Source organism: Lithobates pipiens, unplaced genomic scaffold (assembly GCF_037356315.1).
Source record: "Lithobates pipiens isolate NorthernLeopardFrog02 unplaced genomic scaffold, aLitPip1_a1.2 Scaffold_27, whole genome shotgun sequence".
NCBI classification, from domain to species: Eukaryota; Metazoa; Chordata; class Amphibia; order Anura; family Ranidae; genus Lithobates; species Lithobates pipiens.
Window position 1 is genome coordinate 211,919,700 of NW_027507788.1, and position 144,179 is coordinate 212,063,878.

The window sequence follows — 144,179 nt, forward strand, 5'->3', positions numbered from 1 at the left end:
GGTTAAGGTTGGAGTGTAAAGCCAATGTAAGAAGTAAGGTTGAGGTTATGGTTATATTTTTGGAGACACGTTGTGCTTTGTGGTTAAATTTATAGGACTGATTGAGGATTGAGGATAATTTTAGGGGTATGGTTGAGGGTAAAGTTTAGATTTAGGGCCTATATTTTGGTTTAGGGTTAGATTTAGAGGACAGGGTGTAGATTGAGGTTAATTTAGGGGTTAAGTGAGGCATGTAGAGCCAATGTAAGAAGTAAGGTTGAGGTTATGGTTATATTTTTGGAGACACGTTGTGCTTTGTGGTTAAATTTATGGAACTGATTGAGGACTGAGGATCATTTTAGGGGTACGGTTGAGAGTAAGGGTTAGCTTTAGGGCATATATTTGGTTTAGTGTTAAATTCGGGGCAGAGATTGTGGTTTAGGGCTAGAGGATAGGCTGTAGACCAAGGTTCACATAAGGGGTTAAGGTTGGAGTGTAGAGCAAATGTATGAAATACTGTTAGACTTATGGTTATGTTTTGGGGGCAGATTGTGCTTTGTAGTTACATTTATAGGACTGATTGTGGTTTGAGGTTAATGTTAGGGGTAGGGTTGAGGTTAAGGGCTAGATTTATGGCATAGATTGTGGTTTGGGGTTAGATTTAGAGGATAGGCTGTAGACTGAGGTTAATGTTAGGGGTTAGGGTTGGAGTGTAAAGCCAATGTAAGAAGTAGGGTTGAGGTTATGGTTATATTTTTGGAGACACATTGTGCTTTGTGGTTAAATTTATAGGACTGATCGCGGATTGAGGCTAATTTTAGGGGTATGGTTGAGAGTAAAGGTTTGATTTAGGGCATAGATTGGGGTTTGGGGTTAGATTTAGAGGATAGGTTGTAGATTGAGGTTCATTTAGGGGTTAAGTGAGGAGTATACAGCCAATGTAAGAAGTAAGGTTGAGGTTGTGGTTATGTCTTGGAAACACGTTGTGCTTGGGGGTTAAGTTTATAGGTCTAATTGAAGTTTGAGGTTAATTTTAGGGGTAAGGTTGAGGTTAAGGGTTAGATTTAGGGCATAGATTGTGGTTTAGGGTTAGATTTAGGGGATAGGCTGTAGATTGAGGTTAATGTTAGGGGTTAAGGTTGTGGTGTAGAGCTAAGGAACCAAGTAAGGTATGGGCTTTGTAGTTAAATGTATAGGACTGATTGACATCTGGGGTTATATTAGGCGATAGCTTGAGTACTGGTGTTAGGCTTAAGTAAAGGGAAGGGTTTAGATGTTTGGTTCAAGGTTAAGGCTGGGTTCACATATGTGCGACCATGATTCCCAGCATGGGGTCCGGCGCATTACTGTTCACCGGTTCAGGTGTGAATCAGGCAATTTTTGCCTGAATTCAAACCTGAACCAGACTCAAACATGCAGAGGACCCTTTTGGAATGCGGACCGCTGCCGCCCCAGACCTGTGTGAACCGGCTCCATTGAGAGCCAGTCAAACTTGCATGTGATGCGAATTGGATGCGGGGGGAAACCTGCATCCAATTGGCACATATGTGAACCCGGCCTAAAACTTTAGACTGAGGTTTAAGGCTAGAGTTGGGTGTAGAGAAATCCAAGGAGGGTAACGCCGCTCCAGGTGATCACAATCAATTAGATCCAAATATGCTGGGTGCAAGCCACAGCTCACCACCGGGATAATAGGAAAAGAAGAAATGGCTGCACACCGACAGTATTGATTCAACATGGATTTATTGAAACAAAAAAGTACTCATGACTGCCACCAAGACAAGAACACAGGAAAGGTGACGTGTTTCACACTGCAATGGTGCTTCTTCAAACCACTTCTTTGAAGAAGCACTATTGCAGTGTGAAACGCATCACCTCTCCTGTGTTCTTGTCTTGGTGGCAGTCATGAGGACATTTTTGTTTCAATAAATCTACGTTGGATCGATATTGTCGGTGTGCAGCCGTTTCTTCTTTTCCTAGAGTTGGGTGTAAGTTGAGGTTATGAAAGTTCGTTTTTTTGTTAGCACTGTAAATGTGCATCCACATCCGGTAAACCTCATCAAGTACTAATGGGTGATGACATTTTAAAGGGCCATTTATTTATTTATTTATTTATTTTTTTGAAATGATGACTTTTTTTTATTTTTTATTACATTTTAGTGTAGATATGAGATGTGAGGTCTTTTTGACCCCAGATCTCATATTTAAGAGGTCCTGTCATTTTATTTCTACTACAAGGGATGTTTACATTCCTTGTAATAGGAATAAATGTGTCACAATTTTTTTGTGTGTAAAGAACAGTGTAAAAATACACTGTTCACCGCCGAGCACGCGCGCAGAAGCGAGCGCATGCGTGAGCAGCGCCCGCATATGAAAATGGTGTTCAAACCACACATGTGAGGTATCACCGCGATCGGTAGAGTGAGAGAAATAATTCTAGTCTTAGAACTCCTCTGTAACTTAAAACATGCAACCTATAGAATTTTTTAAACATCGCCTATGGAGATTTTTTTAGGGTAAAATTTTGTCACTATTCCACGAGCGGGCGCAATTTTGAAGCGCGACATGTCGGGTATCAATTTACTTGGCGTAACATTATCTTTCACAATATAAAAAAAAATGGGCTAACTTTACTGTTGTTATTTCTTATTCCAAAAAAAGTGCGCTTGTAAGAACGCTGCGTAAAATACGGTGTGACTGAAAGTATTGCAACGACCGCCATTTTATTCTCTAGGGTGTTAGAAAAAAATGTATAATGTTTGGGGGTTCCAAGTAATTTTCTAGCAAAGAAACCTGTTTTTAACTTGTAAATAACAAATCTCAAAAAGAGGCTTGGTCCTTAAGTGGTTAACCACTTCAGCCCCGGACCATTTTGCTAGTCAAAGACCAGACCACTTTTTGCGATTCGGCACTGCGTCGCTTTAACTGACAATTGCGCGGTCCTGCGCCGTGGCTCCCAAACAAAATTTACGTCCTTTTTTTCCCCACAAATAGAGCTTTCTTTTGGTGGTATTTGATCACCTCTGCGGTTTTTATTTTTTGCGCTATAAACAAAAATAGAGCGACAATTTTGAAAAAAACGCATTCTTTTTTACTTTTTGTTATAATAAATATCCCCCAAAAATATATAAAAAAACAGTTTTTTCCCTCAGTTTAGGCCGATACGTATTCTTCTACATATTTTTGGTACAAAAAATCACAATTAGCGATTATTGATTGGTTTGCGCAAAAGTTATAGTGTTTACAAAATAGGGGATAGTTTTATGGCATTTTTATTAATAATTTTTATTGTGACTGCAACATTATGGCGGACACATCAGACATTTTTGACACATTTTTGGGACCATTGTCATTTATACAGCAATCACTGCTATATAAATGCAGTGATTCCTGTGTAAATGACACTGGCAGTGAAGGGGTTAACCAGTGGGTGGCAGTGTATGGGGTTAAGTGTTCCTAGGGGTGTGTTACTAACTATTGGGGGCTGGGCTTTAATTTAGTGAACACTGATCTCTGCTCCAATCACATGGAGCAGAGATCAGCGTCACTAGTTGCTAGGCAGAATGGGGGAGATGCTGTTTACAACGGCATCTCCCAGTTCAGCCGCCCCGTGAGACGATCGTGGGTATGCCCGTGGCGATCGAGTCCGCGGGACCTGCGACCGGACTCACGGGGGTCCCGACCGGCACGCGAGCGCATGCTATGGCAGGGCGGCATTTAAGATTGGACGTACCTGTACGCCAATATGCCTGCCTGTGCCATTCTGCCGACGTATATTGGTGTGCGCCGGCCGGGAAGTGGTTAATATTGATTGGACCCTTGGCAAACATTTTCCTGCCCCCCCATGCAATTTCGCTCTCACATTACAAAGGGCCCCCTCCCCCATACTACCACCATTGTCACACAGGACCCCCTCCTCCATCATTACACAGGACCCTTGCCATATTAACCCCATCATTACACAAGACCCCTTCCCTATACTACCCCCATCATTACACAAGACCTCCTCCCCGATGTACATCGGCGTGCGCTGGTCGGGAACCGGTTAAGAGCTATGGGCGGAAGTGCCGTTTTGACGTCGCTTCTGCCCTGCAATGGTATGGAGACAGGTGGGGGCCATCTTCCCCTCACTCGTCTCCATACTCAGCAAGGGAGAAGATCCGATCGTGCCTCCGACGCTGCTGACGGCTCCGGTAAGCGGCGGAGGGCACCGGAGCGTGGTGGTGGGCGGTGGAGCCCTCTCCCGCCGCCGATAAAAGTGATCTCGCAGCCAATCCGCCGCAGAGACCACTATTATCATAAAGCGGACCGCCCCGCCAAAGAAGCGGGCACCGTGGTGAGGCCATAATAAAGATATTCCGCTTTCGAAGTTAGGACGTATATATATCGTCCGGTCTGGAAGTGGTCAATCGCATACGATATTTTTTGAATATTTGTACGCGCAAAACATCCATGCCAATTATCGGAGGCCGTCTGAAAGCGGTCACACCGTTTTAGACCAAATGGAAAAATTTTGCTTTCCGCAGCTTTAAATAGCTCGCATTATACATTTATAACAAAAAAAAAAAAAAAAAAAGGAAAAAAATAAAAATAAATAAAAAATAAAAAGATTAATTTGTCATCTAAGGATTATATCCGTTTTAAAAGCTGTAAGCTCACCAGCGTGCGATTCTGCCAAACATATAGTTTTACTCTCTGTTTAAATTCTATAATACTCATGATTAAAATAACTACTGCGGGTGCTGTGTTGGCTATAGTCCTCTCACTCTGTATTAAAAAAAAAAAAAATAATGCTATAGGGTGACAGCTAGCAAACAAGGAGTGGTCTCCCCCAGCCAAAGTCGACTTAATAGCATTCATTTTAAAATAAAACTCCGTGAAATAATGTCATGTTTGTGGTGAAAGTCTGGGATAAAAATTGGTATGTGCGCAAATTCATATTATTGGTGGGTCGTAATAGCACTCTAGGCAAAGCTGAAGTTTAATCTGCTTATATTTTGCCTTCCCTGGTACCTCCTTTTCCTCCCATCATCAACGTGCTAATGATATTTCTGTTCCAAACCTTCCTGCTTTCCTACCTTGTACTAGACCCGTCATCATTGGGCCTCACCACTTCTCTATGCACTGCAAGCCAATCACGGCTGGCGGGACGCGCCAGCAGGGTGCCGTACAGAGTTTCCTGAAAACACCACAGCGCCCCGCCTCAGTTCTCCTCTTAAAGTGGCTTTAATCTCTTGCCGACCAGCTGCCGTCATTTTACGGCGACACGATCCCGCGAGCCGTCATAGCTATACGTCGGCGCGCGTGATCAGGATGCGCCGCCGGAGGCACGTGCCCGATTCACAGCGGGGTGGGGGGGGGCGATACTCGGGGCCGACGGTCGCAATGACCGCCGGCCACGATCGCGGGCACGAGAGCCAGAACAGGGAGCGGTGTGTGTGTGTGAACACGCAAATCCCTGTTCTGTTCTGCGACAGATCGTGACTTCCTGTTAACTAAGAGCCACGATCTGTCACTTCCCCTAGGTCAGTCCCCTCCCCACTACAGTTAGAATCACTCCCTAGGACGCACTTAACCCCTTGATCTCCACCCTATTCTTAACCCCTTCCTCGCCAGTGACATTTTTACAGCATTTTTATAGCACCGATCGCTGTATAAATGCCAATGGTCCCAAAAATGTGTCAAAGGTTTCCGATGTGTCCGCCATAATGTCGCCGTCCCGATAAAAGTCGCAGATCGCCGGCATTACTAGTAAAAAAAAAAAAAATAATAATAATAATAATAAAAATGCCATAAAACGATCCCCTATTTTGTAAACGCTATAACTTTTGTGCAAACCAATCAATATATGGTTATTGTGATTTTTTTTTTTTTTTACCAAATGCATGAAGGTAAAAAAAAAATTTGCCTTTAACCACTTCAGTCCCTGAAGATTTGGCTGCCGAATGACCGGGGCCACTTTTTGCGATTCGGCACTGCGTCGCTTTAACTGACAATTGCGCGGTTGTGCGACATGGCACCCAAACAAAATTGACGTCCTTTTTTCTCACAAATAGATCTTTCTTTTGGTGGTATTTGATCACCTCTGCGTTTTTGTTTTTTTGCGCTATAAACAAAAAAAGAGCGACAATTTTGAAAAAAACACAATATTTTTTATTTTTTGCTATAATAAATATTCCCCCCCCCCCCAAAAAAAAAAAAAAATAATATATATATTAATATATTATAATATTATAATATATATATAATATATTTATATATATATATATATATATATATATATATATATATATATATATATATATATATTTTTTTTTTTTTCTTTGGGGGGGGGTATTTATTATAGAAAAAAGTAAAAAAATATTGCGTTTTTTTTTCAAAATTGACCCATTTTTTTGTTTATAGCGCAAAAAATAAAAACTGCAGAGGTGCTCAAATACCACCAAAAAAAAGAAATTTGTGGGAAAAAAAGGACGTCAATTTTGCTTGGGTGCAACGTCGCACGACCACGCAATTGTCAGTTAAAGCGACGCAGTGCCCAAATCTTCCGGGACTGAAGTGGTTAAAGGCTCATTTTTTTTTTACCTTCATGCCTGAGAGCTGAGTGGGTCTCTCACTCCTCATTGGATGGGACACCAGGGAGAGCCATTGGTCCCTGCTACTGTCAATCACAGCCAGTGAGCCAATGAGGAGAGAGTGGGGGGGGGTGGGCCAAGCTGCAGCTCTGTATGTCTTATGGATGCATAGAGTGGGGTGTGCAAGCACCAGTGCCCCACAGAGCAAGCGGCTTGCTATTGGGGGCACTGGCTGAAGAGGAGGAGCCAGGAGTGCTGCCAGAGGGACCCCAAAAGAGGGACCCTATAGGCAATTGACGGTGGCAAAGTGGTTTCATAATCCTGATCGGACGTCATATGACGTCCTCAGGGTTATGAGCCGCTGCGCGCCCCCGGGGGCGCGCATCGCGGCGATCGTTGTTGCGGGGTGTCAGTCTGACACCCGGCAACTACGATCTCGGTAAAGAGTCTCCGACGGAAACTCTTTACCACGTGATCAGCCGTGTCCAATCACGGCTGATCACAGTGTAAATGGGAAGAGCCGGTGATCGACTTTTCCTCACTCGCGTCTGTCAGATGCGAGTAGAGGAGAGCCGATCGGCTGCTCCTCTGACAGGGGGGGTCTGTGCTGATCGATTATCAGCACAGCCCCCCCCCGAGGATGCCCACACTGGACCACCAGGGACGCCACCAGACCACCAGGGAAAAGGTAATCCTCCCTAGACCACCAGGGATGCCAGTCAGCACAATGGATGCCAATCAGTGCCCATAATGGATGCCAATCAGTGCCCACAATGGGCATCACTGATTGGCATGCATTATTGTTTGGCACTGATTGGCATCCATTAGTACAGTATAACACCAATGCCGCCTATGAGTGCCCACCTGTGCCGCCTATGAGTGCCCACCTGTGCCGCCTATTAGTGCCCACCTGTGCCACCGATCAGTGCCCACCTGTGCCGCCTATCAGTGCCCACCCATGCCCATCTGTGCCGCCTATCCATGCCCATCTGTGCCGCCCATCCATGCCAATCCGTGCCAGCTATCAGTGCCAATTTGTGCCACCTATCAGTGTCCATCCGTGTTGCCCATCCGTGTCGCCCATCCGTGTCGCCCATCCGTGCCGCCTATCAGTGCCGCCTATCAGTGCCACATATCAGTGTCCATCAATGCCACCTCATCAGTGCCACTTCATTGGTGCCACATCATTAGTGCCCATCAGTGCCGCCTTATCAGTGCCCATCAGTGTAGCCCCATCAGTGCCCATCAGTGAAGGAGAAAACGTACTTATTTACAAAGTTTTGAAACTGAAACAAAAAAAAATTTTTTTTTAAATTTTCGGTATTTTTTTATTTGTAGCGCAAAAAATAAAAACCGTAGAGGTGATCAAATACCACCAAAAGAAAGCTCTATTTGTGGGAAAAAAATGATAAAAATTTAATTTGGATACAGTGTAGCATGACCGCGCAATTGTCATTCAAAGTGCGACAGCGCAGAAAGCTCAAAATTGGTCTGGGCAGGAAGGTGTTTAAGTGCCCTGTATTGAAGTGTTTAATTATGCTTGTGCAACTTATGCATTCGCTTCTGCATGCAAGCACGGAGGAATGGGGAGCTTTAATTAAATTTTTTTTTTTTTTATTTTACTTTTTTTTAATCACTTTTATTCCTTTTTTGTAGCACCCTGGAGTTTAGGCAGGGTTGCTCCTCACAAATTTGCTTGCCAGGAATAATTATCCTGGTTGATTGTTGGAGAATGAGATCTATTGATTTCTCCCTAAGTTTGGCCTAGTTGCGCTTTTCTCTTCTACCACTAGGTGGCCAGGTACTCGGTGGTACTAGATATGAAAAGGGCAACGCAAGGTCAGGTTATGGCTATATAGGGTATCTCAGTCAATGGGTTGGGGTTTTCTTGAATCCCTTGGCCTGCTGGGAGAGCCTATATATTTGGGTGGAGTCAGGTGATCTATGTTCTCTGCCACCTGGACAACTGTCTGGGTGGATGTATGTTGTACTGCCTGGGCTGCTAGGCCGGAGATTGGGCCTATCCAGGGCACATCTGGCTGCTGGGCTGTCTGAGGGCCTATCCAGAAGCAAGAGAGCAGGGCAGGGTTGGGATTGCGGCTTACAGTCCAATGAAAAGTGATGGTTCTGCCGGCTGGAGAATTTGTCGTGGTCGGAGGTGGAGGGGAAGCTGTTGCCAGTAAGGGACTATCCGCCTAATTACCAGGGACCACAATGAGTAACTGAAGCAACTACCAGAGCAGAATTCTCACCAACTGGGGACGGTGAAGAATCAGGAAACCTCAGTGGGTATCAAGCCAGGGACCCATCCAGCAGAGGTGACGCTTGCAGAGCAGCCTTGTGTGTAAAGCCAGGGACTGAGCAGGCCAGTGGGGTGAAGCTTAAGAGGTATCTTGAGTGCCAAGCTAGGGACCCAGCAGAGAAGCGGGGTGATGCTTGAGGTAGATACCACTGTGAAGATTGGAGGAGCTCAAGGGATTCAGTGACAGTGAAGTGGTGACAGTGGTCTAGTGAGAGCCCGGGAGCTAAGTGGGCTGAAGAACTACAAAGAGTGATTGTAGTGGAATAGAAAGGAACTGTTACACTTTGTGTTAGGAACTATTAAAGACTATTGCTATAGGAGAAAGCATTCCTGCACATGCAGATGTGGAGTCTTGCTGGATGCCTTTGCCTACATTGCTGTCCTCTTATCGAAGTCTCAGAGTCTGCCGATTGAACTTGCAACTTCCTAAGGGTGTCCTGGCCCTAACCCTCCCCCCCCCCCCCCAAAAAAAAAGTTTGTTAAGAGAAATAAACTCTCTTTTGCATGCAAGAAGTGTCTGGCGCCCAATGACTTTAATCATCTTGCGCCCACCATGCCTCACAACCCACCACGCACAGAAGGATCTAGGAGGATCTAGGATCTAGAAGGATGTCAGCTATTTCTGGAAGTACTAATTAGATCTAAGGAGGCCTGAGACCTTGCTACATTTACAAGGAATGTAGACATTCCCTGCAAAATAGGGATGACAGGTCCTCTTTTTTGATTTATCTAGGGTCAAAACGACCCCAAATCTCTCAATTACATTTTAAAATCAAAATAATTTTTTTTAAATGTGGCTTTAAAAAAATGTATTTATTAAGGCCCGGGAACCGGAAGTGATGTGAGCTGTCACTCTGGTCCTCCAAGGGCATAGAGACAAGTGGAGGCCATCTTGGCCTCACTTTTCTCATAGCCCAGCTAGCAGATACATTGGATCGCTCCCGGGCTTCACCAATGGGTCAGGTAAGCCTGGGAACGACCGGGAAGCCCACCAACCGCTTCTAAAAGCGATTCTGGAGCGAATCCGCCTGCGGGACCACTTTTGTGTGAAAGAGAACTGGCCATTGTAAAAAATACCAGGGTTATGGCGGCTAGCGGCGATATTTAACGGGAAAGTAACGTGGTTAACACCTTTCACCATTTTGCCAGTTTCATGGAAAGCCATGGATCATAGACAACCTAATGGTTTAATATATTTCACCATGCTGGCAGTGCCATGGAAAGCCATGGGTCAAAGCAGACCTCATGGTTTAACACCTTTCACCATGTTGGCAGTGTCACGAAAAGCCATTGATCATAGCCAACCTCATTGTTTTGCAACTGTCACCATGTTGGCAGTGCCATAGAATGCCATGGGTCATAACTGACCTCATGGTTTACCCCCTTTCATCATGCTGGCAGTGCCATGAAAAGCCATGGGTCACAACAGATCTCATGGTTTAACACCTTTTACCATGCTGGCAGTGGCATGGAAAACCATGGGTCATACCCAGGGCAGGACTTAGGGTGGTAGGGGCCCCTGGGCTTGAGTCACTTTCGGGCCCTACCTTCTATACATTACCGTATTTATTGGCGTATAACACGCGGCCCAAGTTTAGGAGGGGATTTTAAGGAAAAAAACTTTTAGGAGGGAAGTTTAAGGAAAAAACTTACATTTAAATGTCCATCAATGCAGCCTTATCAGTGTCCATCTGCGGCCTTGCCCATCCATCTGCAGCCTTGTCAGTGTCATTTACAGCCTTGTCAGTGTAGCCTTGTCATTTGCAGCCTTGTCATTGCAGTCTTGAAGTTTAAAAATGGCACAGCCGAGATACAGCGTCCTGTGTATCTTGGAGGCTCTCAGGTCCTCTTGTCGGCTCTCGTGTCCTCTCTGCGGCTCTCGGGTCCTCTCGTAGTCCCAAGCGGAGCCAAGTGTAGCCGAGTGCACTCGGCTCAGCTCACAGTCACGCCCAGTCCCTGTGTTATGTCCATCATAGGGCGGGACTGAGCGTGACTGTGAGTGGAGCGGAGCCAAGTACACTCGGCTATGTATCTCGACAAGGCCCGTGGGGCCCCCTATTGGGCGGGGCCCATGAGCTTGAGCCCAGTCAAGCCCAATGGTAAGTCCTGCCCTGGTCATACCTGGCCTCATGGTTTAGCACCTTTTACCATCTTGGCAGTGCCATGGAAAGCCACTGTCTTAGGCATCCTCATAGTTTAACACTTTCACCATGCTGGCAGTGCCATGGAAAGCCATGGGTCACAACCAAACACGTGTTTTTTGAGTACTTAGATGTAAAGCATAATATAGTTGCGTGAAAAGTTGCCTTCATATTTTCTTCCTCCTTTTCCCTGAACATCAAAAAGAAACTGCACTAATTTGAACTGCTGTGCCTCTTTCTCCAACTATCAGCATGTGAACATAGACGTCGGCCTCCTGAAAGCCAAGACTACAAGGCTTTGCTGCCGAGAGTGCTCTGGGATTTGCTCTACCACTGAACACCATTTCCAAAAAAATGTTGATTATATGCTCCATTAAATTATGATTAAAATATAAGTAAGCCCCGGTTAGTGCCTCTAAATCCTCGGTGCTTTCTGTTATTCACAGTTCTCCACTCCAGCTCCTGAAAGCATGGGACGTCAGAAAGATTTACGCCGAGCCGGGGGTGGAAAGAGGGGCCGTTCTCGCCTGAACCACTGTTTAAGTGCTTTTTGATTCCTTCACACCTGGAATTTAAAGGATTTCATCTTGATCTGCATTTATTCACACGTTCCTGGTCAATAATCCGCTCCATGAAAGCCCTCTGAAAAAAACCAGAAGGGGTTTTTGGGTTTCATTACAAACCAATATGTATTTTCTGTCTTCACGCCGAAGACTTTCTAAAGACTTGGCCATAGCATGTTGATAGAATATATGATCCTTATGATTCCAAGGTGTGTACTGCTCTAATTTCGTTTTTTATTTCTGTTATTGTGTAGTAGGGCTGTGATAATAGACATCGGCTTTGGAGGACTTTGAGCATTATTTTCTACCTTTCAGACACAATGAAGTTATAGGCCAGCTCCACCTGAAACTGATATTGCCAGATATTCTAGTGCAGACATGCCAAAGTGGTGTTTATGGCCCCCAGTGGTTTGAGATTTTAAACTGAATGAGGCCCCAGCTGTTCTTCAGCCGATAAAAGCTACCCTCCCTTATATTTTGTAGCCCAATACTTTAGGAAATGTTTTATGGCTCCTTTTTTTGACATAAAGAGTCATATGTTACAACTGTTGAATACCAAAATGCAAAAACCTTTTTTTTCTGGAATTAAAATGTGTAAATTGTTATTAACACCTTCTCATGAAGGAAGGTGGAAGTCAAGTCCCCCTGGACATGTCTACCTACCGGTAAGGTTATAATAAAGCTTACCTGTACGTACAAGGAATATCTCCTAAACTTGCACATTGATCATAACAAACCTCATTGTTTTGCAATTGGCAGTTCCATTGAAAGCCATGGATTATAGCCAACCTCATGGTTTTCCACCTTTCACCATGCGGGCAGTGCTATGGAAAGCCATGGGTCATAACCAAGGTCAAGGTTTACCACCTTTCATCATGCTGGCAGTGCCATGGAAAGCCATGGGTCATAACCAAGCTCTATATTTTACCACCTTTCATCATGGGCAGGGGCGGACTGACAACTCATGGGGCCCCCGGGCAATAGGAGAATATGGGGCCACACAGTATACACAAACACACACGCACAGTATACAATCACACAGTATTCAGGATTTTTAGACCAAAAGGATGTCGGTAAGGGACATTTCAGAGACAGATGTAAAAAAAAAAAAAAAAAAAAAAGATTTTTACATACTGTCCCTGGTTTTACTGAGGCTGGCAACCCTGATGGGGCCCCCTAGTGGCATGGGGAAGAGAGCCATAATTGGCCACAGGCAGGATGGCTGTGGCCAATTATAGCTCAGGGGGTTTAGTACACGCCCCACACTATATAAGGCCGCCAGTGCGGCGGCCTTGTTTAGTGTGTGACGGCGTGTATGGAGAGAAGGATAGGCAGGGACAGTGTGTTCTTTTCTTAGGCATATGCAGGAGTTAAAGTGGGTGTTGTGTGCCTCCAGCACAGTATACACCTGTATCTAGTGATGGACGAACTTCCGACGGGACGTTTCGCGAACGCGAAACGCGAACGGACACAAACGTTCGCGAAAACGACCGTTCGCCGCGGGCTCCATTGACTTCAATGGGAGGCGAATTTCGCAAACCTTTAGGTCGAATTTGCGGCCACGGGGTAATTATTAGGGGGTAGCACGTAGTCCCACCACCTGGACAATAGCATAATACATGTATGAGGTGAATTTGGGATCGATAACTACAAGCATTTTTTTTTTATTTGGGAAATTGTTCTGACAATTCAGGACTATGGAGCTAATGAAGGCAATGGAGGAGAGGGAAGGTCAGGGACCAGGGTAGGCAAACAAGAGGGTGCAGGAGATACAGAGCACTGACAGCAGCACCGTAATACAGAGCACTGACATCAGCACCGTGACATACAGCGCTGACAGCAGCTCCGTGACATACAGCGCTGACAGCAGCTCCGTGACATACAGCGCTGACAGCAGCTCCGTGACATACAGCGCTGACAGCAGCTCCGTGACATACAGCGCTGACAGCAGCTCCGTGACATACAGCGCTGACAGCAGCACCGTGACATACAGCGCTGACAGCAGCTCCGTGACATACAGCGCTGACAGCAGCTCCGTGACATACAGCGCTGACAGCAGCTCCGTGACATACAGCACTGACAGCAGCTCCGTGACATACAGCGCTGACAGCAGCTCCGTGACATACAGCGCTGACAGCAGCACCGTGACATACAGCGCTGACAGCAGCTCCGTGACATACAGCGCTGACAGCAGCTCCGTGACATACAGCGCTGACAGCAGCTCCGTGACATACAGCGCTGACAGCAGCTCCGTGACATACAGCGCTGACAGCAGCTCCGTGACATACAGCGCTGACAGCAGCTCCGTGACATACAGCGCTGACAGCAGCTCCGTGACATACAGCGCTGACAGCAGCTCCGTGACATACAGCGCTGACAGCAGCTCCGTGACATACAGCGCTGACAGCAGCTCCGTGACATACAGCGCTGACAGCAGCACCGTAAGCAGCCCCAGGAGGAAGTCAGCACAGCACAGGGATGGTGTGATCCCCTCATAATAAGAACCCCCAGGAGGAAGTCAGCACAGCACAGGGATGGTGGGAGCCCCTCATAATAAGAACACCCAGGAGGAAGTCAGCACAGCACAGGGATGGTGGGAACCCCTCATAATAAGCAGCCCCAGTAGAAATATGACACCGCTCAACCTCTTCAAAGAGGAGGGTAGGGGCATATAGTACGGTGTGCTTTTTTGGGTCAGGGAAGTGAGCCAAATGAATTAAGAAGGTCTGTGTGCTTGATTCCAAAAATTGTTTATAGACATATACATGGTCTACTGATCACATGTGTTGAATTCCTCCGAGATCCATGCCTCATTCATTTTTAGAAATGTGAGGTAGTTAACACTGTGGTGAGCTAGGCGAGTACGCTTATCGGTCACAATCCCCCCTGCTGCGCTGAACGTCCTTTCGGACAGGACACTGGATGAGGGGCAAGCCAACAGTTCGATTGCAAATTGGGCAAGCTCTGGCCAGAGGTCAAGCCTGCCCACCCAGTAGTCTAGGGGTTCATCACTCCTCAGAGCGTCCACATCGGCCGTTAACCCAATGTAGTCGGACACCTGACGGTCTAGGCGTTCCCTGATGCTGGATCCGGATGACACCTGTCGATGGGTCGGCTGAAAGAATGACCTCATATCCGAAGTCACCAACACATCTTCAAACCGGCCTCTTCTTGCAGGCGCTGTTGGATTGGTACCCGCAAATCCTTCTCTGGGAGTGGGAATTGCTCCTCTGCCAGCGCACGCAAAAGCAGAATGCAGCATTTCTCGAAGCAAGGCCTGGAAGTGCTGCATTCTGACAGCCCTCTGCGACGGCGGTAACATTTCCGCCATTTTGTGTTTGTACCGGGGGTCTAAGTACGTTGCCACCCAGTACTGGTCCTTGACCCTCATGCTTTTTATACGGGGGTCCCTATTAAAACACTGGAGCATGAAGGCCCCCATTTGCACTAAAGTGGAAGCGGTGTGGTGGCCTGGCTCCTGCTCATCATCCAGGATAATGTCGTCCTCTTCATTCTCCTCTCCCCATCCTCGCACAACAGGGATCCCAGAAAGGTTTAAAGCATGCTCTTCTTGCTCCTGCTCATCCGCCCCGGCACCATCCTCCTCTGACTCCTCATCAGACTCCTGTTGTTGACTTGTCTCAGATAGAGTAGCCCCCCCTGGGAATTCATCCAGCATTGCGACTTCCTCATCTTCCCGCTCCTGCTCCTCCACAGCCTGATCAATGACACGACGCAATGCACGCTCCAGAAAGAAGGCATAAGGTACCATGTCACTGATGGCGCCATGGCTGCGACTGACCAGTTTGGTGATCTCCTCAAATGGCCGCAGAAGTCTGCATGTGTCGCGCATGAGCAGCCACTGGCGCGGTGAAAAAAAACCCAGCTCCCCAGAACCGTTTCTTTCGCAGAGTTCATACAGGTAGACGTTAACTGCACGTTTCTGCTGGAGCAGCCTATCAAGCATATAGAAGGTTGAGTTCCATCGCGTCGGGCAATCGCAAATAAGACGTCTGACCGGCAGATGGTGTCGCCGCTGAATGTCAGCAAGGCGAGCCATGGCCGTGTAAGATCTTCTGAAATGGGCCGAGATTTTCCTTGCCTGCCGCAAGATGTCCTGGACCCCAGGGTATTTGACAAGGAATCGCTGCACGACCAAGTTTAAGACGTGTGCCATGCACGGCACGTGCGTGATTTTGCCCTGTTTCAATGCGCTAAGCAGATTGGCACCGTTGTCACACACCACTTTACCAACTGTCAAATTGAGCGGTGTTAGCCACTCATCTGCCTGTGAACGCAAAGCTGAAAGGAGTGCCGGGCCAGTGTGGCTCTTTGCTTCCAGGCACAACAGACGCAGCACGGCATGGCAACGTCTCACCTGGCATGTGGAATAGGTTCTGGGGAGCTTGGGCGGTGCAGTGGAAGAGACGCTAGCAGCGGAAAAGGAGGAGGCAGCTGAGGAGGAGAGGGAGGAGGATGGAGTAGGAGGAGGAGAAGAAGAGTCAGGCCTGCATGCAATCCGTGGCGGTAAAACCAAATCTACACGGGTGCCACGGGTTACATGCTTGACGGCCGTCAGAAGGTTCACCCAGTGGGCAGTAAAACTGATATACCTTCCCTGCCCGTGTTTGCTAGACCACGTGTCTGTGGTCAGATGTATCTTGGCACCGACACTGTGTGCCAGAGATACATTCACTTGCCGCTGAACATGGCCATATAGCTCTGGGATGCCCTTCTCTGAGAAATACTTCCTTCCTGGGACCTTCCATTGTGGTGTTCCAATGGCCACAAATTTGCGAAAGGCCTCCGAGTCCACCAGTTTATATGGCAGTAGTTGGCGGGCTATGAGTTCTGACAAGCCAGCCGCCAACCGTTGGGCAAGAGGGTTATCCGGCGTCATCATTTTTTTACGCTCAAACATTAGGCCCACGGAAGCCTGCCTTTTTGCAGAAAAATGTGAGCTTGGCGTGATGGAAGGTGGAGTGGAGGACAATTGTGAGGAGAGAGGAGAAGGAGAAGTAGAAGACGAGGCTGGACGGTGAGAGCCTGCAGTGTGGCTTTGTGTGTTCCGTTGCTCCCACTGGGCTCGGTGATGGCTGCTCATGTGCCTTCTTAAGGCGGTCGTCCCTAGGTGAGTATTGGGCTTACCGCGACTAACGCGTTGACTGCAAAGATTGCAGATGGCAACGCTATTGTCAGCAGCGGACACGTTAAAAAAAGCCCACACTGCGGAGCCATGTGCCGGTGTCCTGGGAGCGCCAGATGTGACCGTACATGGTCGATGACTCGCTCCTGATACATTTGCAGTCTGCTTTGTCCCTGCTGTGCAATGTAAGTCATTGCTGCTTCTCCTCCCTATCTGCTGGTCCATATCTCCCTCTGAACTCCCCTCCTCTTCCTCTCTTGTGGGCACCCACGTGACATCACTAGACACGTCATCATCAACGTCACCTTCCCCACCGCTATAAGTAGAGTAGGCAGCAACACCGGGGACCAACCTCCTCCTTGGGCTGATCTGGGTACTGGCGTCAGACTGCTGAGTAGCGCTTGTTGCTACCTCCTCTTCCTGATCCAATACCAAGAGTGGCTGCGCATCAGAAATGTCCTCTTGATATGGATCGGAAAATAATTCCAGTGACTCAAGCGGAAGGTATGTGGTGGTGGTGGTGGTGGTCGTGTTGTTGGTGGTAGTGTCTTTGGGGGTGCACATAGCAGAGAGTGAAGAAGAGGGTGCAGATCGAGAGGATGAGGAGGGTGCAGAAGAGTAAGGCTGAGCGAGCCACTCAACCAAGTCTGGTGCATCCTTTAAAGTAATTGAACGCACCTTCTGCAACTTCCCACTTTGGCTCAAGCCTGTTGCTCCTGCCCTACCCCTACCACCCCTGCGGAAGGGCCTGCCTCTTCCTCTGCATGTCATTTTTTAAATGACCCTGTGACAAAACTCTTAGTCCCTATACCGCTGAAGGACTGCTGCAGTATAGGTGAGCGGTCAGCAGTGGTGCACGTCAACCCTATCTATTGTGGACCGATAGCGGTCCTTACAGAACAGCAGACTGTACCGCACTCAAGCCTATGTACCGTAGCACCCTATACCAAGTTACCAGTCCTTATAAGAACTTTTGTGGACCAAGCAGGTTGTGTATTAGTGTTTAGCAGACTGTACGTCAGTCCCTATACCGCTGAAGGACTGCTGCAGTATAGGGCAGCGGTCAGCAGTGGTGCACGTCAACCCTATCTATTGTGGACCGATAGCGGTCCTTACAGAACAGCAGACTGTACCGCACTCAAGCCTATGTACCGTAGCACCCTATACCAAGTTACCAGTCCTTATAAGAACTTTTGTGGACCAAGCAGGTTGTGTATTAGTGTTTAGCAGACTGTACGTCAGTCCCTATACCGCTGAAGGACTGCTGCAGTATAGGGCAGCGGTCAGCAGTGGTGCACGTCAACCCTATCTATTGTGGACCGATAGCGGTCCTTACAGAACAGCAGACTGTACCGCACTCAAGCCTATGTACCGTAGCACCCTATACCAAGTTACCAGTCCTTATAAGAACTTTTGTGGAACAAGCAGGTTGTGTGTTAGTGATTAGCAGACTGTACGTCAGTCCCTATACCGCTGAAGGACTGCTGCAGTATAGGTGAGCGGTCAGCAGTGGTGCACGTCAACCCTATCTATTGTGGACCGATAGCGGTCCTTACAGAACAGCAGACTGTACCGCACTCAAGCCTATGTACCGTAGCACCCTATACCAAGTTACCAGTCCTTATAAGAACTTTTGTGGACCAAGCAGGTTGTGTATTAGTGTTTAGCAGACTGTACGTCAGTCCCTATACCGCTGAAGGACTGCTGCAGTATAGGGCAGCGGTCAGCAGTGGTGCACGTCAACCCTATCTATTGTGGACCGATAGCGGTCCTTACAGAACAGCAGACTGTACCGCACTCAAGCCTATGTACCGTAGCACCCTATACCAAGTTACCAGTCCTTATAAGAACTTTTGTGGACCAAGCAGGTTGTGTATTAGTGTTTAGCAGACTGTACGTCAGTCCCTATACCGCTGAAGGACTGCTGCAGTATAGGGCAGCGGTCAGCAGTGGTGCACGTCAACCCTATCTATTGTGGACCGATAGCGGTCCTTACAGAACAGCAGACTGTACCGCACTCAAGCCTATGTACCGTAGCACCCTATACCAAGTTACCAGTCCTTATAAGAACTTTTGTGGACCAAGCAGGTTGTGTATTAGTGTTTAGCAGACTGTACGTCAGTCCCTATACCGCTGAAGGACTGCTGCAGTATAGGGCAGCGGTCAGCAGTGGTGCACGTCAACCCTATCTATTGTGGACCGATAGCGGTCCTTACAGAACAGCAGACTGTACCGCACTCAAGCCTATGTACCGTAGCACCCTATACCAAGTTACCAGTCCTTATAAGAACTTTTGTGGAACAAGCAGGTTGTGTGTTAGTGATTAGCAGACTGTACGTCAGTCCCTATACCAATGAAGGACTGCTGCAGTATAGGGCAGCGGTCAGCAGTAGTGCACGGCAACCCTATGTATTGTGGACCGATAGCGGTCCTTACAGAACAGCAGACTGTAACGCACTCAGGCCTATGTACCGTAGCACCCTATACCAAGTTACCAGTCCTTATAAGAACTTTTGTGGACCAAGCAGGTTGTGTGTTAGTGATTAGCAGACTGTACGTCAGTCCCTATACCAATGAAGGACTGCTGCAGTATAGGGCAGCGGTCAGCAGTAGTGCACGGCAACCCTATGTATTGTGGACCGATAGCGGTCCTTACAGAACAGCAGACTGTACTGCACTCAGGCCTATGTACCGTAGCACCCTATACCAAGTTACCAGTCCTTATAAAAACTTTTGTGGACCAAGCAGGTTGTGTGTTAGTGTTTAGCAGACTGTGCGTCAGTCCCTATACCGCTGAAGGACTGCTGCAGTATAGGGCAGCGGTCAGCAGTAGTGCACGGCAACCCTATGTATTGTGGACCGATAGCGGTCCTTACAGAACAGCAGACTGTAACGCACTCAGGCCTATGTACCGTAGCACCCTATACCAAGTTACCAGTCCTTATAAGAACTTTTGTGGACCAAGCAGGTTGTGTGTTAGTGATTAGCAGACTGTACGTCAGTCCCTATACCAATGAAGGACTGCTGCAGTATAGGGCAGCGGTCAGCAGTAGTGCACGGCAACCCTATGTATTGTGGACCGATAGCGGTCCTTACAGAACAGCAGACTGTACTGCACTCAGGCCTATGTACCGTAGCACCCTATACCAAGTTACCAGTCCTTATAAGAACTTTTGTGGACCAAGCAGGTTGTGTGTTAGTGATTAGCAGACTGTACGTCAGTCCCTATACCAATGAAGGACTGCTGCAGTATAGGGCAGCGGTCAGCAGTAGTGCACGGCAACCCTATGTATTGTGGACCGATAGCGGTCCTTACAGAACAGCAGACTGTACTGCACTCAGGCCTATGTACCGTAGCACCCTATACCAAGTTACCAGTCCTTATAAGAACTTTTGTGGACCAAGCAGGTTGTGTATTAGTGTTTAGCAGACTGTGCGTCAGTCCCTATACCGCTGAAGGACTGCTGCAGTATAGGGCAGCGGTCAGCAGTAGTGCACGGCAACCCTATGTATTGTGGACCGATAGCGGTCCTTACAGAACAGCAGACTGTACCGCACCCAAGCCTATGTACCGTAGCACCCTAGACAGACCAAGTTACCAGTCCTGATAAAGAGCTTTGTGGAACAAGTGAGTTGTGAATGATTAGCAGACTGCAGCAGAAGGGCAGCAGTCAAGTATAATATTCTTTCTATATTTGGAAGAAAGAATATTATACGTGTACAAGCCTATTACCGTACCACTGATACCAGTCCTGAAAAGAACCTTTGTGGAACTAATAGTAACAGCAAGTCTTTAAAATTATCCTCACTGCCTGACACACTGCTTCCTGCCTGTCCCTATACAAATTGGCAAAAAAGAGTAGGCTGGAACGATTAGCTGGAACAGCTCTTTTGTGGACCTGATAGTAACAGCTAATGATGATGATGATGATGATGATGAAGAAAGACTAATCTGGCTGAGCTGTCCCTAAAATAGCAGCATACAGCGCTCTGTCCCTTTATCTAAACTGACAAAAGAAACTCAGGCTGCTGACCTAACACCTATACCAGTCCTGAAAAGAACTTTTGTGTACCAAATAGCTAGCGTTTTCTCTGTCCCTACTCCACACAGGATCCTTTCCCTACAGTGACAGAAGAAAGAATGTAAAATGGCCACCGGATCGGGTGTATTTATAGGTTAGGGGGAATGTCCAAGTGTCCATGAGCTGTCATGTCTCAATTGGTTGTCCTGTAACACATGATAAACGTGTCACGAAAGGTTAAAGTTCTTGTATACATTAAACACGTAAGTCCGCCGGGGCGAACGACGGAAAAAGGCGTTCGAACCCGCGGACGGCGAAAGTCGGAAATTCGCCGCGAAACGACCGCCGGGCGAACCGTTCGGCCATCACTACCTGTATCTACCCTTTATTGCTGGTGTTCTCTAATACAGGCATCTGCAGCATTTACAGTGGGTGTTGTGTGCCTCCTGCAGAGTATACACTACCCAATTGCTGATTTTTCCATCTCCCTGCAGGCCATTACTATGTCTGGAAGGCCAATAAGGAGAGGCAGACAGTCACAAGCCAATAAAAGAGAGCAAGCAGGCTCTGTGTCTAGAGACAACAGTGCTGGTCGTGGACACGGTGCATTGTCATCAGCACGTGGCCATGGGACACACTTGTCCATATTTTTGGCTGCTGGACGTGTTGAGCCGCATCATGCTGAAGACTTGGTAGAGTGGATGACCAAGCCCTCTTCATCCTCCTCATCCTCTCTCACCCAGGCTCAGGGTAATAGCAAAGCAGCTGCCAACGCATCGTCTTCCCTCCTCTCAATGTCATCATCAGTGACTCCTTCCCTAGACCCACCACGTCCTCCTGAGGAGTCCCCCGAACTGTTTGAGCACAGTGTTGGGTACATGCTCCAGGAGGATGCCCAGCGTTTTGAAGGCTCTGATGATGATACCCAGCTAGAGGAAGGCAGTAGCATGAGCGCAGAGAGAGGGGATGCTCAAGAACAGGGATGTCCAAACTTTTTACAAAGAGGGCCAGATTTGATGAAGTGAACATGCGCGAGGGCCGACCATTTTGCCTGACATTCTTTGAACCATTAAAATTCGCTCTAAGTGTGTTCGTCTGAGCACTAATACACTTTCACACAAGAATTCTCTTGCCTTTGTGGCTGTGTGTGGTGAATGTTTGAACTCAAGTATATTATTTGGATACAGCGTATTTATTGGCGTATAACACGCACCATCACTTCAGGGAAGCTTCAGGAAAAAAAACGTACAATTTTAAATAAAGAACTGTGAAGCAAAATAAGGGTCAGTGTCCATCTGCAGACCCACCATTGCTAGGAATGCAGTGCCCACCATTGCCAGGGTTGCACCCACCATTGCCAGGGATGCACTCACCATTGCCAGCAATTCACCCACCATTGCCAGCAATGCACCCACCATCGCCAGCAATGCAGCCACCATCGCCAGGAATGCAGCCACCATTGCCAGGAATTCACTTGCCATTGCCAGGAATGCAGCCACCGTTGCTGGGAATGCACCCACCATTGCCAGGAATGCACCCACCATTGCCAGGAATGCACCCACCATTGCCAGGAATTCACTCACCATTGCCTGGAATTCACTCACCATTGCCTGGAATTCACTCACCATTGCCGGGAATGCAGCCATCATTACCGGGAATGCAGCCACCATTACCGGGAATGCAGCCACCATTGCCGGGAATGCAGCCACCATTGCCGGGAATGCAGCCACCATTGCCGGGAATGCTGCCACCATTGCCGGGAATGCTGCCACCATTGCCAGGGATTCACACACCATTGCCAGGGATTCACCCGCCATTGCCAGGAATTCACTCACCATTGCCGGGAATGCAGCCACCATTTCCAGGAATGCAGCCACCATTGCCAGGAATTCACTTGCCATTGCCGGGAATGCTGCCACCATTGCCAGGAATGCTGCCACCATTGCCAGGAATGCAGCCACCATTGCCAGGAATGCAGCCACCATTGCCGGGAACGCAGCCACCATTGCTGGGAATTTCACCCACCATTGCCAGGAATTTCACCCACCATTGCCAGGAATTTCACCCACCATTGCCAGGAATGCAGCCACCATTGCTAGGAATTCACTCACCATTGCCAGGAATGCAGCTCCACAATTGCAATTGCCAGGAATGCAGCTACCATTACCATCAGTGCAGCCATGGAGGGCAGGACGAGCGCTAAAGACATCCTACAGGAGAATCTCCTGTTTACACAGCGGCCTCTTTAAGAGAAAGTCCCGCCTCCTTTGATGGACAGCACAGTCGTCCAATGGCAGAGACGGGACTTCCTATTACAGAGGCTGCCATGTAAGCAGGAAATTCTCCTCCTGTGTGCACGGCACTCGTCCCGCCTCCTCCCTCCGAGGCAGCCGGACTATATATCTTTTGTGGCCCCGGCGCTGGGAGATCGCCGGGGGCCACAAAAGATATATGTTTAAATAATCAGGCGGGCCGTTCAAAACCGGACCGCGGGCCGCGATTGGCCCGCGGGCCGGACTTTGGACATGCCTGCTCAAGAAGGACAGCAATCTGGCAGTCATGTTCCACCAGCTGCAGCATACTGCCAGGTTTGCTCCAGCGATGAAGAGGGAGGGGATGATGAGGTCACTGACTCCATGTGGGTGCCTGGTAGGAGAGAGGAGGAGAAGGAGGCACATCTCCAACGAGGCAGGATTCCCTCCGGGGCCAGCTTAGGGGCAGCACACCGACTGAATCACACCGCAGAGCTCCACCTGTGCAGGGCGCTGCCTCTGTGCATTATTCCAAAAGTTCTTTGGTGTGGGCCTTTTTTGAGACCAGTGCATCAGATCGCACCATTGCTATTTGCAACATATGTCTCAAGCGTATTTTGCATGGCCAAAACATTAGCCGCTTGGGCACCACATGCTTGACCAGACATATGTTGACTTGCCATGCAACTCGTTGGCAAGCGTACCTTAAAGACCTACATCAAAGAACAAAGTGGACCTCTCCTTGCTCCTTATCAGCTGGGATCTCCAACCCCACTAGACCTTCGGTCCTCTCTGAAACCTGCACTGAGAGGAATGAAGGTGTATTATTAGGTGTGTCACAGCCAAGTGCTTCCGGGCACTCTGCTAGCAGTACACCCACGTCCGAATGTAGCAGGCAAATTTCCCTGCCCCAGCTGCTGGACCGTCGAAAGAAGTTCACTCCCAGCCATCCACATGCCCAGCGGTTGAATACTAGCTTGGCTAAATTGCTAGCACTTCAACTGCTGCCTTTTCAGTTGGTGGACTCGGCCCCCTTCTGTGAGTTTGTGCAATGTGCGGTTCCTCAGTGGCAGGTCCCCAAACGCCACTTTTTCTCACGGAAGGCGATTCTGGCTCTCTACCGGCATGTGGAAGGCAATTTCCATGCCTTGCTGGACAGGGCGGTCAGCGGTAAGGTGCATATTACCGCTGACTCACGGTCCAGCAGGCATGAAAAGGGACATTACCTATCCTTCACGGCCCATTGGGTCACTCTTCTGGCAGCTGGGAAGGATGCAGGACAAGGTACAGTAGTTTTGGAGGTTGTTCCACCACCACGCCTCCAAAATGCTACTACTGGTTGTGACACACTTCTCTCCTCCACCTCCTCCTCTTCTTCTTCCTCCATGGCCTCTTCCAGTGCTTTGTCCTCGGAACCTGCGGTGCTCCGTAGGCATTCTAGGGGCTATGCAAGTACACAGGCAAAAAGATGCCATGCCATGCTTGCGCTGGTTTGTTTGGGGGACAGGAGCCACCTTGGGGCAGATATTTTGTCAGCTCTGCAGGGGCAGGCCGAGAGGTGGTTGGCGCCACGCCAGCTTAAGCCAGGAATGGTGGTTTGCGACAATGGCACCAACCTCCTCTCCGCCCTCCGACAGGGACAACTGACCCATGTGCCCTGTGTGGCTCACGTCCTTAACCTGGTGGTGCAGCGGTTCTTGGGCCGGTACCCGGGCTTACAGGATGTCCTGAGGCAGGCCAGGAAAGTCTGTGTGCATTTCCGCCGATCATTTAATGCCAGTGCTCGGTTGGCTGAGCTCCAAAAGGAGTTGAACCTGCCCAAGAACCCCCTTATATGTAACTCAACGTTGGCCATGCTGCAGCGGTTACACATGCAGCAGAGGGCCATCAATGAGTACCTGTGCGACTACGGCACCATGACAGGGTCAGGGGAGTTCGGTTTTTTTTCACCACGCCAGTGGGGCATGATCAGGGATGCATGCACTGTCCTGTCACCATTTGAGGAGACAACGAGGATGGTGAGCAGTGACAGTGCATGCATCAGTGACACTGTACCTCTTGTCCACCTGTTGGAGCACACGCTGCGTGGAATAATGGACAGGGCACTTGAGGCAGAACAGAGGCAGGAAGAGGAGGACTTCTTTGCCTCTCAAGGCCTCCTTTATACAGACAGCGTTCCTGCTGTCCCACCCATCACACAGGAAGAGGAAGAGGAGGAGGCTTGTGTCAGCATGGAGGTGGAGCTTGGCACTCAGCATCAGCAACAGTCTTTTAGGGATGATTTACAGTCCCAAGAAACCCGTGGACTTGTACGTGGCTGGGAGGAGGTGGCTGCGGATCATGTTGTCCTTAGTGACCCAGAGGACTCCAGATCGAATGCCTCAGCTAACCTATGCTGCATAGCCTCTTTGATCCTGCAAAGCCTGCGTAAGGATCCTTGTATTCTTCGGATCAAGGAGAGGGACCATTACTGGCTGGCCACTCTCCTTGATCCACGGGTACACAAGGGTAAGGTTGCGGACCTTATCTTGCCATCGCAGAGGGAACAGAGGATGAGATATCTCCGGGAGGCCTTGCAGAAAGGTCTGTGCAATGCGTTACCAGTGACTGGGAGGTTCCAAACTCCTGGCCCTTGACAGCGTGTTGCTGAGGCTTCGGTCAGTCACAGAAGGAGCGGTGGAGAAGGTGGGCATCTGATCGATGCGTTCAGACAATTTTTTAGTCCGCAGCCCCAAGGTATGATCAGTTCCAGCAACCATCGCCAGCGTCTGATTTACATGGTGCAGGAATACCTAGGGGCAAGGTCAGACTTGGACACCTTTCCCACCGAAAATCCTCTGGCTTACTGGGTCTTGAGGATGGATCACTGGCCAGAGCTTACACAGTATGCAATTGAGCTACTGGCCTGTCCTGCATCCAGCGTTCTTTTGGAACGCACCTTCAGTGCTGCTGGAGGCTTTGTAACCGATCCCAGGGTGCGCCTGTCCACCGACTCTGTTGATCGACTGACCTTCATAAAGATGAATCAGTCTTGGATCACCACCAGCTACCTGAAGCTGATGTAACTGAATAATTTTTTTTGAAATGTCACATCCCTTCAAGACTGCCTATGCTGCTGCTAAGTGACTGTCCTGTTTTGTTGACTGACTACCCTCTTCCTCCTCAATGATCCAGCTGATAGCTTGGAAGAACATTTTTAGTTCTGGGTGACGCCACCAGCCCAATTTTTCAGCCCCTGTTTAACAGGGGCGTGTAATTACAATTTTGGATGCAATGTTTTGCAGCAGGGCTCATTCCTGCACTCCAACTAGAGTATATGGGAGAGGTTGCAGTGTTGTGGCACCAGCACCAGTGCCTAAGGCCCAATTTTTCAGCTCCTGTTTAACAGGGGCATGTAATACAATTTTTGATGCAATGCTTTGCAGCAGGGCTCATTCCTGCACTCCAACTAGAGTATATGGGAGAGGTTACAGTGTCATGGCATCAGCACCAGTGCCAAAGATTTTTTGACTGGAGCTACACTACAAAATGTACCAGTTCAAAATTACAAACAGATTCTACTTAGCGCAACAAACCTACATAGTCCCTGTCTTGTTTGCACCGCCTGTATACTGCTGTTCTGAGTATATAGGGCATGGGGGCCCCACTCCTTTCCTTTTTTTAATTTAGGTACGGGGTTCCCCTTAATATTTGTACAAGACCCAAAGGGGCTGGTAATGGGCAGGGGGGCTACCCATGGCATTTTTTTCTCAATGATTTTCATCCGTATTGCCGGAACCAGACTTTTTTTCCGTTAAATGTCATTTTGTGCAGGGACTGTTCTAAACACAGGAAATACATGCCACTTTACAGGCATACTATAGACACCCCCCAGGCACGATATTTAACTAGTTGCTGACCGCCGGCCGTCAAATGACGGCCAGGCGGCGCAGCTATTGTGGCGGGAGGCCGTCATATGACGGCCTCCCGTTTAAACAGGGATGCGCGCGATCGTGCGTGCGCATCCCTGTTTCTTCGGTGGCGGCGTGTCACGGAGACACCGCTCGCCACCGAAGGGGGTGAACAGCCATTCGTTATGGCTGTTTACCACGTGATCGGCCGTGATGAAGTCACGGCCGATCACAGATGGTCACACCCCCTACGTGCACGGCGCATGCGCGCGATCGCGAGCGCGCTGCGCGTGCACGTCGGTGGCGGCGTGTTCCCCGGGAACACTGCTCGTCACCGACACTGGTAAACAGCCATTGGCTGGCTGTTTACCCACGTGATCGGCTGTGATCCTTTCACAGCCGATCACTAAAATGTAAACAAACCGCGGTAACGGGATGTTACCGGGTTCTCCTCCTCACACACCGATCGTGTGTGAGGAGGAGATTGCGGTAACATCTCGTTACCGCATACAGTGTACACCAAACATACTGATTGCCCCCCCCCCCAATAAAGAGGACCTGTCACCACCCCTCATAGTACCTGTCAATCACAGTCCATCAGAGTACCTGTCACAGTCCATCAGAGTATTTGAGTACCTGTCCCAGCCCATCAGAGTACCCGAGTACCTGTCCCAGCCCATCAGAGTACCCGAGTACCTGTCTCAGCCCATCAGAGTACCCGAGTACCTGTCCCAGCCCATCAGAGTACCTGTCCCAGCCCATCAGAGTACCCGAGTACCTGTCCCAGCCCATCAGAGTACACGAGTACCTGTCCCAGCCCATCAGAGTACCCGAGTACCTGTCCCAGCCCATCAGAGTACCCGAGTACCTGTCCCAGCCCATCAAAGTACCCGAGTACCTGTCACGGCCCATCAGAGTACCCGAGTACCTGTCAGGGCACATCAGAGTACCCGAGTACCTGTCACGGCACATCAGAGTACCCGAGTACCTGTCACGGCACATCAGAGTACCCGAGTACTTGTCACGGCACATCAGAGTACCCGAGTACCTGTCACGGCCCATCAGGGTACCCGAGTACCTGTCACGGCCCATCAGGGTACCCGAGTACCTGTCACGGCCCATCAGGGTACCCGAGTACCTGTCACAGTCCATTAGAGTACCGAGTACCTGTCACAGTCCATTAGAGTACCGAGTACCTGTCACAGTCCATTAGAGTACCGAGTACCTGTCACAGCCCATCTGAGTACCCGAGTACCTGTCACAGTTCATCTGAGTACCTGTCACCGCCCTTCAGAGTACCCAAATACCAGTCACCAAACCATCAGAGTACCTGTCACCAGGCCATCAGAGTACCTGAGTACTTGTCACCAGGCCATCAGAGTACCCGAGTACCTGTCACCAGGCCATCAGAGTACCCGAGTACCTGTCACCAGGCCATCAGAGTACCCGAGTACCTGTCACCAGGCCATCAGAGTACCCGAGTACCTGTCACCAGGCCATCAGAGTACCCGAGTACCTGTCACCAGGCCATCAGAGTACCCGAGTACCTGTCACCAGGCCATCAGAGTACCCGAGTACCTGTCACCAGGCCATCAGAGTACTCGAGTACCTGTCACCAGGCCATCAGAGTACCCGAGTACCTGTCACCAGGCAATCAGAGTACCCGAGTACCTGTTCCAGTCCATCTGAGTACCCGAGTACCTGTCACAGTCCATCTGAGTACCCGAGTACCTATCTCCAGCCCATCAGAGTACCTGAGTACCTATTTGCAGCCCATGTCTCATAGAATATACGTTGGGGTGTTTACTTTCCAAAATAGGGTAATTTTGTGGGTAATTTCACTGTCCTGGTGGTCCAGGACCTTCAAAAGTGTGATAGGTAGGAATGAAATAAGATGTGTCATTTATGCTCCTAGAACGCCTGAACGTACTACTTCAATGTTTGGCCCATCTATGTGGCCAGGCTGTGTAAAAGTCCTACACATGTGGTATTGCCATACTCGGGAGGAGTAGCAGAATGTATTTTGGGGTGTAATTTTTGCTATATACATGTTATGTGTTAGAAATATCTTATAAATTGACAATTTTGTGTAAAAAAAAATGCGTTTAAATTTTTTTCCACATATTCCAAAAACTTCTGGAAAAAAATGAACCGTTCAAAAGACTCATTATGCCTCACAGATTATACGTTGGGGTGTTTGCTTTCCAAAATGGGGTAATTTTATGGGAAATTCCATTGTGCTGGTACTCCAGGGCCTTCAAAAGTGTAATAGGTGGTTGAGAAACGAGATGCGTCATTTTTGCTCATAGAACGTCTGAAGGTACTACATCAATGTTAGTGCTCTGTATGTGGCCAGGCTGTGTAAAAGTCTCACACACGTGGTATCGCCGTACTCGGGAAGAGTAGCAGAATGTATTTTGGGGTGTAATTTTTGCTATATACATGCTATGTGTTAGAAATATCTTATAAATTAACAATTTTGTGTAAAAAAAAATGTGTTTTAATTTTTTTCCACATATTCCAAAAACTTCTGGAAAAAAATTAACCATTCAAAAGACTCAATATGCCTCACAGATTATACGTTGGGGTGTTAGCTTTCCAAAATGGGGTGATTTTATGGGAAATTCCATTGTCCTGGTACTCCAGGGCCTTCAAAAGTGTAATAGGTGGTTGAGAAATGATATGCGTCATTTTTGCTCGTAGAACGTCTGAAGGTACTACGTCGATGTTGGTGCTCTGTATGTGGCCAGGCTGTGTAAAAGTCTCACACATGTGGTATCGCCGTACTCGGGAAGAGTAGCAGAATGTATTTTGGGGGGTAATTTGTTGTATACATATGCTGTGTGTGAGAAATAACCTGATAATATGACAATTTAGTAAAAAAATAAAAAAAAATAAAAAATCTTCATTTTGCAAAGAATTGTGGGAAAAAATGACAACTTAAAAAAACTCACCATGCTACTTACTTAATACCTTGGGATGTCTACTTTGTAAAAAGGGGTCATTTGGGGGGTATTTGTACTTTCCTGACTAGTTAGAGTCTCAAGAAATGAGGTACACCTGATGTACTGAAGGCCTGATCAGAAGTGATTAATTTTTAGTGATTGGCACCATAGATTGTAGACTCTATAACTTTCACAAAGACCAAATAATATATACTAATGTGGGTTATTTTTACCAAAGATATGTAGCAGTATAAATTTTGGCCAAAATTTATGAAGAAAAATTACTAATTAGCAAAAATTTATGACAGAAACGAAGAAAAAGGCATTTTTTTCACAAAATTTATGTTTTATTTTATTTATAGCACAAAAAATAAAAAACCCACTAGTGATTAAATACCACTAAAAGAAAGCTCTATTTGTGTGGAAAAAAGGACGCAAGTTTCATATGGATACTGTGTTGGATGACTGAGTAATTGTCATTCAAAGTGTGAGAGCGCTGAAAGCTGAAAATTGGTCTGGTCAGGAAGGGGGTGTAACTGCACTGTACTGAGGTGGTTAAAGGAATATTTCACCTTTTTTTTTTCACTTTAATCGTCATTAAAATCAGTGCTCCTGAAAAAATGTCAGTTTTAACAAAAAAATTTGGCATTGACCCATGTCCCCTGGGGCAGGAGCCGGGTCCCCAAACCATCTTTAGGACAACATCTTGCATATTAACCATTAAAATTAGTACTTTTTATTTTGAACGTTCGAGTCCCATAGACTACAATGGGGTTCCAAAGTTCGCACAAATTTTCGGTACGTTCGAAAGTTCTGGTGCGAACCCAACTGGGGGGGGGAGTGGGGGGGGGTGTTCGGCTCATCCCTAGTCCTAACCAAGCTCAAGGTTTACCACCTTTCATCCTGCTAGCAGTGCCATGGAAAGCCATGGGTCACAACGGACCTCATGGTTTAATACCTTTAATCATGCTGGCAGTGGCATTGAAAACCATGGGTCATACCCAAGCTCATGGTTTAGCATTTTTCACCATCTTGGCAGTGCCAATGAAAGCCACGGGTCATAGGCATCCTCAAAGTTTAATACTTTTCACCATGCCGGCAATGCCATGGAAAGCCATGGGTCATAATAACCAAACTCGCATATTTCCAGTACATAGATGCAAAGCTGTACAGTTAAGTGAAAAGTTGCCTTCATATTTTCTATCTCCTTTTCCCCGAACATCAAAAAGAAACTGCACGAATCAAGGTAAGTTCTTCATAATGTGCTAGTATGAGACGCAGCATACTAGCACATTATGACTTTACCTTACAAGGAGAAGATTTTTTTATTTTTTTTTCAACTTTACTTCTGCTTCAAAACCCAGATAGCAAGGATAAATTGGCACAAATTTGTGGCAGAGTTGAATTGTAAGTCTGTTGAACACTTAAAGCACAATTTCTAGTTGACACTTTTCCAATTTGCAGCAAAATTTATCGATTTGAACGTTTCGAATCATAAAAAAAATAAAAATCGGTAAATCGGAAATAAATTCCGAATACGAATTCCGAATATGAATTCTGAAAACGAATTGAACAAATCAACTGAATTTAACTAAACAAAAAAATTTAATAAATATATATATATATATATATATATATATATATATATATATATATATATATATATAGATATATTTCAGTTACTTATATAGCGCCATCAATTTACGCAGCGCTTTACATATATGTACACAGACACATATATATATATACACACACACACACATACAGTGGTGTGAAAAAGTGTTTGCCCCCTTCCTCATTTCCTGTTCCTTTGCATGTTTGTCACACTTAAGTGTTTCGGAACATCAAACCAATTTAAACAATAGTCAAGGACAACACAAGTAAACACAAAATGCAATTTGTAAATGAAGGTGTTTATTATTAAAGGTGAAAAAAAATCCAAACCATCATGGCCCTGTGTGAAAAAGTGATTGCCCCCCTTGTTAGAAACATACTATAACTGTGGTTGTCCACACCTGAGTTCAATTTCTCTAGCCACACCCAGGCCTGATTATTGCCACATCTGTTCACAATCAAGGCATCACTTAAATAGGAGCTGCTTGACACAGTAAGGTCCACCAGAAGATCATTAAAAGCTACACATCATGCCGAGACCCAAAGAAATTCAGGAACAATTGAGAAAGAAAGTAATTGAGATCTATCAGTCTGGAAAGGGTTATAAAGCCATTTCCAAAGCTTTGGGAATCCAGCGAACCACAGTGAGAGCCATTATCCACAAATGGCGAAGACATGGAACAGTGGTGAACCTTCCCAGGAGTGGCCGGCCGCCCAAAATTACCCCAAGAGCGCAGCGACGACTCATCCAAGAGGTCACAAAAGACCCCACAACAACGTCCAAGGAACTGCAGGCCTCACTTGCCTCAGTTAAGGTCAGCGTTCATGCCTCCACCATCAGGAAAAGACTGGGCAAAATTGGCCTGCATGGCAGAGTTCCAAGGAGAAAACCACTGCTGAGCAAAAAGAACATCAAAGCTCGTCTCAATTTCTCCACAACACATCTTGATGATCCCCAAGACTTTTGGGACAACATTCTGTGGACCGATGAGACAAAGGTGGAACTCTTTGGAAGGTGTGTGTCCAAGTATATCTGGCGTAGAAGGAACACTGCATTTCATAAAAAGAACATTATACCAACAGTAAAATATGGTGGTGGTAGTGTGATGGTCTGGGGCTGTTTTGCTGCTTCAGGACCTGGAAGACTTGCCGTGATAAAAGGAACTATGAATTCTGCTGTCTACCAAGAGATCCTGAAGGAGAATGTCCGACCATCTGTTCGTGTACTCAAGCTGAAACGAACTTGGGTTCTGCAGCAGGACAATGATCCTAAACACACCAGCAAGTCCACCACCGAATGGCTGAAGAAAAACAAAATGAAGACTTTGGAGTGGCCTAGCCAAAGTCCTGACCTGAATCCTATTGAGATGTTGTGGTATGACCTTAAAAAGGCCGTTCATGCTCGAAAACCCTCTAATGTAACTGAATTAGGACAATTCTGCAAAGATGAGTGGGCCAAAATTCCTCCAGGACGCTGTAAAAGCCTCATTGCACATTATCGCAAACGCTTGGTTGCAGTTGTTGCTGCTAAGGGTGGCCCAACCAGTTATTAGGTTTAGGGGGCAATCACTTTTTCACACAGGGCCATGATGGTTTGGATTTTTTTTCACCTTTAGTAATAAACACCTTCATTTACAAATTACATTTTGTGTTTACTTGTGTTGTCCTTGACTATTGTTTAAATTGGTTTGATGTTCCGAAACACTTAAGTGTGACAAACATGCAAAGGAACAGGAAATGAGGGAGGGGGCAAACACTTTTTCACACCACTGTATGTCTGTATGTTTCTAGAGAACTTTAAGAAAAGACTGGCGATTTCCTTTCCCGCCTGCGTACCTTTCCCAGCCCTCTGGCCTGTGTGGCTGCACAGTAGATGTCTCTGGTGTGTGTGACTGTTCCTGGGAAAATCTATTACTAGAGTGTCATTAATCTGAAGCTGCCGCCTCTGGCATTTTCTGCCTATTCCATTTTATGGGCCTTTGCTTCCCGTGCTCTGGGGGGATGCTGTTTTGCTCTCTTGATCAGCTTTGTTTAATTATCAAAATATTTGATGCAGAAAATTGACATTAGTGTTCTGCGATTTTGGCCTCCTGTTCTCTTTACCTTCTCCACTCGTTGACATTGAGGTCCTGGCTAGGTTAGACTTTCATTAAAAAACAAGACTATGGCTGTAGTTATTTGAAGTTTTTGCAGACCTTAAAGGCAGCAAAAAAAAAAAAAGAGATGAAAGTGAACAGCTAAATAAATGTATATATATATATACACACACACGCGCACACACACACACACACACACACACACACACACACACACACACACACTCTGTATTTATTGGCGTATAACACTCACTTTTTCACCATGAAAATCGGGTGCAAGTAACGTGTGCGTGTTATAAGCTGATACTTCAATTTTAGCTGCCTCGGAGGGGAGAGGGAAGGGGGCGGGACGAGCGCCATCAGATTACATGCAGTTAGAATCTCCTGTTTACTTGGTGGCCTCTATAATAGGAAGTCCCGCCTCCTGGGCCGCCATTGGACCACTGTATGTCTATTATAGGAGATTCACACTAAATGGCTGCAGATGGGCATCGATCAGGCTGCACTGATGGCAATGGCGAAGCTGCTGCATTGATGGCAATGGTGAGATTGTATTGATGTGGACTGATCAGGCTGCATTGATGGCACTTGTGAGGCTGCAGATGGACATTGCTCAGGCTGCATTGATGGTACTTGTGAGGCTGCAGATGGGCATTGATCAGGCTGCATTGATGGCAATTGTGAGGCTGCAGATGGGCATTGATCAGGCTGCATTAATGGCACTTGTCAGGCTGCAGATGGACATTGGTCAGGCTGCATTCATGGCAACGGAGAGGCTGCAGATGGGCACTAACCCTTATTTTGCTTAAAAGTTCCTTATTTAAAATTTAAGTTTTTTTTCTGAAACCTCCCTCTTAAAATTAATGTGCATGTTATACGCTGATAAATACAGTACACATATATATATATATATATATATATATATATATATATATATATATTTAAAAAAATAAATAAACTAAACACAACTAAATAAATAAACAATACATTTATATATATATATATATATATATATATATATATATATATATATATACATATACATATATATATATATATATATATATATATATATATATATATATATATATATATATATACACACACACACTCATTTATTGTATATATTTATTTATTTAGTTGTGATAACATTTTTGTTTAAATAAAAATAATTAATAGAAAAAGTTGTGTTAGTTGTGTTAAGGCCAAAACAATGAATGTATTATATTTAATAAAATGTATAACAACAACAATAATAATAACAATAATAATACAATTACAATTGTAAAATTGACCACATAGTCGTCCTCAATTATTTGTTTTTTTCATTATTATTAAAAACAAAATTGTATGTAATGATTACAAAAATCAACTGTAATTAGCAATGACCTTTATTTGTCCTCCCTTCAGAGACTGGGCCGCAGGGCAATATTCCAACATGATAACGACCCCAAACACACCTCCAAGACCACCACTGCCTTGCTAAAGAAGCTGAGGGTAAAGGTGATGGACTGGCCAAGCATGTCTCCAGACCTAAACCCTATTGAACATCTGTGGGGCATCCTCAAACGGAAGGCGGAGGAGCACAAGGTCTCCAACATTCACCAGCTCTGTGATGTCATCACGGAGGAGGGGAAGAGGACTCCAGTGGTGACCTGTGAAGTTCTGGTGACCTCCATGCCCAAGAGGGTTAAGGCAGTGCTGGAAAATAATGGTGGCCACACAAAATATTGACACTTTAGGCCCAATTTGGACATTTTCACTTAGGGGTGTACTCACTTTTGTTGCCAGTGGTTTAGACATGAATGGCTGTGTGTTGAGTTATTTTGAGGGGACGGCAAATGTACACTGTTATACAAGCTGTACACTCACTACTTTACATTGTAGACAAGTGTCATTTCTTCAGTGTTGTCACATGAAAAGATAGAAGAAAAGATTTACACACATGTGAGGGGTGTACTTACTTTTGTGAGATACTGTATCACTCTCTCTCTCTCTTTATATATATATATGCTGGCTTCTTGTAAAGATCAGCACCACTGCCATGTGCTATTTAATATATTGAATATCTATCTATATATATATATATCTATATATATATATATATATATATATCTATATATCTATATATATATATATATATATATATATCTATATATATATATATATAGATATGTATCTAGCTATATATCTATATCTATATATATATATATATATATATATATAGCTATAGATATAGCTAGATACATATCTATATATATATATATATAAAAATAGATATTAAATATATTAAATGGCACATGGCAGTGGTGCTGATCTTTACAATGGAGTCATGATGATCAATCATTAAAGTGTAGTATATATATATATATATATATATATATATATATATATATATATATATTATTTTTATTTCGGTGGTGGTGAGGAAGAAGCAGTTAAATCTTCTCGCGTTCAGTGAGTGCCCTAAAGCGGTAGCTTTTGTGGTCAGGAGTCGGCGTAGAACGTTGTGCTATCAGGGACCCTGACTCCATTCTGTGACACACACCATTATTACAGCTCCAGGGATTCATTTCTTTGCTGGGCCACCCGCTGACCTAGCCTGGAAATCCAACATACACATGGAAACAGAACAAAATAGGAACAAATGGAGAAATGAAAAAGCAGGGACCTTTCTGAACAGGAAGACTTTAAAATAGTGTCGGCTATTTTCAGTGACAATGCAATCACATTATCTGCGACTGTGGTTCTTTTTTTTTTTCTTCCTTGTGACTCATTTAAGGAGGATGAATTTTTTATGCTGCAATTTTTTTTTTTTTGCCACTCTATAGTAAATATGTAACCTGGGAAGTCATTATGGTATGGGTGTAGTTAAAACAAAATGCATCCGTTGAAAAAAATAAACAGAATTATATAATGCACAATGATGCAAATGCATGAATATTAACCAGGTAATGAACCGATCAATAAAAAAAGAGATATTGAGAATACTGAGTTTTTTGTTTAAAGGGGCAGACTGGATGGACCATGTCAGGAATCTGCAGGATTGCTAAACTATCAACAGGTGGCACTAAAGAGCCTGGCTCTATATGTGATAGTACTGGTGCCCACCAGCAGGTGTCTCCAGCAGAGCTTAGCAATTTGTTACCCTTTTAAGCTGGCTCCTTGGAGCCTGTAATGCCGCGTACAACCGATCAGACTTTCCGGCAGACTTGGTCCGGCGGACCGGAATCCGTCTAACGATTCGATCGTGTGTGGGCTCCAGCTGACTTTTTTTTTCCCAAAAGTCCAGCGGACCTAGAAATAAAACATGTTTTAAATCTATCCGACGGACTCAAGTCTGACAGACTAAAAATCAGGAAAACCGTTTGTCTGTGTGCTGGTCCGATGGATCAAATACAATGCAAGGGCAGCTATTGTCTACTGGCTGTTGAACTTCCTTGTTTAGTTCTGTCTTACGTCATCACGTTCAAAAGGAACGGACTTTCGAACGGACTTAGTCCGGTTGTGTGTGGCCAAGTCCATTCATTTGGAAAGTCCGTTGGACCTCCGTCAAAAGTCAGTTGAGAAGACCGTCGGACCTAATCCGTCAAAATGTCCGGTCGTGTGTAAGCGGCATAATGCTTCTTTTCCAAAAGGGGCATTTCTCAATCTTCAGTGCTGTCATACTTTGACTGACAATTACTCCATCATATTACACCAGTGATGGCGAACCTTGGCACCCCAGACGTTTTGGAGCTATGATACTCAAACTACTCCGCAGAGCGCATGAGCATCATGGGAAATGTAGTTCCAAAGCATCTGGGGTGCCAAGGTTCGCCATCACGGTATTACACTATACCCAAATTAATTTTATACTATTTTTTATTTATTTTTTTAGAGAGAGATAGACATTTCTTTTGGTGGTATTTGTTAACCACTTTTTTTTTTTTTTTTACAATATAAAGGGGAAAAAAACAACCCATCTTGACACCATTTGGTCTTTTTCTGCTGTCCCTCGTCTATGTTTTGGGTAATATTCTGCTGGATAATTGTATATACTCAGCTCTGGAGTTGTTTAATTTTTGACAAACTACATTTTTTGTCTATTTTTATGTATTTGTTTATTATTAAAGAAAATCATTATCCTTGTTAGGAGAACAAGTAAAAAAGGTCCTTCAGACCCCGAACCAGTTTCCTTCTAAGGTTCTCCACCCACTTAGTCTCTGACTTCCACTTCATCTAAATTTCTTACTATATGGACCGATGGGGGTACTAGGATGTAAGGAGTGAGATTGTCTGCCCCTGATCATTCATTATCATTTTATACACTAAGGCAACCGTATACATACCTAGAGGTCAGAGAAAGAGGAAGTCCACATATAGGTTCCTGGGTATAAGAAAAGCCCGGTAAGTACTGGAACTAGAAGACTATTAGATAATTGCTCATAATTCCAAGCAAAGGCTTACTGCAAGACGGGCAATGGCACGCACCCGCAAACGTATTAGCGTGTGCAAAACTGAAACATGCTCACTTGCACATGTCTGGGCATTGGTCTTAACGGCCTACTTAAGCTGGACTTTGACATGAACTGATTGCCGAGTGGTCTTCAGCTAGTTCCGGCCTTACCTCCACCTGCTAGGTTTGCCTTCCCATGCACGACCCAGCTTGCTCCTGACCTGCTTCTGTGTTCCTGCCTGACTGTTGTGACCTCGGCTTGTACTCTGACTCTGCTCTTGTTCTACATTCCTGTATCTCGCTGCCTGGCTGTGTATTGATCCCGGCTTGTATCCTGACTCTGCCTCTGCATACCATTCCTGTACCTTGCTGCAAAGCTCTTGATGACCTTCTGGCTTGTGTGCTGACTACGCTTCTGTCTGTCGAATAAGTGTCATCGTATAATTTGAAAGACGATGTTATGCCGAGTAAATAGATACCTAACATGGCATGCCTTATAATTGCGTGCGCTCGTAGAATGGTGTCAAACTACGGTGCTTAACCACTTCCGGACCGCCGCACGCCGATATATGTCCTATGAAGAGGAATATCTTTGTTATGGCAGCAGCTAGCTTACCGGAGCCATCGGTAGTGGCGGAGCTGATCGGATCCTTCTTGGTGTTAAGTATGGAGATGAGTGAGGAGAAGATGGCCCCCACCCATCTCCATACCATGACAAAACATCACTTCCACCCATTTTTCTTTTTTTATTGCATTCTAGTGTAAATACGAGATGTGAGGTCTTTTTGACCCCAGATCTCATATTTAGGAGGTCCTGTCATTCCTTTTTTCTATTACAAGAAGGAATGTTTGCATTCCTTGTAAGAGGAATAAAAGTAACACAATTATTTTAAAGAACAGCGTAAAAATAAAAAATAAAAGGTAAAATAAATAAGAAAAAAAAAAGTTTTTTTAAACGTGCCCCGTCCCGCCAAGCTCGGGCGCAGAAGAAAAAAAACAAAACAAATTATAATGTTTGGGGTTCTAAGTAATTTTCTAGCAAAAAAAACAGCTTTTAACTTGTAAACAACAAATCTCAAAAAGAGGCTTAAGTGGTTAAAAATCTCCATAGGCCACGCTTTAAAAATTTCTACAGGTTACCAAAATTTTTACAGGTTACCAAAATTTCTACAGGTTACCAGCTTGGAGTTACGGAGGAGATGTGATGGTAGAGTTATTGCTCTCACTCTGACGTTCGCGGTGAAACCTCACATATGCATTCACCACTGCGTGTGAACACGTGGAGACGGGGACACTTTAAAAAAAAAAAATGATTATTTATTTTACTCCACTTTATTTTTATACTTTTGCTTTAATTTTTATTGATTGATCGGTTTTATGCAAAAAATGAAAAATCCCTTGCAATAGCAATACAGCATGGCAGGTCCCCTTTATGTAGAGATCTGGGGGTCAGTAATGCCCCAGATCTCTCCTCTACCTTTTAAAGCAAAAAATTGAACCAAAAATATGTTTGAATGTTCGACAGAAAAAGTCAGACGGAATCTTTTCATCGTATATTCCGATCGTGTGTATGCCTCATCGGACAGTCCGGCGGACAATCCGCCCATCTGTGCGCTAGTCCACCGGACTTTTGAAATGAACGGACTTGCTCACATGGAGAAAAGTCAGTTAATTTTGAACGTGGCTCCAGGTAGACGGGACTAGCGAAAGAAGTCAATGTCGCCGCATCCATCGGCAAGATTGACACCTCGCTAGCCCCATCACCCTATGTGAATGAGTATGGGGTACGATGTACCCCTACCCACCTGGGCGAAAAAGTGTAAATAAAAAAACAACACAAGTTTTTTAAATAATTTATTAGCCAGCTCCAGTGGTCTTCTCTTCTTCCGTCTTGGGGGGGGGGGTCTTCTCGCCGGACTCCTCCGCTATCTTCTGCTAGCTCTTTTACTAGCGGAGGAGCCCGGCTTTCTTCTTCGTCGTCGCCACTGCCATCCGGGGGTCTTCTTCCGACTTCGGGGTCTTGTCCCGCTCTTCTGGGGTCTTGTCCCACTCTTCAGTTCTTCTGCCGGGCCTCTGCTATCTTCTTATAGCTCTTTTACTAGCATTGGCCCGGTCTTCTGTCACCGCCGCCTTCTTCTCTTCTTCTCCTCCTTGCGATGTTGACACAACGCTCTCTCTGGCTGCAATGGCAGGGATGCGTTGTGCGGCACTTATATAGGGACAATGGGCGGGGTCTCCGGATGATGTCACATGGTGACCCCACCCCTTATGATGTCACAGTCCCAGCATCCTCCGGGGCTGTGACATCATAAGCGGCGGGGTCACCATGTGACATCACCCGGTGACCCCGCCCCTTGTCCCTATATAAGTCGCCGCCATTGCGGCCAGAGAGCGCTGTGTCAACATCGCAAGGAAGAAGAAGAAGAAGAAGAGAAGAGAAGAAGGCGGTGGCGGCGGCGACAGAAGACCAGGCCAACGCTAGTAAAAGAGCTATAAGAAGAGAGCGGTGGCCCGGCAGAAGAACCAAAGAGTGGGACAAGACCCCGAAGTCGGAAAAAGACCCCCGGACGGCGGCGGTGGCAACAAAGAAGAAAGCCGGGCTCCTCCGCTAGTAAAAGAGCTAGCAGAAGATAGCGGAGGAGTCGGGCGAGAAGACTCCCCAAGACGGAAGAAGAGAAGACCACCGGAGATGTCTAATAAATAATTTTAAAAACTTGTGTTGTTTTTTTATTTACACGTTTTCCCCCAGGTGAATGGGTAGGGGTACATTGTTCGGAAATTCCCGCGGACCTTAGCTGCAAAGTCTGGCGGTTTGCCCGCCGGATTAGGTCCACCGGATAGTCCAATCGTGTGTACGCGGCATTAGGGACACCAATTAATGATAGCTATAACACCTTGCCACCCAAGTCCACTTGGTTGGGTACTGAACCTGTGCTTAAATAAAAGTAGGGCTGGGTCAGGTATCATTGGTTGACCTCCATACTTCAAAAAACATACTGAAAATGAAAACATAGGCCAACCATCCAACTCTACTTAAAATCCATTCCATTGAGATCCATCTCTTCTGCCAAGCACGGAAAGGCTGACTCTGGCTTTCCTAGCAATATGGAAAGGGATATGAATGTTTGGCTGTCCTCCAAACTGAAGTGAACTGTGAATGCTCTGATAGAGCAAATTCAGGCTCAGACACTGTAGACAGGGGCCATCGCCCTTTCTAGATTGTGGTCACGATAAACAGGTCAAGAAGCCAGTAAAGGTTTGATGGTAACCGGAGAAGATCACGATGGCCAAACAGCCTGCCTGGTGGTTTCCTACATTCTGAGCTTGTATAAACGGAATGACACACAACATAAGAGTACAGCGAGAGATATGTGAATATTGAGTGTGTCACAAAAAATGCTTCAGCTGGAGACTTAAATATTATAAAGCCCGAAAAATATGAAAACGGAAATTTAATTCACAAATTAAATCTCATGGTAACAGTGAAAGAATTTGTGAAAACTTATCAAAGATCAGCTCTGTGGAAAATGGTTTTCTGAAGACATCAAGAAGAATTTAGGGAAAATAAGGTGCCCTATGGGTTATTTCTATAGTCTTTATCAAGTAGAAATAGCAGGTTGATTGATTGACTATGTATAGGTATCACAGCATCCAATGCATTGCATATATGAAGAAGCAAACAGAATGAGTTCCAAAATAATCTTTTATACCAACGGTCTCCAAACAGTCTCCTTTGCTTGCTTTTATCTGGGCCTTGGGGCATTATTTTCATCAACTGATACAAAGAATGGGACACAATTCCCCTCACTCATACCAATGAAGTGGCAGAATTCATCCAAATGACACCAACAATGGGGCACAACGCCTCCCAATGTGCCAACGATGGGGCACAATTCCTCCCAATGACACCAACGATGGAGCACAATTCATCCCAATGACACCAACGATGGGGCACAATTCCTCCCAATGACACCAACGATGGGGCACAATTCCTCCCAATGACACCAACGATGGAGCACAATTCCTCCCAATGACACCAACGATGGGGCACAATTCCTCCCAAAGACACCAACGATGGAGCACAATTCCTCACAATGACACCAACAATGGGGCACAATTCCTCCCAATGACACCAACGATGGGGCACAATTCCTCCCAATGACACCAACAATGGGGTGCTATTCCTCTCACTGACTCCAAATATGGGGTATTTTTTTTTTTACCAATGACGTTGGGACCTTTTCTACTCCCAATGGCTCCAGTCTGGCCCCCCTTAAGGCTGAAGGACAGTAAACTGGCCCTTTGTTTAGAAAGCTTGAAGAACCCTGTTCTATACCATGACAATTTTTGGAAAGCCATTGAAGATTCAAGGAGAGCTGACACATTTCTGATCACCCCCATCAAGGCCAATAATGGATAAATGTAATATTAATTAATAAACATATACATTCATTTTATATATATATATATATATATATATATTGTGAGGGGGTTAGCTCGGCAGCGGGTGCTACCTTCGACCACGCCAGGATCTCCGGCTGGCAGAACTGTAACTTCTGGTTGGACTGAAAGCTGCAATCCCAAACCTGCGCTGCTCTCTTTCTTCTCGATAGGGCCTCATGTAGCCTAGCAGCCACGTGTCCCCAGATAGGCCTCAGGCTCTGGCCTATCAGCCTGGGGCAACACAACACAAAGGCATCCAGGTGGCACTGAACCCCGATCCCCTGACCTCCCTGACCTCACCCAAATAAATAGGCTCTCCCAGCAGGACCTAAGAAAATCCCTGCCCATTGGCTGAGACACCCCATTCATTCCTACTCTGTCCTTGCAATGCCCTTGTCTAACACCACCAGATACCCAGCCATCTAGTGGCAGAAGAGAGAAGTGCAGCAATTCCAGAATTAGGGCAACTATCACTTGGCAAATACATTTACTAGCAACCATGCCTAAATATCAGGGTGCTACATCTACAATAGACAAATAACAGCAAAACAAAAAGAAACATGAAAATAAATCCTTGCTAACTTGGCCGCTTACTACACACACAGGTTCCCTATCTGTCAACTAGGTGTAGCCTTGTGCTGCCCCCAGCACCCTGTTTTAGAGGTCTGCCACACAGGACCTCATAGGACGGGTCTCATGCTCCCCAGTCTACACAGAACTGATTCCAGGATGGAGCACCCTCCCTAAGTATGCTGGGAACTTTGTAGAGTCCCTAATGAGCCAAATTTGTTTAGCTGGGCTCATTAGCTCACCGCTGCAGGACTCTCAGCGCTTCCCCCTAGTGGAATAAATCCACATAGAGCCTGAATCTAGGACGCACATACCTGCCATCCTGGATGCAACCAGGTGATTTTATCTGCCTGCTGTCGCATAGCCCCCCCCCCCCCCACCTTGGGGTTGGAACACCAGTAGTCAGGCACGCATGAACCCTGGATAAAGCGTCCACATTCCCCATCTGAACCTCAGGGCAATGCTTTACAGTATAGTACTGAAGTCAATCTAGAGCCCATTTCACAGCTAAACACTCCTCAATTGTGGTGTAATTTACCTCGTGGGATTTCAGTTTTCTGCTGAGATAAATGACTGAGTGCTCTTCCCCCTTCCAAACCTGGGACAACACTGTTCCTAACCTAGGGTGACCAGACATCCCCGGTTCCCGGGGACAGTCTCCGGATTGAGGACACTGTCCCTGAACCAAGTCTGTCCCTGGTGTTGTCCCCTGGTTTTGAACAGGAGCTGGGGCAATTTCAAAGACAGTCAGTGCAGAATTAAAAAAAAAAAATCTGAATTACATACCCCCGCTCTGCCGCTCCTACTAGCTTAGAGGGTGGGGGTGTATTTTTTTTTCATTATCTGTGCCCCTTTTTGATGATCATGTGCTGGTCGGAGCGGAGAGAGAATATTTCTTCAGTTTGGGGTGCATGCCCGTTACGCTCCTGCTCGCATGTTCTTCTGCCTTGGCTCAAGTCCCGGCCAGCCACCTGCCCATCTCCTTGCCTTCCCTGGCGGAGTGATCTTCCTCTGCTCCCCACCAGGGCTGGACTGGGACAGAAATTTGGCCCTGGACTTCATCCAGACCGGCCCACTTACATTTTGAGTGTCCCATCACCAGCCACTTACATCAGAGTGTCCCATCAGCACCCCCTTACATCAGAGTGTCCCATCAGCACCCCCTTACATCAGAGTGTCCCATCAGCACCCCCTTACATCAGAGTGTCCCATCAGCACCCCCTTACATCAGAGTGTCCCATGAGCAGCCCCCTTACATCAGAGTATCCCATCACCAGCCTCCTTACATCAGAGTATCCCATCACCAGCCCCCTTACATCAGAGTGGCCCACTGAGCCATCGGCCCACCGGGAAACTCCCGGTAGTCTCGATGGCCAGTACATGCCTGCTCCCCACCCAGTAGTAGAAAGGGCCCGGAGAGTTAGACTTGACAGGCTGTGAGGCGACGAGCAGAGAGCCGCTAATTGCCGCCATTACTAGTAAAAAAAAATATGTCCCCGGATTTAATTAAAAAAATCAACTTGTCCTAACCCGACTTCTGGTGTATCAGTTTGCACAACGAAGTCCTTAGAGAAGTCAGGTGAATACAGCACTGGCTGGCTACATGAGGCTTTTTTTAAAGACTTGAATGCTGCTTCAGCCTCCGGGGTCCATTTAACCATGACAGACTGGTTAAAAAGGGAAAGCCCTTTTGTCAGGTTGTTTAGGGGCAAAATGTGGGGAATGAATCACTGATAATAGCCAGCAATTCCTACACAGACTCGTAGCTGCTTCTTGCTGTTGGGACAGGGCCAACTCCGCATGGCCTCAACTTTGTTGACTTGGGGTATTATCACTCCCTTCTCAATAGTGTACCCAAGATATCTGGCTTTTTCCTGTCCAATGGTACACTTCTTTGGATTGGCCATAAACCAGTTTCCCATATAGAGTCTAATGCCCCGCACGCACGAGCGGATTTTCCGTCAGAAAAATCTTTTATGTTTTTTCCGACGGAATTCTGCTCAAGCTTGACGTACAACACTACGACGAGCCGAAAAAATTAAGTTCAATGCTTCCGAGCATGCGTCGAATTGTTTCCGAGCATGCGTAGGAATTTTGTGCGTCGGAATTGGTACAGGCGATCGAAATTTACGATCGGAACTTTTTCCGACCGAAAAATAGAGAACCTGCTTTCAATCTTTTGCTGGCGGGAATTCCGCCAGCAAAAGTCTGATGGAGCGTACACACGGTCGGAATTTCCAACCAAAAGCTCACATCAGACTTTTGCTGGTGGAATTTCCGCTTGTGTGTACGGGGCATTAGACTGATTGCACTTTTGGCAGATGTGAGGCCCAATCTGTGCTATGGATAATCACATCGTCCAAGTACGATGGATACTTCCGACGGGACCGCAAAATCTTGTCCATTTTTCGGTGAAATGTTGCCGACGCATTCTGTACCACAAAAGGCATCCTTCGATACTGGAATGCCCCATCTGGGTTTACAAATGCGGTTTTCTCCTTTGCCGACTCGGCTAGGGGAATCTGCCAATACCCCTTGGTCGGATCGGGTGTGGTCATGTACTGGGCTGCTCCCAGCTGGCCAATCAATTCATCTATAAGTGAATTGGGGTAGGTGTCAAATTTTGTAACTTTTAGTCAACTGTCGAAAATCATTACAATCCGGATTGGGCACCTCACTCACTTTTTCAATTATCTCATATGGGCCTTCCATTTGACCAGGAATTTGCTTTCAACTGTAGGGATTAGTACCAGTACCCTGTCCCCTCATGGAAAAGGTACGGGTCTTGGCCCCATGATTGTACACCCTTTGCTGTGCTAACTGCGCTTGGACCAAATGTTCTTTTACGATTGGCATTACTTATGCAATTCTATCTTGCATCTGGGCGACTTGCTCAATCACACTCCTGTGGGGAGAACTCTCACTTTCCCAAGTTTCCTTGGCGATGTCCAACAGCCCTCTTGGGTGTCTCCCATAGAGTAACTCAAATGGCGCGTACACACGATCAAAATATCTGGCAGGAAAAGTCCGGCGGACAATCTGCCCCGTGTGTGGGCTCCAGCTGACTTTTTTTCCCCAAAAGTCCGGCAGACTTAGAAAGTAGTTTTGACTCGGACAATCTGGCCGTGAGTGTGCTAGTCCGCCGTACTTTTGAAATGAACGGACTTTCCCGCACACGGAGGAAAGACCGTTCATTTTGAACGCGGCTCCAGGTAACCGGGACTAGCGAAGGAAGTCAATGTCGCCGCCGTTGAATCCTCTGGGACTGTGATATCATAATGACATCATAATGGGCTGGGACATCACCCGGTGACCCCGCCCATTGTCCCTATATAAGTCGCCACGCAACACGTCCCTGTCATTATGGCCAGAGACAGCGACGAGTATTAAAGCAGGCTCCCGGATTCTGATAAGCCCCCCACCCGCAGACCAACGGCCAGGGTTGTCGGGAAGAGGCCCTTGTCCTCATCAACATGGGGACAAGGTGCTTTGGGGTGGGGGGCCGTGCGGGCCCCCTTTCCCCAAAGTACCTTGTCCCCACGTTGAGGGCACGCGGCCTGGTACAGCTCAGAAGGGGGGGCGTCCGCTCGTCCCAACCCCCTTTCCTGACCGGCCGGGTATCGTGCTGGGATAAGGGTCTGATATGGACCTAGGGGGGACCCCCACGCCGTTTTTTCGGTGTAGGGCTTCCCCTTTAAGTCCATACCAGGTGACGGGGCCAGCGACGTTTAAATCTCGCCGCCGAAGACCTCCTGCGCTAGTCCCAGCTACCTGGAGCCACGTTCAAAATGAACTGACTTTCCTCTGTGTGTGGGCAAGTCCGTTCATTTGAAAAGTACGGCAGACTCCCACCAAAAGTCCGGTCGTGTGTGGGCAGGTCCGCTCGTTCGGAAAGTCCAGCGGACTATCTGGCCGGTTTGTCCACCAGGCGAAGTCCGCCGGATAGTCTGATCGTGTGTACGCGGCAAAAGGGTGAAAAACCCGTAGAGGATTGTGGTACCTCCATGATGGCAAACATCAAAAAGGGAATTAAGCAGTTGCTTACAACCCTGGCCGGTGGTTGTGGAGGTCTGCGGGTGGGGGGATTATCAGAATCTGGAAGCCTCTTCTAACAAGCATGCCCCAGATCCCGCCCCTATGTGAATGAGTATGGGGTAGATTGTACCCCTACTCACTCATCAAAAAAATATATAAAAAAAAATAAAAACACAGAGACGGTTTTTGATCTGCGCCTGGAAAAGGCTCCCACCATCTGACAGTTTCTAAATAGCTATAGGGGTGGGGCCTCTGAATGATGTAACCAGGTGACCCCGCCCCCTTGTGGCATTATAAGTCCAAAACATGGTGAGGGGGAGGGGGCAAAGCACCTCTCCATGGGGTTTCCTGTAAAATTGGTGCCAGACCCGAAGAGCCCGGTATGAATTTTTTTAACCACTTTAATACTGGGCACTTTTACCCCTACTTTCCTGCCCAGGCCAATTTTTAGTTTTCAACGCCGTCACATTTTGAATGGCAATTGCGCGGTCATACACCGCTGTACCCAAACAAAATTTGTATAATTTTATTTGAGGCAGATAGAGCTTTCTTTTGGTGGTATTTAACCACTTAAGCCCCGGACCAATTTGCAGCCAAAGGACCAGGCCCCTTTTTTGCGATTCGGCTCTGCGTCGCTTTAACTTACAATTGCGCGGTCGTGCGGCGTGGCAAACAATTTTTTTCCCCACAAATAGAGCTTTCTTTTAGTGGTATTTGATCACCTCTGTGGTTTTTATTTTTTGCGCTATAAACAAAAATAGAGCGACAAACTTGAAAAAAATGCAATATTTTTTACTTTTTGCTACAATAAATATATAAAAAAACATATTTTTTTCCTCAGTTTAGGCCGATACGTATTCTTCTACATATTTTTGGTAAAAAAATCGCAATTAGCGATTATTGATTGGTTTGCGCAAAAGTTATAGCGTTTACAAAATAGGGGATAGTTTTATAGCAATTTTATTAATATTTTTTTTTTTTACTAGTAATGACGGCGATCAGCGATTTTTATTGTGACGGTGACATTATGGCGGACACATCGGACATTTTTGACACATTTTTGGGACCATTGTCATTTATACAGCAATCAGTGCTATTTAAATGCACTGATTCCTGTGTAAATGACACTGGCAGTGAAGGAGTTAACCACTAGGGGGCGAGGAGGGGTTATGTATGGCATTATGTGTTTTGTTTTATTGTAGGGGGGCGTGGCCTGGCATGTGACGTCACTGATCGTCTTTCCATATAAAAGGGAAGAGACGATCGGTGACAGGCTCAGTAGGAAGCACGGGGAGAGGTTTGTTTACACAGACCTCTCCTCGTTCTTCAGCTCTGTGACCCGATCGCGGGACACCAGCCACGATTGGGTCCGCTGGTCCCGTGGCTATGGTCACGGAGCTCAGGACCGGGGTTGGGAGCGCGACAGCGGCGAGGCGCTCCTGACCCACGGCTGGGCACTTAAAGAGCAACGTACAGGTACGTGCTTGTGCCCAGCTGTGCCATTCTGCCGACGTATATGTGCAGGAGGCGGTCCTTAACCACTTGCCGACCAGCGCACGACGATGTACGTCGACAGAATGGCACGGGCAGGCAAATGGGCGTACATGTACGTCCCTTTAAATTTGCTGCCCTGCCATCGGGAGCGCGCCGCCGGCTGCGCGCTCCCGCGCTGGTCAGGACCCCCGTGAGTCCGGTCGCGGGACCCGCGGACTCGATCGCCATATTCACTATATTACTGTAGTTTCTACTATTTGCTTATTTTAGTCTGATACCCCGAATACTCTGGTCCTGAAGAAGCCTTATTAGGCAAAACATGTTGACCTGTGGAACTGGACCATCATGTACATGCCTATTTTTATAGGACGTCTGATAGAAAATTTGGTCCATTGGGGTATATTTTTGGTCTATGGACATGTAATTATGATGACTCTGTTCTTTTAAACTGATATGCGCACATATAAAAAATTTTATTATGATACGTAAATAAAGTTATTGTTTTTATTTAAAGTGGTCTGTTTCATGCCAATGCCATTGAAATTGCTATTGGGATATTTTCCCACGTGGTTTTGGGTTTGCTCTAGTCTTAGGGATCAAGCACAGTGGAGGTCATTTATGGTAAAGACCGTGGAACCAAAAATTAAATCATCTATGGGTTGCCAAAAATTTAAACATGGTTAAAGCATGGAGAATTTAACTAGGACTGAACTAACTAGCACTAAACAGGAGGGGAGGACTGAGGGAGGAACCAAAATTATAGTAACCAAGCTGCAGTGGCTCAAAAACACCACTAGATGTCAGCGTACTAAAAAAAATTATAAGCTCCCAATGCAAAAACTCCAGAAACTCCCAACTACGGAAAGATGGGAGACTACCCTACACTTCACAGCTGAGGCTTCAAGCTGGCACCAAGCACTTAGGAACTCCTATTTTGTAGACGCTATAACTTTTGCGCAGACCAATCAATATACGCTTCTTGGGATTTTTTTTTTTTTTTTACCAAAAATATGTAGAAGAATATATATTGGCCTAAACTGAGGAAAAACATTTTTTTATATATTTGTGGGAGATATTTATTATAGCAAAAAGTAAAAAAAATTGATTTTTTTCCAAAATGTACCCTTTTTTTGTATATAGCGCAAAAAATAAAAACCGCAGAGGTGATCAAAAATATGTAGAAGAATACATATTGGTCTAAACTGATAAAAAAAAAAAATATATTTATATATTTTTGGGGGGATATTTTTTATAGCAAAAAGTAAAAAATATTGCTTTTTTTTTTCAAAATTTTTGCCCTTTTTTTACTTATAGCGCAAAAAATTGAAAACGCAGAGGTGATCAAAAATATGTAGAGGAATACATATCGGCCTAAACTGAGGAAAAAAAAAATTTTTTTTATATATTTTTGGGGGGTTATTTATTATAGCAAAAAGTAAAAAATATTGCTTTTTTTTTTTCAAAATTGTCGCTCTTTTTTGTTTATAGCACAAAAAATAAAAACCGCAGAGGTGATCAAATACCACCAAAAGAAAGCTCTATTGGTGGGAAAAAAAATACGTCAATTTTGTTTGGGTGCCACGTCGCACGACCGCGCAATGGTCAGTTAAAGCGACGCAGTGCCGAATCGCCGAAAAGTGCTCCGGTCAGGAAGGGGGTAAAATCTTCCGGGGCTGAAGCGGAAAATTTACCAAAAATTTTTCACGCCTGCCTAAAAACGTGTGTCAAAATTGTCCAACAATGGTCAGGAAGGGGGTAGAATCTTCCGGGGCTGTTAAACGCTCTCTTTCAACCTTAGGTTGTATTTGTTTGTTTGTTTAATGAGTTTAGTAAACATTAACATTTTCCAATAAAAAGTTGTAGTAAAAAAATAAAAAAAATAAAATAAAAAAAAGATAGACTTATACAGTAAAAAATAAGACATAAAATATAAAAATTTATAAACTTATAAATATAAATAATAATATATTATAAATAAATATAATAATAATAATAATAATAATAATAATAAATAAATTATAAATGATAAATTTATACATTTATAATTAATATTTATAAAAATGTCTTAATTTATAAAAAAAAAAAAAAGTGCATGCCACCGGAGTCTCTCCAGGACGTCAAAGTCAATTGATAAAGTGATAACAGAGCGCCCCTCCCGCATTCCCGAAAAAAAAAAACCCCCCACGATTGTTCCTGCAAGCCCCTCTCCTGTCCGAAGCGGCTCCTTATCTTCCACTGACAACGCTAATAGGATATGCATAGTCTTATTAGCATAGCAGATAATGGCACCCTAGAGGCAACGAAATCGTAAAACTTTAAGTAGAAATCAAAACAGAAGGCGGGGAGCAGGAGGAAAACATTGTCACCAGCCCCGGGGCTACGCTTTCCAGCGGCATCTGGGTGTACTCATATTTCTTGCGCTAGTCAACATGCAAATGTTAATAGGCTGTGCTCCCATGAATGCTATCAGTGTCATGTTTTATGTGAAACATTAATTGAGATAATGTGCCCCTTCTTGCGGGGATGGCAGGGTCGTATGTCATGTCGCACCACAACAATAAAAATTGCCAACATCTGTACGCGTCTCGTGCGTTCGCTTTCTGCAGAGCTCGGAGCGGCCTTCATGTTGGAGGTCTACCAGCCATGATCGGTTTTGAGGTCTGCTGGCTTAAAGAGGATCTTGGGCCCATCCCCGATAAAAACATAAAAATCAGCAGCAGCTACAAGTACTAGGCAAATACTGGAGCTGCTGACGCTTAATAAAAGGACACTTACCTGTCCAGGGATCCAGCACCATCCTCACTCGGGCCGTTTTTTTGCCGGTGTTGTGTCGAATACTGCCCCCCTTCGTCGGATAGTGTTCGCCCTGTACGGAGGACAAGAAGACGCTGAAGGTTTCTGAAGATGGACGGCGCCTGCGCAACTGAGTCCAGGTTCAAGCCCCACCATCCAAGCCCCACCATCCAAGCCCCACCACCCAAGCCCCACCATCCAAGCCCCACCATCCAAGCCCCACCATCCAAGCCCCACCACCCAAGCCCCACCATCCAAGCCCCACCATCCAAGCACCACAATCCAAGCCCCACTTTCCAAGCCCCACCATCCAAACTGCACCACCCAAGCCCCCCCATCCAAGCTCGACCACCCAAGCCCCACTATCCAAGCCCCACCACCCAAACCCCAACACCCAAGCCCCACCATCCAAGCCCCACCATCCAAGCCCCACCATCCAAGCCCCATCATCCAAGCCCCACCATCCAAGCCCCACCACCCAAGCCCCATCCAAGCCCCACCATCCAAGCCCCATCATCCAAGCCCCACCATCCAAGCCCCACCACCCAAGCCCCACCATCTAAGCCCCATCATCCAAGCCCCATCATCCAAGCCCCACCACCCAAGCCCCACCATCCAAGCCCCACCATCCAAGCACCACAATCCAAGCCCCACCATCCAAGCACCACAATCCAAGCCCCACCTTCCAAGCCCCACCATACAAACCCCACCACCCAAGCCCCCCCATCCAAGCTCCACCACCCAAGCCCCACTATCCAAGCCCCGCCACCCAAGCCCCACCACCCAAACCCCAACACTCAAGCCCCACCATCCAAGCTCCACCACCCAAGCCCCACTATCCAAGCCCCAATACCCAAGCCCCACCACCCAAACCCCAACACCCAAGCCCCACCATCCAAGCCCCACCACCCAAGCCCCACCATCCAAGCCCCATCATCCAAGCCCCACCATCCAAGCCCCACCACCCAAGCCCCACCATCCAAGCCCCACCATCCAAGCACCACAATCCAAGCCCCACCTTCCAAACCCCACCATCCAAACCCCACCACCCAAGCCCCCCCATCCAAGCTCCACGACCCAAGCCCCACTATCCAAGCCCCACCACCCAAGCCCCACCACCCAAACCCCAACACCCAAGCCCCACCATCCAAGCCCAACCATCCAAGCCCCACCATCCAAGCCCCACCATCCAAGCACCACCACCCAAACCCCACCATCCAAGCCCCACCATCCAAGCACCACAATCCAAGCCCCACTTTCCAAGCCCCACCATCCAAACTCCACCACCCAAGCCCCCCCATCCAAGCTCGACCACCCAAGCCCCACTATCCAAGCCCCACCACCCAAACCCCAACACCCAAGCCCCACCATCCAAGCCCCACCATCCAAGCCCCACCATCCAAGCCCCATCATCCAAGCCCCACCATCCAAGCCCCACCACCCAAGCCCCACCATCTAAGCCCCATCATCCAAGCCCCATCATCCAAGCCCCACCACCCAAGCCCCACCATCCAAGCCCCACCATCCAAGCACCACAATCCAAGCCCCACCATCCAAGCACCACAATCCAAGCCCCACCTTCCAAGCCCCACCATACAAACCCCACCACCCAAGCCCCCCCATCCAAGCTCCACCACCCAAGCCCCACTATCCAAGCCCCGCCACCCAAGCCCCACCACCCAAACCCCAACACTCAAGCCCCACCATCCAAGCTCCACCACCCAAGCCCCACTATCCAAGCCCCAATACCCAAGCCCCACCACCCAAACCCCAACACCCAAGCCCCACCATCCAAGCCCCACCACCCAAGCCCCACCATCCAAGCCCCATCATCCAAGCCCCACCATCCGAGCCCCACCACCCAAGCCCCACCATCCAAGCCCCACCATCCAAGCACCACAATCCAAGCCCCACCTTCCAAACCCCACCATCCAAACCCCACCACCCAAGCCCCCCCATCCAAGCTCCACGACCCAAGCCCCACTATCCAAGCCCCACCACCCAAGCCCCACCACCCAAACCCCAACACCCAAGCCCCACCATCCAAGCCCAACCATCCAAGCCCCACCATCCAAGCCCCACCATCCAAGCACCACCACCCAAACCCCACCATCCAAGCCCCACCACCCAAGCCCCACCACCCAAGCCCCATCATCCAAGCCCCACCACCCAAGCCCCACCACCCATGCCCCATCATCCAAGCCCCACCATCCAAGTGGACATAGAGTTAGAATAAAAAAATTGCAGAACGAAGCAAGGCCATGCCCGAAGCGTGGCGAGCGAAGGTGATCCCGCGAGGGTGCCTGTTACTAAGTGCTACCGTATGTCCACTTTCATGGTGGGGCTTGAACCTGGACACAGGGCAGAAGGTACTATTAAGTGCGCAGGCGCCGTTCATCTTTCGAGGCTTTCGGCGTCTCCTTGTCCTCTGTACTGCGCAGCACTTGCGCAGTGTGGGACGGACACTATCCGATGGGGGGACAGTTTTTGGCAGAACACCGGTCTTAAGGGTCTCCAGAGGGGCAAGTTTACTAAAGGAAGTTGGCTGTGACTCCTTTGCGGCTTCCCTGCGCTTTGTGGATGGTCCTGCAGCCTTCTGGGACCTGTGATGTGTCCCAGAAGACTGCGAGCAATGATCTTTTTTTTTTGTTGTTTGTAAGGGTGGTGTTCTGACCACCAATGTATGAGGCAGGCCCGGGACCATGGGTGGTTAGGAGGGGTGGTTGCCCTGGGCACTGTGGTATCATGTGAGGTGGGGCAGGGTGCTGCGAGGAGATTGGGGGAGAGGGGATTTGTGTTTGAAGGAGGAATTTGGGGGGTGGCACTGGAAAAATATTGTTCTAGGTGAAGAAATTAGGGGGGGGGGGGCTAAGAGTGGTGATTTAGGGAGATTTGTGCCAGGAGGGGGATATGGTAAGGAGATTTATGCTAGGGGACGGATGGGGGGATTTGTACTGGGAGGGGGGATTTGGAGTTGGGGGGGTAGATTTGTACTAGAAGGGGAAATTTTAGGGGAAGAGGATTTGTGCTAAGAGGGGCAATTTTTTGGGGGGGGAAGGGGCATTTGAGCTGGGGGGATTTGGGGGATGTAGGGGCAAAGATTTGTGCTGGGAGGGGGTATTTCAGCGGGGTGGATTTATACTGGTAGGAGGGGAATTTATGCTTGGGGGAAAGCATGTGGATTAATGGTCAGTTTTTTGGGGGGGTGGAGTGGGGATTTTTGCTGACAAATAATGCTCATACATCTTGGGGGGGCTGCAGTTTGGTATTTTCGTACTGGGCTCTAGATGCCCTTTTCCCAGCACTGGTACAAGGCATCATTCCCACTGACTACCAATGAATTGGTTTTAGTAGGGGTTCCTCAAGACCTAAACATTATTTGCAAGGGTTCCTCCAGGGCAGGGGTCTCCAAACGGTCGAAACAAAGAGCCATTTTAGTGCCCCTCAGATTTCAGGCGGTGGGAGTAGAATGTGGTGTCAGTGGAGGAATAGTGCCTGATTGTTGGTGTCAGTGGAAAGATTAGTTTCTCATTGTTGGTGTCAGTGGGAGGAATAGTCCCTCATCCTTGGTACCAGTGGAAGGAATCCACATTATTGTCAGTGGGAGGAATAGTGCCCCATCATCTGTGTCAGTGGGAAGAATAGTGCCCCATCATTGGTGTCAGTGGGAGGAATCGTGCCCCATCATTGCTGTCAGTGGGAAGAATAGTGCCCCATCATTGGTGTCAGTGGGAGGAATATTGCCCCATCATTGGTGTCAGTGGGAGGAATCGTGCCCCATCATTGGTGTCAGTGAGAGGAATAGTGCCCCATCATTGGTGTCATTGGGAGGAACAGTGCCCCATCATTGGCCTCAGTGGGAGGAATAGTTTCCCATTGTTGGTGTCAGTGGGAGGAATAATCCCTCATCATTGGTGTCAGTGGAAGGGATAGTGTTACTGATCTAGGCGATCCGAGCAGAAGTGGGAGCGAGCACCTGGTACCCACTCCCTTCTAAATGTCAGTACAGGTACATTTGGACAGGCCTATGCTTCAGGATAGACCTGTTTGTTTTGATCAGGGGGTGGTTAGTGTAGCAGTGGGGGTGATCACCTGTGCTCTAGTTCTGAGGCACCTCCCCTGCTTCCAGGGAGAATGTTCTGGAAGAGGGGCAGGGCCTAGAACTGGAGTGGCAGGCAGCTCATGTGGAAGCCCTGACCAATCCCCAACTGGAATTGGCAGGAGGTGGGCCTCCTATATGAGCTGAGGTAACAGGCCACTGGGAGGGGTTGTCGGCCGGGAGAAGTGGAGAATGGAGTGCTAGACAGCAGCAGGAGGGCATCCGCATGTGGGGCATGTGTGCGGATCACGGGAGGAGGCCCGGGGAGAACTGTGAGGGAACTTCACTTTTTTTTTTCAACCATACATTTTTTTTATTTTATCAAATAAAAACATAACAATTAAAGTTGCTGCATATGGTACACAACATTTGTAATACAATAAAACTGAGAAGGCATATATAATAGAATTTGTTCAAGCCTTGATGGCCTAGTCCAGCCTACCCCTCATGGGTTCTAGCTGTAGGTCTGGGAGGTCACCACGTTAAACTATGAGTCGGCCTATACAACTTTAAGTAGGGGAATAATATTGGGAAGGGGAGGGAACTTCACCTTTACACGGTCTTTGGTGAAGTCCTCATCATTACACAGTCTTTGGTGAAGTCTTCATCAATACGCGGTCATTGGTGAAGTCCTCATTACACGGCCTTTGGTGAAGTCTTCATCATTACACGGCCATTGATGAGGAACTCCAGAAGCAGAGGGGCAGGAGAAGCTGTTGGGGTGAATGGTCCGGTTAAGTTCTCCATCATGGACTCGGGGCAGAGAGAGGTCGGTGAGTGTCAGTGAGTGTACCACAGTGGAGGGCTGGATGTGGAGACATGCCAGGAAGTCTGTGAGGGAACTTCAACTTTACATGGTCATTGGTGAAGTCCTCATCATTACACGGTCATTGATGAGGAGTCCTCATCATTACACGGTCATTGGTGAAGTCCTCATCATTACACGGTCATTGATGAGGAGTCCTCATCATTACATGGTCATTGGTGAAGTCCTCAACATTACACGGTCATTGGTGAAGTCCTCATCATTACACGGTCATTGATGAAGTCCTCATCATTACAGAGTCATTTATGAGGAGTCCTCATCATTACACAGTCATTGATGAGGAGTCCTCATCATTACACGGTCATTGGTGAAGTCCTCATCATTACACAGTCATGGATGAGGAGTCCTCATCATTACACGGTCATTGGTGAAGTCCTCATCATTACACGGTCATTAATGAGGAGTCCTCATCATTACACGGTCATTGGTGAAGTCCTCATCATTACACAGTCATTGATGAGGAGTCCTCATCATTACATGGTCATTGATGAGGAGTCCTCGTCATTACACGGTCATTGATGAGGAGTCCTCATCATTACATGGTCACTAATGAGGAGTCCTCATCATAACACGGTCATTGGTGAAGTCCTCATCATTACACAGTCATTGATGAGGAGTCCTCATCATTACATGGTCATTGATGAGGAGTCCTCATCATTACATGGTCATTGATGAGGAGTCCTCATCATTACACGGTCATTGATGAGGAGTCCTCATCATTACACGGTCATTGATGAGGAGTCCTCATCATTACACGGTCATTGATGAGGAGTCCTGGATCAGAGGAGAGATTGTGGGGAATAGTGTCAAATCGATGCGGCCCGAGGGCGCAGGGTTTGCAAGCTGCTATTAAACTACTAGGCCTCTGGGGAGAGGTACTGCAGGCCTCTGGCCTAGAAGCAGCAACCAACCACAGTCAGAATAAGAGACTATTCAGAGTGGGATCTTTTGCACATAGAAGACGTGACAAGAAATGAATGTGCTATAGTGTATAGTGTAAGTTTTGTGCAGGAGGGAAGGGTCTCTGGGAACTTCACCCTTACACCGTCATGGGTGAAGTCCTCATCTCTACACGGTCATTGATGAGGTAGACCTAGGAGCAATAGTTTGCAGGAGTTACATAGAGGAGGAGCAATAATCTGCATGGTGATGCAGATTATGCGCATGCACATCATTTCTTCAGGCTCCAACTAAGTTCTAATCTATAAATATGATGGCAAAGTATTTGATCTATCACTCAACATAATGTGATTGGTAACTATACTGGAAAATGTTTATCTTGTTATAATTTATTTATTACTTTTTGTGGTTATTTTGAATCCCTATATATGTACATTTCCTTACAGCACCCCAAATCCTCTGAAGAAGGCCCGGTGGGGGTCGAAACGCGTTAAGGTTTCATTCATTATCCTATTATAGCGCTTGAACATGATATATTATTCCTTTTAGTTTCACTTGTGTTGTTGTCATTAGTTTGGCTAGTTTGTTGAAGACTGAGTGGACATTCCAGAGGGAACATGAAAAAGGGGGGCCGACTTGTGGAATCGGGGGAATTGGGATGAGAAGGTGGGAGTTACGACTGTTGGAGGAGGTAGACAACATATTTTGGGGGTGGGAATTGGGTGTGGGAGGGCCAGGGTTTGGTGCAATGTCACCAGATATTAGGAGTAGTAGGAAGGTGAGGATGGTAAGGCGAGAGTGGGATTTATAGGAGGGCATATAGATATATATATCTAGATAGATAGATAGAGAAATAGATCTATCTATCTATCTATCTATCTATCTATCTATATATATATATATATATATATATATATATATATATATATATATATATATATATATTTATATACATCTATCTATAGATATATATACAGTATCTCACAAAAGGGAGTACACCCCTCACTTTTTTTGTAAATATTTTCTTCTAGACATATATATATCTATATCTTTATCTATATCTATAGATATATGTATGTATCTATAGATCTATCCATATATATATATATATATATATATATATATATATATATATACAGTATCTCACAAAAGTGAGTACACCCCTCCCATTTTTTGTAAATATTTTCATATATATATATATATATATATATATATTTAGTGGTGTGAAAAAGTGTTTGCCCCCTTCCTCATTTCCTGTTCCTTTGCATGTTTGTCACACTTAAGTGTTTCGGAACATCAAACCAATTTAAACAATAGTCAAGGACAACACAAGTAAACACAAAATGCAATTTGTAAATTAAGGTGTTTATTATTAAAGGTGAAAAAAAATCCAAACCATCATGGCCCTGTGTGAAAAAGTGATTGCCCCCTAAACCTAATAACTGGTTGGGCCACCCTTAGCAGCAACAACTGCAACCAAGCGTTTGCGATAACGTGCAATGAGGCTTTTACAGCGTCCTGGAGGAATTTTGGCCCACTCATCTTTGCAGAATTGTCCTAATTCAGTTACATTAGAGGGTTTTCGAGCATGAACGGCCTTTTTAAGGTCATACCACAACATCTCAATAGGATTCAGGTCAGGACTTTGGCTAGGCCACTCCAAAGTCTTCATTTTGTTTTTCTTCAGCCATTCGGTGGTGGACTTGCTGGTGTGTTTAGGATCATTGTCCTGCTGCAGAACCCAAGTTCGTTTCAGCTTGAGTACACGAACAGATGGTCGGACATTCTCCTTCAGGATCTCTTGGTAGACAGCAGAATTCATAGTTCCTTTTATCACGGCAAGTCTTCCAGGTCCTGAAGCAGCAAAACAGCCCCAGACCATCACACTACCACCACCATATTTTACTGTTGGTATAATGTTCTTTTTATGAAATGCAGTGTTCCTTCTACGCCAGATATACTTGGACACACACCTTCCAAAGAGTTCCACTTTTGTCTCATCGGTCCACAGAATGTTGTCCCAAAAGTCTTGGGGATCATCAAGATGTGTTGTGGAGAAATTGAGATGAGCTTTGATGTTCTTTTTGCTCAGCAGTGGTTTTCTCCTTGGAACTCTGCCATGCAGGCCATTTTTGCCCAGTCTTTTCCTGATGGTGGAGGCATGAACGCTGACCTTAACTGAGGCAAGTGAGGCCTGCAGTTCCTTGGACGTTGTTGTGGGGTCTTTTGTGACCTCTTGGATGAGTCGTCGCTGCGCTCTTGGGGTAATTTTGGGCGGCCGGCCACTCCTGGGAAGGTTCACCACTGTTCCATGTCTTCGCCATTTGTGGATAATGGCTCTCACTGTGGTTCGCTGGATTCCCAAAGCTTTGGAAATGGCTTTATAACCCTTTCCAGACTGATAGATCTCAATTACTTTCTTTCTCAATTGTTCCTGAATTTCTTTGGGTCTCGGCATGATGTGTAGCTGTTAGGCTGGGTTCACACTGCTGCGGGGGGAGATCCGGATGTGATTCGCACCGCAAATCACATCCGATCTCCGTAGCGATGCGAGTTCAGCCATACATATAGTATGGCTGAATTCGCATCGCTCCCGCAGCAAACTCGCACGGGACCCTTTTTTTGGTCCGCAACAGAATCGGATCGCATGGGGGTTCACACCATGCGATCCGATTCCTGTGCGAGTCGGCAGATCGCACTGCGATATGCGGACGGATCTGGGGGTGTCATTAACATATCATTGACACTCCCAGCCGTCCGCATAGGGCAGTGTGAACTGCCGGCGGGAGGTGTGCGATGCGGGAAAACGCCGCGGATTTGCGGCGTTCCCGCATCGCAGCGGTGTGAACCCGGCCTTAAGGATCTTCTGGTGGACCTTACTGTGTCAAGCAGCTCCTATTTAAGTGATGCCTTGATTGTGAACAGGTGTGGCAATAATCAGGCCTGGGTGTGGCTAGAGAAATTGAACTCAGGTGTGGACAACCACAGTTATAGTATGTTTTAACAAGGGGGGCAATCACTTTTTCACACAGGGCCATGATGGTTTGGATTTTTTTTCACCTTTAATAATAAACACCTTCATTTACAAATTGCATTTTGTGTTTACTTGTGTTGTCCTTGACTATTGTTTAAATTGGTTTGATGTTCCGAAACACTTAAGTGTGACAAACATGCAAAGGAACAGGAAATGAGGAAGGGGGCAAACACTTTTTCACACCACTGTAGATATATACACAGTATCTCACAAAAGTGAGTACACCCCTCACATTTTTTTGTAAATATTTTCTTCTAGACATTTATATATCTATATCTTTATCTATATCTATAGATATATATATATATATATATATATATATATATATATATATATATATATTTTATCTATCTATCTATCTATATATGAAAATACTTACAAAAAATGTGAGGGGTGTACTCACTTTTGTGAGATACTGTGTATATATATATATATATATACATATATCTATCTATCTATCTATCTATCTATCTAATCTCTCTCTCTCTCTCTCTCTCTCTCTCTCTCTCTCTATATATATATATATATATATAAAATATATTTATAAATATATATATAGATATATGTATATATCTATATATAAGATAAAAATAAAAATAACTTTTCAAGTGAAGGTGTGTGTGAAGAATTTGCGGCGGTGAGCGCAGCATGGTAGCAATTACGTCCCAAGATGTCTATCCCCGCAATCCCCGACATGAGAAGGACCCTAATTTATGAAGGCCATTTCTGCGGGGCTCTAACGAAGCAATCAAGAGATGGGCCGCTCCGGCGCTTTGATGTCGACGTGGTAATTTTTGCGAAAAACACGGGCCGGCCTCAGCCTGAGCGATAGCTAACCCTAACTCCGGGACCTTAATCGCGCTTAATTTTGTTTGGAATACAAATGTGCTTTTAATTAAACTAGATCGCAAGCCACATGTTCGAGAAAAAAAAGAACGCTGTCAAAGAATATTAAACGCTCGCTTGTGTCGGGGGCAGCGCTGTTTTATATCAGAGTGAGACAACAGGAGGTTAGAGTTAATTAGAAAGACAACTTAAACTGCGACGAGATGTAAGGGCTTTTTTTTTTATTATTTTTTTTTTATTTAAGTGTACAGAAACAAAAAAAAAAAAAAGAGGTTAAAAGAAAAAAAGGAACATTGAAATGTTTGCTAGGTTGTTTAGCCATATGCGGCTGTTACGTTTAAATGCTTTCCCGTTGTGTGGATTAAGCTCGTCGGCAATCTTTTCCAGGGCAGCGCGTTCACACAGCGCTTAAGACTATTGCGGCAGGAGGCATCCCACTGCCGCACGGGCTATTGAATTCCACTCCGACGGAACACAAAGAATGAGAAGTGATAAAAGGGTAAAAAATAAATAAAAAAAAGTGTGTGCACACAGCGATGATGTTCCGGCGCACAGTATCTGCGGAAATCAATATTAAAACGGGACAATGCGCCGGCGTGTTTTGATGCGAATGTGTTGTGTTTAGAGTGTGCATGCCGACGTGCGGCCTGGATACCCTGCCGGGCCGCGTCGTTTTTTCTTAAGCGCGGTTCAAATTCCAGGAGTTTGTTAAATAAAAGGTCGGATCTGATATATTTAACTCTTTTCTGCAGTGGTTCCTTTTTAGGCTGCATTGACATTAAAGCGGTTGTAAACCTCAGACATGAAATACGAACAAAGCATATCCCTCTATAGTGTGCACTTGTCTCAATCCGGAGCACTAATGCCGCGTACACACGATCGGACTATCCGGTGGACTTGGTCCGGCGGACTCCGTGTGTGGGCTCCGGTGGACTTTTTCTTCTCAAAAGTCCGGCGGACATAGAAAGAAGTCTTGACTCAAAATCCGCCCGTCTGTGTGCTAGACCGCCGGACTTTTGAAATGAACAGACTTGCCCGCACACGGAGTAAAGTCCGTTCATTTTGAACTTGACTCCAGGTAGACGGGACTAGCGAAGGAAGTCAATTTCGCTGCCTCCATCGGCGAGATTGACACCTTGCTAGCCCCGTCACCTGGTATGGATTTAAAGGGGAACCCCTACGCCAAAAGAATGGCGTGGGGGTCCCCGCAAAGTCCATACCAGACCCTTATCCGAGCACGCAGCCCTTCCGGTCAGGAAAAGGGGTGGGGACGAGCGAGCATCCTGAGCTGTACCAGGCCGCGTGCCATCAACATGGGGGGATAGGGTGGTTTGGGAAAGAGGGGGGCCCTGCGGCCCCTCACCCCATAGCACCTTGTCCCCATATTGATGAAGGCAAGGGCCTCTTTCCGACAACCCTGGCCGTTGGTTTTCGGGGTCTGCGGGCAGGGGGCTTATCAGAATCCAGGAGCCCCCTTTAATAAGGGGGCCCCCAGATCCCAGCCCTATGTGAATGATGTACTCCTACCCATTCACCTGGGGAAAAAAAGTGTTAATAAAAAAACACAACACGGTTTTTAAAATACTTTATTAGACAGCTCCGGGGGGTCTTCTTCCATCTTTGGGGTTCTTCTCGCCAGACTCCTCCGCTATCTTCTGCTCTTTTACTAGCGAAGGAGCTTGGCTTTCTCTGGGGGTCTTCTTCCACCTTAGGGGGTCTTCTTCCACCTTAGGGGGTCTTCTTCCGACTTCGGGGGTCTTGTCACGCTCTTCGCTTCTTCTGCCAGGCCTCCGCTATCTTCTTACAGCTCTTTTACTATAATTGGCCCGGTCTTGTCGCCGCCTTCTTCTCCTTCTTCCTTCTTCTTCTTTTCTTCCATTGTGGACACGGTGCTCTCTCCGGCCATAATGGCAGGGGCACGTTGTGCAGCGACTTATATAGGCATAAGGGGCAGGGTCACCGGGTTATGTCACATGGTGACCCCACCCCTTATGATGTCACAGTCCCAGCACCCCCGGGATAGGTTTCTAGGAGGTTTTTTTTTCAAGCTACATGATTAGAGCCTGAGGCTTTAATTGTCTTGAAAAAGGTTGGGCGCCGGGTGCAGTGAACCCACCCACTTCTTGTGACACTAGCGAATCAATATCCGCTATTGTCTTCCGGCTTCATAGAAACAGGCTGGTAACTCGACAGCTTCTCCATGTAAAATATTTATTTAAGCATTACATTACATTACAGTAACATCATCCACTGACGCGTTTCGGCCTTAGGCCTTCATCAAAAGCATCTTCCAGCTTCTCCTCCCGGCCAATCAGGACAGGAGGCGGATCGGGTTGGCCAGGAGGAAAAGCCGGGGAAGCCACGGCGCCATGACTGTGGAGGGGTGAGTGTGGACCTGGGGTGGGGTTTATTTGCTCCACCTCAAAAAAGGTTTAGCTCCAGCTGCCACTGCTCTGCCCCCTGTTTTCTGACAGCTCAGATAAGCTTTAAGCCCCTTGTGTGTGTTTATAGACCTTGTTTTGTGCACTGGTGTGCAGTCACGTTGGAACAGGAAGGGGTCATCCCCAAACTGTTCCCACAAAGTTGGGAGCATGAAATTGTCCAAAATGTCTTGGTATGATGACACCTTAAGAGTTCCCTTCACTGGAATTAAGGGGCCAAGCCCAACCCCTGAAAAACAACCCCACACCATATTCCCCCCTCCACCAAATGATTTGGAGCAGAGCACCAAGCAAGGTCCATAAAGACACGGATGAGCGGGGTGGAGGAGCGTGACTGGCCTCAACCCGATAGAACACCTTTGGGATGAATTAGAGCGGAGACTGCGAGCCAGGCCTTCTTATCCAACATCAGTACCTGACCTCACAAATGCGCTTCTGGAAGAATGGTCAAATACTCGAATAGACACACTCCTAAACCTTGTGGACGGCCTTCCCAGAAGAGTTGAAGCTGTTGTAGCTGCAAAGGGCGGGTCAACTCAATATTGAACCCTACGGACTAAGATTGGGATGCCATTAAAGTTCATGTGTGTGTGTAAAGGCTGGTGTCCCAATACTTTTGACAATATTTTGTGTGTGTGTATATGAATATATATATATTATATATATATATATATATATATATATGTGTATATGAATATATATATATATATATATATATATATATATATATATATATATATATATATATATTTACTGTGATTCTTACATTTTTCCATTTGGAGATTTGTCCTGGTGGCCATTGTTAACAAGACTAAAGTGAAGGGAGATCCCAAATTTTGATTGGTGACCAGTAGGGATGAGATTGGGTTGAGTCCAAAATAGGTTTGGTCTGAATCCTGAAAGTTAGCCGTCATTGCTGGGCCAAAGAAAATTCCCTGCGTATGCAAAGGGGAGGGGATGCATATGACATCATTGAAGTAATAAGGCCACATGGCCATATTAGATCAATGACGTTGACCCAATATGTCCATGTGCCTAAGTTAGGTCAATGAGGTCATCACCAGCATCCCCATCTCTCTCATTGTTGGGCCAATAAGCTGCACGCAACTTCCTGTTTACAAAGAAGGGGATGCATGTGACGTCACTGAACTAATATGGCCACATAGCCATATTAAAGCGATTAAAGTGGTTGCATACCCCTTTTTTACATTTTTACCTACAGGTAAGCTTATAATGAGGGTTACCTGTAGGTGAAATTAATATCTCCTAAACCTACATGATTTAGGAGATATTCACCCTGCGTGCAGACTCTAACATCAGAGGAGCATGCTCAGTGGAGGTCCAGAGAATGTTCCAGCGTATCGTGCCGGAACTTGCCAGAACGGAGGACTCCCGCGCTCTGTGAGTGGCCGGAGCCACGAACCCAGAAGAAGCACAGACGGTAAAATGTCAGCTCCCTCTGCGTTGTCTGGGATGCGAAGCGGGGGCTTCATTCTAAGGTAAGTATTTCATAATGAGCTAGTATGCCGTGCATACTAGCTCATCATGCCTTTGCCTTACTTTTTTTTTTCATTTGCCAGTACACAAATGCTTTAAGTCTAAGATGTTGACCTAATGTGGCCGCCTGACCATGTTAGGCTAATGATGTAGGCCTAATATGACCATGTGCCCAAATTAGGTCAATGAGGTCACCAGTACCCCCTTCTCCATGGTATTCATCAGCCTTAGGGCACAGAATCTCCCAGCTGTAGCTCATTGGCCCAGCAATGACAGCTAACTTCCAGGTTAGAACAAACTGAATCCGAGCCCGAACCCTAACCTGAACCAAAGTCCGAGCCCACGCCCGAACCTAAGTCCAAACTCAAGCCTGAAACCCAAGGCCGAAACTCAAGCCTGAAACCCAAGGCCGAAACTCAAGCCCGAAACCCAAGCCCGAAACCAAGCCCGAACCCTAAGCCCGAACCCGTCCCCGAACCTGAGCCTGAAACCCAAGCCCGAAATCCAAGCCCGAACCTAAGCCTGAACCCAAGCCCGAACTCAAGCCCGGAACCCAGCCCGAACTCAAGCCCAAAACCCAAGCCCGAAACCCGAGCCAGAACCCGTGCCCGAACTCAAGCCCAAACTCAAGCCCGAAACCCAAGCCCCTAAACCCAAGCCCGGACCCAAGCCCGAACCCAAGCCCGAACCCAAGCCCGAACTCAAGCCGAACCAAGCCCGAACCCAAGCCCGAACTCAAGCCCGAAACCCAAGCCTGAAACCCAAGCCCCAACCCGAACACGAGCCCGAACCCGACCCCGAAACCAAGCCCGAACTCAAGCCCAAAACCCAAGCCCGAACCCAAGCCCAAAACCAGGCCCGAACCCAAGCCCGAACTCAAGCCTGAAACCCAAGCCCGAACTCAAGCCAAACCCGAGCCCGAACCCAAGCCCAAAACCCAACCCCAAACCCAAGCCCCAACCCAAGCCCAAAACCCAAGCTTGTCACCAGAACAGGAACAGAAGGGAGTTCTTTCAATGGATAGATTAATTCCATTGACCTCTGAGGCCGCGTACACATGGGCGGATTGTCTGCCCAACTTAGTCCGCTGAACCGTGTTTCAGCGGACAATCCGCTCGTGTGTGGGCTTCAGCGGACTTTTTCAGCGGACAGTCCGACGGACTTTGTCTTTCGGAATTTCCGTAATTTTGTCCGCTGAAACTTGGTTTTGTCCGTCCAAACTTGGTTTCAGCGGACAGTCCGCTCGTGTGTAGGCAAGTTGGACGGACTAAGTATGGCGCATGCTCAGAAAGGGTTTACACGGCCGAAGGTTGCATTGCAGTGTATTGGACGTCGTTTTTCTAGTCCCGTCGTACGTGCTGTACACGTCATCGCGCACGTTTTCAGCGGACTGTCTGTTCATCGTGTGTGGTCAAGTCCGTTCATTCAAAAGTTGAACGGACTGTCTGTCGGATTGTCTGACGAACTTAGTTGGGCGGACAATCCGCCCGTGTGTACGCGGCCTAAGAGAGAACTTTCCTTATTTTTGAAAGAATTTCTGTCACTTCCCTTTGTGTCCACAGGATAGGAAATGAAGGGAAAATATATCAATGGGCAAATAGCTGTAGCTGTACGTCGGCCCTTTAAATAGAGAAAATAGAGAGAGAAAACAGGGGATCTGTCAATGTAACCAGACAGATCCCCCATTCTGTGAGAGGAGAGAGATTGTCCGTTCCTAATGATTAGGAACAACGATCTCTCTCCTCCTCCATCTGTTCCTAGTGATTAGGAACAGTGATCTCTCTCCTCCCCCGTCTGTTCCTAGTGATTAGGAACAGTGATCTCTCTCCTCCTCCTGTCAGTCTCATCCCACCGCAGTTCGAAACACCTCCCTAGGACACACTTAACCCCTTGATCGCCCCCCTAGTGTTAACCCCTTCCCCGCCAGTGACATTTATACAGTAATCAGTGGCTATTTTTAGCTCTGATCACTGTATAAATTTCAGTGGTCCCAAAAAGTCTCAAAATAAAAAGTCCATAAATCTATGCCCTATTTTGTAGACGCTATAACTTTTGCACAAACCAATCAATATACGCTTTTTTTTTATACCAAAAATTTGCAGAAGAATACATATTGACCTAAACTGATGAATACATTTGTTTGTTTGTTTTTTAATTTGGGGGATATTTATTATAGCAAAAAGTAAAAAAAAAAAAAAAAAAAAAAATATATATATATACCCTGTTTCCCCGAAAATAAGACCTAGCATGATTGTGATGGCTGCATCTACCAATAACCCCCAAATAAGCCCTACCCTGTTTCCCCGAAAATAAGCCCTACCCTGAATATAAGACCTACAAGGACTTTAACTAGGGCTTATTTGGGGGGTAGGACTTATATTGCAGCCATCACCGACAATCACGCTAGGTCTTATTTTCAGGGAAACAGGGTATATATTTATATATATATATATATATATATATATATATATATATATATATATATATATATATTAAATCATGGGTCTTTTTATGTTTATAGCACAAAAAATTAAAATTACCGCATAGGCGATCAAATACCACCAAAAGAAAGCTCCATTTGTGGGGAAAAAAAGGACGTCAATTTTGTTTAGGTACAGTGTCGCACGACTGCGCAATTGTCAACTAAAGCGACGCAGTGCTGAATCGCAATAAAAATGGCCTGGTCAGGAAGGGGGGGGTAAATCCTTCCCGGGGCTGAAGTGGTTAAACACAACAGCGCTGTTGAGGTTGGCAGACGTTGGGCGGTGTTTACTAGCTCAGTGGCGGTTGTAGTCCCATGTCTGATGTTGCGATCGTATTTCGTTTCTTTCGGCTCGCGCGACTCTATACAGTTTCAGCGCCGGCGTTTATCGCTCGCCCTCGCTGCGCTGTCTCGCGGGCCTTAAACACTATTCTCCGAAGTACTTAAGTGATAATCTTGTCTGTGCGGATCAGATGGTAACAAATTGCCCGATCGTTACCGCCGGGGCCATTATATTGTCAGTGGCGAGTCGTCCGCGGCTGAGAAATTCATTCGCCCCCCTTTCTAAGTACAGATGATGCATTGTGTAATTCCCGGTGACAGATCAGACAGCGAGTCATTGAATCGACTTGATGATTTGGTCTCCAAGGACGTTCGAGCATCCTTCTGTTGTTTTACAATGCCATCTCTTGTTTACAGACCATTACATCTGACATACGCCGGATTCACCCCTGTCCATCACCGCCGATCGGCCTGCCGACAATCCCAGCCCCGCCGCTTGGGCTCTTAGAGCTGTCACAGCGAAAAAACAAGACTTTAATCGAGATATGCTTGTCCTTGCACGATCGAACATGGCGGAAATCCGCAAGGTGTTTGCTTAATTGCTTCTGAATGTATAATTTTATTATATAAAGGCATTAAATCTTACATAGAAATTATAGATTTTTTTTTTTTTAGGGATACACTGATCGGCCGCCAAAAAATTTTGGCCTGAAAATAGGGGTTATCAACGTTTTGCCAATAGAAACAAAAAGGTGCTGATAATGGCATGCTGCATCCCATTGACGCAAAAAAATAAAATAAAAAATTGTGTCCTATTGACTTCAATGCAAAATCGCATCCTACTGACTTCAATGCAAAAACACCCCCTGTTGATGTCAATGCAAAATCAGGTTCCATTGACTTCAATGCAAAAACCCTGGCTATTCACTTCAATGCAAAAACCCTCGGCTATCGACTTCAGTGCAAAATCGCATCCCATTGACTTAAATGCAAGAAAAAAAAAAAACACCCTATTGACTTCAATGCAGAATTATGTCCCGTTGACTTCAATGCAAAATTAGATCCCGTTGACTTAAATGCAAAAACGCCCTCTATTGATTTCAGTGCAAAATCGTGTCTATTGACTTCAATGCAAAATCGCGCCCCATTGACTTCAATGCAAAAACACCCCCTATTGATATCAATGAAAATTGGGTTCCATTGACTTCAATGCAAAATCGCATCCCATTGACTTCAATGCAAAAAACACCCCCATTTGACGTCAATGCAAAATCAGGTTCCATTGACTTCAATGCAAAAATCCTGGCTATTGACTTCAATGCAAAAACCCTGGCTATTGACTTCAATGCAGAATCCTGTCCCATTGGCTTCAATGTAAAAAACATTTTGTCATTACTAGGATGGGAGGGGCGGGGCATGTGCAAGGTCATGTCATTACTAGGATGGGGGGGCAGGGGCGAGGTCACGTCATTACTAGGATGGGAGGGGCAGGGGCGAGGTCACGTCATTACTAGGATGGGAGGGGCGGGGGCAGGGGCAAGGTCATGTCATTACTAGGATGGTGGCAGGGGCGAGGTCATGTCATTACTAGGATGGGGGGGTAGGGGCAAGGTCATGTCATTACTAGGATGGGGGGGTAGGGGCAAGGTCGTGTCATTACTAGGATGGGAGGGGCAGGGGCGAGGTCATGTCATTACTAGGATGGGGGGGCAGGGGCGAGGTCATGTCATTACTAGGATGGGGGGGGGCGGGGCAGGGGCGAGGTCATGTCATTACTAGGATGGGGGGGGGGGCAGGGGTGAGGTAATGTCATTACTAGGATGGGAGGGGTAGGGGCAGGGGCGAAGTCATGTCATTACTAGGATGGGAGGGGCAGGGGCGAGGTCATGTCATTACTAGGATGGGAGGGGCAGGGGCGAGGTCATGTCATTACTAGGATGGGGGGCGGGGCAGGGGCGAGGTCATGTCATTACTAGGATGGGGGGGGGCAGGGGCAAGGTAATGTCATTACTAGGATGGGAGGGGTAGGGGCAGGGGCGAAGTCATGTCATTACTAGGATGGGGGGCGGGGCAGGGGCGAGGTCATGTCATTACTAGGATGGGGGGGGGGCAGGGGCAAGGTAATGTCATTACTAGGATGGGAGGGGTAGGGGCAGGGGCGAAGTCATGTCATTACTAGGATGGGAGGGGCAGGGGCGAGGTCATGTCATTACTAGGATGGGAGGGGCAGGGGTGAGGTCATCATGTCATTACTAGGATGGGAGGGGCGAGGGCAGGGGCAAGGTTGTGTCATTACTAGGATGGGGGGCAGGGGCTAGGTCATGTCTTTACTAGGATGGGGGGGCAGGGACGAGGTCATGTCATTACTAGGATGGGGGGGCAGGGGTGAGGTCATGTCATTATTAGGATGGGGGGGAGGCAAGGCCATGCCATTAATAGGTTGGGGGGGAAGGGACAAGGTCACGTGATTACTAGGATGGGGGAAGGGCAGCAAGGTCATGTGTTTACTAGGATGGTTTCTACAAAATATTTAGAATTATCCTTTCAATATATACATAAATCTCTGAAATAACTTTTTAGCCACTTGGAGTATCTTGGTGCCTAATGGAAGGGGCGGGTAGTAGTGGGGGGGTCCTCAGGACAACTTTTGCATCAGGGCCAACGAGTTTCAAGCTACTCCTCTGGGGCCAACTCAATATCGAACCCTACGGACTAAGACTGGGATGCCATTAAAGTTCATGCGCGGGTAAAGGCAGCTAATACTTTGGACAATATAGTGTATATCTGATGGGTCACCTTTACATGTGACGTTATTGGTGAGCTCCAGGCTCTGGAAACCACAGATACACAGTAATCCTAACGTAACTTGTCTTGCCTGTGTGTTAGCAAGCAATCTACTCATTATAGACTTCAATAGTCCACAAAAACAAACCTGTCCTTAGTCTGGTCACCCCGATTTCCCTCGTATTTCGTGGTCTGATTGGTTCACTTTCCTGTTCAGTCCGGCCCATTATTTACAGGTCTACCAGCAAAGATTGTCTTAATATGATGCAGCAGCTATATTATTGCCCTGTGGAAGGCTTTAGTGGCTCCGAGGTTACAGGTGCTCTTTAAGAACAAAATCCCATCCCAAGTGGCATGTTCTTAGGCAAACGCTTATTCTTCCCATCAGGATGTGTATATAATCACAGAATGCTTTGTTCCTCAAAAATGGTAAAACATTTATTTCCGATGTACTATTAAAAGTATTCCAGCATGATCATTTGTTAGAGGATTATAATACAGGGCACTTTTTACTATTAATTGGTTCTGGGTTTTGCCGGTTTCCAATGTAGTGCCAACATGGGTCTTATTACAGTTTTCAGAGCAAGAATCTAAGAATTATTTTCCTAAGGCTAATCCCATCCCTAAGCAAAGTGCTACACCTTGCTAGGCTTCTAAAACAGTTATTAAGTGCGGTGTTTCCTTCTACCTGAACCAGAAAATTTGATGTGCTCTACGGTCTCAAGATGTAAAATTAAGTAACAGTGAGTAAAAAAGGCCACAAAGAAGTCTGCCCGGGGAGATAAGTAGAGTGTAGGTAGGTGAGTTTTATGAGTTTATTACATACGCCTTTCTAATACTTTTCCTAAAACTTGTCAAAGTCCCAGTTAGAGGCACGTTCAGACCTCCCTCTGTATACCTCCTTCTTTTATGGTGCCGGCTCCATAGCAAGTTTGTTAATTCCTGGGAAACACCTGAGGAGAACAGGACACAGACCTCAACCCTGGACCTCCACCAGTCTATCCTCTTTTTTGTTTTGGTGAAAGCTCCATAATACATTCATTTATCTCCAATACCCTAAGACAGCGATTCTCAACCAGGGTTCCATGGAACCCTAGGGTTCCTCTAAAGGTTGCTAGGGGTTCCTTCAGCATTGGGCAATTTCTGCCTCTCAGATAAGTTCCCACCCACACCATTGATCTTTTTAGCCATCTGTAAGGAGGCAATTCTTCCCAATGACCACAAGTGTAAGGACCATTCTTCCAAATGACCATCACGCTATTGTATCATGAGTTGTAGCTTTCTAATTTTTAGCAGGGGTTCCCCCGAGACCGGAGAACTATTTCAAGGGTTCCTCTGTGTTGAAAAGGTTGAGAAAGGCTGCCCTAAGAGATCAGGCACAGGCCTTACTAAACTAACTTTCATTATTATAATTTCTTCCTTTTTTAGGTGCCAGCTACATAGGACATTCATTGAACTATGCACCCTACGAGATCGAGGCATAGGCCTTGGTCCTAGACCTCCATCACAATGACTTCTTCCTTCTTTATGACAGCTCCATAGAACATTCATCAAACTCATCACCCAAGAAGACCAGACACAGGCTTCAGATTCTCAACTTCCATCACCATAACTTCTTCCTTTTTTCTTGCCAGCTCCATAGGACATTAATTGAACTCATCACCATAGAAGATTGGGCACAGGCCTCAGGTTCTGTATCCCCATCATTATAACTTCTTCCTTTTTTCTTGCCAGCACCCTCGGACATTCATTGAACTCATCACCCAAGAAGACCAGACACAGGCTTCAGATTCTAAACCTCCATCACCATAACTTCTTCCTTTTTTCTTGCCAGCTCCATAAAACATTTATTGAACTCATCACCGTAGAAGATTGGGCACAGGCCTCATGTTCTGTATCCCTATCATTATAACTTCTATCTTTTTTTTCTTGCCAGCACCATAGGACATTCATTGAACCCATCACCCTAGAAGATTGAAGCACAGGTCTTGGGGCTGGTCCTCCATTATTTTACCTCCTTCTTTTTTTTTAGGCACCAGCTCCATAGGACATTCATTCAACCCCTACCCTTAAGGAACCAGGGGCATAGCCCTCATGTTCTGAATATAGCTTGTAACAAAACAGATCATGGGATGACTATACATGCTAGGAAATAGAGGCACAGGCCTTGGGTTCTGGATATCCATCTTAATATATTTTTTCTCCATTAGCTCCATAGGATATTTATTGAACTCAACACCCTAGGAGATTGTGGCACAGCTTTCGGTCTTGGGCCTCTATCATTATAACTTCTCCCTATTTTGGTGCCACGTCTATGGAACTTACATTGACCTCAACAACCTTGGTGATTGTGCACAAGTGTCAGGTCCTAGTCCTCCATCGTTCTAACTTCTTCCTTTTTTTGGTGGCAGGTCCATACCACATGCATCGATCATTAAAACTCTAGGAGACTGGCCACAGGCCTCAGGCCCTAAGTCTCCAACTTTATAACTTTTTCCTTTCTTGGTGATAGCACATAAGGGCATATTTTATGATCTCACCACCGTAGGAGATTAAGGCACAGACCTCGGTCCCTGGACCTCATTTATTACAAATGCTCCCTATTTTGGTGCCAGCTCAATAGAACATTCGTTGAAACCAGTCAGCCTAGGAGATCAGGCTCAGGTTTTGTGTTCTGGACCGCCATCACTATAACTCTCCCTTTTTTTTGGTGCCAGTTTCATAGAACATTTATGTAACTCCAACCCCTGATGAACCAGGGCACAGACCTCTGGTCCTTGATGTAGCTTAGAACAAAGCAGAGTTTAATTTCCATACTTGATTCATCTTTTCTGGTTACTTTCCCTGGTGCTCACTATATTCATTTAAAATACATATTTTAACTATAAAAATAATAATGATGATGCCTTAAATAAAATTGTTAATAACTGAGGATCTCCTCCGCCCCTTATTGAATGTCTATATATATGTTGTACCTATTTTCTTTGCCCAAGTTGGGCTTTAATAAAACTTATATTTGCAAAAAAAAAATGTTAATAACAAATATCCATTCCCCTTTGGCTTTATTATTTGGGATTTTATCCATCACATTTAAGGAATACTTAGTATTTCTAAGCCCTTGTACACACGGTCAGAAAATGTCCGATCGGACCATGTTGTCGGATAATCCGACTGTGTGTGGGCTCCATCGGACGGATAAAGTTTTAGAGCTGGGCTATAAAACTTTCTGACAACATGATCCGATCGGACTTTGTCCGATTGTGTGTAGAGGATTCCGATCGGACAAAGTGCCACGCATGCTCAGATCAAATTCCTAGACCAAAGCTATTGGCTACTAGCCTGAACGTAGTCCCGTCGTAACTAAATAACGTCATCACATTACGTACGATCGGATTTTCCGACAACTTTGTCCGACCGTGTGTATGCAACACAAGTTTCGGACAAAATCCGTCTGACAAAATCCGACGGATTTTGTTGTCGGAATGTCTGACCGTGTGTACAAGGGCTAAAAGTTGTTGGTAGCTTGTGCCATTCGGGTGTCATCCAGCCAGGAAGTGAGGTGTTGCCTCCAGACAGGAGGAGAAGAACGGTAAAGTTACATTTGTACAAACATTCGTACGAAAATTCTCAGCACATGTGATGACTTGACAAATGTCGTTTGAAAGCATTTTTGAGTTTGGGATGAATACATTTCCCGATCGAAAACCAAATACACTCTTAGTCCTTGTACACACGGTCGGACATTCCGACCACAAAATCCTTCGGATTTTTTTGTCCGAAACTAGTGTTGCATACGCATGGTCGGACAAAGTTGTCGGAAAATCTGATCGTTCGGAACATGATGACGTTCGTTCGTTACGACAGGACTATGTTCAGGCTAATAGCCAATAGCTTTGGTCTCGTAATTTGATCTGAGCATGCGTGGCACTTTGTCCGATCGGAATTCTCTACAAACGATCGGACAAAGTCCAATCGGATCATGTTGTGGGAAAATTTTATATCCAGCTCTCAAACTTTGTTGGTCGGACATTCTGACGGAAAAAGTCCGATGGAGCCCACATGTGGTCGGATTATCCGACAACACGGTCCGATCGGACATTTTCCGTCGGAATGCCCGACCGTGTGTACAAGGGCTTAGAAATGTGTTTCTTTGAAAAAAAAAAAATGTGTCCTGCTTCTTTGATTTTTCTTGTCAGTACAGTCGAAGAACGAATGTTGATTGCCATTAAATAATGTAGCAAATGTTCTTAAAATTAAAATGTTCTCATTTTCAATTGAACTTTTTCTAGCGCAGCCATTCTCAACTAGCTTTTCATGGAACCCTAGGGTTCCTCCAGGGGTTTCTAGAGGTTCCTTGAGATGTTGATAGGGGTTCCTTGAGATGTGGCTGATTGACCTCCACGATATAACGGTACCTGCATAATTCCTGGGCCAACATCACTTGGCAGAATCAGAAGTATAGCATCAATAATCTTTTTTTTTATTTGTATGTATCCACATTATCACCACATGTGTTGATACAATAACAAATTGATTACCAATAATCTGATCACCACTGCAAGAGGGGCATTCTTTTCACTGGCTACCAATGTTAGAGCATTCTTCACACTGACCTCCAAAAAAATAGGTTTTCGCAAAGGATGCCCCAGGACCTGAATTTTTTTTTTTTTTAAGGGGGGTTCCTCTATGGTAAAAAGGTTGAGAAAGGCTGTTCTAGTGTATGGCCAGCTTAATGTAGATGCTAAGCAGGGACGGACTGACAACTCATGGGGCCTCCCGGGCAATAGAGGATTATGGGGCCCCGGGCAATAGAGGATTATGGGGCCCCTGGGAAATAGAGGATTATGGGGCCCCCGGGCAATAGAGGATTATGGGGCCCCCAGGCATTAGAAGATTAGGGGGGCCCCGGGCAATAGGAGAAGATCATGGGGCTTCCCGGGCAATAGAGGATTATGGGGCCCCCGGGCAATAGAGGATTATGGGGCCCCCAGGCAATAGAAGATTATGGGGCCCCCGGGCAATAGGAGAAGATTATGGGGCCCCCAGGCAATAGGAGAAAATGATGGGGCCCCCAGGCACAGTATACACACACAGTATACACACACACAGAATAGATACTGAAGAGGTGGGGCAGCTATAATCTTGGGATTTAAAAAAAAAAACAGATTTTTACATACTGTCCCTGGTTTTATTGAGGCTGGCAACTCTGATGGGGCCCCTTGATGGCATGGGGCCCTCGGGCAGTGCCCGAGCGCCCGAATGGTCAGTCCGCCCCTGATGCTAAGTATTGTATCCAAAACTTTACTACACAGGTAGGGGCAAGCTAGAAGTTACTTAAAAAAAAAAATGGTTTTGGCCTTAACCACTAGGGATCTGCTCTATTGCCGAATGATGGCTACAGCGCGGACCTGCTTTGCCGGGACTACGTCTATTGACGTTGTCCCGTGCACGAGCGGCCTGCGCGCCCCCTGAGGGGCGCGCGCGGCGCGCTCTGTGGTCAGCGAGTCTATGAGACTCGCCTGATCACGGATCGAACAAGGGGTCGATACCGACCCCATACCCCGTCAGCCAATGACAGCTGATCATGTGACACAACAGAGCTGGTAATCGGCTATTTTTCCTCCTCACGCTGACAGCGCGAGGAGAAAAAAAAGCCGATCACCGGCGGCCGTGATCGGGACATCAGTCCCGATCACGGCCAGCTTATCAGTGCCCCCCTGCCCCCTGCCAGTGCCACCTCAATAATAAAAAAGTGTCCCCCATCAGTGCCACCCATCAGTGCCCACAGTGCCACCCATCAGTGCCCACAGTGCCACCCATCAGTACCCACAGTGCCACCTATCAGTGCCCACAGTGCCACCTATCAGTGCCCACAATCTGCCTCAACAACAGTGCTGCACCCCAGTGCCACATATCCGTGCCCATCAGTGTCATCTACCAGTCCCCATCAGTGCCGCCCATCAGTGCCCAGCAGTGCCACCTATCAGAGCCACCTATCAGTGCCACCTATCAGTGCCCATCAGTCCCATCTATCAGTGGTACCTATCAGTGCCCCTTAGTGCCACCCATCCGTGCCACCCATCCATGCCACCCATCCGTGCCACCCATCAGTGCCATCTTATCTGTGCCCATCTTTGCCCATCAGTGCCGCCTTATCTGTGCCCATCAGTACTGCCTCATCTGTGCCTATCGGTGCCACCTTATCTGTGCCTATTAGTGCTGCCTTAACTATGCCTATCAGTGCCCACCAGTGCAGCCTATCAGTGCCCACCAGTGCCGCCTCATCTTTCAATGAAGGAGAAAAATTACCTGTTTGCAAAATTTTATAACAAACTATGAAACATTATTTATTTATTTTGCATCTTTTTTTGTTTGTTTAGCAAAAAATAAAACTCCCAGCTGTAATTAAATACCACCAAAAGAAATCTCTATTTGTGGGAAAAAAATGATAAAAATGTCATTTGGGTACAGTGTTGTATGACCGCGCAATTGTCATTCAAAGTGCATCAGCGCTGAAAGCTGAAAATTGGTCTGGGCAGGAGGGGGGTTTAAGTGCCCAGTAAGCAAGTGGTTAATAAAAGAGATGTAAAAATCTATATGTTTCCTTCAACCAATAATAAAAAGTAAAAGTAACACCAAAGCAACTAAGTCTTAGAAACATTTATACAATCAGCGCGTAAGCCAAAGACTTTTTTTTTTTTATTGCGTTCCAAAACAATAGGGATTTAAGCACAAATCTGGGGGTGATGTCAGACCTTGCCAAAAAAAAAAAAAAACAATTTGAAATACTTTCAGCCGATGTAAATAGCACACAAAAACGCCATTCCCGGGAAGAAGAAAAAAAAAAAGACAAAAAAGAAAGTTGGCTTCCAGATTTTAATGGCAAATCATGAATCTTTTAAATTATAAATCAATAAATACTTAATTCAGTAATAGAATTCATCTAAATATTTAATCAGCTGGACACAGCAAGAGCCTCTCTTGATGGAAGTGGGCTGCGAGTTCCTTCCTTCTGTTAAATAACCCACCCTGCTAACTGAGCACTAAAGATGTGCTGTTATTTATTAAAGTGGATAAAAAAAAAAAAAAAAAAAAAGCTGAATTAAAAGTTTTATTATTGTAACAGCTTTTTCTCTCCGTTGCCAACAGTAGGGGGAGGGGGGGGGGGGTGGTGCATTTTCAGAGGAACACTGCAGTTCTGCCCGTTGGAAAAATATGGTACGGTGGCATTACCATTGATGCTTGAAGCCAACCAAAACATCTCAAAGGTTGTACCCGATCTGCTTCACGAAGAATATGAGGAGAGCCCCTTCTTTTTTATATTGACAGTAACATTCTTTAACCACTTCAACACCAAGGGGGCATTTTCACCCCCTTCCTGCCCAGGCCAATTGCCGCTGTAAGATTTTGAATGACAGTTGCGCGGTCATGCAACACTTTACCCATATGACATTTTTTTTTTTTCCCCTACAAATAGAGTTTTCTTTTGGTGGTGTTTGATCACCTCTGCGGTTTTTATTTTTTGCACTATAAACAAAAGAAAAGCGACAAGTTTGAAAAATATATATATATTTTTTTTTAATTTTTTGCTATAAATGAACATCCCAATTTTTTTAAAAACATTTGTTTTCCTCAGTATTCTTCTACATATTTTTGGTAAAAAAAATAAATAAATACCAATAAGCGTATATTGATTGGTTTGCGCCTACAAAATAGCGAATAGATTTATGGCATTTTTATTATTATTTTTTTTTACAAATAACATGTTTATTTATATTCAAAGAGTGCATTACACGTCATGCATTACTACAACATAGTAGAACAGTTAGAACAGATAAGAGAGGGCTGCAGAGACCACACATCCAGTGGCCCGTTCCAGCAGGCCCCCCAGGACCGGCAACTGCCAGCCCGGGGGGGCCCCCCGCGAACAACCGGGCCGACCCTGTTAGTCAACGAGTGGCATTGCCCACCTTAGGGTCCAGTAGGGTAGTCCCGCACCCAATCATAAAGAGCTACCAACAGCATTAACCTCTCATGAGAAGCAGCATCTACGAAGTAGTGTGCTAGAGGAGCAACAAGGCACTTAGGAACACCAGCCATGAGGAAAAGGGAGAAAGAGACTGGCAGAAAGATATAAGAATACCAAGCAGTAGAGAGAGAAGAAAAACAAGAGCAGAGACGAGAAGGATAGGAAATAAGAGGGGTAAGGAGAATGAGAGAGAGAATAGCAAAGGAGATAAAGAGAAGAGAAAAGAAAAAGGAGGGAGAGGGGAACGTGAGGAAGGAGGGGTAAGGAAAGGCAGGGGGTATAGTCACCGTGTGTGGTCCCTGCGGCAGTTTCACCTCCGGAGCTCTCGTAAGTTCCATGGGCTCCAGACCACATCATGGGCCTCAAGCCTGTCCCGTATCCTGGCGGTCATCCTCTCCATCAACTCCACGTCCTGAACTCTAGCATGGAGTGCTCCGAGAGCGGGGGGCAGCACCTTTTTCCAATGTAGGGCTATTAGGCATCTCGCCGCTGTCAGGATATGTCGTGACAATGTCTTGCGGGACTTCGTCAATTTAGGGAAAGGGATGCCCAACAAGAAGGTCTTAGGATCCAGGACCACCCGCCGGTCCAAGAGATCCGACAATTTTATTATTATTAATGTGGAGGGCCACCCTAAAAAAAAAAAAAAAAGCATTAATATTCTTAAAAAAAATAAATAAAAAAAAACATTTGAAAAAAAAACATTTTTTTTACCGGCCCAGAAATCCCTGTTGCTAGGCAGTCTTTCTAATCTGCCTTCTTCCTGCTCCTCGGTGATCTTCGTCTTCTCCCCTCCTCCACGTTGTCTTCTGGGTAATGGAGCACGCTGTTTTCTGGGAACTGTGTGTTCCCTAACACAGCGCATCCCATTAACAGAGCGCAGAGCGTCCCATTCATAGAGCGCAGCGCGACTCGCGCATGTGCAGTAGGAAACGGGCAGTGAAGCCGCAAGGCTCCACTGCCTGTTTCCCTTAGTGAGGATGGCAGCGCTGGGACCTGAGAGCCGAGGGACATGTCAGCCTCGGCGGCCGACATCGCGGGCGCCCTGGAAAGGTAAGTCTCCTTATTAAAAGTCAGCAGCTACTTTTGTTTCAGCTGCTGACTTTTACATTTTTTTTTTAGGGCTGAAACACTGCTTTAATATCATTTTATACTAGTAATGGTGGTGATCTGTGATTTTTGTCATGACTATCCTCTTCCCACTAACATAATTGGAAGGGGTTTGGCAGTCCAGTAGGGAGAACTGGGACGGGCTGACAGAACTGCCTCTGTTGCACTGAAATGCCAAGCAGTGTTGCAACTGCCACCCGAGTTCTCCCCTGCTGGGTTATAGAACACCTACCCCTTATCCTCTTATGCCGCGTACACACGACCGGACTTTCCGGCAGAAAAGATCCTACGGAATCATTTCATTGGATATTTCCGATTGTGTGTGGGCTTCATCTGACTTTTTTTTTTTCAAAAATTCTGACGGACCTAGAAATACAACATGTTTTAAATCTTTCCGACGGGAATCAATTCCTATCGGGAAAACTATTTGTCTGTATGCTATTCCGATGGACCAAAAACGACGCAAGGGCAGCTATTGGCTACTGGCTATTGAACTTCCTTTTCTAGTCCCGTTGTACATCATCACGTTCTAAACTAACGGACTTTGGTGTGATCGTGTGTAGGCAAGTCCGTTTCAGCGGAACTCCGTCGGAAAGACCGTCAGAGTTTATTCTGACGGAAAGTCCGGTCGTGTGTACGCGGCATTACCTTTAACATGTAGTAGGTGTTTTGTAATCTAGTAGAGAGCACTGGGTGGGGCTGACAACACTCACTGGGATTTCAGTGCAGCAGAGGCAGCATTGTCGGCTCAAACGGGAAGCTAGGAGCTCACTGGATTTCTGGTAGAACAGCAGATATTTTTTTGAAACTTTCATTTCTGTCAGGGCTGGGCTTAGCCCTTCCTTCTCTGGGCTGGTCGCTCAGCTGTCGGCTAATTGCCAGCTCTCTTTACTTTCTCCACAGTTACCAGCTGTTCCTGATGATGCACGCCTGACCTGCCTACTTAAAGCCTTCCAGCTCACTTCACCTCTGCCTTCGCTTTGGTCACATCACTAGAAACTATCTCTTGTGGTTTGTTTAAAGACTGGCTTGCTGACATCTATTCTGGCTCCTTATCCTGCTTGCTGTTGCTCTACTTGGATCCCTGACTTCTGGCCTGGCTGACTACCTGATCTGGTTACTGGACTCTGGCTATGCTTGACTACGCTTTTTCTATATACCTTTTTATTTTTATTAATAAACAAGTGTGATTTAATTGTACTTCTGCCTCAGTCTGATCACCCTAGAACAGTGATGGCGAACCTTGCCACCCCAGATGTTTTGGAACTACCTTTCCCATGATGCTCAACTACACTGCAGAGTGCATGAACATCATGGGAAATGTAATTCCAAAACATCTGGGGTTCCAAGGTTCGCCATCACTGCCCTCAAAGATCGGCAAAGGTTCTAGGCGTCCTTTATTTTAACTGCTTGCTTTTTGGGTGCCAGCTCTAAAGGAAATTAATTGAACTCATCGCCCTAGAACATGGGTCTCCAAACTTTCCAAACAAAGGGCAAGTTTACTGTCCTTCAGACTTCAGAGGGGCCGGACTGTGGCTAGTGAGGGGTAAAAAAATTGTCCTGGCATCAATGGGAATAAACAGTGCCCCATCTTTGATAATAGGAAGAGGAATAGTGCCCCATTTTTGGTTTCAGCAGTAGGAATTATGCACCATTGTTGGTGCCAGTGGGAGGAATAGTGTCTCATATCAGTGGGAGTAATAATGCTCCAAGGGCCAGATAAAGGCACGCAAAGGACTGCATCTGGTCCCCGGGACACAGCTTTTTTGACCGCTGCCCTAGAAGATTCACGCACAACTATCTGGTTCTGGTCCTCCATCATTATAACTTGCTTTTTTTTAGGTGCCAGCTCTGTGGGACATTCATTCAACTCCAACGTCTAAGGCAGAGGTCTCCAAACTTTCTAAACAAAGGGCCAGTTTACTGTCTTTCAGACTTTGGGGGGCCGGACTGTGATCACCATGAGTAGGAATTGGCCCAGCATCAGTTGGAGTACACAATGCACCATTTTCTGGTGTCAGTAAGAGCAATAGTGCCCCATTGTTGAAGTCATTGAGGGGTAACTGTGCCCCATCGTTGGTATCATTGGGAGAAATGGTCCTCCCATCATTGGTTTTATTGGGCCCCATTGTTAGTGTCATTGGGAGGAACTGTGCATTAGTGTCAGTGAATAAAATACTACCCCAAGGGCCTGATAAAAGCCAACAAAGGGAGTTTGGAGACCACTGGTCTAAGGAAAAAGGGGAACAGGTTCTAGATGTAGCTTGTAACAAATTTTCTCATGGGAAGATTGTACATGTTAGGAGATCAAGGCATAGGTCCTGGGTCCTGGATATCCATCTTTCTAGCTTTTTCAAGGTTCCACCCAGTAAAGGAGAAAACGTTTAATTTGCAAGATGTTGTTTTCAGAACATTCGTTCTAAGAGTTGAAGGAGATGAATCTAACAATTGGTTTTGACCAAAGCAAGTGAAAACCTTTTTTAAGGATAAGGATGGAAATTTTTGGTCAAATCTAGTGGAAGCAAATTAATTTCTAATCATTTAATGCAATACTGGTCGAGAATAATTGAAACTAGTCTTATACACATGCACTTAAGTTAACACAGAAGTAGAACATTTAGGCCGCGTACACACGGGCGGACTGTTCGCCCAACTTTGTCCGCTGAACAGTGTTTGGGCGGACAGTCCGCTCGTGTGTGGGCTTTCAGCGGACAGTTTCAGCGGACAGTTGGACGGACAAGGTTTTTCGGAAATTCCGAAAAACTGTCCGCTGAAACCTTGTTTGAGCGAACAGTCCGCCCGTGTGTAGGCTTGTTCGACAAACAAAGTTGCGCGCATGCTCAGAAAGGATTTTCACGCCGAAAGCTATAATGCAGTGTATAGGACGTCGTATTTTTCGTCCCGTCGTACGTGCCGTTCACGTCATCGCGCACGGTTTCAGCAAACTGTTCGTTCGTCGTGTGTGGGCATGTCCGTCCATGCTAATTTTGAGCGGACTGTTTGCCGAAACTGTTGGACGGACAAAGTTGGGCGAACAGTCCGCGTGTGTGTACGCGGCCTAATTCCATGAAAATCAAGACATTGACATACTCGGTACTGGTACTTGAATAGAAGGTCACTTGAAATTATTCAAGTCCATGAAGGCACCATTGAGTGATTGGCAAAGCGATTTTTATTCTTTCTGTCACGGTTTAGCCTTCAGTTTCCTGCCTGTTTTATTACTTCCTTGCTGCAGGGGTTCTTCTAGACCTCTGATTATTTTCACATGTGTTGTTTGGCTTCTGTGCTCACCTATGGGCATCACTTGCTATACTGTGTTTTTTTTTTACTTCCTTCCCTTTTATCACTTCCTGACCCACCTCCTAGTTTACTTACCTATATAAGACATGTTCATTGCAGCCAGCTTTGTCTGAGCAACTTCCTAGCCCTCTGACCTCCTGTTTGCCTAGCGTTTCGTATATTCAGTGTCTGACCTCCCACGTACTGACCGCGGATTTGTCTTCAGCTTCTCTGCCACCTGCCCTGACCTTGGCTTGTTTCCGGATGCTCTTCTGTCTCCTGCTATCCGTACTCTGAATACATGAGTGGTCTCCATCTTGTCAGCTGGGCATAGCTTGGGGGTTCCGTGACTTGGTTCCAGCTTGCTGCAAGTCCATCCCCACCATCAGGGGACCTGGTGAAGAAGCAATCTGGGGCTTAGCCCTTGTACACACGGTCGGACATTAATACGGAAAATGTCCGATCGGACCGTGTTGTCGGATAATCCGACCGTGTGTGGGCTCCATCTGACTTTTTCCGTCGGAATGTCCGACCAACAAAGTTTGAGAGCTGGATATAATCCGACCATGTGTGGGCTTCATCTGACTTTTTCCGTCGGAATGTCCGACCAACAAAGTTTGAGCGCTGGATATAAAATTTTCCAACAACATGATCCGATCGTTTGTAGTGAATTCCGATCGGACAAAGTGCCGCGCATGCTCAGATCAAAATCCTAGACCAAAGCTATTGGCTACTAGCCTGAACGTAGTCCCGTCGTAACGAAAAAACGTCATCACGTTAGGAACGATCGGATTTTCCGACAACTGTGTCCGACCGTGTGTATGCAACACCAGTTTCGGACAAAATCCGTCGGAAAAAATCTGACGGATTTTGTTGTCGGAATGTCCGACCGTGTGTACAAGGGCTTAGACTTCACACCATGGGGAACCCAAGGCTTACGTTATTTTTCAGCAAAAAAAAATTCTACAGGCGTTGGTGCTTCAAGGTCTTAATATTGATACAGTATTGACATCAATTGTTTTATTGATAATAGCTGAATTTTTATTCTCCTGACTTGATATATGTTTGAAAATTTTCTATGAAGAGGTCTCTATGATATCATCTGTACTTTGTTTATTTATTTATTTATTAAATTTTATTGTACATTTTAGGTTTTGTAAAATTTGTGATTCCATTGCCATTTAAATAGGCTGCTTATACTGTTGCCATTGTATGTAGCATTGTTATACAGTTAATTTGGATAGTGGCTGCATGTTTGGGGATATTGTGTGCCTTTATTTTCAGCTTGCCCTGATACCTGTCCTTTGTAAGCATTTGGTTGTAACCATGGTGACTGCTTTTTGAGTCGTAGTAATGGTTTTGTAGTTCTCAATCTACATTTAGCTTGCCGTTCCCCATGGTTGGGTAGCTCTGACCATGGCAAAACGGTGTCCGCTTTGTCTAAAAAAAAATTGCCATACCTAGTTCCCAACTTTTGAAAAGTGAAGGCATTGACGTCAGAAGTAGGTGTATCCTCTGAGGACGCGCGTGTGCACGAAACGCGCTGGGTGGGGTCTTACGCGCTGACGTCACACCGCCGCTTCCGATTTCAGAGTGGGCGGCAATCTTAGTAAGTTTGGCCGAGTTTTATTTTGTTTGTTTCCACATGGATTTGTACGTGATTTTATGTGACTCATTTCAATAAATAAATACTGTACTATATACCTTATCTTTGGGGCTCGGTGTGGTGAGCATTTCCTGCACGGGGCCCTATCTGGACGGAAGCGATCTGGAGAAAAGATTTGGGAGTGGACTCCATGTGCCTGTACATGTTAATGCTCATTATGCTATCTGGTGAGTGAATAAAGGTGAAGGATCGCAGAACTCTGGTTACGCAGTGAATGAATTGCAGCAGTGCAGCACTAGGAGTCACTACTACTGGAACTTTTAGGTGGATTTTTCATATGATTTATGGGACTTTTGTTGGACTTTTGGTCAATTCACTCACCTGCCACTTTATTAGGTACCTGTTCAATTGCTTGGTAACACAAATTGTTAATCAGACAATCACATGGCAGCAACTCAATGCATTTAGGTATCTATACGTGGTGAAGACGACTTCCTGAAGTTCAAACCGAGCATCAGAATGGGGAAGAAAGTGACTTTGAACGTGGCATGGTTGTTGGTGCCAGGTGGACTGGCCTGAGTATTTCAAAAACTGCTGATCTACTGGTATTTTCAAGCACAACCATCTCTCGGGTTTACAGAGAATGGTCCAAAAAACAGAAAATATTCAGTGAGCCGCAGTTGTGTGGATGAAAATGTCTTGTTGATGTCAGAGGAGAATGGGCAGGCTGGTTCTAGATGATAGAAAGGCAACAGTAGCTCAAATAACCTCAGAAAAGAAAGAGAAGCTTCCCATAGTGTAAAACCATTGATAATCCCTTAATTATAAACGAAATGCACTTACATAAGAAAAATATGTTCAATCGTATGAATAGAAGCCGGCCGGCAAACTCGGGAGCCCGTCCTCCTCTCGTTCAGCGTGGTGACGTCACAGCGTGCCCTTCCAGACGCGTTTTATCATACGTGACGTTTTCAATGGGAAACCTTTCCAGTGGAGACTGCATGTCAGTCCTTCTCGTCCAACATCAGTGCCTGACCTCACAAATGCTCTTCTGGATGAATGGTCAAACATTCCCATAGACACACTCCTAAACCTTGTGGACGGCCTTCCCAGAAGAGTTGAAGCTGTTATAGCTGCCAACTCAATATTGAACCCTATGGACTAAAACTGGGATTCCATTAAAGTTCATGTGTACAGGCAGGTGTACCAATACTTTTGACAATATATATTGTGTATATATATATATATATATATATATATATATATATATATATATATATATATATATACTGTATATATAATTTACTGTGATTCTTCCATTTTTCTGTACTGTGCTGTTTCACGTTCCATTGGTTTTCTCGGGTAAACAATGCATGAATTTATGGATCCCCAAAGTGTATGCTAATACCATTGCCCCAGGCATCCCTCTTTAATAGTGTAGGTCAGCCTTTCTCAACCATTTCAACACAGAGGAACCCTTGAAATAGTTCTTCGGTTTTGGGGAACCCCTGCTAAAAATTAGAAATCTACAACTCATTATATAATAGTGTGATGGTCATTGGGAAGAATGGTCCTTACACTTGTGGTCAGTGGGAAGAATGGTCCTTACACTTGTGGTCATTGGGAAGAATGGTCCTTACACTTGTGGTCATTGGGAAGAATGGTCCTTACACTTGTGGTCAGTGGGAAGAATGGTCCTTACACTTGTGGTCATTGGGAAGAATGGCCCTAACACTTGTGGTCAGTGGGAAGAATGGTCCTTACACTTGTGGTCATTGGGAAGAATGGTCCTTACACTTGTGGTCATTGGGAAGAATGGTCCTTACACTTGTGGTCATTGGGAAGAATGGTCCTTACACTTGTGGTCAGTGGGAAGAATGGTCCTTACACTTGTGGTCATTGGGAAGAATGGTCCTTACACTTGTGGTCATTGGGAAGAATGGTCCTTACACTTGTGGTCATTGGGAAGAATGGTCCTTACACTTGTGGTCATTGGGAAGAATGGCCCTTACACTTGTGGTCATTGGGAAGAATGGTCCTTACACTTGTGGTCATTGGGAAGAATGGTCCTTACACTTGTGGTCATTGGGAAGAATGGTCCTTACACTTGTGGTCATTGGGAAGAATGGTCCTTACACTTGTGGTCATTGGGAAGAATGGCCCTTACACTTGTGGTCATTGGGAAGAATGGTCCTTACACTTGTGGTCAGTGGGAAGAATGGTCCTTACATTTGTGGTCATTGGGAAGAATTATCTCCTTACAGATATCTAAAAAGATCAGTGGTGTCAGTGGGAACTTATCTGAGAGGCAGAAATTGCCCAATGCTGAAGGAACCCCTAGCAACCTCTGGAGGAACCCTGGTTGAGAATCACTGGTGTAGGTCAACATAAATGTTTGAAAATGCCACTGTAACCTATTGCCTTGGCCACCGTTACATCATATTTTTTATTTTTTTCCCCCCGCAAATGTTTGGTAGTCAGAAATGAATAGACACATCATAGACCGCTAAACCCAGCTCCGCTGTCACCTCCTTTATGGTTCATAGCCAAATAAAATACTGTTATATCGTTTCCAGCAGAACAGCTTTCGGCACGGCAAATGGCTATCATTCCCCCGGCTGAATTATTTCCCGGCGTTATAGAGGCATTAAAGGGCAGAAGCATTTTTGTGGAAATGATCTCCCTCCTTCCGCAGGTTCAGTCGATACTTCTCGGCTCTCTTTATTAACTCTACGGCAATCGTCATCTTAGAGGAGAGAAGAGGGGGGGAGGGGGGGAAGAAAAACCAGGCAATGCGTTCTAAAGGGTTCGATATTTATATCCCGCCACTATAAAATATTGGGCTGCTGTTAATATCCATTACCATTCGTTTTCTTTTTTTTTTTTGTCTTCCTCGGCTACGGAGCATCGGAATAATCTTGTGATTGTCGATGACAGATACTGCGGAAGGTGACAGCAGATTAATATCTCCTTAATAAGCCATAATAATCATGACACCCGGGTTGACAGTTCAATTTTGGAATAACAGATGGCTTCCATCAGTGCCCACCGTTACATTGTTTTGTAATGTTTAGCGGAGATAATACAACAGTCAGAGGGCCTGGAAGCCTATCTCGTGAAAGCCCCATTAAATCAATCACGACGTGTGGACAGACATTGCTCACCCTCGGAACTGCTCGTGGGGAACTAAGTGGTGGTAGAAATAATAAGCGAGGAAGAATGGGCACTTTGTATTGTTGACACGTAGAAACTCAGTGCTATGCAATGAAATAAAGATTACCTATTGAGGTATAGGGGAGATTTAAAGAATTATTCTGGTCTAATGGAATACGCAGGACGTTGTCTTAAATTGAGCTGCTAAACGTGCTATTTTTAGCCAATTAACACTACTGCTTCCTTTCCTTGCGTTGGGAGGAAAACGAACATGTAGATCCAGCGGCGGCTGGTGCTCAATATTTTGGGCGGGGCGGCAAACAAGCCTACCCCCCTCTATTGCATTGTTGCCACCCCCCCTCATTCACACCGCCGCCACCTCCTCTCACTCACACCGCCACTACCCCCCTCACTCAGACCACCGCCACCCCTCTCATTTGCACCTCTGCCGCCACTACCCCCTCACTCGCACCTCCAAACAAACCTACCCCCCTCTATCGCACTGTCGCCACCCCCCTTCACTTGCACCGCCGCCACCCCCTCTCATTCACACTGCCACTACCCCTCCTCACTCACACCACTGCTACCCCCCCTCATTTGCACCTCCGCCACCCCCCCTTACTCACACCGCTCCCACCCCCTTCACTCGCACCGCTGCCACCCCCCTTAATGTCATTGCCGCCACCCCTTCACTCGCATCGCCGCCAACCCCTCTCACTCGCACCGCCGCCACCCCTCCACTCGCACCGCCGACACCCCCCTCACTCGCACCGCCGGCACCCCCTCTCACTCGCACCGCCGCACCACCGAAACCGCCTCCTCACTGGCATCGCCGCCACCCCCCACTCGCACCACCACCACCCCCTCTCACTCGCACCACCGCCACCCCCTCTAACTCACACCGCCACCACCCTCCCTCACTCATACCACCACCGTCCTCTCACTCGCATCGCCACCACCCACCCTCACTGGCACAGCCGCCTCTCACTCACACCGCCAACACCCCCTCTCATCCGCATCGCCGCCACCCCCTCTCAGTCGCACCGCTGCCACCCTCCCACTCGCACCGCCACCACCCCCCTCACTTGCACCGCCGCCACCGCCTCCTCACTGGCATCGCCGCCACCCCCCCCCACTCGCACCACCATCACCCCCTCCCACTCGCACCACCGCCACCCCCTCTCACTTGCACCGCTGCCACCCCCCTCTCACTCACACCGCCGCCACCCCCCCTCATTCACACCACCACTACCCCTCCTCACTCATACCACCACCGCCCCCTCACTCGCATCGCCACCACCCACCCTCACTGGCATGGCCGCCCCTCACTCACACCGCCAACACCCCCCTCTCATTCGCATCGCCGCCACCCCCCTCACTCACACCGCCGACACTCCCCCTCACTCGCACTGCCACCACCCCCTCTCACTCACACCGCCGCCACCCCCTAGCACCATTGCCATCCCCGTCACTCGCACCACCGACACCCCTCCTCACACGCCCCGCCGCCACCCCTGACTCGCACTACCGCCACCCGCCTCACTCGCACCACCAACGCCATCCCCACTCCCGCCGCCGGCACCCCCTCACTCGCACCGCCGCCACCCCCCTCACTTGCACCGCGTTGACAACCCGTCACTCGCACCACCGCCTCCCCTCTCACCCACACCGCCACCACCCCCCCTCTCACCCACAAACGCACCGCCGGCACCCCCCCTCACTCCCACCACCACCAACCCCCCTTACTCGAACCGCCACCACCCACCCCTCATCTGCACCCCTGCCACCCCCTAGGGTTGCCACCTCATCCCTTTAAACCCAAACACATATTAATTACACAGTACACTGTGGCTGATTGAGGTGGTTAATTAAGCTCAGTGCCTGATCAGAAACACACGATCAGAAAATCAGACGGAAAATACCGCTTTTCAAAGCGAATGTACGATAATCTGATTTTTAGTACAGAGCTTTTCGAGAGCCAATCATGACAGTTCATTCGTTATTATTCTGTCAGACATGAACAATTTTTTTTTTCGCACGATGCCATGTCGTATGATTTTCATTTTATCAGTACAGCTATTGTTCGAAAATGCAATACGAATGCATTACAACACGACATCATTTCTGCATTTTTTTTCTGTTGTACAGGAATTTTCGTGACTCAGCATTTCAGGTATTATCTGCATTGAATTAACCTCAAAACTTGTGTAATTCATATGTGTTCGGGTTTAAAGGGATGAGGTGGCAACCCTACCACCCTTCCCCCCTCACTTGCACCACCGCCCCCCCCTCCCCCCCCACGGATGATGGATGGGGAGGCGGTCTTACCTTAGGAGATGATAAAAAATGGAAGACAAATATATGTCAAAGTACTGGAAACCTATTGCCACATCCCATAAATTGTAGAGAAAAACAATGAGGATGCCCCAGGGACTTTGTAGGCAATGGTTGGGAGCCAGATAATGAGGTGAAAAGGTATAGTAAAAAGTACAAAGTTTATTAAATATAAATATAAAGTAGTCTAGTTATAGACATAGGTGACACGATTCTTGAATAAAATCAAAAGTTGTAATTCACGGCGGGATATATAATTTGAAGACTCATGTTAATTGCCATCATCCCATAGTTATAAGAAAGCAATGAACCACAGAGTTAGTATTTTTAAGGCAGTTTTTCAAAAAGAGTATTGCGCTTGGGATAATTTCCATAAAAATCTTTATATAAACAAACACCAATATTTTAAGGTTTGTAGAAAAGTGTTCAACATACACAGTGCTACAATAATAAAAAGAAAAAAACATTGCATGATATATAGATAATCCTGAAGCAGTATTCCCAACTACTTGCTGTTCCACCATTAGTAATATTGCAGATGGTAACCGGTAGAAAGGATATCCCTTCTACCAGAAATTACCCCAAACTTAATGCTCTTTTTGAAAAATTGCCTTAAAAATCCTAACTTTGAGGTTCATTGTTTTCTTAATCATAGTCAGGGCCGCCATCTGGTGGGGGGGGGGGGTACAGCCGATACAACTGTAGGGGGCCCGAGGGGCCTGCTCGGGCCAGAAGAAGGCAGGATGGGTTGCGCACTATAGAAATGATCTCGCAGCTTCTGCTACTCTTTGACCTTGTACACATGGTCGGACATTGCGATGGACAATGTCCGATCGGACCGTGTTGTCGGACATTGTGTGGGCTCCATCGGACTGTTTCCGTCGGAGTATCCAAGTTTTCCAGCTGGGCTATAAAATTTTCCGACAACATGACCGGATCGGCCTTTGACCTATAATGTGTAAAGAATTCCGATCGGACAAAGTGCCACGCATGCTCAGATCAAATTCCTAGACCAAAGCTATTGGCTACTAGTCTGAACGTAGTCCCGTCCTAACTAAATAACGTCATCACGTTAAGTACCATCGGATTTTCTGACAACTTTGTCCGACTGTGTGTATGCAACAGTTTCGGACAAAATCCGACGGATTTGGTTGTCGGAATGTCCGACCGTGTGTACAAGGGCTTTGTGTCATTGAGCTCAGACATCGAGCTCTTTACTGCCACCTCTGGCTGCTATGCGCATGTGAACAAACAGATCCAAGTCCCTGCTCTGTGACAAGCAATCGCAGGTGCCTGGTACGCGATTTGACTCCCTGAGTGACAGCGCACGCGCGTGCCCCCTGGACGTCCGTGAAGCCGGGGACGTCATATGACGGCCACCCAGGATGAGAGAGCCACCTTGCGGCCGTCATATTACTATACACGGGGTGGCAATTGGTTAAATAAAATACAGTTTTCTGGCACGATCAGTCATATTTTCAATATTAGCGCCAACATTTCTCAATTTATGCCAGGGTATGCAAACGTTTGAGCATAACTGTATATACTTGTATGCATTATTTTACTATCACATGGCTGAGTTGCTGCTTTTCCCAATACTTTTAGATAAAAACACTTTTGGCATTAGCACGGTTTTTGCAGATTTATAGGATAGGGATTGGGGCATGGCATACTCCCAAACTCTCAGCAGTAGACAGTGAACAGAGGGCAGTCTTCATAGCAGTAACAGTAGTGGATACTTGAGAACAGTCCAAGATCCTACAGGTGAAGACTATGGGGCAAGACTTTTAGCATCTGGTTAATCTGTGCCAGTGCGCAAATATTGATACCCAGTGCATTGTCCAGCACACAGTTTTAGGGAACAACTAAAGGTCACTACTCACGGGTCCCCAAAACAGCTGCCTCCTTCCAGCTTCCTTCAAACGCAACCCACTGAGTGAGATGACATCTCTCAGAATTTGATCTCTTGTTGTGTGGGCCTGCAATCAGCTCCAAGCAAAGTCCATTTGAGCCTTTGATCCTGGTATCTCTGAGGCCTCCTAGAGCAGCTGGCAGCAGCAGTCCCTGCACATTTGGAACCCCCCAGGGGAGAAGCAACCCTGCCCCCCCCCCCAGTGTCTCAGACAATTTATCCTCATTCCAGCACCCCACTGGACCCTTCCCCTCCAGGGATAGGCTGGAGCCCTATAAATATTCAGGCTGGTCAATTTGAATCTCCCACCCTGAGCTCTGGAAGCGATCGAGCTCACAGCCTGTGAGACCCTGAAGAGGTCAGGCTTAACATTTACTGCATTTTATTACAGAAGGAGCTAAAGCTAAATGGTGCCTAGCAACCTCAACTGGGAGGGTACAACGTCAATGAGGGATTTCAGAATGTACAGGCCACCCAAGGAGCAAACAATTCATACTGTAAAATCATACAATTTATTTGATAACAAAGATAAAAAAGAGTTCAGCGAGCATGAATGCTGATGCAATGGGTCTTCATGTACCAACAGGGCTGGTGCTACCACTAGGCAAACTAGGCAGCCGCCTAGGGCGCCCTGCGGCCTAGGGCTCCCGGCCACTGGTGTTCCTACTCTCTTCTCTCTGCAGCAAGCAAGCAGCCGTTGCTCCATTCACACATAGTGTCAGAGGCGCAGCGGCGGTGGACCACTATGTCTGTGTCCCAACTCTCGAATGAATGGAAGCAAGGAAAAATTAATTGATGGGCACTGGTAGGCTGCAGTGATGAGCGCTGGTAGGCGTCATTTGGTAGGCACTGGTGAGGCTACATTTGATGGGCGCTGGTGAGGCTGCATTTGATGGGCCTTGGTGGGCTGCACATGGGCAGGGAAAAGGGGTTGGGGTCAGGGGTGCAGTCGGGGGGGGGGGGCGAAATTAGTTTTCGCCTAGGGTGTCATAAATCCTTGCACCAGCCCTGTGTACCAACGTATTTCGCCAACTGTTGCTTTATCAGGTCTCACGAAAACCATACAGCACCCATCTCAGCAAAGACTAGCACCAGCACAGTAGCTCCCTGGGCAGGCACTGGAGCATCAAGGAAAACTCTCCTCCACAAAGTGGAGTCAACCATGATAGATCACTCGTGCAAGCCCACTATCAGTTCACAATATGTAATTCATCCACCTGATATCAGGGATTGGGGGCAAATTGAACTATAGTTGTAGGATCAATAGATCAGAGAGCTAGAAGATCACCTCTAGGTACCCTCAAATCCATTAAAATTGGATGCGGTCAGCCAAATGTGTGCCCAAATAAGTAGAAGGAGTTCCATCGACTAAGCCCGCATGGTGAGTTGGTCCTAGTATCCAGGTTACCCCTGGTGATCAGACCACCGGGTTACCAGGACGCTAGGACCAACTCACCATGCGGACTTAGTGGATTGAACCACCTTCTACTTATTTGGGTGGCCTGTACAATCTGAAATCTCTTTGCTTGGTTTCCACATATCTACAACATGGATGATGGCCCCCGAATAACATATTGATCAATAAGGGATTCACAAAACATTTTTCACAAAACATGAAAAGGTTAAGTAGCTCACAACATTCCAGTGGTCTCTGCTGCACTTTCGTCCTTGGTTACCTTTCAGTCATGCTCACTTGTAGCTGATGTAGTGGTCCAGGCATTTGAAAGCCACACTCTTCTGCCCCCTTCTTTCAAATGGGATGGTCCAGAGCAATTCTCATTGGTCGCCATGGTCATATGCTGGTGCTGACAATGCCGGCTCACCCCTATGATGTTACAAAGGCTCCTCCTGATATACTGAATTTTTCAGATGCCTGGACCGCTATTATGTTACACAGGCTCCTCCTGGTATACTGAATTTTTCAGATGCCCGCTCACCGCTATGATGTTACACAGGCTCCTCCTGGTATACTGAATTTTTCAGATGCCCGCTCACCGCTATGATGTTACACAGGCTCCTCCTGGTATACTGAATTTTTCAGATGCCCACTCACCGCTATGATGTTACACAGGCTCCTCCTGGTATACTGAATTTTTCACATGCCCGCTCACCGCTATGATGTTACACAAGCTCCTCCTGGTATACTGAATTTTTCACATGCCCGCTCACCGCTATGATGTTACACAGGCTCCTCCTGGTATACTGAATTTTTCAGATGCCCGCTCACCGCTATGATGTTACACAGGCTCCTCCTGGTATACTGAATTTTTCACATGCCCGCTCACCGCTATGATGTTACACAGGCTCCTCCTGGTATACTGAATTTTTCAGATGCCCGCTCACCGCTATGATGTTACACAGGCTCCTCCTGGTATACTGAATTTTTCAGATGCCCGCTCACCGCTGTGATGTTACACAGGCTCCTCCTGGTATACTGAATTTTTCAGATGCCCGCTCACCGCTATGATGTTACACAGGCTCCTCCTGGTATACTGAATTTTTCAGATGCCCGCTCACCGCTATGATGTTACACAGGCTCCTCCTGGTATACTGAATTTTTCAGATGCCCGCTCACCGCTATGATGTTACACAGGCTCCTCCTGGTATACTGAATTTTTCAGATGCCCGCTCACCGCTATGATGTTACACAGGCTCCTCCTGGTATACTGAATTTTTCAGATGCCCGGAATGCTACACGGGGCGCATGGGCAGCAGAAGATAATCAAGGAATGAGGTAAGTGCAGCGGGAATCTGGGGTGCGTGAAGGGTAGTTAGTTTAACTTTTCATTTTTTGTTAAAAGGTGAACTAACCCTTTAAACGAAAAAAAAAATCTACCTTCGCCACCCTTCTTCTATATAGAATTTTGGTAATTATCAAAGCTAGCATACGTATTTCCCTCTGGCCATTTTCAAGCTTTAAAAAAAAAAAAAAGCATACTAAAAACACACATAGTAAAATTTTATTTTCGAGACAATCCATTGATTTTTTACATGTTGCTAATGAGACATCATATGAAATCACAGTGACAAAGGTGATTTATTGATAAACGCAGCCAGTGCGAGTGCTGCTGATCGAGGGCCATAAGTCTTCATTTCCAACCCATTGTCAACTTGATAGGTCAATAAGTAGCCTTAATTAGACTGTTTGGGTTTTATGAGTTTGGAATGTTAAACGCGGGCCTTGAAACAATGAGGGCTCGAACCTGGCTACCGTATGCAAAGCTTGCAAAGGAAGAAGCCAGAAAGCAGTGTAAACAATTATGCAAGATGATGTATTGCAGGATACGGCGGAATTATAAAGGTTTACTTCAAATTAAATAAATACATGTGCTCAGCAATAAGCATAACATGTGTGAAGCAGGGCGGTGGAAAAAGAACTCAGGGCTGAATTCTAGCTAGCCTTTGAAAACCACGTGAAAAGAAAAAGGTTCAGGGACAGGGCTGCCCCAAAGTGACAATCGGCCAAGTGGTCACCCGGGAATGTTTATATCCTTTACTAATTGGAGATCCCACCATTGCTAACATACAGAATAATGGAATTCCTACATAATTTAAAGTGTATGTAGCCCTAACATCTGCAGGAAGCGTGTGAAGACCTGATAGGCAACCCAACAGCCAACTGAAGGAGCATGCATGGCAATGGCTGATAACAGTGCTGCTGGTTAGAAGGCATTGGCCTAGCATTGTTATCCTGCAACAGTGCTGATACTGGCAGGATCTACTGGTGGACCTTCACTCCCCGGATACATTTTAGTTCCTTGCACTTGGTTTGTGCAAGGAGGCCCCATTCTCACCTAGGTGAAAAATGATGTGTCCCTGCTCCCGTCCTTGCTCCCTCTCGGTCTGTTGAGGAAGACCATGTCACATATTCCAAAAGGTTGGAGGAGCAAAGACACATAGCGGACTTCTGGTGCACATTATTGGAGGGCCGTTTCCTTGAACCCATAAGAGGCAGCTGGCTTCTGGGACATTAGAGAAGAAGATGGAGGCATGGGACCTGGGTTGTGGCTTGTGCAATGGAGCAGGATAATGCTTGTTTTGCTGGGTAGGTATGTGAAAATCCAGTATAACAGGTAGAGAAGGGAAAGGCTTAACAAAAAACAAAAAAAAGGAGTGATTTTCATCTTTCATCTTTAAAGCGGAGTTCCACCCTAAAGTGGAGCTTCCGCTCATTGGAACCCTCCCCCCCTCCGGCGTCACAATTGGCACCTTTCAGGGGGAAGGGGGGTGCAGGTACCTGTACAGTACAGGTATCTGCACCCACTTCCGGCATAGATATCTGCAGAATCTACGCCCCTTTCCGCAGAATCTACTCCCCTTTCCGCAGGTCCCCCGCTGCCTGCTGGGAAACACACGGATCCTAGAGACAGCGGGGACCATCCTTATTGCGCAGCGCGACTCACGCATGCGCAGTAGGGAACCGGGAAATGAAGCCGCAAGGCTCCGCTTCCTGATTCCCATACCCAAGATGGCGGCGGCAGCACCCGAGAGACGATCGAGAGATCGGCTTCGGGTGCCGACATCGCGGGCGCGCTGGGCGGGTAAGTGTCATTATTTTAAAAGTTAGCAGCTGCAGTATTTGTAGCTGCTGGCTTTTAAAAAAAAAAAAAACGGCGGACTCCCGCTTTATCTTTAACTTTCCATGGGGTTTCTGAACTGACCGTCTACAATAGAAGGAGACGGGTGATTTGGAGGTACCTTGAAGTAGAGATGCCACTCCTTCAGCTTTACAGAAGCTCGCTGAGATGTCACTTCCTGCCTGCGGCCAATTATGGCTCTCCTCGCTGCCGGTGCTGTGATTGGCCAAGCATGTGGGGTCACAGTGCATGCTTGGCCAATCATGAGCCAGCAATGCACTGTGATGGCGTAGTGCATTGTGGGCCGTTCGTACCACACAAATTTGGTGCGAACGATCCACAAAGTTCTGAATTTGCCGAACAGACGAACGGCCGATGTTCGAGTCGAACACCGAGCTCATCCCTACTGAACAGGAAGAAAACAAATGCTAAAGGAAGTTGCCCACAGGACCCCAGGCCTGTGCTAATGACCTGGAAGAACTAGTAGAGCATAAGGGCCAGAATGTCAGATAGGCAGTCAATGGGGCCACAGGAAGCACCAGCAGCTAATTCCATTGACAGGCAGGCAGTATGAATGGTGACTGGTGGTCCACGGCTGGATCCTGGAGCAGAACAGAGCAGTCACTTGACAAGTAACTTGGGACTAAGACAGAGGCCGTTGCAAAACAGAGCAGGCTAGGGTCAGCAACAAGTGGGCATGTTGGGGTGGATTTACTAAAACTGGAGAGTGTAAAATCTGATGCAGATGTGCATGGTAGCCAATCAGCTTCTAACTTCAGCTTGTTCAATTAAAGAGGAAGTAAACCCTGATGGGTTTACTTCCTCTTTGATTCCCTGCAAAGGTAAAGCATAATGGACTACTATGCATCCCATAGTAGTCCATTATGTGTCACTTACCTGACACAGGAGCCAGCGATGTCACCGCTGTCCCCTGTAGTCCGGAGCATCCATCTTCTCGGTGGGTCTCGCTGCTCCGCCGCTGTCATTCGACGAAGCAGCGATGACGTCACTCCCGCGCATGCGCACGGGAGCCGCCACTCATGGCATATTGCTGTTGACAGCGGCGTGCTCAGTGCGCCTGCGCGCCGCTGTCCATGGAGCATGCGCCGAAGACAACGGTGCCTGTCTTTCGGCAAATATCTTCTAAACCGTGTAGGTTTAGGAGATATTTCTTGGACCTACAGGTAAGCCTTAATCTAGGCTTACCTGTAGGTCAAAGTGGTTTGTAAGGGTTTACAATCACTTTAACCACTTTCAGACCGGACCATTTTGCTGGTAAATGACCAGAGGTCTTTTTACAATTTGCTTTAACTGGTAATTGCGCGGTCATGCAATGTTGTACCCAAACAAAATTTGCGTTCTTTTCTTCCCACAAATAGAGCTTTCTTTTGATGGTATTTGATTGCCTCTGTGATTTTTATTTTTTGCGATATAAACGTAAAAAGACCGAAAATTTTGAAAAAAAATGATATTTTCTACTTTTTGTTATTAGAAAAATCCAATAAACTCAATTTTAGTCATACATTTAGGCCAAAATGTATTCAGCCACATGTCTTTGGTAAAAAAAAAGTCAATAACTGTATATTTATTGGTTTGCGCAAAATTTGTCACATCTACAAACTAAGGTACGTTTTCTGGAATTTACGCAGCTTTTAGTTTACGACTGCCTATCTCATTTCTTGAGGTGCTAAAATGGCAGGGCAGTACAAAACCCCCCCAAATGACCCCATTTTGGAAAGTAGACACCCTAAGGAAATTGATAAGTGGCATGTTGAGCCCATTGAATATTTTATTTTTTTGCCTCAAGCGATTGAATAATGACAAAAAAAATATATATTTTTTTTTTTTTACACAAAGTTGTCACTAAATGATATATTGCTCACACATGCTATGGGCATATGTGAAATGACACCCCAAAATAAATTCTGCTGCTTCTCCTGAGTACGGGGATACCACATATGTGGGACTTTTTGGGAGCCTAGCCGCGTACGGGGCCCCGAAAACCAAGCATCGCCTTCAGGCTTTCTAAGGGCGTAAATTTTTGATTTCACTTCTCACTACCTATTACAGTTTTGAAGGCCATAAAATGCCAAGATGGCACAAAACCCCCACAAATGACCCCATTTTAGAAAGTAGACACCCCAAGCTATTTGCTGAGAGGCATTTTGAGTCCATGGAATATTTTATATTTTGCCACAAGTTGCGGGAAAATTACAAACTTTTTTTTTTTTTTTTTCACAAAGTTGTCACTAAATGATATATTGCTCACGCATGCCATGGGCATATGTGAAATGACACCCCAAAATAAATTCTGCTGCTTCTCCTGAGTATGGGGATACCACATATGTGGGACTTTTTGGGAGCCTAGCCGCATACGGGGCCCCGAAAACCAAGCACCGCCTTCAGGCTTTCTAAGGGCGTTACAGTTTTGAAGGCCATAAAATGCCAAGATGGCACAAACCCCCCCCAAATGACCCCATTTTGGAAAGTAGACACCCCTAAATTTAGGGGTACACTAGTGAGACTAGGTAATAAATGGCGGGTGCCCTGAAACTATTAAAAAAATAACTAACCAACCAGCGTCACCTGTAACAGTTATATGGTGATCACTGGTGAAAGGGTTAACTAGGGGGCAATCAGGGGGCTTTATGCGGTAGTATATGGGGGTCCCTGGCGCTATAAAAAGCTGCGGCGAACCTAAATACCTACCTGCCTAACTAGCGTCACCTGTGACACTAATACAGCGATCAGAAAAACGATCGCTTATTAGGCTGGGTTCACACTGGAGCGATGCGGGAACGCCACGAATCCGCGGCGGGTTCCCGCATCACATGCCTCCCGGCGGCAGTTCACACTGCCCTATGCGAACTGCTGGGAGTGTCAGTGAAATGTTAATGACACCCCCAGATCAGTTCGCATATCGCAGTGCGATCTGCAAACTCGGATCGCATGGTGTGAACACCCATGCGATCCGATTCTGCTGCGGACCAAAAAAAGGGTCCCGTGCGAGTTTGCGGCGGGTGCGGCGGGTGCGACACGAATTCAGCCATACTATCTGTATGGCTGAACTCGAATCGCACAGAGATCGGATGTGATTTGCACTGCAGTGCGGTGCGAATCACATCCGTTCTCATAAACCGCTGCAATGTGAACCCAGCCTTAGTGACACTGGCGACGGGGGGTGATCACGGGGTTAAACCTTTATTGGGGGGGTTAGGGGGGTACCTTAGAACTAAAGGGGGCTAACCCTAACTGCCCTAACAGTTATTACAGTCACAAATGACACCCGCCGGGTGATCAGGGGGTTAAACCTTTATTAGGTAATAAATGGCGGGTGCCCTGAAACTATAAAAAATAACTAACCAACCAGCGTCACCTGTAACAGTTATATGGTGATCACTGGTGAAAGGGTTAACTAGGGGGCAATCAGGGGGCTTTATGCGGTAGTATATGGGGGTCCCTGGCGCTATAAAAAGCTACGGCGAACCTAAATACCTACCTGCCTAACTAGCGTCACCTGTGACACTAATACGGCGATCAGAAAAATGATCGCTTATTAGGCTGGGTTCACACTGGAGCGATGCGGAAACGCCGCGAATCCGCGGCGGGTTCCCGCATCGCATGCCTCCCGGCGGCAGTTCACACTGCCCTATGCGAACTGCTGGGAGTGTCAGTGAAATGTTAATGACACCCCCAGATCAGTTCGCATATCGCAGTGCGATCTGCAAACTCGGATCGCATGGTGTGAACACCCATGCGATCCGATTCTGCTGCGGGCCAAAAAAAGGGTCCCGTGCGAATTTGCGGCGGGTGCGATGCGAATTCAGCCATACTATCTGTATGGCTGAACTCGAATCGCACAGAGATCGGATGTGATTTGCACTGCAGTGCGGTGCGAATCACATCCGTTCTCATAAACCGCTGCAATGTGAACCCAGCCTTAGTGACACTGGCGACGGGGGGTGACCACGGAGTTAAACCTTTATTGGGGGGGTTAGGGGGGTACATTAGAACTAAAGGGGGCTAACCCTAACTGCCCTAACAGTTATTACAGTCACAAATGACACCAATGCAAAAAAAAAAAAATGACATTGGTGTCACTGTGACTGGGGGGCAGGGGTAATTGGGGGGGTGATCGGGGGGGGGGGGGGGTGTGAGTGTGCCTGACATGTTCTACTGTGTAGTGTCGTGTTGGTGCAACTCACCGATCCTCTCTCCTCGGTGTCGGAACGAAAAATACCGACACGGAGGAGAGATTACATCACTTCCTCTCCTGTGTTTACATTACAGGAGAGGAAGTGATGTCACGGAGCATTTTCATTCGTCGGGAGCGATCGCGAGGGGGTGGCCATGAATGAATGGCCGTCCCCTCGTCCGGGATCGCTCCCGAAAGAATACCGACCACCGCAGGCACCGGGCGGGGGCCCGATCGGGCCCCCGACCCGCGGGCAGGCAAGGACGTACATGTAAGCCCTTATGCCTGCCCGTGCCATTCTGTCGACGTACATCGGCGTGCGGCGGTCGGGAAGTGGTTAAGCTTTGACAAAAAACCTGGAAGCCGATTGGTTTCTGTGCAGAGCTGCACCAGATTTTGCACTCTCCAGTTTTAGTAAATCAACCCCAGGGTGGATCAAACGAAGAATTCCGTGCAGTGAGCATAATAAACATAACCAATCAATAAATCCCGTGGTCTCTTCTCCACACGTCACCAAAAAGTGCAGCCAAGGTGTACCCTCACCTCCAATGATGGACCTCACTAATGAACGAAGAGGTCTAGTATCGCTATAAGAGAACAGCTTCACAGCAATCTACCTTCAGCTAGGACACTTCCTCTCCAGGGCTTCGGATATTCATATAAAATATTTTCAGAGTTCATTTTATTTAATGCATGAAAACTGTAACACAAGTAATCCACTCACATAAAAGTCGCAAATAGCAGCCAGTTATACAGCCAGTCTGAATGCTGTTTTTCCCATACAGCAGCTTGATCCTAGTAACATCCTGGGCCCGCCTGGCGTGATGACGTCAGAAAAGCCCCACCCACCTGACGTGTTACGTCCCTCTGGACTTTGTGGCACAATTCATGAGCAGGATCAAGGTCAGAGATAGAGCAATAGTCAGAAAGTTGAGAAGCATTGGTACAAACAGAATCCAAAGGCAGGTCACAAATGAAGGAAGCACACACACAGGGGTTGATTTACTAAAATTGGAAATCTGGTACAGCTCTGCATGGTAGCCAACCAGCTTCTATCTTCAGCTCGTTCAATTAAGCTTTGACGAAAAAAATTTGGAAACAAATTGGTTTCTTTGCAGAGCTTCACCGGATTTTGCACGTTCCAGTTTTAGTAAATAAGCCCCATAGATTGCAGATAAGACCATTCCTTAACGCTGAAGTTTTAGGGATGGCAATTTTTACACAGTTACATTGGTCCAGTTTGTGCCATACCTGTGGGCTCTCTGTGGAAGCTGGAAATCACTGTTGTAGACACCAGTGGCAGCCCATACTTTAGGGACGTTGCCCCCTCTTATCTACGGCCGCCACATCTTAATTAATGCTCTATGATCCATGGCCGCTACCCCCTATTCATGCACCCGCCCCCTTTCCAGGACCCCGGGCACATGAATTACAGCGACGGGGGTGTTTTTTTTAAGCACCTGCGGCTCTAATAGGCCTCAAATAAGGGTGGACTCGTGGAGCAGAGTATTGTGCCATGAGCCCACCCAGGTCTTACAACAGCGAATTAATATTCACTGTTGCAACACTGATCCTCCAATTGGGAAGCGGGTCTGATACCCGTCACCTGATTGGCTGAAAGGACAGGAGATCCTACTGGATGCCTAGGAGGAGGGGAAGAGACACACGGCTGAAGCGAGGAGGAGGAGATACAGGAGCCCCTGCCCGATGCCCATCGCAGCCTGATATCCGCCGATGCCCAGATCCCCGCGGCTGCCCATCACACTGAACTGGGTACCAGTGGAAATTACACCTCGGGTATTACTACTGGGCACAGTGGCTGCACATGATGGGTACAGTGATGTATTTGGTGGGCGCAGTGGCTGCATTTGATGGCAAAATGGCTATATTTGATGGGCACAATGGCTGTATTTGGTGGGCACAGTGGCTGCATATGCTGGGCACAGGGGCTGTATTTGATGGAGAAGTGGCTGTATTTTATGGGCACATGGCTGCATATTATGGGCACAGTGGCTGCATTTGATGGACACAGTGGCTGTTTGATGGGCACAGTGGCTGCATTTGATGGGCACAGTGGCTGCATATTATGGGCACAGTGGCTGCATTTGCTGGGCACAGTTGCTGCAATTAATGGCATAGTAGCCGTTGCATTTGATGGGTAAAGTGGCTGAATTTGATGTTTTTTTTAAGTATTTTTCAGAATTTTTCAGTTCGTTTGCGCCCTCCCCCTAAAAACTTGAGCACCAGCCGCCACTGACTACACCCAAAATTAGCCCAAATTTGACAGTGTTCGTTTTTTTTATTTTTAGGCAAAAACCTCATAAAATATGTTTTAGGTATTATGTTGTCCCTAAAGAGTTAATTTAACTGGTTAAATAAAAAAGTATTTTTTATTTATTTTTTTATTTAAAAAAAAACTATTCCGAGGTATAAGGTTTTATATGAAAGTGTTTGTATTGATTCATCCCAGACGTGCCAGTTACTTGGCTCTGATTACAATGATCTTTACGGGACAAAAATATTAGTCCAAGAAAAAAATTTGCTGCTTCAGCCTGTGCGGCTCCAGAACCTCTTCCTTCACTTGTGCTGGACATGAAATCCGGGAACGAAAAATATTTTTCCAAAGTAAAAAGAAAAATAAGAAAATCAAAAGAAAAAAAAAAAAGTCTAATGGAGAAGAGAAGAGCGTGATCGCATCAAAACCATAATTAAAAGGTACGAGTTGGATGAAACAAAGAATTCTTGCGGTATGTGAAGTCTGATACATTCACTTCTGAGAAGGAGATCCACTGAATTCCTTTTCTTCAAGAGGAACAACACAGCAATTTAGAAGACTTCAGTGACCTTCTGTATTCATAATTCACGGGGGGGGGACATTGCTCCAAATCATGGACAGTCCCTCCAAATCAGGAGCTATGCAACTGATTTCTTAATAGTTTCAAGCTCTTCTCTTCTACCTGGAGTAGATAGAAGACCTCTTATCTAAGGTTGCCACCTCACCTCTGAAGACTTCAGTGACCTTCTGTATTCATAATTCGGGTGAAAAATAGAGCTTAGATATCGCATGCTCAGATAGAAGAAGATGGTTAGAGGAACACTTCATGGGGAAAAGCCTGAACTTGACTAATCGGCAGGTAAGGGATCACTTGACTTATGTCAAGTGAGAGATGATAAGAGTAGGGTTGCCACCTCATCCCTTTAAAACCAAACATATATGGGGGACATTGCTCCAAATCATGGACAGTCCCTCCAAATCAGGGACAGTTGGGAGCTATGCAACTGATTTCTTAATAGTTTCAAGCTCTTCTCTTCTACCTGGAGTAGATAGAAGACCTCTTATCTAAGGTTGCAATCTCACCTCTGAAGACTTCAGTGACCTTCTGTATTCATAATTAGAGTGGAAAATAGAGCTTAGATATCTTATGCTCTGATAGAAGAAGATGGTTAGAGGAACACTTCATGGGGAAAAGCCTGAACTTGACTAATCGGCAGGTAATATGGGATCACTTGACTTATGTCAAGTGAGAGATGATAAGAGTAGGGTTTGGGAGCTATGCAACTGATTTCTTAATAGTTTCAAGCTCTTCTCTTCTACCTGGAGTAGATAGAAGACCTCTTATCTAAGGTTGCCACCTCACCTCTGAAGACTTCAGTGACCTTCTGTATTCATAATTCGGGTGGAAAATAGAGCTTAGGTATCGCATGCTTGGATAGAAGAAGATGGTTAGAGGAACACTTTATGGGGAAAAGCCTGAACTTGACTAATCGGCAGGTAATGAGGAATCATGTGACTTATGTCAAGTGAGAGATGATAAGAGTAGGGTTGCCACCTCATCCCTTTAAAACCAAACATATATGGGGGACATTGCTCCAAATCATGGACAGTCCCTCCAAATCAGGGACAGTTGGGAGCTATGCAACTGATTTCTTAATAGTTTCAAGCTCTTCTCTTCTACCTGGAGTAGATAGAAGACCTCTTATCTAAGGTTGCAATCTCACCTCTGAAGACTTCAGTGACCTTCTGTATTCATAATTCGGGTGAAAAATAGAGCTTAGGTATCGCATGCTCGGATAGAAGAAGACGGTTGGAGGAACACTTCATGGGGAAAAGCCTGAACTTGACTAATCGGCAGGTAATAAGGGATCACGTGACTTATGTCAAGTGAGAGATGATAAGAGTAGGGTTGCCACCTCATCCCTTTAAAACCAAACATATACGGGGGACATTGCTCCAAATCATGGACAGTCCCTCCAAATCAGGGACAGTTGGGAGCTATGCAACTGATTTCTTAATAGTTTGAAGCTCTTCTCTTCTACCTGGAGTAGATAGAAGACCTCCTATCTAAGGTTGCCACCTCACCTCTGAAGATTTCAGTGACCTTCTGTATTCACAATTCGGGTGGAAAATAGAGCTTAGGTATCGCATGCTCGGATAGAAGAAGACGGTTAGAGGAACACTTCATGGGGAAAAGCCTGAACTTGACTAATCGGCAGGTAATGAGGGATCACGTGACTTATGTAAAGTGAAAGATGATTGTAGGGTTGCCACCTCATCCCTTTAAAACCGAACACACATGAATTACACAGGTTCTGAGGCTAATTTAATGCAGATGAGGCACCAAGTGAGGTTAATTACAACCTTAATCAGCTACGGAACTTGTGTAATTAATATATGTTTGGTTTTAAAGGGATGAGGTGGCAACCCTACTCTTATCATCTCTCACTTGACATAAGTCATGTGATCCCTTATTACCTGCCGATTAGTCAAGTTCAGGCTTTTCGCCATGAAGTGTTCCTCTAACCGTCTTCTTCTATCCGAGCATGCGATACCTAAGCTCTATTTTTCACCCGAATTATGAATACAGAAGGTCACTGAAGTCTTCAGAGGTGAGGTGGCAACCTTAGATAAGAGGTCTTCTATCTACTCCAGGTAGAAGAGAAGAGCTTGAAACTATTAAGAAATCAGTTGCATAGCTCCCAACTGTCCCTGATTTGGAGGGACTGTCCATGATTTGGAACAATGCCCCTCTGTCCCTCTTTCCTCCTCATTTGTCCCTCATTTTGGTCTGATCTATATAGTTGTATATAAAATGCACTTTTTCTCTTTCAAATAGTGTTTCCCAGTGCTAAACCTTTCATCCAATTTCTAAATATAAAGAAACGGTAGTGTTAATAAAGAGCACTTGTGGATTTAATTAACCTTTTTTTTTTTGGTTAATTCTCCTTTAACCACTTCAGCCCCGGACTATTTTGCTGAATAAAGACCAGACCACTTTTTGCGATTCGGCACTGCGTCGCTTTAACTGACAATTGCGCAGTCGTGCGACATGGCTCCCGAACAAAATTGACGTCCTTTTTTCCCCACAAATAGAGCTTTCTTTTGGTGGTATTTGATCACCCCTGCGTTTTTTATTTTTTGCGCTATAAACAAAAATAGAGCGACAATTTTGAAAAAAACACATTATTTTTTAATAAATATCCCCCAAAAAGATTGATTTTTTTTTCCCTCAGTTTAGGCCGATACGTATTCTTCTACATATTTTTGGTTAAAAAAATCGCAATAAGCGATTATTGATTGGTTTGCGCAAAAGTTATAGCGTTTACAAAATAGGGGATAGTTTTATGGCATTTTTATTAATAATTTCTTTTTTTTTACTAGTAATGGCAGCGAGCAGCGATTTTTATTGTGACTGCGACATTATGGCGGACACATCGGACATTTTTTGACACATTTTTGCTATACAAATGCAGTGATTCCTGTGTAAATGACACTGGCAGTGAAGGGGTTAACCAGTGGGTGGCAGTGTAAGGGTTAAGTGTTCCTATGGGCGTGTTACTAACTGTGGGGGGCTGGGCTTTCTTTTAGTGAACACTGATCTCTGCTCCAATCACATGGAGCAGAGATCAGCATCACTTGTTGCTAGGCAGAACTGGGAGATGCTGTTTACAACGGCATCTCACAGTTCAGCCGCCCCGTGAGATGATCGCGGGTATGCCTGCGGTGATCGAGTCCGCGGGACCCGCGACCAGACTCACGGGGGTCCCCACCAGCGACGCACTCGCGATGGCAGGGCGGCATTTAAAATTGGACGTACCTGTACGCCAATATGCCTACCTAACCATTCTGCCGACGTACATCGGCGTGCGCCGGTCGGGAAGTGGTTAAGGGGGCGTGGCAGGGGGCGTGTCCTATGCCTACATACATTTGCTAGTAGGTGTCCCTCATACCCATCTCAAAATGTTGGGAGGTATTCTGAGTTGCCCATCTCAAGTTGCAATTGATTAGCAATCCTGTTTTATTAGAGTATACCTTTTTTGGGATTTTCTCAAGATATGCAAAGAGAGATCACAGAAACACTTGTAGGTAAAATCAAACTGCGTATAACATTAACCACTTCCAGCCCAGGCCTATTATAAAAAATCATCTTTTCTTTTTTTTCAAGAAAATTCCTCAGAACCCTCAAACATTATATATGTTTTTTTTTTAGCAGAATAAAATGGCGGTCGTTGCAACTTTTTAATTTCATTTTTTTCAACATTTTTTTTTGGGGGGAAAGAAAAAAACAAATAAAAAAAAACAAAAAAACAAAAAACAGTAAAGTTAGCTCAATTTTTTGTATAATATGAAAGATGATGTTACACCAAGGAAATAGATACCTAATTTTTTACGCTTTAAAATCGCTCACACTCGTGGAATGGTGCCAAACTTTGGTATTTAAAAATCTCCAAAGGCGACACTTTACATTTTTATTTTTATTATTTTTTATTTTTGCAGGTTACCAGTTTAGAGTTACAGATAAGGTCTAGTGCTAGAATTGTTGCTCTCGCTCGAACGCACGCGGTGATATCTCACATGTGTGATTTGAACGGCGTTTACATATGCGGGCGCGACTTACGTGTGCATTCGATTTTTGTATGCGAGCGCTTTAATTATTTATTTATTTTTATTGTTTCATTTACTTTCATTTATTTTTTGACACTTTCTCTTTAATTTTTTTTTTTTCTTTGATCACTTTTACTCCTATTACAAGGAATGGCAACATCCCTTGTAATAGGAATGGGGTGTGACAGGTCCTCTTCATGGAGAGATGTGGGGGTCTATAAAACCGCACATCTCTTCTCCAGGCTGGAAAGATTGAGATAAAAAATAAAGACAGATCTCTTTTTTTCCAGTTGAGATCTGGGCATAACTGTCATAGAGATAACTAGGGACCATTTGGAAATGATCATCGTCAGGTGGTGGTGGATTCTTTCTCCGGGTCACCGATTGCACGGGCGAGCCCGGAGAAGCACCGGAGGGCAGTCATGTACTGATCATCGGGACTACCGAGAGTTTCCCAGTGGGCCGATGGCTCAGTGGGCCGGTTTGAGTGACAGCCTGTCAAAGTAATGGCTGCCCGGCCCGCGGCACTGCTATACTGCAGGGGTGGGCTGACCTCTCAGCACTGTGGGGCCCCATGGCATGCTCTGCAACACTAGCACTGGAAGCGGCTGCAATAGGACCTCTCACAGTGTGCTGTTCCCTGCCGGCAACTCCTTCACTCCCGTCCACCCCAGGTGCTTGTACATGACATCATCCGGGACGGACAAGAACAGCAGAGGGACCGGCACAGAGCAGGGCGCCATAAAAGGTCTTATTGCAGGCATCGGGTGAGGCTGTGTACTATCAACATCACTGGGGAGGGGGAAGCAGAGGCAGCCAATACAGATGTAGGGGGCCCGGGCCTCAACAGGATCGCAGGAGGCCCCATAATACTCTCCTGTTCCCCCACCCCACGCTGTCCTGCTCTGTCCTCCACCCCCCACGCTGTCCCCCCTCTGTCCTCTACCTCCCACTGTGTCTATCCACTCCCCATCCCCTCTGTCCTCCACCCCAGTGTGTCCTCCATCCCCCAAGCTGTGCCCCTCTGTCCTCCACCCCCCACTGTGTCCTCCACCCCTCCCACTCTGTCCTCCAACCCCCATGGTGTCCCCCTGTGTCCTCCAATCCACCCACTCTGTCCCCCTCTGTCCTCCACCCCCCCCCACTGTGTCATTCACCCCCTATGGCGTACCCCTCTGTCCTCCACCCCACTGTGTCCTGAACCTCCCACGGTGTCCCTCTTTGCCCTCCACCCCCACTGTGTCCCACTATGTTCTCCACCCCCCACTGTGTCCTCCATCTCCCATGGTGTCCAATTGTGTCCTTCACCCCCCCCATGGTGTCACCCTGTGTCCTCTACCCCCCATGGTGTCCCACTGTGTCCTCCACCCCCCATGGTGTCCCACTGTATCCTCCACCCCCCCCCATGGTGTCCCCCTGTGTCCTCCAACCCCCTCACGATGTCCCTCTGTGTCCTGCACTCCGCATGGTGTCCCACTGTGTCCACCCCCCATGGTGTCCTCCACTCCCCTTCGGTGTCCTCCTGTGTCTTCCACCCCCTATGGTGTCCCACTGTGTCCTCCACCTCCCCATGGTGTCCGCCACCCCTCTACAGTGTCCCCCTGTCCCCTCCACCCCACCCCCACGGTGTCCCTCTGTGTCCTCCACCCCCACGGTGTCCCACTGTGTCCTCCACCCCCCCCCCCGGTGTCTCCCTGTGTCCTCCATACTCTCACTGTGTCCCCCTGTTCCCCCCCCCCCCCAACAGTATATATACTGTTTTTGTGTGTGTTTGCAAAATTAAGGTGGGCTGGTCTGGATGGAGTCCAGGGCCAAATTTTTGTCCCAGTCCAGCCCTGCCGGAGGGCGGCGGGAGGAGGGTGGGTGTGCCCCTGGGTGTGCCCACCCGCTGCCTGTAAGAATGCTCAAGCGGCTGAACTGCCGTTGAAAAAGATGATATCTGAATGATGCCTGTAGCTGCACCCATCATTCAGATATCCCCACTTAAAAGTCAAAGACGTCATATAACGTGATTGGGCTGGAAGTGGTTAAACAAATAGTAACATGAATACTTAGCTATAGATGCCTTTTGCCTTCGAGTCCCCCATCTTGTGGCTTGGCATGATGATCAAACCAGACCCGTGCATAATGCAGCTCTGGAACTGGACTATTTTTTTCCCAGTTTTGGCTGTGGTATATACAGGACTATTGGGTAAGTAATAATCCAGCAATAACTCTTGAAAAAGAAGGGTTACCTTTTAGGCTGGGTTCACACCGCATCCAATTCGCAGAACATTTAAAAATATGTTCTTTTCAATGGGCCCGGTTCACCTATGAGTGTTGCATCTGCACTCCGCATTGCACAAAAAAGTGTGGTGCGAATTGCAGTCACATCATCTTTAACGGGAATGGATCTGATTCACAGAGGTGTTCCGTTCTGGAATTCTCTCCCTCCCCCTTTCACACGACCCCTCCCCCCTCTCCCTAGTCAGCTGACCCACAGCTACAATGGAGAGGAACCACTGAAAGAATTGATTTTATCTTCACAGGGAAACCGGAGCTGCAATTCGCACCGGACGAGTGTGAACCCAGCCTATAGGAAGATAGCACATTTCTGAAGGGGTTTGGTATTGGTGTTCTTATAGTATGAAGTCAGCTAAGGTAACCAGCTAGGTGCGGCACAGTGGTATAAGTAGCAGTAAAAAGGGTCGTTGGTTCAAATCCCAACCACGACACTACCTGCCTGGAGTTTGCATGTTCTCCCTGTGCCTGTGTGGGTTTCCTCCGGGTACTCCGGTTTCCTCCCACACTCCAAAGACATGCAGGTAGGTTAATTGGCTTCTGTCCAAAATTGGCCCTAGTATATGAATGGGGACCTTGGATTGTGGGCTCTTTGAGGGTAGGGACTGATGTGAGTGTACAATGTACAGGGATAGGGACAATTGTAGACAGCTTAGGGTATATATATATATATATATATATATATATATATATGTATATATTTTTTTTGTTTTGTTTTGTTTTTTTTGGGGGGGGGGGGGGATATAATGGACAACTTGGCATTAAAAAAAATCACTTTTTTAAAAAAAGGACACAAAACTATTAAAGTTTCTCTTTAAACCTCCATATTGAAGTATTTCATATTTTTGATATTATAATGACTTTTGTATTGTATAACTTTTTTTTTGGGGGGGGGGGGGGGGGCTTGAAAATAATGGACAAATAAATGAATAAATTACAGAATTAACTGTGTTCCCTGCTTGGATATCAAGGTTTAATTCTACTTTAATTTACTGTAATGGTCACCCAATTTTCGGAACACGTTGGCAGCCCTCTGCATTGTTGTCCCCTTTGTGTCCAGTGATAGAAAAGCCTGTGCTTGTCAAAAAAAAAAAAAAATCATTCCCCATACAAAGTGTTGATGTTATTATTCCCTACGACAGGCTAATTGTAGTTGTTTTTGAGTTGTAAGTTCTTGACACATTGTTATAATCTTTTTTTTTCAAAGTTCTCCATTTTCGTCACGTCAAGGAAAACAGCAGCGATGGCAGATTTCAGCGAATTCTAATGTTCCTCCGCGACGATGAAGTTACCCCTAATCAGCCCCCGATCCCAATTTATCCCAGCATTCCCTGTCCATTCGCTTCAATAGGGCTGAGAAATCTGCTATTTAATTCCTTTGTTCTGCCTCTGGTATGCCTGCACTGTCATTTTCTACGTCACTCCCTACCTTTATCCCTACCCTGCTTTTTTCTCCTCAAAAACCTGATTGTTCCTGAAGCACAAAGAAGGTAAAATGAAACTTCCCCTTCTCACATTGTTCCACTACAGACAAAAAAATCATACACTCTCCTCAACCTGTGGCAGCTGCTACAATAGAAAATATTTCATTTAGAGGAAGGAAAAAAAAAAATATGAAGTTTTCAAATTGTGCTATTTTCCCTGTGTACTCTTATTTATTCCGAAGTCTTCACTAAGAGCTTTCTTCTTAATTGTATGTTATACCACTGCTTATAATAGTAACAAAGTTATCCAATAACATCTGTCCACATAGAAGTTTTCTACTTCTCTCTTTCTTTCTTATTTTCTTTCTTTCTTTTCTTTTATTTTCTTGTCTTTTCTCTCCTTTCTGCCTTTCTTCCTCCTTTCCTTCTTTTCTTTCTTCCTTATTTCCTTCCCTCATTCCCTTTTTCTTTTATTTCTCTCTTTCTTTCTTTGATTTCTTTTCTTTTTTGTTTCTTTTCTTCATTTGTTTCCCTTTTCTTTTATCTCTCTTTTTCCTTCTTTTTTCTTTCTTTTCCTTTCTTTTATTTATTCTCCTCCTTTCTTCCCTTTTTCTTTTATTTCTTACTGCCTTTCTTTCTTTCATTTCCTTTCTTCTCCTCCTTTCTTCCTTCGTTCCTTTCTTTATTTCTTTCCATCCTTTTTTCCTTCCTTCCTTTTTATAGACAATATTCTTGTGCTATAATGTGCTATTTTGCTTGTTTACTTTACAATAGTAACAAGTTTTCCAATATCATCCATTCGCATAGAAGTTTTAATACCCCATCCCATCCCTCCCCTCCCCTTTCATCCCTTCCCCTCCCTCCCCTCCCCTCCCCTCCCCTCCCCTCCCCTTCCCTTCCCCTCCCCTCCCCTTCCCTTCCCCTTCCCTCCCCTTCCCTTTCCACCCTTCCCTCCCCTTCTCTTCCCTTTCCTCCCCTTCCTTTTCAACCCTTCCCTTCCCCTTCCCTCCCCTTCCCTTTCCACCCTCCCCCTCCCCTTCTCTTCCCTTTCATCCCCTTCCTTTTCAACCCTTCCCCTCCCCTTCCCTTTCCACCCTTCCCCTCCCCTTGTCTTCCCTCCCCTTCCTTTTCAACCCTTCCCTCTCCTTCCCTTCCCTTCCCTCCCTTCCCCCTCCCCTCCCCCTTCCCTTCTCTTCCCTTCCTTCCCCTTCCTCTCCCCTTCCCTTCCCTGTTCCTCTCCCCTTCCCTTCCCTTCCCTCCCTTCCCCTCCCCTTCTCTTCCCTTCCCCTCCCCTTCCCTTCCCTCCCCCTCCCCCCCATTCCCACACTTCCCCTCCCCTTCCTCTCCCCTACCCTTCCCTGTTCCTCTCCCCTTCCCTCTCCTTCCCCTCCTCTTCTCTTCCCTTCCCACCCTTCCCTTTCCTCCCTTACCCTCCCCTTCCCTTCCCTCCCTCCCTTCCCCTCCACTTCCCTTCCCTTCTCTCCCATCCCCTCCACTTCCCTTCCCTCCCCTTCCCTGTTCCTCTCCCCTTCCCTCTCCTTCCCCTCCTCTTCTCTTCCCTTCCCACCCTTCCCTTTCCTCCCTTACCCTCCCCTTCCCTTCCCTCCCTCCCTTCCCCTCCACTTCCCTTCCCTTCTCTCCCATCCCCTCCACTTCCCTCCCCTTTCGTTCCCTTTCCTTTCACCCCCTTCCCTTCCCTCCCTTTCCCTTCCCTCCCCCTCCCTTCCCCCCCTTCAGTTCCCTTTCCTTTACTTTCCTTCCCTCCCCTTCAGTTCCCTTTCCTTTCCTTCCCTCCCTTCTCCTCCCCTCCCCTTCCCTTTCCTTCCCTATCTCATACTTGAGGGACCCCAGTGGAAGGTGACAAATATTGGAGTAGTCACAGCTACTACAGCAATTACTGCAATCATCCTGGTCCCGTGCCAAAGGCTTCCCTCTTGCACAATGACCACAGGAAGTCGCTCACTCTCCACTACCGCCATTCATAGCTTCTACTTTCAGCTTGTTCAATTAAGTTTTGATAATAAAACCTGGAAGCTGATTGGCTACCACGCACAGCTGCACCAGATTTTACACTCTCCAGTTTTAGTAAATCAACCCCTGTGTGACTGGCGGCAATGCCCAGTGAGTGACCCTCTGTACAGAAGTGAAGCTGCTCGGCACAGATCCTGGATGATTGCAGCATTCCCTGTAGTAGTTACGACTAATAAAATAATCGTCACTTTCCATAGCAGTCAGGTATGAGGTACGTACACTTACAGTGGGCAAAATCATTTTTGGTTCCCTGCAGATTTTAAAAGTTTTCCCACTTACAAAGAAATGAAGGGTCTATACAGGGCTGGTGCAAGGATTTTTGACACCCTAGGCCAGTGATGGTGAACCTTGGCACCCCAGATGTTTTGGAACTACATTTCCCATGATGCTCCACTACCCTGCAGAGTGCATGAGGATCATGGGAAATGTAGTCCTAAAACATCTGGGGTGCCAAGGTTCGCCATCACTGCCCTAGGCAAAACCTCATTTTTCCACCCGCCCTTGCTCCACTCCTGACTCCACCCCCTTTGCCCTGCCCATGTATAATCCACCTTTTTAATTGAGTGCCCACGAGCACCCATCAAATGCAACCTCACCAGTGCCCATTAAATACAGCCTCACCAGCGCCCATCAAATACAGCCTCACCAGCACCCATCAAATGCAACCTCACCAGTGCCCATTAAATACAGCCTCACCAGCGCCCATCAAATACAGCCTCACCAGCACCCATCAAATACAGCCTCACCAGCACCCATCAAATACAGCCTCACCAGGGACTATCAAATGCAGCCTCACCAGGGCCCATCAAATACAGCCTCACCAGGGACTATCAAATGCAGCCTCACCAGCGCCCATCAAATACAGCCTCGCCAGCGCCCATCAAATACAGCCTCACCAGCACCCATCAAATACAGCCTCACCAGGGACCATCAAATGCAGCCTCACCAGGGCCCATCAAATGCATTCTCACCAGCACCCATCAAATACAGCCTCACCAGGGCCCATCAAATGCATTCTCACCAGCACCCATCAAATACAGCCTCACCAGCGCCCATTAAATACAGCCTCACCAGCGCCCATTAAATACAGCCTCACTAGCACCCATCAAATACAGCCTCACCAGGGACCATCAAATGCAGCCTCACCAGGGCCCATCAAATACAGCCTCCCCAGGGACCATCAAATGCAGCCTTCCGGCTCGTCCTTGCTTCCCAGCATGCGTGTTGGTACTTTTGTCTGATGGACTTGTGTACACACGCTCGGAAAGTCCGACAACACACATTTGTCCGCGGAAAATTTTGAAGCCTGCCATCCAACATTTGTCCGCTCGGAAAATCCGACAACAATTGTCCGAAGGAGCGTACACACGGTCGGATTTTCCGCCAACAGCCTGACATCACACATTTCCCGTCGAAAAATCTGATCGCGTGTACGGGGCTTTAGACTAAAACCAAATTGAAAATTGCTGCCAAAATTAACACTGCACGTAAGGCATGTGTGCGGCGGGAAAAGAAAGTGGTATTTAATTATGTAATGTCCACGCGTCGCACTTATGCGTCCGTTGGAGGCCGAGGTTTCTGTACTGAGTCATAGACATTGGTCTCGTGATCGGGCAGTCTTTCCCACCCCCCTCCGGGTGTAAACACCCTGTTAAAGGACATACAGGGGTTGGGGGATGGTAACAGACCAAAAGACCAGTAAGACGTAAAAAAAAAAAAAAAAAAGGGAACTCAACATTTTTTGTTTTTGTTTTTTTTTGTGCTGACCAGCTGGAAAGTATGTTAGGGGAATTTTATTATGTATTATTATTTATTATTCATATCACACAAAGAACTGCCATGGGACTTTCCGGATACTATCTAAACTATCCAACAAAGATATCGTAAAATCAAATGTTTTAGAAACAATTCATTACAATTTCATATTTAAAACACTGTGCCAGCCTTGTCATTTAAATATGAAATTATAATGAATAATTAATCAAACATTTAGCTGTTATGACATCTGTGTGGGACAGTCTTGATAGTATCTGGAAAGTCCCATGGTAGTTCTTTGTGTGATTTGTATATTTTTATGTGCAAAGGATATAGGGACCCCCCCATAAGGGACACTGAGTTTTATGTTGGTACATACACATACTGAGGGAAGGGGGGGGGCTTTAGTTGCCTTTAGAAATGATCAGGGCTTTTTTTCAGTGGGAACATGGGGGAACGCAGTTCTGCCACCTCCATTCCTGAATGTATGTAATGGAAAGGGGTGTGGGGTGCCCTGGAGATTCTGTTGATGCTGGGGGTCTATTTTTTGGGGTCTAGTGTCACTGGTAGGGATCTCTTTTTGTGTGAAGTTCTGTTGTTGCTGGTGGAGGATATATTGTTGCTGGGGGTCTTATGTTGTTGGTGGCAGGGCCGGTGCTACCACTAGGCAAACTAGGCAGCTGCCTAGGGGCACCCGGCCACTAGTGTTCCTACTCTCTTCTCTTTTATTTTTCTTACTACTAACAATCTACACTTAGATGGTGGCACGCTTGCCATACCTTTCTCTTTTAGCTATCAAACCTGGTTTTAGAGAGCAGACCTACATCCAACCCGACAGCTCACAGCAACCTGTACATCTTGGCCGACCATGAGCAGGGCCGGTGCTACCACTAGGCAAACTAGGCGGCCGCCTAGGATGCCCTGCTGCCTAGGGGCACCCGGCTACTGGTGTTCCTACTCTCTTCTCTCTACAAAAAGCAGCTAAGTCTCAGCATCAGCAGGCGGCCGCCACTCCGTTCGCACATAGTGTCAGAGGCGCAGTGGCAGCGGAGGGCTGTGTCTGCGTCCCGACTCCCGAATGAATGGAAGCAAGCAAACATTTATTGATGGGCACTAGTAGGCTACATTGTTGGGCGCAGGTGAGGCTGCATTTAATTAAAAAGGTGGGGTATACATGGGCAGGGCAAAGGGGATGGGGTCATGGTTGGAGCCATGGGGGGTGCGGCAAAATGAGGTTTCACCTAGGGTGTCAAAAATCCTTGCACTAGCCCTGGTTGGTAGGGATCTACTGTTGAGGGAGAGGTTTATTGTTGCAGGAGGGTCTATTGATGCTGGTGATGCTGGCTGCTGGGAGATCTGTGGTTGCTGCTGAGGGGGGGGGGGGTCTAATGTTGCTGGGGTAAATCTTTTGTTGCTGGGGGTGGTATTTTGTTGTGGGTGGTCCATTGTTGCTGTGTAAGGGGGTCTATTGTTGTGTGGTGGGGGAAACTATTACTGCTACGGTGGGGTCTATTGTTTTGTGGTGTCTTTTTCTGCTGTACAGGGTATCTATTGTTGCTGGGGGACCTATTGTTGCTGGGGTGGGGTCCATTGTTGCTTAGAAGTCTATTGTTGTGTGGAGGGATCTAGTGTTGCTGGGGTGGTGGTCTATTGTTGCTGGGGGGGAGATCTAATTTACTGCTTTTATAGTTATCATTACCAAATTCCATACAATATAATTAGCACCACAAAACGATAGGGGGCGGACACAAGAAGGATCTCAAACGGGGTAGTTCCTGCACCTATTCTCTGAGAAAAAAAAGCCCTGGAAATGTTGGGCTTCTGATGTGTTGCTGTAGCTTTAAAGAGGAAGTAAAGCCTCTAAAAAAAAAAAAAATACACCCTGCAATACAAAGGCATAATGAGCTAGTATGCATAGCATACTAGCTCATTATGAATTACTTACTTGTGATCGAAGCCCCTGCATCAGCCCTCGTTCGCCTCCTCCGACACCTCCATCTATCCTCCGACACCTCCATCTATCCCGGAGTGACTTTCAGGTATCGCGGCTCTGGCGATGTGACTGGCCGAGCCGTGGTGACATCACTCAAGAGCATGCGCGCTGGTGCCGGCACTAACGGCATGATCGCCATTAGAAATGGCACGCTCAGTGCGCATGCACCGTAGACATTGGTGCCGCTATTTCTGCAAATATCTTCTAAACCATTTAGGTTTGGGAGATATTTCTTGCACCTACAGGTAAGCCTTAATCTAGGCTTACCTGTAGGTTATAGTGGTTGTAATGGGTTGTAATGGGTTTCCTCCATGTAAGCCTGCTCTCTACTTGTGTCATTGCTTTACATGCCTGCCTCATTGTTGGGAACTCAGAAAGTCTTGACGCGGGAGTGTGACTTTCCATGTATTTGCAGATATATGCAACTAAAATTTTTATTTCTAAACAGATTGGGTATTTTTATGACGACTATCTGGGAAGTATAAAAGAGGTCCCCACCCAAAAAACACTTTTAAGCATACCTTCCAACAGTCCCAGATTGTGCAGGACTGTCACACAAAGACTTTGCTCCTATACACTCATGTCAACAGTTCGCTCATATTCAAATCACTGTAAGATTAGCATATGAATAAATGGTCACTGAATAACATGACCTTGGGATTTGCATATAAATTAGCTTTTCTGGTTCATTCATATGCAAATCAACCTGAAACTTATGTATATGACATGCTGAGGGAGTAGGTCTGCAGTGGAGTGAAAGGGGGTGGCTCTGTTCTGGAGGGGGATTCTACACTGGTTGGGAGGTGGAGGGAGGAGGTCTGTCTGGTGGGGATATAGGGGGTCTGTACTGGAGGGAGGAGGTTTGTACAGTATGGGGGGCTCTGTACTTAAGGGGGATTCTGTACTGGTGGATGGAAGGGGTTTTTGCACTGGAGGGGGTCTCTGTACTGGACGGAGGAGGTCTGTACTGGGGGGGGGGGTGGCTCTGTACTGGAGGGGAATTCTGTACTGGTGGATTAGTGCATACATTAGTGCATTAGTGCATACATACAGTCCCTAATTGTCTTGAAGGACAATTTCATGGCTCAGATGGCAGACGCACCAACTAGGCAGGTAGATCTACTGATTACGAACAATACAGACCTGATCACGGATGTGGAAATACGGGGTAAATTAGGAAACAGCAATCACAGGTCAATTGGCTTCAGTATAAATCACACAAATAGGAAATACAAGGGGAACACAAGGACAGTGAATTTCAAAAGAGCCAACTTCCCTAAACTACTAACCTTGCTAGAGGATTTAAATTGGGATAAAATCTTAGAAACAAAGAACACGGAGGAGAGATGGGTTTGCTTTAAGAGCATATTAAAGTGGTTGTAAACTCTTACGGAACACTTTCACCTATAGGTAAGCCTAGATTAAGGCTTACCTGTAGGTGCTTGAAATATCTCCTAAACCTACATGGTTTAGGGGATATTTACTCTGTCCCCGAACTATGCCATCTTCTGCGCATTATGCTTTACCTTTGCAGGGAAACAAAGAGGAAGTAAAACCCATCAGGGTTTACTTCCTCTTTAAATAAGGGCATGAGCCAGTGCATCCCATTGGGAAATAAATTTAAAAGAATGAATAAAAGTCCTGGGTGACTTAACTCCAATGCAAACATGCATATAAAAGCAAAGGAGAAGGGCTTCAAAAAATGCAAGGCTGAGGGATCATCATCAGCATTCAGACTTTACAAAGAATGCAACAAGACATGTAAGGGTGCAATTAGGGCAGCTAAGATAGAACGCGAAAGACACATAGGGGAGGAAAAATCCCAATAAATGATTTAAGTATATAAACAGTAAAAAAAGGAGAACAGACCATATTGGACACATAAAGAATGAGGAAGGACATCTGGTTACAAAGGATGGGGAGATGGCAAAGTTATTGAGTGTATTCTTCTCCTCAGTCTTCACAAGGGAATCGGGGGACTTCAGTAACCAAAACTGCAGTGTTTGTCCTCATGACACACCACAGGAAGCACCCTCATGGCTAACAGAGGTCAGAATTAGAAATAGACATAACATTAAAGAGGAGCTGCACAAAAAAAAAAATATTAAAAGCCAGCAGCTACTAATATTGCAGCTGCTGACTTTTAATAATATCACACTTACCTGTTCCAGCGATGTCGGCGGCAGATGACGAGCGATCGCTCGTCTCGCTGCAGCCACCGCCGCCATCCTCTGTCAGGGAATCGGGAATTGAAGCAAGAGGGCTTCACTGCCCGGTTCCCTACTGCGCATGCGCGAGTCGCGCTGCGCTGGTTCCCCGCTGTGTCTCTGGGAACTGTGTGTTTCCCAGAACACAACGGGGGGCGGAGCCATGCGGCGGTGGGCGGAGCCATGCGGCGGTCTGGCCGGAAGTGGGTGCAGTTACCTGGATTATCCAGGTAACTGCACCCCCCTCCCCCCCGAAAGGTGCCGATTGTGGCACCGGAGGGGGGGAGGGATAATACTAGCGGAACTTCCCCTTTAGGGTGAAGAACCGCTTTAATAAATCACGCGACCAGATGGCTTACACCTGAGGGTACGTAGGGAACTCAGTCAAGTAATTGCCAGACCATTGTTCCTAATTTTTATTGACAGTCTACTGACTGGAATGGTACCAGCTTATTGGAGAAAAGCCGCCAATATTTAAAAAAGGGCCAAAATACACCCCTGGGAATTACAGACCAGTTAGCCTAACATCAATAGTATGCAAGCTCTTGGAGGGGATGATAGGGGACTATATACAAGATTTTTGTAATGAAAACCGTATCATTATCAGAAATCAGCATGGATTCATGAACAATCATTCTTGCCAGAGCAATCTATTAACCTTCTATGAGGAGGTGAGTTGCCATCTAGATAAAGGAAGGCCCGTAGACGTGGTGTATCTGGATTTTGCAAAAGCATTTAAAACAGTTCCCCATAAACATTTACTGTACAAAGTAAGGTCCGTTGGCATGGACTATAGGGTGAATACATGGATTGAAAACTGGCTACAAGGGCGAGTTCAAAGGGTGGTGATAAATGGGGAGTACTCGGAATGGTCAGGGGTGGAAAGTGGGGTCCCCCAGGGTTCTGTGCTGGGACCAATCTTGTTTAACCACTTGCCGACCGCCAGACGCCGATGTACGTCGGCAGAATGGCACGGGCAGGCATAAGGGCTTACATGTACGTCCTTGCCTGCCCGCCGGTCGGGGGCCCGATCGGGCCCCCACCCGGTGCCTGCGGCGGTCGGTATTCGTTCGGGAGCGATCCCGGACGAGGGGACGGCCATTCATTCATGGCCACCCCCTCGCGATCGCTCCCGGCGAATGAAAATGTCCGGTGACATCATTTCCTCTCCTGTAATGTAAACACAGGAGAGGAAGTGATGTATTCTCTCCTCCGTGTTGGTATTTTTCGTTCCGGCACCGAGGAGAGAGGTTCGGTGAGTTGCACCAATACACCCCACATACAGTAGAACATGCCAGGCACACTCACACCCCCCCTTTACCCCCCGATCACCCCCCAATTACCCCTGCCCCCCCAGTCACAGTCACAGTGACACCAATTGCTTTTTTTTTTGCATTGGTGTCATTTGTGACTGTAATAACTGTTAGGGCAGTTAGGGTTAGCCCCCTTTAGTTCTAATGTGCCCCCCTAACCCCCCAATAAAGGTTTAACCCCGTGATCACCCCCCGTCGCCAGTGTCACTAAGGCTGGGTTCACATTGCAGCGGTTTATGAGAACGAATGTGATTCGCACCGCACTGTGCGATTCGAGTTCAGCTATACAGATAGTATGGCTGAATTCGTGTCGCACCCGCCGCACCCGCCGCAAACTCGCACGGGACCCTTTTTTTGGTCCACAGCAGAATCGGATCGCATGGGTGTTCACACCATGCGATCCGAGTTTGCAGATCGCACTGCGATATGCGAACTGATCTGGGGGTGTCATTAACATTTCACTGACACTCCCAGCAGTTCGCATAGGGCAGTGTGAACTGCCGCCGGGATGCATGCGATGCGGGAACCCGCCGCGGATTCATGGCGTTCCCGCATCGCTCCAGTGTGAACCCAGCCTAATAAGCGATCGTTTTTCTGATCACTGTATTAGTGTCACAGGTGACGCTAGTTAGGCAGGTAGGTATTTAGGTTCGCCGCAGCTTTTTATAGCGCCAGGGACCCCCATATACTACCGCATAAAGCCCCCTGATTGCCCCCTAGTTAACCCTTTCACCAGTGATCACCATATAACTGTTACAGGTGACGCTGGTTGGTTAGTTATTTTTTTTATAGTTTCAGGGCACCCGCCATTTATTACCTAGTCTCACTAGTGTACCCCTAAATTTAGGGGTGTCTACTTTCCAAAATGGGGTCATTTGGGGGGGGTTTGTGCCATCTTGCCATTTTATGGCCTTCAAAACTGTAACGCCCTTAGAAAGCCTGAAGTCGGTGCTTGGTTTTCGGGGCCCCGTACGTGGCTAGGCTCCCAAAAAGTCCCACATATGTGGTATCCCCGTACTCAGGAGAAGCAGCAGAATTTATTTTGGGGTGTCATTTCACATATGCCCATGGCATGCGTGAGCAATATATCATTTAGTGACAACTTTGTGAAAAAAAAAAAAAAGTTTGTAATTTTCCCGCAACTTGTGGCAAAATATAAAATATTCCATGGACTCAACATGCCTCTCAGCCAATAGCTTGGGGTGTCTACTTTCTAAAATGGGGTCATTTGTGGGGGTTTTGTGCCATCTTAGTATTTTATGGCCTTCAAAACTGTAATAGGTAGTGAGGAGTGAAGTCAAATATTTACGCCCTTAGAAAACCTGAAGGCGGTTCTTGGCTTTCGGGGCCCCGTACGCGGCTAGGCTCCCAAAAAGTCCCACATATGTGGTATCCCCGTACTCAGGAGAAGCAGCAGAATTTATTTTGGGGTATCATTTCACATATGCCCATAGCATGTGTGAGCAATATATCATTTAGTGACAACTTTGTGAAAAAAAAATAAAAAAAAATTAAAGTTTGTAATTTTCCCGCAACTTGTGGCAAAATATAAAATATTCCATGGACTCAAAATGCCTCTCAGCAAATAGCTTGGGGTGTCTACTTTCTAAAATGGGGTCATTTGTGGGGGTTTTGTGCCATCTTGGCATTTTATGGCCTTCAAAACTGTAATAGGTAGTGAGAAGTGAAATCAAAAATTTACGCCCTTAGAAAGCCTGAAGGCGGTGCTTGGTTTTCGGGGCCCCGTACGCAGCTAGGCTCCCAAAAAGTCCCACATATGTGGTATCCCCGTACTCAGGAGAAGCAGCAGAATTTATTTTGGGGTGTCATTTTACACATGCCCATAGCATGTGTGAGCAATATATCATTTAGTGACAACTTTGTGTAAAAAAAAATAAAAAAATTTTTTTTTGTCATTATTCAATCGCTTGAGGCAAAAAAAATAAAATATTCAATGGGCTCAACATGCCACTTATCAATTTCCTTAGGGGGTCCACTTTCCAAAATGGGGTCATTTGGGGGGGGTTTGTACTGCCCTGCCATTTTAGCACCTCAAGAAATGAGATAGGCAGTCGTAAACTAAAAGCTGCGTAAATTCCAGAAAACGTACCTTAGTTTGTAGATGTGACAACTTTTGCGCAAACCAATAAATATACAATTATTGACTTTTTTTTTACCAAAGACATGTGGCTGAATACATTTTGGCCTAAATGTATGACTAAAATTGAGTTTATTGGATTTTTCTAATAACAAAAATTAGAAAATATCATTTTTTTTCAAAATTTGCGGTCTTTTTACGTTTATATCGCAAAAAATAAAAATCGCAGAGGCAATCAAATACCATCAAAAGAAAGCTCTATTTGTGGGAAGAAAAGGACGCAAATTTTGTTTGGGTACAACATTGCATGACCGCGCAATTACCAGTTAAAGCAGCGCAGTGCCAAATTGTAAAAAGACCTCTGGTCATTTACCAGCAAAATGGTCCGGTCTGAAGGTGGTTAATTTGTACATAAATGACTCAGAGGATGGGGTAAACAGTTCAATATCTGTACTTGCAGACCATACTAAGCTAAGCAGGGCAATAACTTCTCTGCAGGATGTGGAAACCTTGCAAGAAGATCTGAACAAATGAATGGGGTGGGCAACTACATGGCAAATGAGGTTTAATGTAGAAAAATGTAAAATAACGCATTTGGGTGGCAAAAATCTTAATGCAATCTATACACCTGGGGGGGAGAACCTCTGGGGGGATCTAGGATGGAAAAGGACCTGGGGGTCCTATTAGATGATAGGCTCAGCAATGCCAAGCTGCTGCTAACAAAGCAAACAGAATATTGGCATTAAAAAGGGGATCAACTCCAGAGATAAAAGGATAATTCTCCCGCTCTACAAGACTCTGGTCCGGCCGCACCTGGAGTATACTGTCCAGTTCTGGGCACCAGTCCTCAGGAAGGATATGCCGGAAATGGAGCGACTACAAAGAAGGGCAACTAAGCTATTAAACGGTCTGGAGGATATTAGTTATGAGGAAAGGTTGCGAGCTCTGAACTTATTCTCTCTCGAGAAGAGACGCTTGAGAGGGAATATGATTTCAATTTACAAATACCGTACTGATTACTAGACATGTGAATTTTTTTTGTCCGAATGCATTTTCGTTCGTATTTTGGGTATTTGTGCAGAATCTGAAAACCGAATGATCCGACATAAACAAATGCTTTATATTCATTTTCGTTGTGTCAACAGTTCCATATAGATAGGGGATTCGACATGACGCTGACAATAGCGATCTGTGTCCATGGAACCTGTGGTTGAATGTGCCTAACCTTAGCTCTATTAGTCCAAGATTATTCTACGTAGAGAGAAAAGATTCTACATAGAGAGAAAAGATTTGACACAAAGATTCGACGAAGCAGTCGCCGCGAGCGGACATTTATGGTCAAATGCTCTGCCCATAGGTTATAGAAGAATTCTAATGTTGGTTGACTAGTAATAATAATTAATATATATAATTATTATTACTAGTGTCATACAACATTAGAATTCTACTATAGCTTGTAGACGGAACATTGGACCGGAAACAGGGGCGTAACTAGAAATCACAGGGCCCCATAGCAAAATGTTGTATGCCCCCCCCCCCCCCCACAAAAAAATAATTAACTAATGCCATTGAACAACAGACTACCACATCCATGTGGCACAGTACCCAGGCAACGGCTTATATTAATTTTTAACAACAAAGTAGGCAGTATACTGTATGCAGCCCCTGAAGGGAACACATTGCTGACCTCCAGGCCTTTTAACCAATTTCTGTTCTGTTATATAAAACAAAATAGTTCAACTCACCATAATGCAAAATCAGTGGGATCCCTGAGCATGTCACTTACCATCATCGCCTGCCACCAGATGCAGATTTTAACTTGTCACACGTTGCAGAATGTCACTTGCCACATGTTGCGGATTGTCCTCTTGCCACATCCCAGATTGTCACTTGCCACGCATTATGGATTGTCACTTGCCACGTCCTGGATTGTCACTTACCACACATTAAGGATTGTCACTTGTCACATCACCTGCCACACGTTGCGGATTGTCCACTTGCCACGTCGCCTGCCACCAGGTGCAGATTGTCACTTGTCACACGTTGCAGAATGTCACCTGCCACATGTTGCGGATTATCCACTTGCCACGTCCCGGATTGTCACTCGCCACACATTACGGATTGTCCCTTGCCACGTCCTAGATTGCCACTTGCCACACATTACCGATTGTCACTTGCCACGTCCTAGATTGCCACTCGCCACACATTATGGATTGTCACTTGCCACGTCCTAGATTGTCACTTGCCACACATTATGGATTGTCACTTGCCACATCCCAGGTTGTCACTTGTCACGTCACCTGCCACACATTACGGATTGTCACTTGCCACGTCACCTGCCACACATTACGGATTGTCACTTGCCACGTCACCTGCCACACATTACGGATTGTTACTTGCCATGTCACGGATTTTCACTTTCCACGTCACGCATATTACGGTTTGTCACTTGCCACATCCAGGTTTTCACTTACCACATCACCTGCCACACATTACGGATTGTCACTTGCCATGTCCCAGGTTGTCACTTACCACGTCACCTGCCACACATTATGGATTTTCACTTGCCACGTCACCTGCCACATATTACGGATTGTCACTTGCCATGTCACGGATTTTCACTTGCCACATCACCTGCCCCACGTTACGGATTGTCACTTGCCAAGTCACGGATTTTCACTTGCCACATCACCTGCCACATGTTACGGATTGTCACTTGCCATGTCACAGATTTTCATTTGCCACGTTACCTGTCACACATTACAGATTGTCACTTGCCACATCCCAGGTTGTCACTTGTCACGTCACCTGCCACACATTACGGATTGTCACTTGCCACGTCACCTGCCACACATTACGGATTGTCACTTGCCACGTCACCTGCCACACATTACGGATTGTTACTTGCCATGTCACGGATTTTCACTTTCCACGTCACGCATATTACCGTTTGTCACTTGCCACATCCAGGTTTTCACTTACCACATCACCTGCCACACATTACGGATTGTCACTTGCCATGTCCCAGGTTGTCACTTACCACGTCACCTGCCACACATTATTGATTGTCACTTGCCACGTCACCTGCCACACATTACGGATTGTCACTTGCCATGTCACGGATTTTCACTTGCCACATCACCTGCCACACGTTACGGATTGTCACTTGCCATGTCACGGATTTTCACTTGCCACATCACCTGCCACACGTTACGGATTGTCACTTGCCATGTCACAGATTTTCATTTGCCACGTTACCTGTCACACATTACAGATTGTCACTTGCCATGTCCCGGTTGTCACTTTCCACGTCGCCTGCCACACATTATGGATTGTCACTTGCTCTGTCACTTTCCTGCTGTGTCACAGAGTCAGGCAGCAGATAGTCAGGCAGCAGAGAGATAATGTCATCTCTCTGCTTCCTGGCTGCCTGCACAGTGAGGGGGAAACTGCACTGCAGGGATGCAGGGCGGGCGCCGGGCAGTGAGAGATGATGTCATCTCTATGGTCCCTCCGTCAGCTCCCTGATTGGCCAGCCCGCTCACGCCCACTCTCTCACCCGCGGAGCCGCCCGCTCTCGCCCGCAGACCACCCGCGGAGCCGCGGACCACCCGCGGAGCCGCCCGCTATCACCCACGGAGCCGTGCCGCCTGTCCTCACCGGGCCCCACTTGACTGCGGGCCCCATAGCGCCCGCATGTGTTGCTATGGCGGTAGTTCCGCCACTGACCGGAAATGTACGATTGCGGCGTCGTACAGTTTAGCTGCTCCGTCGAATCTTCTTAGAACATTCAACAGACACCATAAGCCTTCAATGACAGATTCAACCTTAATTATTTCGAATTTTCGGACGAATGCATTTTTTAAGGAAACAAAATAAATAAAAACAAATTTCCGGGTGTAACTAAATACATTTATTTTTCGGACCAAAACGAAATTCCAAAACAAAATATTTCAGTGTGCACATTTCTATTGATGACCTCACAATAGGGATAAAACTTTTTTTCGCGGAAGGGAGTTTAAAAAGGACTCGTGGCCACTCACTAAAATTAGAAAAAAAGAGGTTTAACCTTAAACTGCGTAGAGTGTTCTTTACTGTAAGAGTGGTAAGGATGTGGCATTCCCTTCCACAGGCGGTGGTCTCAGCAGGGGGCATTGATAGTTTAAATAAAATATTAGATAAGCAGTTGAATGACCACAACATACAGGGATATACAATGTAATACTGACATATAATCACACACATGGGTTGGACTTGATGGACTTGTGTCTTTTTTCAACCTCACCTTACTATGTAACTATGTAACTATGAACAGCAATTATTAAGTCTTGCCATAGATTTTCCATTGGATTGAGGTCTGGACTTTCACTGGGCCATTCTAACACATGAATATGCTTTGATCTAAGCCATTCCATTGTAGCTCTGGCTGTATGTTTAGGGTCTTTGCTCTCATGGAAGGTGAACATCCGCCCCGGTCTCTTGTCTTTTGCAGACTCTAACAGGTTTTCTTCCAAGATGCCCCTGCATTTGGCTCCATCCATCAACTCTTACCAGCTTCCCTGTTGAAGAAAAGCATCCCCACATCATGATGCTGCCACCACTGTGTTTTATGGTGGGGATGGTGTGTTCAGGGTGATGTGCAGTGTTCGTTTTCCACCACACATAGGGTTTTGCTTTCAGGCCAAAAAGTTAAATGTTTGTCTCATCTGACCAGATCACCTTCTTCCACATGTTTGCTGTGTCCTCCACATGGCTTCCCACAAACGTCAAATGGGACTTCTTATGGCTTTCTTTGACCAATGTCTTTCTTCTTGTCACTCTTCCATAAAGGGCAGATTTGTGGTCGTGCAGGATTCCTGTGGACAGATTCTCCCACCTGAGCTGTGGATCTCTGCAGCTCCTCCAGAGTTACCATGGACCTCTTGGCTGCTTCTCTGATGAATGCTCTCCTTGCCCGGCCGGTCAGTTTAGGTGGACGGCCATGTCTTGGTAGGTTTGCAGTTGTGCCATACTCTTAGCATTTTTAGATGATGGATTGAACAGAGCTCCATGAGATGTTCAAAGTTTGGGATATTTTTTCATAACCTAACCCTGCATTATACTTCTCCACAACTTCATCCCTGACCTGTCTGGTGTGTTCCTTGGCCTCCATAATGTTGTTTGTTTACTAAGGTTCTCTAACAAGGGCTTCACAGAACAGCTGTATTTATACTGAGATTAAATTACACACAGGTGGACTCAATTTACTAATTAGGTAACTTCTGAAGGCAATTGGTTCCACTAGATTTTAGTTAGGGGTATCAGAGTAAAGGGGGCTAAATACCACGCATTGGCACACTTTTCACATATTTATGTGTAAAAAAAATTGAAAACCATTTATCATTTTCCTTCCACTTCACAATTATGTGCCACTTTGTCTTGGTCTATCACATAAAATCCCAATAAAATACATTTACGTTTTTGGTTGTAACGTGACAACATGTGGAAAATTTCAAGGGGTATGAATACTTTTTCAAGGCACTGTATATATAGCAATTCACAACCAGAGAGTAGGCCTACCTGGAGGCATCCCCATCCTTCCTAAATAGGAACTTCACTCCACCTCACCTCATTCCCCTTTTTTTGAGTAATCCACAAAAAAATACCTACTTGTGTTCCTAGTGATCCCTTGGGTCCTGCTCCGACATCTGTGGTGTCATCAGGGGGCCAACTGTGTCTTCAAAGATCTTGCGGCCAATCTCCTGATGGCAGGCATGTGCATGTGGTACACCATAAGGGAGCAAGCTGCAAATACCAGGGCAAGAAAGCTGGTCCTTCCCTGATGATGGGCAGAGTGCATGCATACTAAAATAATCCGTGGCCTCCTGGGATGCATGATGTGGGTATCCCAGGGAACTGCAGGCAAGAGAAACTTCATTCACTCCCAGACAACAATCAAGGATGTGGGGGTAAGAATTCCCACTCAAAAATGTTTTTTAACAAGATTTACAAATTTTCAAAAATATTTGTTATTTTGTGGGGGGAGGGGAGTAGTGGGTTGAGTTGTTAAAAGAAGCTCAGACGTCACGCTTGCAAGGCGGCTGAAGAGCAATGCAAAAAAGTCAATAATATTTTTGGGGAATTTACACTGATCATCCATCATATTATGACCACCGTACTAATATTTGGTAGGCCCACCCCTTTGCCGCCAAAACAGCCCTGATCCATCAAGGCATGGACACCATTAGACTTTAAGGTTAACCAGATTCCCAGCACTAGAAGACCAGTGCGGACCTTCGCTCATATTTCCAAGCGAAGGGGAAATGTTAGATATACCGTTGCAGTTTGGCATGCACAAGTACGTGCAAGGTCCTGCATGCGCATACATGCATGTATGCATACCAACTGGTCTGTTGTCAGGCCCGGTGCTTGACTATTTCCCAACCTTGGCAAGACTAACACAACCCCCACCCCACACCGCCCGTCAGGCCCAGTCCAGCGGGGGGGTAGTAATAGTCTTGCCTAGGGCGCAAATGACTACAACTACCAGATTACCCAAGTGAAGAGTGGACATCACCAGCCTGGCACTCCGGCACTTCGTGCCACTCCTTGCCTTCAAATTCTCTGTCTCCATTTCCAGGAGTGTTGGGCGGGAGGTGCAAGGGAGACCTCCTCAACATTCCAGTCCACCAGGTGGACCTTTGCTCATATTTCCAAGCGAAAGGAAAATGTTAGACATACCGTTGCAGTTCGGCGTGCGCAAGTACGTGCAAGGTCCTGCGTGCGCATACATGCATGTGTGCATACCAACTGGTCTGTTGTCAGGCCTGGTGCTTGACTATTTCGCAACCTTGGCAAGACTAACACAACCCCCACCCCACACCGCCCCCTGACCCAGTCCGGGGGGGGTAGCGATAGTCTTGAGTAGGGCGCAAATGACTACAACTACCAGCTTACCCAAGGGAAGAGTGGACATCACCAGCCAGGCACTCCGGCACTTCGTGCCACTCCTTGCCTTCACGTTCTCTGTCTCCATTTCCAGATGAGTTGGGCTGGAGGTGCAAGGGAGACCTCCTCAACATTCCAGTCCACCAGGTGGACCTTTGCTCATATTTTCAAGCGAAGGGGAAATGTTAGATATACTGTTGCAGTTCGGCATGTGCAAGGGCATGCAAGGTCCTGCATGCGCATACATGCATGTGTGCATACCAACTGGTCTGTTATCAGGCCCGGTGCTTGACTATTTCGCAACCTTGGCAAGACTAACACAACCCCTACCCCACACCGCCCACCTGGCCCAGTCCGGGGGGGGGGGGGGTAGCGATAGTCTTGAGTAGGGCGCAAATGACTACAACTACCAGCTTACCCAAGGGAAGAGTGGACGTCACCAGCCAGGCACTCCGGCACTTCGTGCCACTCCTTGCCTTCATGTTCTCTGTCTCCATTTTAAGATGAGTTGGGCGGGAGGTGCAAGGGAGACCTCCTCAACATTCCAGTCCACCAGGTGGACCTTTGCTCATATTTTCAAGCGAAGGGGAAATGTTAGATATACTGTTGCAGTTCGGCATGTGCAAGGGCATGCAAGGTCCTGCATGCGCATACATGCATGTGTGCATACCAACTGTTCTGTTATCAGGCCCGGTGCTTGACTATTTCGCAACCTTGGCAAGACTAACACAACCCTTGCCTTCACATTCTCTGTCTCCATTTCCAGGAGTGTTGAGCAGGAGGTGCTAGGGAGACCTCCTCAACATTCCAGTCCACCAGGTACGTGATATAGAGAAAACATCACACTCCCTCCACTGGCCTTCCTTCTTGCCATTCTGGGGTCACCTCTTCTCCAAGTTAAGTTATGCACACGCAACCCAACCATCCACATGGCAACTAGCTTCATCAGAACAGGCCACTTTTTTCCATTGCTGGAAAACTGGTTCAGTTCTGATGCTCATGCGCCCCAATGTAGGCACTTTTGGCTGTGGACACGTGTCAACATGGGCACCCTTACCGGTCCACGGCTACGCAGCACCATACACAAAAAAAACACAAGGCACTGTGTGTTCTGATACCTTTCTATCAGAACCGGGGTTAACTTTTTCAGCAATTTGAGTTATAATAGCTCTTCTATTGGATCAGAATACAAGGCCGGCCTTTACTCCTTATGAGCATCAGTGAGCCTTGGCCGCCCATCACCCTGTCACCGGTTCTCCTTCCTTGGACCACTTTTGGACAGTCCTGACCACCGCAGACCAAGAGCATCCCACAAGAGCTGCAGTTCTGGAGTTATTCTGACCCAGTCGTCTGGCCATTACAATTTGGCCCCTGTCAAAGTCGCTCAAATCCTTACGCTTGCCCATTTTTTCTGATTTCAATGCATCAACTTAAGGGACAACATGTTCACTTGCTGCCTAATATATTCCACCCCCTTTCAATCCAAAAATAAAGCTGCACTAGAACTTATAAAATACCAGAATAATCCTTTGACATATTATATCCTCTTTTTAAATACTGCGGGCCCCGCCTACCTGGAGACGCGCTCGAAATGAGCGGACTTTCCTCCGCGTGCGTGGGCAAATCCGTTAATTTCAAAAGTAGGGCGGATAGTACGGCGGACTTAGTGCGCCGTATTAGTCCGCTGAAAAAGTGCCGTGTGTGGGCAAGTAGCCCGTTCGGAAAGTCCGACGGACAGTCTGGCGGGAAGTCCGCCAGACTAAGTCCATCGGATAGATGGCTACGTGTGTACGCGGCATAAGGCTTACCAGCTGACAAGATCTCTTTTTAGGGAGGTCGTACAAGCTTGCTACCAAAACGATCGTTCCTGGTCCCTTCAATAGGCTCTGCTGGCATCTCCAACTCCTGTACCCCTTTCTCAGATCGTCTCACGTTCCACTATAATCATTTAGTAAGAAAAAAGAGAAAGGCTCCCATAGCGTAACTCCATATAAAAAAATTTATTCAGAACGTAAAAAACAAAGTAACAAACTCACAGATTTCCAGCTGAATAGTGAATACAAGCGTGTGTATAATCACGAGCCGGCCGACTCTCTCCTATTTACACTGCCCGCCCTTCCTGGTCAACGGGGAATGGCGGTGACGTCAGCACGCCGCTCACCCTACGTCGTTTCGTCAAAAATGACTTCTTCCTTCAGGCAGTGCCAGGACAATATCATCCAGTGCCCAGGTCAAAGATGCCAAATTTTGTCCCCCCCACCCACCTTCATTATGTGCGAGCTTCTGATGAGGAGGGGGAGAGAGAGCACAGTCTGCACCTCCCCCCAGGTCTCTCCTCCTCTCCTTCTCGCTTCCAGCGCTTTGCTAACAGAAGTAGTGATGCCCCTGGCGCTACTCAGCCTTATAGAAGAAGAAGATTGTGGCACCTTCATCCCTACAATACACGCTGCGCCCAGGGCACTCAGCCCTTCCGCCCACCTCCCTTCCGCCCACCCCTTTTCCCTGCTCTGGTCTCAGCTGCCTTTGTAACAAGATAATCCATGTTTTTCACTTGATCAAGTGAAAACATTGATAGATAGATAGATAGATAGATAGATAGATAGATAGATAGATAGATAGATAGATAGATAGATAGATAGATAGACAGATAGATAGATGAATATATATATATATATATATATATATATATATATATATATATATATATACATATATATATAAATAAATAGATAGATAGATAAATAGATGAATAGAGATAGATAGATAGATAGATAAATGAATATATATATATATATATATATATGTAAATAGATAGATAGATAGATAGATAGATAGATAGATAGATAGATAGATAGATAGATAGATAGATAAATAGATAAAGGGAGTCCTCAAGCTATGAACATCCGACTTGCGAACGACTCCGACTTACAAACGGAAGGCGGCGCCGGCAGGCACATCAGTGGAAAACGACGTTGGAAAACAGCAGAAAACATTGTAAAACAGCAGAAACGCCGTTCTGCGCATGAACAAACAGGCAGTCCCTAACCTGTTTTCCTAACCCGGGGACCCCCTGTAGATAGATATACTGTATGTACATAATTATAATTATTATTATCATTATTATTATTATTATTCTAATGTGTGTTAATTAATATATTTATAATATTTATTTTAATTATATAAATGTAATTAGATATTGGATAAATTAGATAATTGGTCATAATGTTATAGTTGATCAGTGTGTGTGTGTGTGTATAAAATTATAATTTTATTTTTGTGTGTGTTTATTATTATAATTATACTATTTATTTTAATAATTTGATGTTGCTATATATTACATAATAAAATGTATAATGATTATAATTAATTATAATCAAAACAATATATAATGATATTAATAATGTGTGCAAGTTTTGATAAACATACTGTGGTTTTCCTAATGAATTATTCTTTTTTTTTTTCAATTGAGATGAATTGCCATAAAACCTCAGCAAACAAAGTAACTTTCAACAAATTGCAATTAAAAAAAAAAAGAATTGCATGAAAAAACTGCATTAGTGCCTCTAGAGGGAGCCCAAAAGCTGCGGCTGGAGCAGCCCCTTTGTATTTGTGCATGTAAATGGAATATCGGGCACTATTGTCTGCGACGCGCTGCACTACTCAGAGTAGTGTAAATGCATCGAGTCATGCTGTTACGGAATTGAGGTTTCAGTTAAATGAATAACCACCAGCAGGCTCATGGGGGGGGGAGAGATTTTTTTTTTATAAAATTTGCCAGTCTTTAAAAAATATTTATCAGCCCCAAATTTTTTTATTTTTTTCAATTAAAGGGTGAGTTCATCCAGTTCTGTAAACTTAGTATTTTGGTATTACTGAGTTGCTTTAAAAAAACAGTATTAAACCCAAAACCAAAAATGTAATATATTGTAGCTTACTAATCATTAGATGTGGTGGCTGCATTAGTTTTCATTTATTAGGCTCCCGCCCCCCTCTGTTTTCACCTGGTGATCTGGCCAGTAACACACCTCCTGTATTAGCTCCTTCTCTCTGGATGAAAGAGCACAGGAGGCACCTTTGCACAGCAGCATTGTCAGTCTGGGGGGGGGGATGTTAAGTGGGGTATACCCTATAAGAAAATGGGGAGACCGATCGGCCGGTTTTCCTCGATCTTTCACAGCAAGTCGTCACTGAGGATAGAAATAATATCCGACAATTCTCGTATTTTTATTTTTTGCTATTTGTTGTTTCTGATCATGTGCGGTCTTTCGTATCTGAAATTTATTTTACGAAAACCGTACCTTAAGCGGTGCACATTGAACGAAAATCGTTAGTTCTGTTCACATAGAAGAAACTTTCTGGAGTTCGTCCCTTCGGAAATTTTCATTTGTAAAGTCGGAATCGGATGTGGAAAAGTTGTGTACACACTATACAAAAATCGAACGACCGGGGCTCGTATGGAATCTTTCTTTTGGTTTTCTCATAGTGTGTACAAGGCTTTAGACGTATTAGCAGATTGAAATACACACTTTATAATCAGTGACAGCAACCTTGGAATAAAGGGTTTTACATAAATAAATTAAAACTGATCACTGTAAGCACCCCTGCCAGTGCTAAATTGTTTGTCTCATCTCTGTAACTGCTACATCTGCAAGATAGCTTGTACTTTTAAAAAAAAGAACAGACTTACTGGTCAGATCACCAGGTAAAAATAAAGGAAAGGAAGCCTAAAAAAGAAAACGAATGCAGCCATCACATCTAAGAATTGGTAAGCTGCTTTAAGATCAGTAGTACATTATTGTATTTAGCATTGTACTCTTATCCCATGTGTAATATTATACCATTATGCTGTATTTTAATACTATAATTTATATTATTATGACTATTATATTCATATTTTTATACCATTATTTATATTATTATTACTATTATATTACTATTATTTATACTATTATTACTATTATGTTACTATTATTTTTATACTAATATTTATAGTATTATTACTATTATATTACTATTATTTATACAATTTTTTGTACTATTATTTATATTATTATTACTATTATATTAATATTATTTACACTATTATTTTTATACTATTATTTATATTATTATTACTATTATATTAATATTATTTATATTACTATTTTTCTTACAATTATTTATATTATTATTACTATTATATTACTATTATTTACACTATTATTTTTTTAATATTATTTTTGCACTATTATTACTATTATAATACTATTATTTTTGTACTATCATTTATATTATTATTATTATTATATTGCTATTATTTACATTATTATTTTTATACTATTATTTATTTTATTATTACTATTATATCACTATTATTTATAAAAAAAAATTTGTACAGTTTTTAGATTATTATTACTATTATATTACTATTATTTATATTATTATTACTATTATATTACTATTATTTTTATACTATTATTTATATTATTATTACCATTGTTGTATAGTTATTCATACTATTATTTTATATTATTATTTATATTATTATTACTATCATATTACTGTTATTTACACTATTATTCTTACTATTATATTACTGTTATTTACACTATTATTTTTATACTTTTATTTATATTATTACTATTATATCACTATTATTTATACTATTTTTTGTACTGTTATTTATATTATTATTACATTACTATTATTTATATTATTATTACTATTATATTACTATTATTTTTATGCTATTATTTATATTATCATTACTATTATATTACAGTTATTTATACTATTATTTTATACTATTATTTATATTATTATTACTATTATGTTACTATTATTTATATTATTATTTTGTACTATTATTTATATTATTATTACTATTATGTTACTATTATTTCTAAACTATTATTCTGTGCGGATCAGTCACACAAGTGGTGTAAGCCCCTGTACACACGGTCGGACCAAGTTGTAGGAAAATCCGATCATTCAGAACGTGATGACGTTATTTCATTACGACGGGACCAAGTTCAGGCTAGTAGCCAATAGCTTTGATGTAGGAATTTGATCTGAGCATGCGTGGCACTTGGTCCGATCAAAATTCTCTACACAAGATCGGAGTATGTCCGATCGGACCAGTTTGTCGGAAAATATTTCCAACAAGTTGGAAAATTGGGTCCGACGGATATTCCGACGAAAACAGTCTGATGGAGACCACACACACAGTCGGATTATCCGACAAAACGGTCCGATAGGACACATTCCGACGGAATCTCCGATCGTGTATACAAGGGCTAAGGGTTTTCAGATCCACTAAGCAGAGCAAATCAGAAAATATGCAGAACTATGGGAGTGTCCCAGCAGGCTCCACCCACTACAGGCTGCCTGCAGAAAACAACAGGAAGGGGGCGGAGACAAGACCAGTCCTCCTGCACAAGGAAAGAGAGCTGCAGTGGGCGGTCTTCATTACAGGAAGTCTCACACTGGATTACTGCACAGATCTGGAAGAAATACACAAAGATCACCGGAGGGGTCTATCTATCTATCTATCTATCTATCTATCTATCTATCTATCTATCTATCTATCTATCTATCTATCTATCTATATCTATACATGTCTATATAAATATATATAAGATATAAATAATAGTAATGGAATAATAATATAAATAACAGTACAAAAAAGTAGTATAAATAATAGTGATACAATAGTAATAATAATATAAATAATAGTATAAAATAATTGTGTAAATAATGGTAATATAATAGTAATAATAATATTAATAATAGTATCAAAGTAATAGTAATATAATAGTAATAATATAAATAACAGTACAAAAATAATAGCATACATAATAGTAATAATAATATAAATAAAAGTATAAAAATAATAGTGTAAATAATAGTAATATAATAGTAATAATAATATAAATAATAGTAATATAATAGTAATAAAAAAATAAATAATAGTACAAAATAATAGTATAAATAACGGTAATATAATAGTAATGATAATTTAAATAATAGCCTAAAAATAATAGTAATAGTAATAAAAATAATAATAATATAATAGTAATTGTATATATATATATATATATATATATATATATATATATATATATATATATATATATATATATATATAATTGCTGTGAGAGCACAGCTCTCAATAATAAGTCCTGTAATTTGCCTAAAATGTTCCTATGATGTTCACCTCCATCTAGTGGCCATAATGTGGTATTTTCCTAAAATATCTTAAGCTAATACTGCATTATGGGCACTAGAGGGTGCCAACAGTCATAGGAAAAAAACATATTTGGCATTATGTGAGACAATTGCGCAGCAATTTTTTAACATTTTCATATTTAATATGTTTTTTTTTTTCATATTTATATACAGGGTTGGTGCACCCAGCTATTTAGTCCTTGCTATAGAACAGGAACCCCATATATTATTTTTAGCATTTTTTTTTTTTTTTAATTAAAGGAGAGTTCAGCTTTGATAAAAATTGCTGGTTTAGAAACATTGAAGAAAAAAAATGATACAATAAAGCTTATATGAGATTTTATCCGTTGGATTTGGATTTACCTTCATTTTAGCAATGAATTTTCATCCTGCCGGAGTTCCCCTTTAAATCGGTTGGAACGAGGCGGACTACACTGAACAAACATGACATGTGAACGGCAGCTGCCGCTTAACTTTCATTTCATTCTGCCAATCTCCCACTTCCCCGACGCCCCGCGTCCCTCCGCCACGGCAACAAGTACAAATGTAGCGAGCCTGGAAAGCGCTTATGTAAATCGAGGGAGCCGGCAAACAAAAGCGCGCTTTAAACTTTAAAGAGAACCTAATGGATAGACAATGGAGGGGAAATGCAAAAATCACAGGAAATGTCTTATAATAGACGGGAGGGGCGCTAAATAATACATGAGGCGCGGAGGTTTGCGGCGGGTCGTGTTTGCATGCTTGAATATTTATAAATAGGAAAATGCAGAATAGTCACTTGTTGGGGACAATGGAGAACAGGGATCTCGCTATGTGGAAATCAAGGTGTTCCCGCAGTAAAAAAAAAAGATAGGAAATGTATTTTTAATGATTACACGAGTACCGCGTCCCCCGCGCTTATCAGTACATGGCGCTGACAAGTTGGCGGTTTAATACGGGGTCATTTAAAATTAATTTTAGCAGAGACAAAATTTTGTAGATCAAATAAAAGTTTAACCAGAAATTCTCTTCATGGGGTTTGATTCTGGTTTTCTTCTGCGCTTATACTATAGTGTGTACTGTAATATACTATATTATACTATATATACTATACTAACTATACTATATTGTAGTATGTATGTATACTATACTATTCTATATTGTAATATACTATATTATACTATGTCTACTATACTATACTAACTATACTAAATATACTATATTGTAGTATGTATGTATACTATACTATATTGTAATATACTATATTATACTATATATACTATACTAACTATACTACTGTATAATTCAGTATGTATGTATACTATACTATTCTAGCTTGTAATATACTATATTATACTATATATACTATACTAACTATACTATATTGAACTTAGGGATGAGCCGAACACCCCCCGGTTCGGTTCGCACCAGAACCTTCGAACGGACCGAAAATTCGTACGAACTTTAGAACCCTATTAAAGTCTATGGGACTATACTATGCTATGTATACTATACTCTTCTATATTATAATATACTGCCTATACTATATTATAGACATGTGCGCCATCAATAAATTTGTTTGGTCTTGTCCCGTTTTGAATTAGCCGTTAATTCGTATTTTGTAATTTGTGTCCGAAATTCAACTTGGATTCGTACAAAATCCAAATTTTCGTTAGGTTCGTTATTCGTTAACTTTTCGTAACAATTAGGAATGTTCGTTATGATGAATTTATCATTATGAGGGGCTCCCACCATCCCTGTGCTCATCATGAGAGGCTCCCACCATCCCTGTGCTCATTATGAGGGGCTCCCACCATCCCTGTGCTATGCTCACTTCTTGTTTTTTTTTTAACTTCATCATAATGAATAATCGTAATTAACGAACATTCTTATTTTGTCCGATTTTGAATCTCCCATCGACTTCCAGTACCAGTCTCTTTTGCTGATAGGTGTCCCTCATTCCCATCTCAAAAAGTTGGGAGGTATGGCTAAGCTCTGCAGCCCTCTTGCACAGCCCCCTACTTCTGCACCCCTCCTCAACTCTGCACCCCCACAGACCTTGGCACATAACCCATCCCCCTCTCCCCACCCTCCCTCCACTGCCTTGCTTACCTCTGCAAAAAATACAAAGGCTTGTTTTTCTCACACAGTGCACTCCCACATGCGGCTTTTCCTCTCCCCATTGGCCAGACCCCAACAACCAACGGCCAGGGTTGTCAGGAAGAGGCCAATGTACGCAGCAACATGGGGACAAGGTGCTTTGGGGTGGGGGGGCACAGGGCGCCCCCCTTCCCCAAAGAACCCACCCCCCATGTTGAGGGCATGTGGCCTGGTACAGTTCAGGAGGGGGGGGTCACTCGCTGGCTCGTCCCCATCCCCTTTCCTGACCGGCCGGGCTGTGTGCTCAGATAAGGGTCTGCTAGAGACATTGGGGGGACCCCCACGCCATTTTTCAGCGTAGGGGTTACCCTTAAAACCCAGATGACGGGGCTCGCAAGGTGTCAATCTCACCAATGAAAGTGGCGACATTGACTTCCTTCTCTAGTCCCGTCGCTCAAAATGAATGGACTTTACTCCGTGTGTGGGCAGGTCCGTTCATTTGGAAAGTCCGGTGGACTAGCACACAGACAAGCGGATTGTCCACCGGAAAGCCGAGTCTGGCGGACAATTTTGAGTCAAGTCTTCTTTCAAAGTCCGCCAGACTTTTGGGAAGAAAAAGTCTGCCGGAGCCCACACATGGGTGGATTTTCTGGCGGACCAGAGTCTAAGTCCGCCGGATAGTCGGATCGTGTGTACGCGGCATCACAGTAGATGGCGGGGAGCACAGGGCCCGTATCGGAGGTGGCCAGCTGAGAACATTTACACATTGTACAGATTCATTGTACAGATTCACAAGGTTTCTACAAAGTGTATCTAAAGCCAGAATTGTCTTGTGTAGTTTTGGATAGAATAGTCAGGGCTTACAACCCGTACCAGGTTTTGTATTTCTGCCCCTGCTGGGGCAAAGACAGCAATTTAGGTCCTGGTGACCATTTTCACTGAGCAGAAAGCGATGGGAAGTTTATCATTTTGAATTGTTACTAGAATAGGAAAATCTTCCAATGTCACACGTGTTCCAGTGAAAACTGTCTAATGCCCCATACACACGGTCAGACATCTGGAAAACAAAATCCCTTGGATTTTTTCAGACGGTTTTTGGCCCAAACTTGTGTTGCATACACACGTTCGCACAAAGTTGTCGAAAAATCCGATCGTTTGGAACGCGGTGACGTCATACGCGTATGACAGGACTATAAACGGGCCAGTAGCCAATAGCTTTCGTCTCGTAATTTATTCTGAGCATGCGTGGCACTTTGTCCGTCAGAATTGTCTACACAGGATCGGAATTTAAACTAATCGGATTTTGTTGTCGGAAAATTTTAGATCCAGCTCTCAAACTTTGTGCGTCGGAAATTCCGAACAGAAAAAGTCTGATGGAGCCCACACACGCGATCGGATTTTCCAACAACAAGATCCGATCGCCAATTTTCCATCGGAAAGTCCAACCGTGTGTACAGGGCTTTAAGAGGGGATTTAAATCTGAAGATTAATCTGCATATTTTTTAGACATGTGCGATTCGGTTCGCAGCGAATAGATTTTCGTACGAATTTGTTTGTAGTCATACATTCGGATCAATTCGAACCTCCGAATAGCTGAAAGAACCAAAAATGCGAAAATTACAAAATGACGAATAAGCAAAATAACGAACGTGCGAAAATACGAACTTACGAACGGACAAACTTACGAAAATATGAAACTCCGAAACAGTAAAAGAAAGAAATTTGATACCTATAACGAATGATTTACATTTCGTATTTTCAATCCTTTGTTCGTAATTTCGTATATTCGTATTTTAATTTGTGGGTTCGTAATTTAGTTTCTTAGTCGGTTCGTAATTTCATTTGTTCGTGTTCTCAAATCGTTCTTTTGAATGGACAGTGTAAGTGTATCTTAATATGTATGTTTCGTAATTTTGTATGTTCGTAATTTCGTGTTCTCGAATCATTCTTTTGAATGGGCAGTGTATTAGTGAGTGATGTATCTTACTTAACATCTTTAGCCAATCAGCTTATCCCTTTTGTGTCTGAATCACACGGCATTCCTGAATCTTTTTAGATTCAGTTAAGGAGGAGAATGAGTCCGGTCTGGTGACCGAGGGAGTGGACTGGAGTAAATACAGGACTTATTAGAAAAGCAAGCCTAGGATCATTATTCTTTATTTCCTACAAAAGTACGAATCAATGAAAAAAGGCAAATCTCACAAAAGTAACAATTACTAAATTACGAGTCCTGAATAAACCAAAATTATTATCTAACAAAATTACAAATTTCAAAGAAAATTAGACGGAATTACGAATCATTTCGTATCAACGAAAATATAACTGTTACGAAAATACGAACGAATCCGAATATGAAACCTCGCGTCTTACGAAATTACGAATCGTTACGAATCAATGGAAACGTAAAAAAAAGAAACAAAACAAATTTTTTTGTTGTGCACATGTCTAATATTTTTTGCCTCGCTTGGCCCCTCATCAACATGCTAAAACTTTTCTGTTTTCATTAACCACTTCAGCCCCGGAAGAATTTACCCCCTTCCTGACCAGACCACTTTTTGCGATTCGGCACTGTGTCGATTTAACTGCCAATTGCGCGGTCGTGCGACGTGGCTCCCAAGCAAAATTTTTTTTACCCACAAATAGAGCTTTCTTTTGGTGATATTTGATCACCTCTGTGGTTTTGATTTTTTGCGCTATAAACAAAAAAACGACAATTTAAAAAAAAAACGCATTATTATTTACTTTTTGCTATAATAAATATCCCACAAAAATATATAAAAAAGACAATTTGTTTCCTCAGTTTAGGCCGATACGTATTCTTCTACATATTTTTGGTTAAAAAAAAACGCGAAATAAGCGATTATTGATGGTTTGTGCAAAAGTTATAGCGTTTACAAAATAGGGGATAGTTTTATGGCATTTTTATTAATATATATATATATTTTTTTAAATTGTGGGGATCAGTGATTTTTATTGTGACTGCGACATTATGGCGGACACATCGGACATTTTTGACACATTTTTGGGACCATTGCCATTTATACAGCAATCAGTGCTATACAAATGCACGGATTCCTGTGTAAATGACACTGGTAGTAAAGGGGTTAATCACTAGGTGGTAGTGTAGGGTTTAAGTGTGTCCTAGGGGCGTGTTGCTAACTGTGGGGGGCGTGGCTGTGTTTTACAGATCACTGATCTCTGCTCCAATCACAGGGAGCAGAGAACAGTGTCGCTGTTGCTAGGCAGAACAGAGAGATGCTTGTTTGCTTTAGCATTTCCCCGTTCTTCCTCTCCGTGAAGCGATCGCGGGTATCCCTGCAGTGATCGAGTCTCTGAGCTTCCCACAGGCGTGTTAGTGCGCCGCTGCCTCTTAAAGGGCAATGTACAGGTATGTGATTTTCCCTGTACGTGCCCTTCCGCCAACGTATATCAGCGCGAGGCGGTCGGAAAGCGATTAAAACCACTTGCATACCAGGCAATTTCTGGCACCTTTTGTTTACAAGTTTAAATCAGTATTTTTGGGCATAAAATGACTTATAACCCCCAAATATTATACTTTTTTTTTTTTTTAGCAGAGACCTTAGGGAATAAAATGGCAATTGTCACAATTTTTTATGTCACACGGTATTTGCACAGCGATTTTTCAAAACGCAATTTTTTGCGGGGAAAAAATACACTTTAATGAATTAAAGATAAGCAAAACACAATCTATACCCCATTTTTTTGTAAGATATGAAAGATGAAGTTACACCGAGTAATTATACACCTAACATGTCATGCTTTAAAATTGCGCACGCATGTTGGAATGGCGAAAAACTGCGATACTTAAAAATCCCCATGCATTTTTTACAGGCTACCTCTTTAGAGCTACAGAGGAGGTCTAGCGCTAGAATTATTGCTCTCGCTCTGCTGATCACAACAATACCTCACATGTGTGGTGCAAACACCGTTTACATATGCGTGCATGAGTTACGTATGCGTTTGCTTCTGCGAGGGAGTACAGAGAGATGCGGGCACTTTAAAAAAAAAAGAGAAAAATTCTTATTTATTTTATTTTTACACTGTCCCTTTATTTATTTATTTATGTTATCACTTTTATTTCTATTATAAGGAATGGAAACATCCCTTGTAATAGAAACAAGGGATGACAGGTCCTCTTTATGTAGAGATCTGGGGTCAAAAAGACCTCAGATCTCTCCTTATCTTTCCTTTACCTTCAAAAGCAATAGAACAAAAAAAAAATGTTTTTAAATATTGTGCTTTAAAAGAAAAAAAAATGTTTACTTCTGACCTAGACTGTCCTAGAAGTGATGTCACTCTGGATCTCCAAGGCCATAGAGGCCGACCAAAGACGACCTGGTCTCTGTTCGCCTCTGTGACCAACCTGCCGCACCACTGGATCGTTTCTCGGGTGCCAGAAGTTTTAATTCATCCTTAAACAATCCAAAAAAAAAAAAAAAATCCCAAAAAGTTTTGGCTTGAGATGGACTTTAACCCTCGCAGATGATTTTCTGCCCCATGGAACTCATCACATGTAAAGGCTTCATAGAGACTCCACCCTCCTGTAATGACCTACTGATCCATTCTATAGGTAAGTAGTCATTACATTACGTCTTTATTTGTACAGTTCATTCCATACAGTCTGCTGCCACAATGCAATAACAAAAGCAACAGCAGCACAAATAGAACAATACAAATGAAGTCAGACGCGCAGTAATTAAGCTAATCTTGATTTATTGCGGTGTCATTGCTTCATAGTACGGTTTTAATCAGCCGGGGCCGGGGAGACTTAAAGCATAATTTGTGAAATTGCCAAAAAATGTTGCGGCTGCTTAATTACACACATTTATTAACAACGTTTATATGTATAATGTAATTTTCGGCTTCCATTTTTTTTTTTTTAAACATTACTGTATGATATAATTGTTTCTGTTTATTTTGTTTGGATAAAACAAGCCATGTTAAAATAATTAAAATCATGGCATAGTTGAAAAGAGAATACAATATACGTAGGTATAGGTAATGTAAGGAGCGCAGTGGCTTAGTGGTTAGTTGTACCGCTTGCAGCGCTTCAGGTCCTCAGTTCAATTCCTAGTCGGGATACTATCTGCATGAGGTTTGCATGTTGCCCTCAGTTCAAGTTCCAGTCAGGACACTATTGGCATGAAGTTTGCATTTCTCCTTTTGTATGCATGGATTTCCTTTGTGTGTGCTGGAAAGGGGAATTTTGTGCATTTTTTGTCCAGACACTGTGAGGGCTGTTAAGCTCAAATATATGACTATTTTTTTTTTTTTGGGG